The sequence below is a fragment of the Pleurodeles waltl genome, chromosome 4_1 (genome assembly GCF_031143425.1).
Source record: "Pleurodeles waltl isolate 20211129_DDA chromosome 4_1, aPleWal1.hap1.20221129, whole genome shotgun sequence".
In the NCBI taxonomy this organism is placed as follows: Eukaryota; Metazoa; Chordata; class Amphibia; order Caudata; family Salamandridae; genus Pleurodeles; species Pleurodeles waltl.
Window position 1 is genome coordinate 568,981,133 of NC_090442.1, and position 144,179 is coordinate 569,125,311.

The 144,179-nt window shown below is 45.6% G+C and overlaps 1 protein-coding gene across 1 annotated transcript; it reads right to left on the reverse strand.

Annotated features, from left to right (window-relative positions):
- Positions 1 to 16,596: 16,596 nt before the first annotated feature.
- SAMTOR (S-adenosylmethionine sensor upstream of mTORC1) lies at positions 16,597 to 57,195 on the reverse strand. The gene is made up of 5 exons (XM_069228956.1): positions 56,949 to 57,195; positions 42,698 to 42,839; positions 37,021 to 37,167; positions 25,497 to 25,611; positions 16,597 to 18,472 (listed from the first exon to the last, which is right to left on the reverse strand). The coding sequence occupies exons 1-5, from the start codon at positions 57,112 to 57,114 to the stop codon at positions 17,843 to 17,845; spliced, it is 1,200 nt and encodes a 399-aa protein (XP_069085057.1). The 5' UTR covers positions 57,115 to 57,195; the 3' UTR covers positions 16,597 to 17,842.
- Between the last annotated feature and the right edge of the window lie 86,984 nt (positions 57,196 to 144,179).

Sequence of the window (144,179 nt, forward strand, 5' to 3'; positions counted from 1 at the left end):
GAATAAACATTTCATGAGAAACCATTTTGTAATTGACAGTGAAAACAGTCAAATTGAGTGTTCGGCAAAATGGCAGGCTTCAGTTAAATGATACAGTTATAAGTCTGTATTAGACTTGGCATCCTTGGTGTGGTTTCCCTTAACTTTTTTGCCTCTGTTTCCCAGGTTGTTGATGTTTGCTGGATTCAGTTGTTGCTGTTTTTGTTACTCTGGGCACTTTATCACTGCTAACCAGTGCTAAAGTGCAAGTACTCCTATACAAAATGTGTATGTAATTGGTTCATCCATGATTGGCATATTTGTTTTACTGATAAGTCCCTAGTACAGTGCACTAGAGGTGCCCAGGGACTGTAAATCAAATGCTACTAGTGAGCCTGCAGCACTGGTTGTGCCACCCACCATAGTAGTTCTGTAAACATGGCTCAGACCGGCCACTGCAGTGTCTGTGCGTGCAGTTTTAAACTGCCAATTCGACTTGGCAAATGTACCCACTTGCCAGGCCTAAACCTTCCCTTTTCTTACATGTAAGACACCCCTAAGGTAGGCCCTAGGTTGCCCCATGGGCAGGGTGCAGTGTATGTTTAAGGTAGGACATATACAAATGTGTTTTATATGTCCTAACAGGGAAATACTGCTAAATTCAGTATTCACTGTTGTAAGCCTATCCCTCTAATAGGTTAACATGCGGGTTGCCTTTAAATATGATTAAATTGTAGATTCCCTTTGGGAGCGGATACACACCTGACAGGGCTGTGCCTGCCCTAACACAATGCAGTCTCCAACCCCCAGGTGTGGGTCTGGGGCCTGGCCTGGGCAAGACAGGATTTCACAAACAAGATAGACTTTTCTTTGAAGTAAGCCTACTTCAAAGGGCAAAATGGGGATAAGAAGGGCACCCAAAACCACAGACTTTAGATCACTTCTGGAAACCAAGAGAAACCTCTGCCTGGAGGAGAGCTGAAGGGCTGAGGAAGAAGAGCTGCCCTGCTTGTGACTGTGCTTTGTGGAGCTATCCTGCAGTTGCTGCTTCTGCCTGTGCAACAGCACAAAGACTGGACTATGTGTGCCTTCCTGCTTGTGAAGAACTTTCCAAGGGCTTAAAACTGAACTTGCCTCCTGATTTTGAAGTCTCAGGGACCGCAAAGACTTCTCTCTGCCAGCACCTGGAGCCTCTGCTGAGACTCCTGCCCTGCCAAGTGGTGCCCCATCCAGTTCCTGGGGCCTTGAAAGGAGAAGCTGGCAGGCCAAGTTTGAGAAATCCACGCACAGACTGCCGTGAGGGGAAAATTTTGATGCAACCTCTGTAAAAACAACATGAGGCCGGCTTCGCGGCTGAAATCGATGCTCCGTCTGCAGCACGGCGGGGAGATAGACGCACACAGCTGGGGAAACGACATGCAGCATCGCTGACAGAGGCTGGTGAGATCGCAACCCACACTACACAGTAAAAATGACGCAAAGCTTGCCCGGACCCGAGAGTGCTTCTCTGGATCGACTCATCGCTTTCCTGCGGAGAGAAGAAACGATGCATGCTGACTCAAACGAAGGAGAAACGACGCACGGTCTTGCTCGTAAGTGATATCGACACATCGCAGGCTTCCTTCGACGCACACTCGCCCGTGCGGGGTTATATTTGACGCGAACCAGGTACATTGTCACACTAACAGCATTAGCACTGTGTTTAAAAGAACATGAAGACTCTTTTTGCTTTTTAATTAATAACTTGACTTGTGTATGTTGGATTTTTGGTCTTGTTTTGTTTAGATAAATATTTTCTATTTTTCTAAACCTTCGTTGTGTCATTTTGTAGTGTTATCATTAAGTTACTGTGTGTGTTGGTACAAATACTTTACAACTAGCACTCTGAAGTTAAGCCTGCCTGCTCGTGCCAAGCTACCAAGGGGGTGAGCGGGGTGAGCAGGGGTTAGCTGAGGGAGATTCTCTTTTACCCTGACTAGAGTGAGGGTCCTTGCTTGGACAGGCGGTAACCTGACTGCCCACCAAAGACTCCATTTCTAACAGTCTTAATATGTATTGGCAAAGCCAATAGATTGATACCTTTGGGACCTATTGGCTTTAACAATGTATTTTGGCAATGCTGAACAGATTCTGCAAATAAGCAAAAAAGCGTGATTAGGTGCCCTCTGCTGGGGTCACGCATTTCCCCTAGTGCACCCATACATGATGAAATATGTGCATGCATGTGTCACAATATATTCATATGTTGGAGAGAGCAACACGGAGCACAGGGGCATGGAAGTAAAACACGAAAGAGCAGCACACACGCAAGAGCATCACTTAACATAGGCGTCAGGCACATGAGGGGGCACAGGAAGGAGAGTGCTGGAGAACAGATGCACTCTCATGGAGTGTTTAACCTAAATGGAAAAAAGATACCTAAACGTTAACTGTGGAAAGCTATGTAAACCAATCAGACAGTAAAGAGGATGGGCTGCAGAAGACAGAAAAACGCCAGATAGACAAACTGGGACAAGGAAAGGCATCAAATAATAAGTGAGCAAAAAAGAGTGTCAATAAAGCCAACTCATAGTAAGCAGTAAGAAATGAGTAGGGTGTAAGCCCCTGTAAATTCTTGGTAAGCCCACAATAGGTCTTTCGCAGCCAGACAGCTTGCGCTGTCTGGTAGATGATACGTCAGCACCGAAAGCAGCAGATGGAGGCTGAAGCAGGGCACAACAGTGATGGGGTGCAGGAGGATGGGATCCTGATGTGATTGGCAAAGAAGGTGGAAACAAATTCTGGCTTTCCGCGCTCAGATCTTCCGCATTGATCGATTTCTATTTGATGGTGGCATTGGGGAAGTTGAGAAATGAAGGCGTATCGGCCCCCAACATCAATGGATTCTTACAGGCAGAGAACGTGGCAGGAGCTACAGCGAAGTCTGGCCCACCAGCACTGCAACCTCAGTGGATCAATTTGGTAGGTTGGTCCCAGTCCACTTTCAGTTCTCCATGCAAAAAGTCTTGAAAAAGTCCCAGCTTTAGGGTTAGGCAGGACGAGACACTTATATAAGTGTCCCATTACTTTAGGGCTGTGACTTAGGGACCAGGACTCACTCCACCGGAAGCACCCGGCAGGGTTCAGGCAGATCCAGCTGAACTGGTCAACTTGGTCATCAGGAAAAGTGGGCTTCTTTTACGTATGTGTCCCCTGTAGCTTAACGAGAGGTCAGACAACTGACCCATGTAGTCAACGTTTTAGTCCTTAGCACAAGGGGGAGCAGGTCCAGCCCATGGTTGTCACAACAGCAGGTGCAGCCTTCTACTGTCTTTCACAGGTCCAGAGGTGTCCCGAAGAGGGTATTGGAGCACCACATTTATGTCATGTGCTCGCCTATCAGTATAGGAAACTCCTGGACTCTACCTAACCAATATGGTTAAATTTCCCAGAGGTGACCCTACCCACTTTTGCAGCACTTCCTGTGCGTTTTACTGTAAACTATTTCACATTCCCCCTCTCTACTTAAAACCAACAAGGTAAAAACTTTCTTCCCCTATGCAGAGCTCCCTGTGCCCAGGTGTGGCTAAGGTAATGGACAAACCCTTCCTTGTGGTCAGTCAACCCCAGTTCTAGGGCAAGTTCTCTTTCTATTTATCCTATTTTTAACATTTTAGCAATCACGTGCAGTACTGTATTCCATTTGGTGAACGGCCTCCAACCTCTGATGCATGAAGTGAATTCCGAAAATAACAGAGGGCTCAGTCTACTGGCCTACTACTGCAACACAGGCATAAAGTGATTTATTTAATTTCCATGTTCGTGGAAAAGAGAATGCAGTATTTAACTTTGCACCTTTACTGCTACAACACATCCTCAGACTCCCTGAGGAAAAAAGGCTTACAAAAAGTTAAAATGCAAAAGTCAGTGTTTGACCGACAAATCCATAAAACAACAAGTGCATAAAACACAATTTTATTTTTCGAAAAAAATATACAATTGCAATAGCAACATGGATTTCCCTTGTATGGCAGAAAGAACTAATGAGGTCAAAGAACGTCACTGTTGACTAACCTTGACGCAGAACTTCATTCAACGAATGTGCGCTGTAATGGGTGCAGCAGGACGTTATTTGTGATCTTGCTGTGTGCTGCAGCTGTGCAATAAGATTCGTAAAGCCAGGCCTTGTTACTTGGTGTGTCTAACATGGCCTCACTCTGCACGAAGCTTACTGCAGCGAGCCCTAATTTATCGGGGCTATGCATCAACTCACAAGGCAAACATTTAAAATGCTCAAACCATATAATCCAAAGGACAGGAGTGGTGCAGGTTGTCTGGCTCCCCCACTCAATATGCGATCCTTGTACATAGCCCTTGGCAGTGCGGGAGGGGGACAGGTAATGTGAAGAGAGTGGGTGACAGAGGTGCAGTACAGTTAATGAATACAAACACTCAAGAAGCAAGATTTATTGGTGGTGGTGAGGCTCGTAGCTTAATGTACAGAAACAAATATGAAATTATCTGAATGAGCAGATACACTGGGCGTAATAAACAAGTTTACGGTCTGTAATATAACGCGCGTAGCAAATGGCTCAGCTCTAACCTGGCGTTCTAAGCAGCTTCCACTGCTACAGAATGTAGCACACACCTACCATAAACCATCAGGAGATTAGTGTCATTACTCTTTTAATATTGAAAGGGGAGCCCATCACATCTGCCTGAGGGCAAGCTATGGACCATAAAGTATATCATCGTGCTGTAAACATGTTTGCTGTTGGTAGCAGCCATTGTTTGAGGTGAGTGTAGAACCTAGTTGCAAGATACCATCACAACCAAAAGCTTCATTATGATTCTTACAGTCAATTGGTGAGTAGAATGAAAAAGAGGCAGCAGCTCATGCTATCATCCTCTGCCGGTTGGGGTATGCTTTCCCTGTGACAGTGTTTAAGATCTAGTCTATAAAGCGTTGGATCTATTGAGGTTAGAGGTAGATTTATTTGTGTTTACGGTAAACCCTAAGCTATAAAGCGGGGTTAGAGTTATCAGAGTACGTGCTAGACATTGCTGTCTGTTGCTGCTCTTGATAGGTCAGTTGTCGAGATAAGGGAAGACATTTATTCTCGCTCTGCATAGATGAGTGACCTCCACTAACACCAGATATTTTTATAAAGATCCTCGGAGCCATTCTGACTCCAAAGGGTAGTACTGTGAATTGTTGATGCTATCCATTTACCACAAGCTGAAGTTACTGATGATGGGTGAGCTATGGACATAACTGTCTTTGATATCGAATGGCGCCATTAAGTCCATTTGTCTAAGTCCCCCCAACAGGATGTATCAAATCAACATCCTGATATCTAGAATGGGCCAGAGAGTACCATTTTTTTTAGAGATAAAGATGTACATGGAGTAAACCCACTTTCTGCACTGGATTTAAGGTACTGGCTGTATGGCAATTTATTTTGTAGAAGATCGTGGACCTTCCCTTGTAAGAAAGTAAGGTGACGACAATTGAGGGTCTGTTGGTGTGGTGATATATTGGGATGAATGGTGTGGAACTGTCAGCAGTAGACTTGTTGGACAAGGACAAGTACCCATTGACTGGATGTGATTGATTTTTAACCAGAGTAATTTCCTCATACAGGTGTTGTATGACTGGTATTTGAGGGAGGCATGGGTGAATCAGTGTTTGTGAGTGGAGGTTCCTTTTCCAGACCCAACTCTCCCCTGCCACTGACATTGGTGTCCCTGTAGCTCCCTTGTAAGTACCCTCTGCTGAAAAAAGTCATGAAACACCTGTTGGAGTCACTGGTATCTCTAGGGCAGGCCAGCAGGTCTGGCCTTGCCCCCTTCTCTGGATTATGATGAAAGTGCTCCTAATAGTGGTAGACCATGGACTTTACAATTTCAGTATCTTTTTTTAATTTTCTCTGACTTCAAATCCACTTGGGGTCCAAAAAGATGTTCCCAGTCGAATGGGATTGTTAGACAGGGCAACTTTGCCATGCTTTCCCTATAACCTTATGCGGTCAGACCTCCTGTTTTTGTGGACTTCATTTTTGTTGGCCTTAGCACTCTGCACACTTTACCACTGCTAACCAGTACTCAAGTGCCTGTGCTCTGTCCTTAAAACATTTTAGGATTGGCTTGTACTCAATTGGCATACTTAATTTATGCTTAAGTCCATAGTAAAGTGGTACTACATACCCCCAGGGCCTGCAAGTGAAATGCTACTAGTGGGCATGCAGCACTAATTGTGCCACTCACTCAAGTAGCATTTTGAACATGGTTTAGGATTGCCACTGCATAGCCTCTGGGTGCAGTTTTAAACCACTATGTCAACCTGGCAAAAGAAATGTTTTGCTAAGCCCAAACCTTAATTTTTAATACATACGTCACCCCTAGTGTAGGCCACAGACAGCCCAGACGGCAGTGTGCAATGTATTTTAAAAGCTGGACACGTACTTTTAAGTTCCACATGTCCTGATAGTGAAAACATTTAAATTCCTTTTCACTACTGCAAGGCCTACCACTCGCATAGGGGGAACATTGGAATTACCTTATTACATTTTCAAGTGTTATTTCCAAATTGGAGCAGGTAACCCCTTCATGTTTGGTGTTTTTGGAACCCGAATTTAAAATCACAACTTATGGTGAAGTCAGAATTTAACTTTCAATTCTGAAAATGCCACTTTCAGAAACTTGGTATTTTCTTGCCTTAGCCATTTGGTGCCTACACCCTGTCTCTGGGTCACACAATGGGGAGCTTAGGTGTGACTGGATGGGCCATCACTGGCAGGGTGAGTGAGAGGAGCTGGGCAGAGTTCCACTTCCACTTGACTAGGTTGTGTCCTGTCTCCACACAAAGGGATGTCGTCTACAGCAAGGGACAGTAAGTGAATGCAAGCCTCTAGATGCTTCTCTCCACTTCAGAAGCACAACTGTGTATAAGCACTGGAGATCAGACACCAACATTTCAGTACACATCTGGTCCTGTGGACATTCTGCTAGGAAGGAGGGTTGCTGTGCTGCTGAAAGGACTACCACTCTTCTGGACAGCTGCTCTGAATGAACTGCTGCCCTGCTGTGCTGACCTGCTGCCCTTTTGCCTTGGTGAGAAGGATTGGACCTGCATCTCTTAAACACAGACCCCAGAGTGACTGCAAGTGCTAGTTGACTGGCCTCCTGATCTGAAGCCTCAGGGACACTACATGCTTCCAATAACCCTGCATCTGCACCTGAGCACTGCCATCCTTTAGTCTTAAATGCCAAACGGTGCCACCCCAGTCTTGGACCCTTGGAAATGAGCTTAAGGTGCTCTGCTGTCTCTGTGGATCCATAGGAGCTGACATATTTCCTCTGTTGTGCAGCACAGACCCAAGCAGAACCGACACATAGCTGCTGCTGTGTGGACTGAACTGGTCATTAAGAACAGCATCACAGCTTTTTGGAACCGCTGCATCGCCTTGACTGAACAATGCATCCTCGGTGCAGGCCCTCCACATCCCTCATCAACAGCAGCCTCAATGACGAGACTCTGCATCGCAGTCTCCCAGATCTTTGGAACAGATGCATTGCACCAACTGCACACGGCATCCTTAATGCCTGACTTCACATAGCAAACTTTGTCGACGGGACCCTTGGCGGCGATGTAGGCCCTCGCATCGCAGCCTCACTGCATGTCAGAAATGATGCATTGCTTCGGCTGCACAAAGTTTCTTGGATGCAGATCCTCGCAACACTCCGCAAACCAGGATTTAAGGTACTTTGTTCAGTGGGCCTACGCAAGTCCCTGTAGCCAGCCCATGCTCCATCTCGGTCGGACTACACTTGTGAATTTTCCCCAGTCTGGTGTGACAAGATTTCAACATTTGGTGCTTTGTGCTTATTGGTGTTATTTTTTTTTTTAAACTGATTATCTCTGGTTCTACTGATTGGATTTCTGTTGGCCTTGTTTCATTTATTAAAAGACGTTCTATTTTTCTAACTTGGTGTGGGAGCCTTTTTGTGTGGTGTTTTCACTTGATTACTGTTTGGGGTGTTGCACAAATACTTTATACTTTGCCTCAAACTTAAGCCTAACTGTTTTGTGCCAAGCTACAAGAGGGTTGAGCAAAGATTAATTTAGGGTTGGCTTGTGCCCACACCCCAGTCAACCAAAAACCCCAATTTCTCACAGGGATGACAGGGAAGTGCTGCTGTACCTCCTGTTTAAAGCCTGAGGTGTGTAGCCATTCATGTATGTGAAGCGAGACACTAGTGTTTACACACTGCAGAAGGTGGTGTCTACAGCATCTAGGGCAGAACGGATATTTACACTGGAGATAATTTTTCACTCTGCAACTAGCTCTTCTCCACTTTTCTTGTAAGCATTATGGGGATGCTGTGCGAGTGCCTTCATCTATACCCAATAAACCAGTCATACCTCAACAGCAAACCTACCAAACTGGCAATGTGCCACTGGTTGGCTGCACCAACCATTACACACTTGCCAGTGTCATAGGGGCATTTGAGGGGACCTGACCTCTAAATGTAGAAGGTTATTGGGAGAAGCCTTATAATTCTTCTCCACACATGGTGTGACAACCCTGCCCCTGACTAGATCTTTAATCAGGTAGATTTTAACACATCGTTGAGCACTGGCAGAAACTTCACTGAACTGTCTTTAAGAGGGTGTCCATCAGAAAGTTGCCTTCGTCTTCTAGGATATGCAAAGAAAACTTAATGGTGGTGACAGCATGCTATGCTGTATTATCATCTGTCGGAGGTAGTTTGGCCAGACAGTATTCTAGATCTTGGTTGTCAGGGGGGTTAACTGTGTAGTCGTCCGAAGGGTGATCTTCACATCCTGCACCAGTGGGCTGGTCTTCTGGGTTTCCCTCTCCATTCAGGCTGCCTAGGTCAAAAACAGAATGTGCTGATCTTTCCAGGGATGTGTGTGGATGTGGAGGTGAGCCTACCCTCATAGTGGAAGAGAAGATGCATGATGGGTGTGGGATGTTGTAGAGGACTTGTTGCCTGGTCCTTACATCTCTTGGGCACTATCTGTCAAGGGGCCTCAGAGGCAAGCTCTTCCTCAAAGGTTAGCCCATTTTTTTCCCTTTGGAATCAGAAGTAATGTGCTGGATGGATTTTGTAGATATGGTTTAGCTGAAATTGTGCTATTTTCTCGATAGATGAATGTCAATCTTTGAGGGCTTTAAGCACTCTCTTGAAAATGGAAGTCTCAGAGGTCTTGGAGGTAGGAGCTGAGGTGACCCTCAGCATCACCTTTGTGTCCTGTTTCGGAGGCACTCTCAGCATTGACTTTGGCTCCAAAGGTGAAAGATTGATGCCCTTCGAATGAGAGAACTTTGAGGAGGGGGGTGGCTCCATGCCCTTTGGCAGATGGAGACCTGGCTCCAAAGCCTTGTCTCGATACTGACTGGAGCCAGAGGGCAGCAGTGGACCAGAGGCCAAGGCTTTTTTAATTACTGCTTCTGGGCTCGATGTCAGACTCCCATGAGAGCAGTGCTCTGCCTTGGCATAAGGCCTTTAAACTGGGTGGGGCTTCTTCTTGGTAGGAGGTCCCACCTGTGTCAATGCCCAAGAGTTCCCTTCAACTCTCCTCAGAGGTGCTCGAGAATAATCTCTCAGGACTAAATGTGTGGGGCCGCTTGTCCTTTGACACTGAGTGGGAACTACTCAAAGAAAGATGTCCGGGGTATTGAATACCACTCCCTGTTGCAATTTCACATGTGCCCAGTGCTTTTCCATCCTTTACCTTACCATGTTCTTGCTCTGAAAATTGAGGTAGAAGCTACACGTAAACACCTTGTGATCAGGAAAGAGGCAGAGATTACAGACACCATGTTGTTCGGCCCACGATACTTGCTAACGCACAGTGGCCAGAACTGGAAAGAAGTGTGTTTCATCTGCTAACATTCTTCAAGGCAAAGACCTTTGTGATCTCAGAGAACTGGAGCCAGCAAAAGGCCAGATACCATCCACCCCAGGAATTAAGTTGATTTGTTGGGATCGAGGGTAGAAAAGCGATATACCATCCTGCAAAACTGGTACATTGATTGTTCCCAGTCGCCCAGTCAAAAAGTTATATCTGGACAAGAAGTGACTGCAAGAAAGTATCAGTATGAGCCTTAACTAAACCTATCAGATGCGGGGGTGGGGCATTCTAAGGTGGCGTCAGTGCCAATGTGCATATTGGACTAAAGGGGGAGTCACAATATGCCATTAATGAAAGCTTCTTTGAAGAAAAACAACTTGTAATGTCTTAGCTCAACACTACATAGCAAGAGCATACAAAGCATGTGTATATACAGCCCCACGTACTACAAATAAGGGAGTTGTTCAGTGATTTACAATTCTTTTAGACACTGAAATTAACCTAGATACCCCATTACATTTTACAGCAGAGGAGCATTCAGTGCACAACACTGTGCAAAATAAAGCATTGAAACTGAAGGCACCTGCAGAAGCTTTCACATATGACAATGGAAACAAAAAGGGTAGCTCTGGCCAGCACGTAAAAAGAGAAAGCAGGTGCACGTTAGGACACTGCCAAGGAGCAGGCTTTGCCACATCAGAAGCAGAATAACTTCCATTTTGCATAGATAAGGCAGACGCACAAAGAGATGCAAAGTATGAAAAGAAAATCATGGTTTCGGAGTACATAAACAATAGTCAAAACAGATGGGTGATTCAATATTGAATTCTGATGAAATTTAGTGACATTAAAAACTCTACTTTTGCTCCTGCCCCAAATCTGGCCTATGACTGTCATAGGTAGGCGCATGGGCAGCATCTTTTATCCAGTTACTCCCAATACTAGGTCTGTTGTTCTCTGCCAAACTATCCCTTGGTAATCACTATCCCTGACAACATCTATTTGATAATGAAGAAAGATAAAGACAAACTGTGCAGGTTTTTATTTATTTATTTTCTACAAACATTTAAACATGTGTATCCAGTACTTGCAATGGATGAAAACATTTATTATGCTTCAAGCTTCAAAGATGAGTTGCCCACAAAAAGTGATTCTATCACTTGTAAACATTAACTTATGCCGTGACTACACCACCATTATAATTAAAAGATGAAATCTATGGAAGGGCACAACACAATTCTGCTCCTCCTTTGAGAAAATAAATCACAAATAATCCACCCTGAACATCCAGACTCCACCACATTAGAACAGCCAACTCATGACCTATCATTGTATGTAGGATATCCTTCACACAAAATCTAAACTAAGTTAAGCAGTTATGCTCTACGGCTATGATCACACCTTTTCAGTAATACACATACTTCCATTGTAGATTTAGCAACAAAAAGTAAATTTCTAGGTGACGGTTCTATAAGACACTAAAATAAAAATAGACAATTAAGTACACATCATGGTGGAGGACAAGTCAAAAGAATCAAACGCACCTGCAGAAGTAATCACAGATGGCAATAGAACGAGAATGGGTGCGCTTCCCAGGACATAAAACCAGAAACCGACTGCATGTCAGGACATTCCCAAGGTTGTAGACTTGCATCACAAAAATCTTAAATATCTCTAAAGCAAGTCATATTGTGCATGGGTGAGACACAGGCACAAAGAGATGCAGTTGTTAAAAAGCTTTTGAGGGACTGCAGAAAAGATGAATTATGGCAAAAAAAACAGATAGAAGCTCCAATAAAAGAATTTGGCTGGAATGTTTGCTCAGTTCTCCAGTGACAATTTTGATCCTACATTTGTACACTTTATGATGTAGCCATATGTTTTATGCATTGTTAATAAACATTAAAGATACTTCACATACAACACCATAGCTTGCTGGCACAAAGATTATTATTTGCGTACTGCAATTCATTATAAAAAAATAGATGTAAGTTAAGAGTTTAACCATAGTCATGATGTACTGGATGAGAATATCAAATCATGGTCACAGCCACAACAGAAAAGGGGACAGTCACCTGTTAACCTAAAACACAGATTAACTGTCTGGTCATAATGGGGTAATTTATTTAACTGTGGTGCAGGATTATTCACACTACTATTGAACGTTGATCTTAAAAATATCATACTGTACTGACACCAGTTTGCTGTGCTACTATACCCAGCATTAATAAGGATAAATCTAAAGGACTCTTGTCATTTGGAACTCAGTAACAGTAGTGAATTGTTACGAAAATTCTATTACAAACGTAATTTTCCCTTAAAAGTTCAAATGTGCATCAGATATCATTTGCCTAGTCTAAGTGAAGCAATTATGAGATATTGACTATGATGTGCCCGAGTCTGTGTTGGAAATGTCCCTATCTGCACGGTTTCCCCTGCCTTTTTGCTTCCGACCTTCTGCTTTTGATCCTGTGCTGACTTTCATTTTTGCTGGCTTTAGGATTCTCGCCACTTTACCAATGCTGATCAGTGATAAAGTCCAAGTGCTGTCTGTCTAAATGGTACTGATGATTGGTTTACCCATGATTGACATATTTGGCTTATTAGTAAGTCCCTTTTAATATTCACTATATGTGCCCAGGGCCTGTAAATTAAATGCTACTAGCTGGCCTGCAGCACTGATTGTGCCACCCACAGAAGTAGTCCTGTAAACATGTCTCAGACCTGCCACTGCAGTGCCTGTGTGAGTAGTTTTAACTGCCAGTTCAACCTGGCAAGTGCACCAACTTGCCAGGCCCAAACCTTCCATTTTACAACATGTAAAACACCCCTAAGGTAGGTCCAATGCAGTCCCATGAGCAGGGTGCAGTGTATTTAAAAAGTAGGGCACACACTGGTGTGTTTTACATGTCCTGATAGTGAAACACTGCTAAATTCAATAGGCAAAGCCTATCTGTCCCAAAGGGTAACATGGGGACTGCGTTGCAATATTTTTAAAATGTAATTTCCCATTGGGAGCAGATAGATCTGGAGTTTGGGGTCTCTGAACTAACAATTTAAAAATACATACTTTGGTGAAGTTAGTTTTTACACTGTAAGTTTGAAAATTATACTTTTAGAAAGTGGGCATTTTCTTGCTTAACCATTGTGTGCCTCTGCCTGGCTGTGAAATATACATCTTGGTCAGGATGACAGTTGGGCTGTTTATGAATTCACTCTAGACAGTCACACAAAAGGAGCAGAGGTGTGCCCTACATATACTGATGGGTCTTCCTGAGCTAGAGTGGTGGGAGGAGCTGACACTTGCACCTGAATAGGGCTGTGCCTGTCCTTAGACAAAGCAGTCTCCAACCCCGACATGTGTCTGGGGACAGGGCAGGAAAGGTAGGGTTTTGTGCACTAAAAAGACTTTCCTTTGTAGTTTGCTTACTTCAAAGGCAGAAATGTGTATAGGTATTGGACCTCTGAGGCCACAACTTTAGAATCTGAGGACATTCTGAAAGGAAGACGAGCTAGAGGCTACAGGCAGGACTGCCACTCTGCCTGTTGCTTTGCTGCCCTGCTGCTTCTGTCCTGGGAGTGAAAGGACTGGACTTTGCTTTCTACATCCTACTTCCAAAGGTTCTTCACAGGCTTGGACTGAGCCTGTGTCCTGTTAGAAGTCTCAGGGACATCAAAGACTTCATCTGCCAGCATTTGGGCTCTCTTGCTGAGAATCCAGACTCACCAAGTGGTGCAAATCTAGTTCCTGGGCCCTTGGGAGTGAGTTCTGGTGCATCAAACAAGAAACCAAGTACATTAACTCATAAGTGACTTCGGAACCTGTGCTGCTGTCAGACTCTGTGCGCTGCCTCGACAGGAGCGGTGGTTCCTGCTGAGTGCAACGACCATGACTAATGCAACAGGCTGACGCTCCTGCTGCGCCTACGGAGTCCAGCCACAGCCTGAGTGCCATGTCACGTATGTCCGCGACACCCAACTCCAACTCCGGTGCAGCGCCTGTGGCCCCGTGGTGTGATCACGACACAGCAAAATCGATGCCTCAGGTCTTGATCTGCTGGATTTATCAACCCCGCCGGATTGTAAGGTACCGAAACCACATCACCTCCCCTTCAAATGTAAGGAACCAACACCGCACCTCCTCTGTCTCACAGTAAGGAACTGACTTCTCACCTCCACGGTGGCAGAAAGAAACTGACCCCGCACCGGCTCCAGCGACACCTCACCTCCCAGACACTGTGCAACGCCTTTTCTTCCTCATCATTTTCAAAGGTACTGTGCCTGGGGTCCGTTCGACTCAGTGACCAGCCCGCACTCCGTTGTGAGTGTAGTCAGACTGTTGGGAACGACTCTGTCAAGGACGTCGTGATAGCCCTAGACGGAGCTATTGTGTCTATGCGCTTTACTGAGATTTAATCTTTATAAAGTCTTATTTTTGCTTGTGTCCGTGAGATTTCTGTTGTTTTGGTCTTGTTTTACTCAGATAAATATTGGCTGAAAAGTGACTGAAAAGTTCTCAATCTGTGGTGGCTCTCTGTACACACGCAGCCCTGACACCATCAGAATAATGACAAAAAGATATAAAAAGAAAAACAAGATAGCAAATATTTTCCACCTATGCACCCATGATGTGAAGCACTGTTACCATGTCCATCAGGAACACCCTAACTCTGTTCTATTTCAGGAAAGAGTAGAAGATACACTGTAATAAAGCATTAACTGTTCACAAACCAACTACCTCACAAAGTACTTGCTGACAGTATCCAAGCCTTTGACCCTGTACAGTGCTTTGCTGCATCTGGCTAGTTTTGATCAATAGAAATAGGACCACGAGCAGCAGTCTGGCAACTAGAGCATTCCTGGTCTACTTGACCAACACCACTGAGAGAATAAAGTGTTAAGCCAAACTGTATCCTATTTCAGAAGCTTTCTTGGCAGGATGGCACATTGAACACCATAGCCAATCACATAGCAAATGCAATACCATCAGCAAATTCTTCATGTGAGAGATTAAGAAGATCAGGCAACATATTAAGTACACCAAATTAATACTGTCAGCCCACCTATCCCACTACACAACATATCCAAGGGATCTACATTTTAAATTACTTCCATAGCAGACCTTAATCCTATCCCCACTGCTCACACTAACACAACCTTCAAAGAATAACTGCCAGCTTCAATCGGAAATTCATAACCAAATATGCACTCTGATCAAATCTCAACAGTAAATGTCTCTTCTCACACAACTCACCTCCCCGCAACGTCTCAAAAAGGACTAATTCTCATGTTGCTGAAAAAGCGACCCCATGAAGGTGTAGCCAACTATGATCAATCACCTTCTCAACTATTAGAACATCAGAAAAATCAGTAGCTACCCAATAAGTGCATACTGGCTTCGACATTCTTCTGTATGATTATCAATAATAACTTTTGCTAGGCTTTGCCATTTGTGGATTTCTTTTTTTTTTTAAACTTGTGTTCACATCCCCATTGACATCTGATACAATATATAGACCAACCCAAATTGGACCACTTCAAATGCATGTGTAGTGTAATTTCATCAACTGAAACATATAGAGGACCTTCTCTTTGTCACTACATAAAAACAGCTATATCAAAAGTTATAAATGATGCACTGTGCACACAGACACGGACAGCCTTTGCCTCTCAGTCCAAATGGGATTCATTGGCATCACACTTTGTTCTTATTCATCTTACCTCTCAGCTAGACTGTAATTCATTATGATGATCACAACCAGATCATATATGCTACCAGTAATCTGCAGGGATTAACAGGGAATAATCCTCTCTCCAGAGATACCATGTAACAGTCCTAGGAATGCTTACACACCACTTGTGAGCAGCTGTTGTGAAGTAACAAACACAGTTCAGGTGCAGTTTCACTGGCTTTAATAGGGGTGTGTGACCATGAAAAGCCACAATAACCAATGCTTGCCAAATGTGCTTTAGTGCTAATTTCCGAAATAAGAGTAAAATTAATTCATTGAAGGACATACCATAATGGAGTCAGAAGACCAATGTAAAATATCCAACGGTAAGTAAACCACCCTTGTTAAAATGTTAAATAGCTCTTTCCAGCTGAGGGGCTGTCAATCTTGTCTAAGCCAGTAGGGATTGCACCAATCCTTGTTCGGTTTTTCATGGCAGCTACTTGTAAACAATATGTAAGGACCACATTTTTAGCACTGGCTGAGCAAGTACTTTACGTGGCAAAACTTTAGAAATGTGAGCTGAATAAGTGATTGGCCTCCAAATAGAATAATGCACTGAAGAGAGTCATGTAACCTTCCAGCCTACAGGAAACACCTATGTTAGATTTTAAAGTAGAATAAGAACAAAATCTGTCACAGACATATCTGGCTAGATCTCCAACCACAGGTTATCTCACTTTTTTCCAGCATGCTGAACTTTTTTCAGTTTGACCTGATCAAAAGTATCACAAAAGCACATGATCTGTTAAAAAAAGAGCAAGTAAGAGAACAATTTTCATAGTTAACCAGAAAAAAGTGGTACTACCAGTTCATAGTATTATGTTTCATAAAGCATTACTTTAATACAAGTGAACATATGGAACTTCAAAGAATAAATGTAAATCAAATGCAAATGTGAATCAAATAATTGTGAATCAACGGAAAACAATTAAAAAAAATAACAATATTTTCCCATGCAGACTTTATATATATATATATATATACACATACACACACACACAAATGAAACTGACAAGTAGATATTGCAAAACCTCATTATGAGGCAACGTTTTATTATTTGCTAAGCACAACAGCAACTTTAAATAATTCCACACTGCAATTTTTCAAAGGCAGTTTACTTGGAAAATCGTGACCGAACATCATGTTTTTATTTTTGGCACAGTTTGGATATGTTTGAAACAGGACAGTTTACTCAAAGAAATGATCCATGTATGAAATATTAAATAACTGGCTAGAAATCATGGCCAATAATTTCTTCGAGACATTTTCTTTTATTAAAAAAGATAAGTCATGGACAATAAATTGATCAGTCTGACGTTTACAGTTAATATCAGATCACATGTTACTAGGTGGCAACAACCCTGTTTTACTAATGGACAAGATAATGGGCAAATGCAATTCCTATTCTGTCATTCTGTGGCTAAGATCACATTCACTCCTCCAGTGGTTACTCTACTGATATGTGACATTCGACAAACACATGAAATACTTGCAACAAGTAGAATTATATGCATTCTGGTGAACAGAACAGAAAATGTGGATACCATTTCAAAATCTGAAAACTGTAGTTGAAAAAAGGACTCCTCTTGATCCAGTCGTTTGTTTCTTGTATCTAACTCGTGTAGTACAAAATGCAATGCTATTTATAAAAATACATCCTAAATGTTCTTTACAAATGAGCTAAACCTTTGCAAGAGAAACTATTTGTGCAACAGAAATCAACAGATTTCTTTAGAAAAATATAAATCGTCATTTAGATGGCAAATTTTAGAATGAACTCTATCAAGCTCACCTGCACAATTCTTATCAGTAGCCAAACTACAAACTTCTTAACAGGAAAAAAACTTGCAGGAGTGTGGTTGTTTTGGTAGGAAGTACACCAATAAACTTGATTGCTGACTTGCAGAATAACAGACTGATCTGAAATGTCCTAGAACAGCACACATGCACTGTAATTGAAATATGAATTAGTGCTTAAAGCATAGCAGCAAACTTGAAATGAGTACCTTTTCTGTAAAATGTTAGCACTACAAATTGCATTCTAGGATGCTGCTCCGTATGACACGCTCTACGATGATATTTGTTCAGACAGTATTTTAGTTTCCAAAAAGGTGAAACTTTAAATTGTACAGGTAGCAAAAAGATAGCAAATTATAAAGTTTAACAATTCCCTATGCGTAACTAAAGTTCATATACTAATAGGGTTGAGGAGCAGAATTCGTTTGGCAATATAGTAAGTCAGGCTTCATGGATAATTAAACCAATTTCAACTAAAAAGTAAGATAGGATCTTCAAGCTCATAGAAAGGTACTGAGCTAGCTTGGCTTTCTCCTGAGTCTGAATCATATGGAGTGTCTGGTAGCTCCATGAAAGTGTAAGCTAGCTGTTCATCTTCCATGTCCGAGCGGGAGTAGCAGGGCATTTCACTGTATGCTTCGTCTTCCATGTTGTTGAAGTCCTGAGGGATATACAACATTTCTGGATAGTTCCTACTAACCAAATCACTAATGGTTTTCAGGGATACTTTTCTAAATGCCAATAAATGCATATGAGAAAATTTAGAATATTTGAGACGCTTAAATCCAAGAGACTCTATTGCAATCTTCCAGCTTTTCATCATCATTGCATGGCGGTTCTGGTTGGCAGAATCAGGAGTTATTATAAGTAGCAATCCATTAAGTGCAAGAAGCTCATGTGCCTTTTTACAGCAAATCCAACGCTGGTAAGGTGCTGGAAAGTAGGAAAGAAGTAAGGAAAATACAACCACATGAAAAAGTTCTCCAGGAAGAGAATCAATGGGACTTTTCAATTGTTTGAGAAAAGCATCCACAGCGTCTTGTGCAAGTTGAAGAGGCTGCTGCAGCTGCAGATTTAGAAAATCACATTTGTAGACACTCTAGGAAGGAAAAAAAACTTCAGTCACTGTGCTGATTGTAATTCTTGTGCACGTAGTCAGTTAAAAAACAAATGGTGTGTCCATCTGCTACTGAGAAGCAATCTAGATAAGTTACTTAACTCGTAAAGTACCAGTTACTCACCAAAGCAACTTTAACGTGTAGCTCAACAGTCTTCCTTTTTCACAGTAATTTGACTCCCTCCCAGCAAACAATGTAACAGCAAAACACAGACGATTGGGAAATCAAGCTTGTGCAATGCAGTGAGTGCTCCTAGGCGCCAGCCACAATCATATGCCTGCCAGCTTTCTTTTAGGTCATTGCCTATCATCTTCATCTACTTAACTTCACAGAAAGAGCAGGTAGGCAGTGGGTGTTAGTGATAGGGAAAGGGAAAGGAGATATTATTTAAGAATACAGAAGAACCACACTGAGAAAAGGATTCATAATCCCCATACTAAGCAAGTGTGTTTATCCATACACACACACACCCACACATTCATTCAAAGCCCCACACGTTGGAAGCATCTTTACAGTTTACCGAGAACCAATATTTGAGTTGAGCTGACCCACTGCCCAGTTATCAATCCACTACACCCAGGATTTCTGAGAGGGGAAAACCAACATCAAATCTCCTATTTTACTATGGAAATATGGCAGACTCCATGGGACAAATAACTTTCTACATGCTTTAACATTGTCTTGTAACAATTCACCCCTGAGGGCCTCTTGGCTATAACATATGATTTTCAAAAGAAAAAGGCCAGGCCTATTGCCTTGGTCATAATGTTTCATAACAAACAGACCAGTCCTGTGGCAACTCTTCCCAATGAAACAATTGGGCGTGGAGCCTTTTTCACACTGCCTTGCCACAGAAAACCAACTCAAACACACTGATGTGAGTATAAGCTTTCCCAGATGGAAGCAATCAGGAACACAGCCATAGAACTACAGAATTATAAGAATGTATGTTCAGCTAAATGATACACAATCATTCACATGGATCATCAAAGTGCACAAAACAAAACACCTCTGCCTGCTATGGTCTTCTGTGAAATTCAGTCTACAGATTTTAACACAGTGTATTAACTACGCCACATTTAAAGTACAGAACTGGCTTTAAAATAAGCTGGTCACAAACAATACATAAGGCGTATTGCCTTTGACAATTTTTTATAATAAACCGTCCAGGCGTATGGCAGCTAACATAATGTTCCCCAATTAACAAAACACTGGCTTGTTGTGCTAACTAAATTAGTGCTACTTATTGAACATAGGCTTAACCAAAATGAAAAATATGCACTCTTTCTTTGGAAGCACATACATTCTGACAATCAAATGCTTCTTTGCCCACCCCATTACCATTCCATTAACCCGTTTTCCTTGTGAAGGTAAGCAACAGCTGCGCTATCAAGCCAGACCTAACACGTAAGGTGGATTGGCTTACATCAAAGGCCAAAAGGACAAAATCAAAAAATGTTCTGACTTGCCAGAGTAGATGTAATGCAAATAATGTATCCTCTTGGCTGACTTGACTTTAAAGGGGAAGGAAAATTTTGTTACCTGTTCTCCTAGTTCTCAGTCACGGACATTTTCTGAATCTATTAATAGCAGAATGTCTCCAGCACATGCAGGACCACTGGAACTCTTTTTACAATATATATTTGATATAATACTTATACACGACTATAAAAGGCAACATTTTCATTGTAACATATTTTACATTTTGTCAAATCTGTCATAAAAATGAAAATAACAAATGTTTAAGCATTTTATAGAAGTATAAACTACAGAAAAGTGTGATCACCAGACAGGCTGCATATAAATACACATATGTGCTAATCTGACACTGCACCTTTAGGAATTCCTGAAGCTTCCTGCCTGGCTATTCGGTAATGTAGGATCACTCAGGCAGTTTGTTCGAAGGCACCTCAGTGAAATGATTTTCTCATCCCAATACGCAACCTTAAATGCACACTATGTATGTTAATGTCAGAACAGACCGAAAATAAACATGTCTCCAAAAGTATTGTAAATCTCCTTAATTACTTGATAAGTGTAATATGCACACTGCTTCTCGTGTCTCTATACACTATATGCTACTCATAATCATGTTCGCAAACACAAACTTCAATTAATAGGGAAATAAGAATCATCAGCTTTGTTTTTGGAAACACTAGGAGGCAGAGGGTGTTTATAGACTCAGAAAATATCCATGCTATAGAACCCTGATTATAGGAAGGTGAGTTTTCCTTCTGTCATGATATTCTTCCCCATACCCAAAAATAGTAGCATAAAGTAGCAAGCTAAAGAGAATTGTGCTTCATGGCTGGGATCCAAAAGGAGAGTGAAAAAGAAACATAAGCAAATAGGCTACAACCCAAAAAGAGTCCTAACCCACTCTTGCTATCCATCTTCAAATCAGAGTCAATACAAGAGTACTTAGCAGATGTATGAACCTGATTTCAAGATAGCCATGTGTCTGGAATGGGGCTATTCCTCATGAGGGAGCCAATAACTATGTTGGCACTGGAAAAATGGTCTTTACAAGGTTTGTTTGCCATCTCATGACTTGTAATGATATAGGATACGCAAGTCTCTCTCAACAGTCTGAATTGTCAGACGTAAAACTCTAAAGACAAATATATGAAAAACAGAGGACTAGAATACCAATCAATGTCAGAGCCTTTTTTCACATCCAATGTATGGGCTGACCTTTTCACTGGAGAGGAAGGGTCTGGAAAAAAAGATGGGAAGGGAAATGGACTGATATATAAAAATAAAAAAATCTAACATGAGATAAATTCAAATACCACCATGATGGACTGTCTTAACCAGTCAATAAACCTGGAATTCAAAAGGATCAAAAGAGAACCACCGTCTAGTCTACCAAAAAAGTGTTCACGACAACTGCGATGTGGGACGCTGGACACAATATCTTCCTTGAGCTCATATGCATGCTCTTTCATGAGATATTCCAGGACTGAACACTTTGAATATACTTAGCAGGTTAGTGAGATGCTCCATGCCAGAAAGCAGCGTTAAATTATTCATATTTCCATTTAAAGGATGTATCCCCATTTGGTGAGAGAATGTATTACTTTAGTGTTGCCCACCTGTATTCGTATGCCTGATGCAGATATCAATAGGAGGAGGGATATTTAGGCCAACTGGGATGGCATCAACTCCAACATGTTGATGTGGTACTGCTCTTCTAAAAGGGACCACTTCCTCCGAGTTGAGTGTTCACTCACAGGAATGCTCGAGCCCTTCACTGATACAGCAATCACCAAGGTCAATATGTAAGGAGTTTTCTAAAAAAGGAACTCCTTAAAGCTAATATTCTTTTTCCAGTCCTTTGCTGTCTGAGACCATTGGTTATCGAGGCGCAGCTTAAGCAGATGAACATGCAATCTGGCATTGGGAACTACAAAAATGCAAGCAGCTATTCTCCCAGGATACAGGAGACCTGTATGTGTGTTAAGACCAGATTAGTTTTGTGTAATTTTGCTTCTAATTTCTTTTTCTCATTGACTAGTTATCCAAATATTGATACAAGGGGATATGTATTTTTCTTAAAACCACTAATACCACCGTCTAGCACTCCAAGGACATTTGAGGAGCTGATTTCAGGACAGATGGAAGGGCACTGTATTGACAGTCAGATGTTCCAATTTGAAAGTTCAGGAAACTCCTAGTTTGCTTGTCTTTTAGATTGTGTTAATGTGCAATCAGCAAGTCTAGTGATGCTATTCATTCTTTCTGGTGTAGCAGAGAAATGATCTGATGGAGAGCCAACAGCCGGAGGTTTTACTTCACCACCCATTGTTTGGCATACTTGAGGTCTAAGATCAAATGATACTCTAGAACTTGGACTTTATAACTGAGTAGCCTTAAGAAATAATGTCTTGGTTCTTGGGTACCCTTTGCACCAAAGTTTCCTGAAGGAGCAGACTATGTCCTCTACCAGCCAGATGGGACTAAAGGTGGATTGATTAATTATTTTATTTTTTTCAGTAAACCTTAAATAAAGGCAAAACGTTAATATAAGGCAGTATTTTGCATTCTGCTAATCACTGTCATGTCTGAAGGCATCTAGAACCCAGCCTTCGGTCTTTGAACAAAAGGTGTTGCACTCATTATATTTCTACTGTATCATTAGTCTCCAATCTGACAGGACCCCTGATATTTCTGGGCGGTGTCATTAGGCAGGCTTTCCTGATGCTTAGCTCTCATATCTCCCACCAGCCAGACGTGACCTATCCAGGGGCCCCAAATTGTCTTTAATTTACTGGGTCACCTCTGCATTCTTATATGGGCTTCTCCATCTCCAAGCACTGATTCAATCTTGACAGTTCTCCAAGTCTGTCTCTCTCTGGAACACCACCACAATGAGCTAAAGCACCAATTGGATGTCCATACCTAAAATCCCACAAACTCCCCAGTAGTTCTTCCCTCACCTCCGTCCAGAATGCCCATATCACTCTAATAAAATTCTGAGGAAAATGTTGACTTGTTGGAGCCCGTAGCGCCATTGCCTTTCCAGAGGGTGACAATGGCCTCATCCCAATCCAGTTCCTCTCCTGTTCCAAGGTTGCTCCCCATCTGTTTCTAAACCTCAGCAGGGCCTCTGGTTCATTGCTTGGGAGTGTTTTGTAAATCTGGGATATTGCCGCAGCTTTGGAGTCCAGTTAGGAGAATCTTAATTTCCAACAACATTGCCTCTGTCAAGGCTATCACATTTCCAACAGCATTGGTTCTGTCGATTCCACCCAGTACGTTTCAAGGGTTTTGCAATGCACACTTCCGTTGGTTTTTATTTGTAGAAATGTACCAATTGTAGTCCAGATTCTTCCACAAATGTACACAATCTTTGATACTCTCAGGTCCCAGGAAGTAATCTGAAGTGGATATCTGCAGTTGTAAGATTTCACACACTAGCTATTTTATCCATAAGAGTTCTCTTGGTGTGCTTTCCCATCCATCACTGGTGCCATTTCATTAATTCTTGACATTGCCTAGCACCCAACAGTTTTCTGTTATTCAATGCCACAAGGTGGAGATGATGGAAATGTTCCTCCACTCTTACCAGGATAATTTTAATTGGTGGCAGGATGGAGGAGGCATTGCTTAGTCCAGGAGCCCTGCAGAAGGCTTTCAAAACCCCTACCTGTATCTACCTTTTGTCTTTTAATGAAATAGCTTTTACAGAAATAGTTGCTATCCGTGCTGCTACAGACCTCTATCACATACTCTGATTTGCACTTCTGGAAATTCCTTTTGTCCCTCTAGACTTCCCTATATGCAGGATTTATTTCCCAACATGGGTACTCAGAAAGTATTCTTGAGAAAAACAAACATGATTTTCTGATGAGTCTAAGGAGATGACATGAGTCACAGTTAGGAAAAGTGATTGATAGAAGGGCTAGTACGGATACCACAAGCAACAGATCTGCAGACTGGTTGGCTGCACTTAATTAGAAGTGATTATGCCTTCCTTAAGGATATCCTAAAATCATCTGATTCTTTCCAGAAAGGAGACTGATGAAACAGTCAAGGTGACAAGTTAGACATACAGTGCATACTTTTAATTTCCATTCCTTAGGGCCCAATGGATGTAAATTAATTTTTTTTAAACTGTAGTTTATTTTGCCTACAGATGACCAGAGAGTCGAGAGAAAACATTTCTACAAGAAAGAAAGGACCAGTCTTCAGAGATCTGCATTTATTTTCCATGTACCTTTCCCCCCTGTATAAGGAGTAAGAGTAAGGACTTTAGGCATGGTAGACTCTTCAAGCTCTGTAAGCAAAGCCACAATATGGAGTCTTTTGAGTCTGCTCTAAGTACAACCTCCTTAAAAGTGAATACATCAACCCCGGGAGATACCGATTAAGAAATGTTCCCAGATGGTGCATATATGCGAGTTCAAAGTACATAAGGTAGGAGAAAAAAACCTGCTTGCAAGGTGAAGGGCCGTGTGGCACATCTGAAACAAATTGAGTTTCTGTTTTTTGGAGTTTCATCTTCTCTCTGTCCTCATTTGCCTTGAATGAGAGAGTGACGTTGCTCATGCTGCTTGGAGGTACACTGTGTCTAATGCATTCATGTTCACTGCGTCAGAGGAATAGCTGGCAGTAAAGCTTTGCTCAAAGATGGTGCATAAAGGGAAGACAAATTTGGTTCATCACAATCATTTAACAACAGTTCCTTTATCATAGAAAATAATTCTATTATAAATGTTGTCCAAGGTATGTGTGACAATTTAACAAGGAGGATTATTTAACTGACAATTTGTTTTAGAGGGGATTTTTTAAACTTACTTTTTAGCGTTTTGTTACCCTTTTTTCAGGGTTGACTGCTAATTTGGTGTTTATGAGTGAGATCCAGACAATATCCTTCCACTTACTGTCTTCACTGCGCACCTTTGATGCCACCATAAGTTCACATTTTCTCTTGTGTCTGATGCCAGCACTTCTGTTCTCTTGTGACAGGCATCTCTGCACTGCTACCCTCACGCACATTATACCGAAGTAGGTATAACAGTTAGTGTTTGCTAAGGAGGTGAGGGGAGGAGGAAGAAGGTGGAAGGGATAAAGACAGTGGAAAAGGGAAGACAGGAGGGGGGTGAAATGGCTCCTGCCACACCAAATCTGTAGTACACATATTACTAGGTGAGTAAAAATTATACAGGAATGACTTTTTTCGCTTTTAAGTTTATTGTTATTAATGCATTTTTAATTACTACGTTTTGGCATATACCAAGCAATTTGTGGCACGAGCAACCCGTACAGTAATAGACCAAGAATTCAATTGACGTTAGGGGAAAAATTATTAGGAAAAAGGGAGATATTTATATCAAGCTGGAACTATCTCTGTCACATAGCTTTGCACCCAATAACTTCTTTAAGTAGCTTCATCAAATGAGAGTAAGTAGTTGGACTGCTGTTTTAGGGGATGTGGTCTATTACTGTTCTATATTCTATATCTAAAAATGTAATGGGGGAAAACACATAATGCTTTCTTACCTCAACAGCAGGTACAATGTCAATTCCAACTGTTAAGAATTCATCAAACCTCAAAAATGGATTAAAGCAGCTTCCAACATCAATTAATCGAATTTTGCCTGGAAGGTGTGTCAAACTAAAAATAAACATACATATACATGTTTAGTTGTGCAGTTATGGTGTTTATGTAAAGCTGTCAAACTCTGTAATTAAGATAACGCCAGAATGACAGCAATAAAACGAGAGTTCTACATTATTCTATGAAAATAATAATGTACAACAGGCTTTACAAGGCTCTCCCAAAATTGCCTACCTACCTAAACTGGGCCATACCCGGATTTTATAAACCATGATGGTGTTACATATTACAAAATTCAAGAGGAAACCCGTGACAACTAGTTTCATTACTAAACAAAATAAGCAAAAGGGAGGCAAGTAATCTTGGAATGACAAAATATTTAGTATGTAAATGCATATTTTTCAAACCATGCGTCATGTGTTTGCCACTCCTGAATTTAGTTAGCCTATAAGCTCCATGCTAAGCTTTTTTGTTTTAAACAAAAAGGGGCATCATTGAAAATAATGTTATTTGTACAGAAATTGTGTCTGCACATAATGTGGACTTCAGGAGCAAGTATCTATTTCCCTGCATTGTGTACTAGGGACGACAGGCCAGGAAGACACAAATACTAATAACATTTCAAAGGTAAATTTGATTTTCAAAATGCAGGGGCATTTGGCAGAAACAAAAGAGAACATTTATTGCCAAAAAAGACAAAATAATAAGAAAAACACTTGTAATGTAAAGTTCTTAACTGAATTGTTCCTGACAGGTAGACAGCTTCTTTTTTAGAATAATTCAAATCTGAAATTAAATGCTATGAGCCTATACGAACCTCCCCAAACACAAGCAGCCCTAATGGTAACACATTAAGCTGACAGCCTACACAGCCACAGCCTTCAACTGTTGCAACATTTCCACTTGGCGCTTCTTTATTCAGTATTCAATGTCTTTTGTTGCTCAGCCTAAGCTCGGATTTGTGACTTTGCAAATGCTGGGGGAAGGAAGAAAGTGTGAAAGAGAGCACGTGAGAAAAAGCACAAGAAAGCAAGACAGGGAGTGCGAGAGAGAGAAAGACAGAAATATCATAAATGGATGTCATATTAGGTGGGCCTGCAAGCTTAACAAAGCATGTTCATGGATCCTAGTGGGGTTTCCTAAATGTCTTGAACACCTATTTTCTATCCTGACATATATATTTAAACTTTTACTTGAAAAACAATTAAGTTACTCGCCTGTAATTACAGTTCTATAATCATGATATTTTGCATGGAGAGAAATGAGGAAAAGCCCTTGCACGCTTCACTGTGTTCCACCACATTTATGTCCAGTTTTGTAGTTGCTTGGGCTCATATCCCCCATATGAAAGATTCCTGAATCTGCACATCAGTCATCCAGGGAGGAGTTTGTTGATCTTTGTGAAAATAAATGGTTGTGGTGTGAAGGGCAGACCTGTAGCTATGTTCAGCCTGTTGGTCCACCACCAAAGAAACAACTACATGCATGCTGTAACATTTACTTTACCTTTGAAGGACTCTCAGTATTGCACCCATTATTCATTTAATTATTTTTTCTAGAGGCACTAGTGTATTAAAAGAATTCATGACAACATCATGCCCAGCTTAAGAATTCATGTTTCTTGTATGTGATTAAGAAAGGAGGAGGCGTTTTGCAAGTGAAGTATGTGCTTGTCCAAAAGGAAAGCCTTCCCTTCCTTGGATTTCAGAACGGCGCCAGAGAAGTGTATCCTATTAGCTTGAAAAAGAGAAGGCTTTTTTGTGTTTAGAGCCAGTTAGAAACTGTGGATAAGCTGCAATCAAGTGTTGGCAGACAATGTTGCCTCCCTTTTATGAGCCAATCATCTGAGCAATGCCATCTAAGGCGACCATACACAAAAGATGCAAGCAGTAAAAACCTGCTACTTCAAAGTGGATCTACTTCCTGTGCTTGGATTGAATTAGGATATGCAAGTACGCATTCTGCAAATTAAACAATGCCATGTGTTCCCCTTCCTGTATAAGGAACAGGAATGCTCAATGGTTGACCATTCGGAGAGCTTGTTTTTTCAAGGTAGTTATTGAAGAGAAGTAGTTCTAGGATTGGTCACCACTCACCAGACTTCTTATCTATTTTTTTTATTTTTTTTAACAACAAAATCTGAAGCAGAATCCCTTGCTGCATTGTAATTGGGAATGGGTTTGAAGTCCCTCTTAAGCAGCATGGGAAGGATCTGCAAATGATTTGATGGTGCTCCTGCTGTTGGAAGGAGGGGCGAGTTAGGGTTGGTGGGGTTGTTAAACAAGGTGTTTACTGTTAATAAATTGATGTCGCCACCTTACCAGGTCCATATCCCACTTGACGGAAGTGAGGTTGGACCTTTCCTGAACAGGGAAAGACCTTCAACTAGTAAGCAGAAGCAATAGAGCAGGAAATAAGTAAATTGTAAAAAGGATGATGGTGTGTTACCTGCTGACACGTAGACTGGTGATCAAGGTTTTAATAAGAAAAGTGCATTTGCTTCTTACTTCTTGGATTTAAGTGCAACTACTCACAACATATTTTCTACTTGTTAGCAATGCAGACAAGAGTAAGCAGTTCCAATATGGAAATTCCCACATTTGTGGCTTGCCTTGTAGCTAAGTGTTAAGTAGAGAAGATGAAGGACATTAGAGAGATTGGGGAGTTCTTTGGGAATTCGGGGACAAATGTCACAGCTTAGAACTCGCATTGATTAGGCAGCATAATGCTCAACATGGTACACAACACAGACGCACTAACAGTAATTGTCTCTCATTGGAGGCAAAGTGGACTAATAGATTGGGGAGGAAGCAGGATTCAGCTATTGCGCAGAGCACTAAATTACAAATTTGACAAATAGGTTTCAATAGGGATGTTAAGCAAGAGGTGGATGGTGCTGCACTAGGAAGTAGGGTAATGAGGCTGTCAATTATCTCAATGTATGCCTGTCCTTCGACATTCTTCTGGACTTAGCATTTGCAAGAGTGCTTGTGCTCTCTCCCCTAACCATGGTAATATTGGCTTATCCTTAATTGGCGTATCTAATTTACCTGTAAGTCCCTTGTAAAGTGCACTACATGAGCCTAGGGCCTGTAAATTAAATCCTATTGTGCGCCTGAAGCACTGATTGTGCCACACACTTAAGTAGCCTTTTACACATGTTTCATGTCTGCCACTACAGGGCCTGTATGTGCCGTTCGACACAGCCATGTCAACCTAGCAAAATAACCCTTTTGCCAGGCCCTTACCTTGCCCTTTTATACATATAAGCAGTGGCAGCTACTCCACTTGGACGGAGCAGCGTCGCCCCCCTCCCCCCGCAGCAGCAACCGCTGCCAATCCTTTAACATGGAAAGGATAATAAACATAGTTTATTATCCTTTCCTTGTTAAAGGGCAGGGCATATGGGGTGACGAGTAGTGAGGGGAGTGCACTGTGAACTGCGCATGTACGTTTGGCCGGCCGTCTCAGGCCAGCCCAACACACATGCGCAGTAGGCTCTCTCCAGCCCGGCAATACAGTTGCCGGGCTGGAGAGAGCCTGCACAGGCCCCAGTCTGCCAGTGAGTGCCCTGGCTGGGTGCTCCAAGCCAATCCTGACGCTGCTCTGAGCTTCGCCGGGATTGGCCGCAGGGCAGGATGGGAGCCTGTACCTAGAGCGAGGGAAGAGAGGCGGGCGGTGGAGCGGAGGTACGTTTAAAAAAAATAATAATTATAATAATAATAATAATAATAATAATAATAATATTTTAAAATGTTTTTAATGTCTGCCCATCCTCTACCCCAGTGCACCGCCCCGCCCCCTGTGACTCCCACGAGCCGCGACTACATACAAGGCACCCCTAGGGTAGGGCCTAGATAACACAGATGGCAGGTGCACTGTATTCAAAAGGCAAGATATGTACTTTTAATTCTTACATGTCTTGTAAGTGAAAAACTTCCAAAGTCGTTTTTCACTACTGTAAGGCCTATTTCTCCCAAGGGATAACATTGAAATTGCCTTATTACATCTTATAAGTTTAATTCACATTCTAGAAGATATAAACTTTTTGAGTTTGGGGTCTCTGGAAATAAAACTTGAAATCCTAACTTATGCTGAAGTCGGATTTTAAAATGTAATTCTGAAAATGACAACTTTAGAAAGTTGGCATTTTCTTACTTTACTCATTTGGTGCCTGCTGCCCTGTCTGTGATCACTTGGCTGGGGTGGGTGACAGCTGGGTTTGATGTATGGCTCCTCGACAGCCACACACAATTAGAGCTTAGGTGTGACTTGATGGGTTATCCTGGCAGGATGGGAGAAATGGGCAGGCCACAGCCTCACTTACACCTGAATAGGCTGTGTCCTGTCACCACACAAAGGGCTGCATAACCCCTTGTAGCGAGTCTGGAGCCGGGGCAGAAAGGGCAGGACCTCTGTACACTTCCAAGGCCTGTCTTTGAAGTCTCCCCCATTTCAAAGGCCCAACTGGGTATACATACAGGACCTCAGAGACCAACACGTCAGCACACTTCTGGACTTGAGAATGCTATGATGCCAAGAAGAAGGACTGCTGTGTTGCTGAAGGACTGTCACACTACTGAACTGCTATCTTGCTGTGGCACCCTGCTGCCTGTTCCCCTGCGTAGGTGTTAAGGACTGGACCTGCATCACTTGAACCCAGAGTAACTCCAAAGGCTAGCTGGGTGGCCTCCTGATCGAAAGTCTCAGGGACATAAAAGACTTCCAACAAACCTGCTTCTGTACGTGGGCTCTCTTCTGTGAGTCTACCCCGCCAATGGAGGACAATCTCCCTTACAAAGGATTGCATATGTCTCCTTGCTACAGATGTCTTGGATTTCGCTTATACTGAAAGTCTATGTACTTGATACTATGAAAGGGATTTTCCACGAAAAATGTTTCAGAGAAGATTTATGCACGGGTTCTAACAGAGGACCCGTCGGACAACCAAGCACTATATTTAGTCCCCAGTGAGTCCCCAACAACTAACTATTGGGTACACCTTACAATCCAAAAAATTCCTATTAAATGGAATACAAAAGAAGGAACTCCGAGAACGAGACTTCCTGATGAAAACCTCAAACTAGATTTAGCCAAATATGGAAGACAAAGATGGCACCTTCTTCACATGAAGTTGGATTCACTTTCCTCAATGCGCCACAAGCAGAACCATTTCCTCCTAAATGTATACAAAGTCCTCGTAGATATCCTTTTTACCACCTTCAAAATATTCATGCATTCTAAAGCTATGTTCAGATGCCCATGCTGGATAAATATGGCAGCCATGGCATTAAGGTTTGAGATACTACGTTTCATTTTGTGACTTCGGTGATAAGGGAAGCAGATTAGTGATCTACCAATGCATTGGCCACAGGGATGGGGTATTGCTACACTGTGATGATCACCTCTGTCAGAAGTGGGATTAGAGGGAAATCTTATAGGAACGTTCTCATCCAACTGATCAAAATGACATTCCACAGGGAGCTTTCCTCCTGGAAACTTGACACAAAGTCATAACCATTTTGCATTGTGTGGCTTGCAAAGAGAGTTCACTGCAGTTAATCCATCATTTGAAGATTTTGTTCAGTGTACTGTTGTGGATAACCCATTCTTTGGCCCTCTGAAATGAGGACCAAAGAACAGTCCTCTGAGACAAACTCTACTACAGCATTTGCCTTTAGCTTTTGAACCTGCATCAAATGTTAAGCTGTTGTTTTTCACCAGCATTTAGTGTGAAACTGAAGCTTCATGCAGAGAAATTGGACCCTGTAACCCATATTTATTCAGGTAACACATTTCTGTTGTTGGGAGTCTGAATCAGAACTTCTGTACTGATCAACGAGTCATGTATATGATAGGTTTGCACATTCTGGTATCATGGTATGCAGATTTGTAGAGTACACTATCACTAAGGAGGGCATCCTGGCACAGAGCAGGTGTGAGGCTAGCCGAACCTACAGCCTACGGCCTAGTGGGACTACTCAAAAAGCCAGGTGCTCAGCTTCTTGCAGAATTCATGAAGTGAGGAGGAGGCTCTTATGGCTAGCAGCAGGTCGCTCCACACTTTAGGAGCGATGTAGGAGAAGGAATGACTGCCAGACCTGGTTTTCTATATGTGTGGGATGTATGCAGTAGGAGTCCGGATGAGCTGAGTGGTCTGGGAAGGTAGTGAAAGCAAATGTGATTATTGAGGTATGCTAGGCCAGTCTTATGTAGCGCCATGAAAGTGTGGGTGAGGAGTCTGAATTGTGCTCATTTGTGTATGGGGAGTCAGTGGTACTTCTTCAGGTGTAGTATGATGTGATGATCTCCCATGCGGCATGGGAGATTGAGAGTGAATCTGCCATGTGTTCCGTTTGGTCTGCAGCCTTCTGGTATGTTTTTTGTTGATCCTCGCGTAGAAGGTGTTCCTGTAGTCCAGCTGGTGACCAGAACATGCATGACGAATTTCTGGGTGATAATTGGGAGCCATTTTGTAACTCTTCCTCAGCATGTTGACAGTATGGAAGAATGACGCATTGACGGTGTTGACTTGGGTGGTCATGTGGAGTTTGCAGTCAATAACTATCCCGAGGTTCCTGGCGGGGGTAGTTGTCAGTGTTATGTGCTGAAGAGGATCAAGATCAGGGAGGATCCTTGTGGAACTCTGCAAATAAGGCCATGGGAAACCCATCCAGTTAGGAAGGAGCAGATCCATCGGAGGGCATGTCCTTGGGTTCATAAGTTGTGTAAGCGCTGGATGAGGATAGTGTGGAAGACAGTCAAACTCTACAGGGAGGATCCAGAGAAATGAGGACTGTTGCGTCACCTCTGTCCAGAGTTATGCAGATGTCATCAGTGGCGGCAGTTTCCACTGAGTGGTAAAATCTCAAACCAGACTGAGTGGTGTCAAGAAGTTGGCAGTTGTTGAGGTATTCAGTGAAGTGTCTGCTAAATATTCTCTCCAAGGCCTTAGAGCGTAATGGTGGCAGGGAGAATGATGTGTAGTTGGTGAGCACTGAAGGTTCCAGAGTTTCTTCAGCAATGGGAGCACAGCTGCATGTTTCCATGTGTCTGGGAAGGCCTTGCTTTGCTTGCATTCAACCAAGATTGCTAATAGATATTAACACAGCCCTCTCATTTTTGAAATACAGGGACTCTATATATTTTCTGATGTTGATTAAATGGTAGGACTTTCATTTGGAAATGTTATTTATGGACCACAAATATTTGAAACGCACTGCGTTTCTGGACAACTGGCACATGAAAACATGCATTTGAAATGCTTATATGCAGTCTCCTTGGTGGGTGACAGGAGAAAATGTGATGCAGAGCTAGCACACTCTTTTGCTTTCTTCTTTTGAAGAGTTCTTTCGGAGATGACCACAGATGGAATGGTTGGACAGAGGATGCCTACTTGAATGGGAGTCTCTATCCTAGCAGAAGAGGAGTCCAATCCTCTTTCGCTTCTTTTTGATGGTCATCCTGAAATTGTTGCTGGTATTAATGGCCTTGAAGTTGTTTCTAGCAGGGCTGGTGAGCACTCTAAAGGCATGTGTGATCAGAATAAAGGTGTAACCAAAAAGTGAAGGCTGTGCTACACAAAGGGTTCCAAGACTACTAGAAGACAAAAGGACCTCTTCATAGACATTGTGTGGCATTACCCATTTGCTGACAGTTCAGTGACATCAACAGAAGCACTTGTAACTTGGGTCGAAACGAGGTTGCATTTATTTACTACCTTCAAAAAGGTCAAGTAGATGATCTGCAAAACAATGTCACATCCTAAAAGGGTCTTTCATATCTATTAAGTGGTGAAACTTGCTTTCCCTTGAGTAGTAGAATTAGTGCTGCACAACTTCTCACCTGCATCATCCGTTCTGAGGCTCTCTACCTGGAGGTGAATAGGTCAAGGTAAAATTTAGGAACATCTTCTTAAAAGCAATCACTAAAACAAACAATCTGGTGTTGGCTCACCTCCTCAAGGCGAATGAGCGCTGTTACAGTGCACTATTTTTAACAAATATTTGAGAAGCAGCTTTGGAAGTAGTTAGAGTTGAGATTATTTCCTTCCACCCAGCACTCCCCCAAGTCCCCTGATAAAAAAAATTGAATTGGCAGATTAGCAATGACCTAAGGTATAATGCCCCCATGGGGAGCGACCCTTGCCTAAGGGGCCGCTCCCCATATGTAAAATTAACATAAAATATATATCCCTGGTATCTAGTGAGTAAAGATATGTCTGATCTGCCCCGAAGGGGGGCAAAAACAGCCAACATGATGCTGCCCAAAGGAGAGCGACCCTTCCCTGGTGTCTAGAGGGCATTCCTGCTGCAGGATCACTATGTGATCCTGCAGCAGGAACGCTCACAAAGGCATCCTTTCATGCCTCTCTGACCTCTTCCTTCCCCATTCCAGAGGAGAAACTAATTTGTTTCTCCTTGGGGCGCACAGGAAGCAATGCTCTGGAGGGCTCCGATGTTGTTGGTAGCAGCAATCAGGGAGGTGCTGCGGTTGGAGTGGAAGCCAGTCTGGGAGGAGTCCAGCAGGTTGTTTTCTGCAAGTTTTCAGTGAGTTGTTGGTTGATTGCTTTCTCAAGGCGTTTGGCAGGGAAGGGGAGCAAAGAGATGGAACGGTAATTCTTGAGACCACTAGGGTCGGCAGAGGGTTTCTTGAGGAGTGGTCTGACCTCTGTATGTTTCCACTGATCGGGGAAAGTGGCTGTGGTGATCAATGCATTGAGAATGAAGGAGAGTGTAGCGCTATTTGCTTGCTTGCTTCCGAAGTTGAAGCAATGGTGGTGCACGGGTCCGTGTGTGCTCCAGAGTGGATGAAATTCATGATGGCTGAAGTGCTAGTAGTCAGGCAAATCAGTAGGAGAATCACATATCTGCTTGTAACAAATGGAGCTCACCCTTGCATCACAAATCAGTATCCACACACAGTGGTAGATATTTTTCCATTATATAATTATTTACTTTACAGTGTTTATCTAAAAATCAAGTGCATCACAATAATGATAGGAGGGTGCAATCATATTTCTTCACACATCCTAAACCTGTTCTAGACCCTACTCGAAACTATAAAATATTGTCAGCTATTCAACGTATATGACTGTATCTGTCTACTTAGCCTAAATTATGCCAAACAATGTGTAGTTTCTTTGGATTGGATCAGCAGTTGTAATTCAGCCCTTCAAAATCTCCCCTCAGCACCGGTCCACATGTCTTAGCCGTCTCCTGCACCGGTACCATCTGGCCTTTATCACTAATAATGTGTTTGAAGTAAGGTGGGGCCATTCACTCTCAGCTCCTGTTTTCCTACATAAAATGAGTAAACAATGCCCCTTTGCAGAAACACACAGAAGCAGCAGGAGCTAAATGGTACTTTTCTGTTCTTCCTTCCAAGCCGGATCTCTACAAGATCATCTTCCCTTGCAGTTGCAGCAACATGTTTACCAGGGAAGTTGAGGGTCTTTCTTCTCTGTCTTCTTAGATTGAATGGTGTGCAAAAACATGCAGTTTCTAAACTGAAATTATGGTGCTCAAACATAGCTGTTAACATTATTAAGTAGACTGGTGTGCTGGGCCCCATGTCTGTAACACACTTTATCTAACATCAAAAGCAGTGAAACGTGCATGCAATCATGCCTGTCTGCATTCAACAAATTTTATTATTATGCAAAAGCCATGCACAACAGCAGTGCTTGGCATACATTTGCAAAGATAATCATGTAGACAACAGGCAGATGTAGAAAACCTGGACACTTCGGAAAAGTCTCTTGAAAGCAGCACTGGCTCTATTAGACTGGATACAAATGTCCTCTGCAATGTCTTACTCAGACAGGGCAAATCAGTTGTGCTGGAATGGATCACCCAGTATGAGGTGGTGCATTTAGATACTGCCTAACCATGCTTAACTGCAGCAAAATTTAAAATGTGCTGATCATCCACACTGTCCACGCAGCAAAACACCACCTATCTAGGGTCTAGTCTACGCAGTTGCTTGCACTCTTTTTTTGGATGTAGAAGTGGGAGGAAATATTAAATAGTACCATACCTATCAATATAAAATGCAGAAACCACTTTGGGTAAGAATTCTAGGCAGAGGCAACCAACTTATCAAACCTCAAAACAGTGCAATGCAGATGAACTGATAGGACCTCAACCTTTCTGCCCCAAATACTGAAGTTATTGCCAGCACCAAAACTGCCTTCAGGGTAAGAATTCACAGCAGACAACTATGCATCATCTTAAGTAAGAATGCCATCAAGAAACAAAAAACAGATCAAAATCCCACAGAGAAACAATAAACGGACTGGGAGTAAACAAGTAAAGCAAATATATTGGAAAACCTGTGACTAGTTTGATTCAATTTACACTGAGAAACAGCATACACATGAAGTCAAACTGTGCTGCTAGGCAGGACTTAAATTTAGACACTGCTTGACCCTTCTGTACATTAAGTAAGGCAAAACCAGATTAAAATCCCACTGAGAAACAAAAAACAGCCTAGGAGAAAACAAGTAAAGCAAATCTTTTTGTTTAAAAACTGTCACTACTTTGATTCAAATTACACTGAAAAACAGCAAAAACAGGAAGACAGGCCGTGCTGTCAGGCAAGCCTTAACTTTATACATTGCTTGACCCTGCTGTGCAAGGGACAAGGCAAATCTCAATATGCTGCAGTCGGAGACATCACATGCAGTATTCATTTAGATGTGAAAGGGACATCATACTTTGGCATCTATGACAATGCTTGAAGCATGAACGTTTGGGAGGAGATATCTGAACAAGTCACTATCGAATGCTAAGAAATTCTGTTGTTGAGATACAGCGAAAGAGCTCTGGATCTAGGTCACGGAGGAAGACAAAAAAAAGAGGAAGTAGCTGAAACCAGTGCGCTGGTTTGTGTCTTATATACTCTGGTAGTGTCCGTCACAGTCACAGCTGGAGCCACATGGTGAAACCTGTCAGTACTGGAGAATTAGTGCTGGGAAAAGCTTTTTGATCCAGTCTGACGTACGGAAGGATAATTCATAAGGTGAGGTATCAACTGAAATATATATATGAGAAACAGCACTCAGATTAATCTTTACTGATGAAGCATTAACACCTGAACTAGCTTGTTGTTCAAATGTAGAACGTATCTAAACAATGAATATAAAAATAAAAAATAAAAAATAAAAATCACACTGTCTTTTTACAATGGAAGGCTTTCAACCATTTCTTTATGATATGTTTCTTTTTTGGCATCTGTGAGGACACTAAATTAGTTTTTCTTAAATATGCGGTTGACTTTTTGTGATATTTTTGAAATTCACTATATGTTGTCTAACATGCAGCTAAGGTTTATTTCGTCAAGAAACGTGCTGTAAATGCTTCAGCAGATAGCATTTCACAACTTCCTGAATGTGTTTTTGCGCTGAAAGCTTACATTAAATCTGAAGAGTGCAAAAAGTAAGAAGTCAAGAAGTTAAGCACTTACTCCGACGATCGGTATTTTGAAAAGGTCAAAGTAGTAGGTACAACCCCATCACTGATTGCAGCCTGGTGACCGTTTCGTTCTGCTCTTCTCTCATCTTTTTCAAGTGCTTTTCTTTTGCCACCATTCAAAAAATATTCCTGGCAAACACTTAGAAAGGAAATATAACAAATTACTTTTTCAAAATTCAACATTTCATATTAATCACATTATTACACTGTGTTCAATAAAATAAACAGAATTTATCATACTAGTATATCAGGAATTACAGGACATAGATACAGTGAGGAAGTGTCTTCTGACCCGCTTTAAACTCCTGCATTTTTTGACTTCGTAAGACCTGTTTTTTGGATCTCTGATGAGAGTCTCACTCACTGTATGCTCTGTTAAAATGGTTCTAACAATCAGTTCCCGTCTCTTAAAATAAGGTTTGTTGCAGTACAACTGGGGTAAGACGCTGTGTTATGCAGGCTCAGCGAATGGGACTACAGTCTAACTTAGCTCTAAACTGGCACAGTCGTAGCCTTAATAAAGTGGGGAAGACATCTACAGTCCTTACAATTTAATTAGGCATCCCATTTCCTTCAAACTATAGTGCGAGTCTGCATTGATTCACAGTAAGTCTGCAGTGCTTCAGTTTATTCACACTGTAGAGAAAGCCACAACAGAGTATCAATTTTACATTGGCTCAACCTAGAGATGTACATTTTTCTATAGGTTAAGAAAGATTCAAAGTGCAAATATGATATTAATTTGGACTTATCTAAACTTCCTTCATTGCCCTGGGGTATTGCAGTAGTTTCCAGGGTCAGTCCCTAATGCAATTTGGGCTTTCACCTTTCCTGCTGTGCTGGCAAGTTACTTACTTTGCCGGTCACAGAGTAAATCAAAGCCTTCCCCTGACAATAGGATCAATAGGAGAGTATCAACCTGCTTGTGGGAAAGGAAGAAGGTGGGGTTAGTTAATTAACTCACACTTGCTGACAAGCTTTGGCATGCTCTTTCTCAGCAAAACACAAAGGAAGGCAGCCAGCTCTCGGACACCACTCAAAGGGGAACTCTATTTTCCAGTTTTGGAAAGAACGGAACAGCTTGTCGTGCCAGTTAGGGGTTGACCCAAAGGCTCCTGAGGACTTGTGGCAGGACCAAAGCTTGACTTTCACCATTTTGAAAAATACAACAACTCTGCAGTGTAGTGGATCGTGTGAGGAGTAGCTTCTCTGGAGTGGGTAGAGAACCCTCAGTCTCCACGTTTAAACCCATACACAAGTGAAGTACTATGAGAAGCAAAGAAACCTGCAGAAGACAAGGATGGATGGATGGATCTACTTAAATGGATCCAGGCCTGGACTGGACTGGACTGGGACAATTTGGACTTCAACAGACTGACTCTTTTGGACTTACGCTAAAGGGCAGAGGGGCACTACTCCCATCACCCCCTCTTGGCAACATTAGAGGTGAACTTGACAGGACCCTGGAGATTCTGTTCCTCTGTGGGAACCGCTTGGCTCCAGATGGACACAAAAGTGCCCTACAAGTGGTTTGAAGCATTGGGGCCTGGGGACTGAAGGCAGGGAGTGTAACATACTTTGAAGGCCATGCAGTGCTGCTGAGGAAGACAGACCCAGGACCAACAATATTACTAGGAGCCCAGACAGAGTAACACATCCTAGGTGTTGCATCGATGTCTGAAAAAAAGTGAAAGGGAAGGAGGGTAGGACCTGAGCTCTCCCCTCATTTATTGGAAAAAAAAATAAGAATCAGCTCTAGAAACATCCACATTTTAGAGGCCACAGTTTACAATTCCTTGTGGCAGGAGTACACCACCTGGAGCAAAGGAGGGCCAATGCGGAAAGTAATCTATAGACCTTCCAAAGCAACTGGTCCATGATGCATTTAAGGGATTACTGGAGCAGTGGGGCGTTACTTTAGTATGCACCCCCTCTGTTGGTTGAGAGGCTCTTAAGAGTGTGTCACCCTAGATATTTCTACCTGGCATTTTTTTTGATAATACATACAGTTTAATTGGTGCATAGTATTTACTAGCGTGTGTAATAAACTACTTTTTCTTTAAAAAAAAAAAAAAAAAGCACTGGTTGAACAGCAAATCCAGTAAGGTTTGAAGCACTGCACCACAACTACAGAAAAGCTGTGCACGCAACTGTGATGCCTCCAGAAGGCAGATGGCCTCCGACAGTAAGCAGTGAGTACTCACCCCCAGAACCAGCTGTGGGTTGTTTTGTTCCACTTTTTTGATGTTAACCAAGTTTTGAGAGCGATTTAGGGTTCTGAAAATTAAAATCCTGATTTAAACTAATCTTTGGTAGATAAAATTTATTTTTCACTATTCTGGAATATGTTTGATGATTGTTGAGCTGTGCCTTTTTTTGCCCAACTTGGCTCAGAGTGTTTCTCGAAAACGTGGGTTTCAGAACAGTTCTGGGACCACTGATATAATGTCATTGTAACCGGAATTACATTTCCACTCCAACCACATTGAAGGGGTTCTCCAATCTGTTATGAACCACTTGCATAACAAGAAAAACAGTTAAATAAATTGATCCAGTTTTTTTTCAAATTCAAAAGTTAGTCCCTTGTCCGGTGTATTTCAACCCAAACATTAATATACACATCAAATAAACCTTTAAAGCAATCAGAACAAATTTACAGCAAACCTAAAATCTGAGATTTTATGAATAAACATCAACCTTCAGGCTAAGTCTAAAGAGGTTGAAAGGACATTCGAATATCTATGAAAACGGACACTTAGATTTACCACCTCCACAATAATACCTCCCTACCCAAGCACCAGATTCGTGCTTCTTCTGAATTCAGGTTCATGATGATTAAAGGTGTGGTGGTGACCATAACTAGCCAGTTTCAGATGATCAGTCTTGAATTCTAAGCATAACTTTTATTATTGCAATTACTCACAATACAGTTCTGTGACTAACAGGTGAAGCATGAGCAAGTGAAGCAGGTAGAGTATGAAAAACCGCTTCCTTAAGATACACAGAAGCCTACATTGCTTTTCCAAAGAGATTCAACTTGCTACTAAAACCTCTAAATCACAAATGTGCCCTCCACTTACTCCATAAGTACACTGATGGGGAAAATACTGAATTACTGTAGGTCTGAAACTTGCCTTTGAGTAATGCTTATCACAAATGCCCATAATGCTGTAAGCTTTGTCGAAGATGCCAAACAATTGCAAGTGTGCCCTGGAACGTAATACATCATTCCTAAAATTTGCTTGATAATCGTTGCTCACTATCGTGCATTAGAGTCTTGCTATGCACGATGCATATGTGCGTCCAAGAATGCATGCTCTTAACGGCCCTCTCGAATGTAAGAAATATTACATAAAGCATAATATTAATTGAGTCAGCAACACTGGCTTACAATTTCAAGCCATATCATCAGGGCAAGAAGTTTGCTGAATGGCAGGAAGAAGGCCAAGGAAAAAGGTATGATGTCACAGAGTCTGAAGCATTAATAACCCATGAAGCCTGAGAGCTAATAACCACAGAGCTGTGGGCCGGAATTCATAAGAAGTCTTAATGACCCACTCCAAATATGTAAAGTTTTCTACACTGTAGATAGCAATCGTTATGAGGGAGGCTGCTCATGAAAAATGATTCCTAGCCACTTACCAACACAAAAGAATATAGCCCAGTTTTTCTGTGCTCAAATCTGTTTTATAATGCTCAGTCCCACTACTAAAACTACTACTCCATGTTCAACATTTTATTCCCAATTTTAAAAAAAGTTTTAAAAAAATCCCCAAAATACTGGGAAATACATTTCTTCTTGAAAATACAAAACTAGCTGTACGAGGTTTCAAATAAATGCCATGTGTAGTTAGTGCTACTGACACAGCGGTACTGTGCAGCAACATACCAGCTGCCATGTCCTGTGCGCAGATTTCATGAACAAGGGGCTGTACATAAAGTGACCACACTATATGCCATGCCCTGAAACAGAGTCTACTGTAAATAGCCAACGCCTATATGCAGAGCAGGATTTTGGGGCAAGTGAGCAGGGCAAATGGCAATGCTATGGCTCCGAGTTGCACCCAGAAACTACGGCATATATCGGAAAGCGTACAGCACAGTGGGTTTAAAAGGCACAGGAGCAGGGGACAACATTTGGTCAAAGCCCACGCCAAGCACCAAGGACACAATGGGCTGAGAGCAACACATGTGCCTGACTGAAGGTGTCCCTACTGGTTTCGAGTTTCACCATCACAAACCTAGTATTTTTGTTATAAAATAATTATTGAAATACCTCTATAGAAGCTCAGTTAACATGAAGACCAAAACCAAAGAAACTGGTAAATTATGGAGAAAAGCACAACCATAACTTCCCTATGCACGGCTCATGAACTTACACAGAATGTCAGAGGCGACATCATAAATGCCGTCAGTAATCACATATCACCACTAACCTCATAGACATTAGTGAAGTCATACAATGGCACTACAGTTTGCGGCCATTAGTCTCAGGCTAGCGAGTCTGTACCACTGAGCTCAAAGGAATTGAAAAGGTCAGGGCCTACTCTGGTCATGCTCAGCAGGCCAGCATTCCTGGCCATCCCAGGATCCAAAGCCTCTATTCCATTTACTTTACTAGACACAATGTAAGGATGTGCCCAGTGGGTTCATTTAGGCCCGTTATGAACACCCCATCTAACCAGCCAATTAAAACATAATTGCAGCCATGCCCAGTGAGCTCTGTGTACAAGGCCCACACTTCACATCTATAAACAGTAGAATAAAGTAATAAGCTAAATTAGCCATTGTCTTGCATCTGGAATCCAAACCCATAGGAAGGAAATGAACATTAAATCAAGCTAATCGGTTACAAAAGATGCCTGATGCACTAGCATTTATCTCATGGAACCAAAATCGGTACAAATACACAAGCCGATCTGTAGGAGACAGATGTCTGGAAGGAGACATTTCACAAGGTGGCAGCAGTAGCTGCCTTGCCTTGTGAAGAACGGGATTTGGGTTTATCTGTTAAGTTCCATTTGTTTTCTGATACGATGTAAGGATGCAGAACCCTATTCCTCCCGTTATGGTCTGCTTTTCAGAAAGCATACCAGTGCTGACAGTCCCATAATTGACAAATACCTGTAGGAATGTCTTAAAAGTCTTTATTCATATCTACGTAGTCTGCATTTCATCTCTGGGCCATTTACTCTGCAGAAGAAGGGGCTGAGAAAAGGGATGATACTGAAACAGTTTAGATCGATGAATATTTAGGAACAGAACACCTTGGAGGGCTAATCAGTGCAGAAAGCTTGACACTCACTTGCCCCTTCTGACCGAATTTGGTGACGAGGAACGATTACTTCCCCAACAAACGGCAGGGATATGATTTGTGAACATGTTCACAAGCTGGGTGGAGGAGCAATAGTTTTGAGAAAACAACATTTCACTCGTAAGGAAAAAGAATGGCTTCAAACTAGAGAAAAAAAAAACCTTCCTAAATCAAGGAAGCGGTTTAAAAAATAAAATAAAAAAAAGAGGATGTGAGCGTTTCATGGTCTCGTTTAGTACTGTCAAACGGAAAACCACTGGAAGAGTCTGCACTGCTGAGCCACTACAGTTGCTGCCTATCTCCTTAATTTAAAAAACAGGTTTTTCAGTTACTTTGCAAGTTTACAGTTTATTACCTGCGACACCATTCAATACGACCTTCGCCTTCACAAGTCTTTGCCCAGTGATTATCTGCCAGGTTCCTCATTGCGACTGCATATTCAGAAAGAGTTTCTTCATCATTACAATGCTCGCGCCAGATCTTGTCAAAATCTCCCACTGAAAAAGAGACAGTATATAAATGCTGAACAAACATGTATTTCTAACAGATCTACATTGCTGCCATAAATGATACAAAGCAACTTAAAAACATAGCTCATACTATGTTTTTTCAGACCTAGGTTGATTATGTATCCAGGTGTGGGCAAACATGGCATGGGTCACTCTATGATACGTCTCTAGATCAGGTGCATGGAGTCCACCCAACACGTACGGCAGGCTAGTCTGATGAGCAGGGCTCAGAAGGTTGCAAAAACGGACCTTGGTAACAGCATAGGAAGAGAAATAGAAATCTCGGTAGCACCACCATTTTCATGAGGACTATTCGTCGAACCAAAGAGAGTGGCAGTCTGATCCATCTTTCCACATATCCCGCCAGTATTTTAATTGTGGCATCATAGTTATCTGTCATACTATCTTAGGGTTCGTGTGAATTCAGATTCCTAAATATCTAACTGATCCTGTTTCCCATTTAAGAGGAAAGTCCATGTCTATAGGAGTTGTGGTCGGTGTTAAGGGAAACACTATAGTTTATCCCAATTGATCTGAAGACCAGAAAGGGCACCATACTTTACGACCTCTTGCAGTGTCGGCGCAAGGTTGCGATTAGGGTCTCGGATATATAGTAACTTGTTGTCCGCATATGTGGAGGTCACCAAGTTATATCCATGGAATCTGAGGCCACGGTGTCCATGGTACTCTTGCAACGCACATGCAAGCGGTTCTGCGACAACTGGGTACAACAGGGGCGACAACGGGCACCAATGTCTGGTGCCCCTAGTAATGTGTAGTACATCTGATACCGAGCCATTAATTCTAATCCTAGCTAATGGCTTTTCGTATAGGGTTTGCACTAATTGTAAGAAGATGTCACCTGCCCCCAAACGCCAGAGGACTGCCATCAAGAAATGCCACTCTACAGAATCAAAGGACTTCTCGCGTCCAGGAAGACCGCAACAGCCCTCACCTCGGGGTTCAAGTTCTGCATGGCACCAAACATCGTGCAGAGATTCCCTGTGAGATTGCGGCCTGGGATAAACCCCGATTGCTCTGGTGTTATCAATGTGAGTATGAATGTTGCCTACCGGTCTGCCAGAATTTTAGCACAGATTTTAGTGTCAACATTTATTAATGATAATGGCCTATAAGATGAGCATTGAAGTGGAGATTTGCCACGCTTCAGCAATGCAATGAGCATCGCCTCTCTCATGGATGGCAGCATCACCCCAGCGCCCGCCATCTCTTGATAGACTGCCTTCAAGTGTGGAATCAATAGATCTTGAAAGGCTTTGTAAAAATGTAATGTTAGCCCATCTGGCCCTGGGGCCTTCCCTTCTGACATACTCTTGAGAGCTTTACATATCTCTGCAGTAGTCAGAGGCGCTATGAGGGACTCCCTATCTGCATCCGATAACTATGGCATTTCGACGTGCGTCAGATAATCCGATGTGGCGTCTAAATCTGGGGCGATTTTAGATGTGTGGAGTGCCACGTAATAGTCCGGAAACCTATTTGCAATCCGCTCCGGATACATAATTATACTACCATCTTCATCCTTTAATGCCATAATCGTACCTTTCTCTCTCCTGGGATGTGCTATACCAGCCAGTACCGCCCCCGGTCTCTCTCCCTCCCCACAGATACGAGCTGTTACATATTTCTGCATGTGTTGGACTTCCACGAGTGCTGTGTCCTAAAATTCTATCTTCACATGTATACGGCCCAGGAGGTGTCTGTCTGCGGTGAGCAGGTGCTCCTCCTCTAACCGTGCAATTTCTTTCTCCAGACAGGTCAGACGTCCGTGAATTGATTTCAGGACCCCTGCATGTTTTGCTATCATAATTCCGTGGATGTACGATTTTGAATATTTCTCATATTGTGCACATACTGTCAACTGAGCCATTTACCTGAAAAAATGATTTGATAGCTGTAGGAAGTTGGCTCTGTATGCACTATTTCAAAGTAAGGAATAGTATGCACAGAGTCCAATGGTTCCCCTTAGAGGTAAGATAGTGGCAACAAGAGATAATACTAATGCTCTATTTTGTGGTAGTGTGGTCGAGCAGTAGGCTTATCAAAAGGAGTAGTGTTAAGCATTTGTTGTACATACACACAGGCAATAAATGAGGAACACACACTGAGAGACAATTCCAGGCCAATAGGTTTTTGTATAGAAAAATATATTTTCTTCGTTTATTTTAAGAACCACAGGTTCAAATTCTACATGTAATACTTTGCATGAAAGGTATTGCAGGTAAGTACTTTAGGAAGTTTGAATAATCACAATAGCATATATACTTTTCAAATAAAACACATATAGCTATTTTAAAACTAGACAGTGCAATTTTCACAGTTCCTAGGGTAGGTAAGTAATTGTTAGTTCTTGCAGGTAAGTAAACCACCTACGGGGTTCAAGTTTGGGTCCAAGGTAGCCCACCGTTGGGGGTTCAGAGCAACCCCAAAGTTACCACACCAGCAGCTCAGGGCCTGTCAGGTGCAGAGTTCAAAGTGGTGCCCAAAACACTTAGGCTTCAATGGAAAAGGGGGTGCCCCGGTTCCAGTCTGCCAGCAGGTAAGTACCCGCGTCTTTGGAGGGCAGACCAGGGGGGTTTTGTAGGGCACCGGGGGGGACACAAGTTAGCACAGAAAGTACACCCTCAGCAGCACGGGGGCGGCCGGATGCAGTGTGCAAACACATGTCGGGTTTTCAATTGGAATCCATGGGAGACCAAGGGGTCTCTTCATCGATGCAGGCAGGCAAGGGGGGAGCTCCTCGGGTAGCAACCACCTGGGCAAGGGAGAGGGCCTCCTGGGGGTCACTCCTGCACTGGAGTTCCGATCTTTCAGGTCCTTGGGGGCTGCGGGTGCAGAGTCTTTTCCAGGCGTCGGGATCTGGGAGTCAGGCAGTCGCGGTCAGGGGGAGCTTTGGGATTCCCTCTGCAGGCGTCGCTGTGGAGGCTCAGGGGGAGGCAACTCTGGCTACTCACAGTCTCGTAGTCGCCGGGGAGTCCTCCCTGAAGTGTTGGTTCTCCACAAGTCGAGCCAGGGGCGTCGGGTGCAGAGTTGCAAGTCTCACGCTTCCGGCGGGAAACGCAGTTGTCTTGAAGTTGCTTCTTCGGAAACAAAGTTGCAGTCTTGGATGAACAGAGCCGCTGTCCTCTGGAGTTTCTTGGTCCTTCTAGAGCAGGGCAGTCCTCTGAGGATTCAGAGGTCGCTGGTCCTGGGGAAAGCATCGCTGGAGCAGTGTCTTTTCGAAGTGGGGACACAGGCCGGTGGAGCTGGGGCCAAAGCAGTTGGTGTCTCCGTCTTCTTCTGCAGGGTTTTTCAGCTTAGCAGTCCTCTTCTTCTTAGGTTGCAAGAATCTGAGTTCCTAGGTTCTGGGGAGCCCCTAAATACTGAATTTAGGGGGGGTGTTTAGGTCTGGGAGGGCAGTAGCCAATGGCTACTGTCCTTGAGGGTGGCTACACCCTCTTTGTGCCTCCTCCCTGAGGGGAGGAGGGCACATCCCTAATCCTATTGGGGGAATCATCCATCTGCAAGATGGAGGATTTCTAAAAGTCAGAGTCACCTCAGCTCAGGACACCTAAGGGGCTGTCCTGACTGGCCAGTGACTCCTCGTTTTTCTCATTATCTCTCCTGGACTTGCTGTGTCCAGGGGGCGGGCATCTCCACTAGCTGGAGTTCCCTGGGGCATTGTAACACGAAGCTTGAGCCTTTGAAGCTCACTGCTAGGTGTTACAGTTCCTGCAGGGGGGGAGGTGTGAAGCACCTCCACCCAGAGCAGGCTTTGTTTCTGTCCTCAGAGAGCACAAAGGCTCTCACCGCATGGGGTCAGAAACTCGTCTCTCAGCAGCAGGCTGGCACAGACCAGTCAGTCCTGCACTGAACAATTGGGTAAAATACAGGGGGTATCTCTAAGATGCCCTCTGTGTGCATTTTTTTATAAATCCAACACTGCCATCAGTGTGGGTTTATTATTCTGAGAAGGTTGATACTAAACTTCCCAGTATTCAATGTAGCCATTATGGAGCTGTGGAGTTCGTTTTTGACAGACTCCCAGACCATATACTCTTATGGCTACCCTGCACTTACAATGTCTAAGGTTTTGCTTGGACACTGTAGGGGCATAGTGCTCATGCACCTATGCCCTCACCTGTGGTTTAGTGCACCCTGCCTTAGGGCTGTAAGGCCTGTTAGAGGGGTGACTTACCTATGCTATAGGCAGTGTGAGGTTGGCATGGCACCCTGAGGGGAGTGCCATGTCGACTTAGTAATTTTCTCCCCACCAGCACACACAAGCTGGCAAGCAGTGTGTCTGTGCTGAGTGAGGGGTCCCTAGGGTGGCATAAGACATGCTGCAGCCCTTAGAGACCTTCCCTGGCATCAGGGCCCTTGGTACCAGGGGTACCAGTTACAAGGGACTTACCTGGGTGCCAGGGTTGTGCCAGTTGTGGACACAATGGTACATTTTAGGTGAAAGAACACTGGTGCTGGGGCCTGGTTAGCAGAGTCCCAGCACACTTCTCAGTCAAGTCAGCATCAGTATCAGGCAAAAAGTGGGGGGGTAACTGCAACAGGGAGCCATTTCTTTACAATAGCCGTCGCTAAGTCATCATGAAACGCCCAGTCCAATAACGAGTATGGGGGAAACCGCCACGTGAACGGGGGAAATGTTTTTGTGCCCTCCTCTATCTCTATTGGTGAGTGGTCTGAGTATGTTCTGGGCCAGGGGTCTTTCACCTGTGTACGGAAGGCTAAGCTCTTAGAGAACAGCCAGAGGTCAATTTGTGTATGCAAATCATATACTGTTGAGTAGTGGGTGTACCCCCACCCGTTGGGGGGCTGTCTATATCTTCATATATCTACTAACCCTAGCTCTGCTGCTATTTTGTTCACCGCCTTAGCTGCAGAGGCCGGTTTTCTATGGGTGCCCCATGATCTATTGTGTAGTGGGTCTAAGGTGCAATTGAAATCACCTCCCCATATCCGCATAAGTCCCCTTCCCCCCAAGTGGTCACCCTGGTAGGTAGGTCGGAGTAAAATTGGGGGTTATCGAAGTTAGGGTCATAAATCCCAATAACGAGCAACGTGGGGTCCCCTTTACTGCAGCATGCTACAATGTACCCGCCGTTTGGATCCGTTGCGAGCTTCCGAAGACAGAAGCCGGAGTGTTTTGCTGCCCATATCAACACTCCCCTGTAATGGGACATGAACCCTGCTGCTAGAAACTGTCCCTGCATTCTCCTGGGAAAGGGCATGGCACTATCTGGTGTCAAATGTGTTTCCTGCAATATAGCTAAGTCCACTTTATACCTCTGAAGTAGGCTACTATCTTTCTCACTTTTCTGGTGTCATGTAACCCTCTGAAGTTCCATGTTATCATTCTCACAGTGTCTGAACCCTTACCGATGTCTGGTTCTGAATTATGGTCTGTCATCTGCCACGTCATGTATACGCTGTTGTTCCCGCAACGTTTGGGAGTAAGTCTGCAGTCGCCCTACTGATGTAACAATCCCAACTAATAACTCCTTGAAGGTCAACGGCAGGCATTTCCCATCCACAGCAGGCATTGCCCCAATTCGCCCATCTTCATTTACGTGCACCAGCCCCCACCCTCCAATTGAACAGATTAACTACACATTGTTTCAATAAGTGTACCACACGCTGGGGTGGATGTTGTCCGGCTGTTCCTTATCCTCTGCTTTGAGCCAGCCACCTGCCTTATATAATTGGCCTGTATCTTGCTTCTATATGTGTCCTATTCTATAGCTCCCCTAACAACAAGCTTTATATCATGCATCGCCTTTCAAATCCCAAAGTTCAGTGCGCAGGTTAAACTCTCTAGATCATACTGTTATTTGTCCACATTGCATTACTGTCTGCCCCATGACCCACTCCAAGACCCACAGGCAAAGTTCCGCAACCACAAACTATAGTCTCTGAATATTCTTAGAACAACAATCTCATGGGGGGGGGAATCCCCCACTTCCTGTCTGCACTCCCTGGCCATCCGTTGCTTCAGGAATTGGGTGAGCAGTTTATGGTCTGTGCATAGAATTGGCTTGCTGGCAACCATCACATGTAGTTTGGCCGGCTATAACATGCAGTATTCCAGTTGTAGATCTTGCAGCTGTCGTTTCCCTGGGAGGAACTGTCTTCTTGCCTCTTGAACTAGTTGTGTAAAGCAAGATTGTCATTCCTTCATGTTGAATTGTTTTGAGTTCTCTTGCTCGCCGTAATGCAGCGTCTCGGTCTGTGTAGTTCATTAATTTGGCTATTATGGGCCTCGGTGGGGCCCCCAGGAGTGAACAGGCCGCCAGCGAGCGGTGTGCACTCTCGACCACAAATACATTGGAAAACATGCTGCATCCCAGCAGCTGAGCAAGTAGGGGTTCTATGTATCCTTCCAAGTGGTCGATATTTGCGGACTTCGCTATGCCCACTATGCGAAGGTTATTTCTAAGTGACCTGGCCTCTAAATAATCAACTTTCAATCTGTAGCTCCACCAGCATTTTAATAGCATTTGTCTGACTTGAGGTCATTGTTGACTGGCTATCCTCTATGTCAGAAATGCATCTCTCTGACTGTTCTAGGCGTTCCGCATGCCTGTCTAGTCTTTCTGTCATCCTATCCATTCTGAAAGACAAAGAGCCAATCTTACTGTCAATCTGAGCAAGGTTTTGTTGCATTGCAGCCAGTATCTGCTTCAGCTCCAGTTCCAGTTCTTCCTCTTGAGTCATGTCCTCTGTTGCAGGAGGTGGCGCCGCTATTTGCTCCCCTGTAGTTTTATGTGTTCTACGTTGGTCGAAATGCATTTTAGGTTGGTTTTTGTCACTTTTGCCCATAGCTCACGTTGTGGCTGGCTGGTGGGATGCCTTTGGTTCAGTAGTGTTATAGGAGGGTACCCCCGTAGCACGGGCATGTCATAGGGCGTTCCTCCTGGCACTTATGTCCCTGCGCCAATTTTGGGCTCTGTTGGGGCCCGCCCTCTCCCACTCTGCGTAGTTATATCTATGCCCAGGGCATTTCTTGCCCGGGTGTCCGCTGTGGTACGATGTGAGTGGTAGGCTACGGGTTCCCTTGTCTAACAGCATGTCAACACCCTCTCATACCTTCTGCCTGTCGCCCCAGCACACTTCTTCTGCCGCTTTGCTTAACACTTCTCTTTGCCAAGATGATCCGTCATGCGGTGCTGATAACACCTTCTGCATGCCCGCCTCCGGCCGATAGCAGCAGATTCTATTTTGTTCAAGTTTGTTGCGGCTACGCATTGGGGAGTGCGCAATACCTTGCTTGTCTGAGGCCTCTTTCCATGTTCTGATGGCCTCCGCACTGTTCCTGTCTTGCTCCAAGCTGCCTGGGCTGCTTCCAGACCTTCGACGCAGAGTCTGCGTCCTGGGCCTCTGAGGTCTCAAGAACCCCTTGGATGGGCTGTTTTTTCAGTTCTGTGCACATTGCAGCCGGCGGTGGTATGCTTTGTAGGGGTCCTGTGTTCCTACAGCCTCAGGATTATGCGCCGGATTAGTCATGGTCGGTGGAGCTCCGCTAGCAAACGGCCATCTTGCAGTCAGGCAAGCTCCATCCCTCCTTTATCTTCCATTTTGAATTCTTTTGTAATTTGTCTGTTTCTTTCTCTATTCATTCTCCTCGTTACAGCATCTGCATCCCTTATATAAAGCACATAAAGCTAGCAAACAAATGCTAAAGATTAGTACATGTTTCAAAATGACTCTAAAAAGGTCCTCCTCCTACTGTTGCAATCCAGTTACCGATAGCAGCAGTTCCTTTACCTAAATTCCACAACACATTAGTGGCTTCTAAGGGTTCTAATTCAGGCTTCAGATCAGAATTATTCTTCGCACTTTCTTCTAGCTCTCTACTCGACAGGGATTTAAGAGCTTTCAACATCTTCCAGATTTCACCTTTCTCTGCCAGCAAATTGTTTAAAGCTAATTGATCTTGCAAAACCACTGATCTAACAGCTAACAGCCACTGTATTAACAGCTAGCAAAGCACCAGATGTAGTAGTTGCCAATTTATCTACCACTATTTATAACTTTCTCATAATGCAAAACTACTCCTACTGGTGGTCTGATTGCTCTACAAGTGTCTCCTACTAATTGTGTCCCATAATAAACACAACATGCATGTCTATGTGGTGGTGTCACTGTCAATGCATCTATGCTATTAACATAAGACGTTTTGGGAAACAACAAAGTTAAACCACAAACACCTTCCAATCTGCAGGTAACTGGAAATAAGCACTATGTCAAAAACAAAATAAACTCCTGAAGTACTGCTTCTACTGCTGTTACAATTTGAACAGGCCCCACACAAACTTCAAATGTGGGTTCACAATTTGTCCCAATGTATTTTTCTAAATTGGTCTGTCCTTTATAAACACACAATTTGCTTTTTGGCATCTAATGTCCATTTTAGATATACCATTTTCTTTTTAAATCATCTTATTCTTTCGTCTAAACATCTTCCTCTTTATTTTACTATGGAAAATGTGAGCTCTCCTCTCTTCCAGTTTTAAGATGAAAGTCTTCTTTGATGGCCAGGTTTGATTATTTGTGTATGCCTTAACAGTGTCTATAACTATGGGTGATCTAAAGAAATACTAACGTTTGCTTGAAGATGATGATTCATTCTCTTCTGAAGCTGAACTTTTGAAAGAATCATGTCATAACTTGAGTCATCAGGGCTCGAAATATCTACTTGACCACTCACTATGGTGAGTTATAATTGATGAGGTTGAGCTATTTTGGGACTTACTTGCCCCTTCTTGCCAGCTGACATAGAATAGGAGTTCTGTTCAGTTAGAAAGTGGAGGGGCAATAAAAGATGCCTTAAAATCTTGTTCTTATGTCACATTTGCCCTGTGTTCACACACAGAGATCAAAAGTCATTTTGTCTTACAGTTAATTTACCTTCTGACTGGAGAGTTCCAGGACTTTGTAAGGTGAAATGTGTGACCTGCTGTTTAAAGTGTAAAATAAAAGGATATAGGGTGTCTGGCTTTTCCTAACACCCAACATTTAAATGACCAAGTCAACTGTACAAACATTTCAAAATATATTTCAGCGTTGCGAAAGCCCATTTTTGTATTTCTGGGTGATGAAAAAATATTTTAATAGGATCAAAACAAATCAATACTTTACGTGTTGATGTGCAAAGGATATATGTTTTCTGAAACCAATTTTCTCAGATTGTTAATACACTATACTGTTTTATCAGTAAAGCTGCAAATTAGTGGAAAGGTTTTTGGACATTTACTGTGTGTAGATGACAATATGCTACCACATCAAGGTTTAGTAATATATTTATCAAAAGTGAGTGTTTAAACAAACTGAGAAACACTCCTGCCCTGATGGCAATGCTGTTAGTAAACTAAAGGAAAGTCACAGGTCATGTGTCCACTACGTGTGGGCTAGATTCTTGTGATACATGCAGCAAACTTTAGTCTACCTAATCAAACAAAAGAGATTTTTCTGTAGTGCAGAAATGCTGAGCTCACATATTTGAAGGTGAAATCGTATGTGAGAATGAAGAAAAGGGTGACTCTATAAACTATTTGCCTAGAATCACACAATTTGAGACCCATTTACCGGTCAAGTACATTACAGTTAGGTTGAGTAGATTACTTGTTCCTCGACCTGCAGGTCTAGTAACATTTTAATGATTTTTTGAGGACTTGTTATCCCTATTCCATCTTTTTCTAAATGTTACCCCTACTCTTTTACTACAGCCTTAGCTCTGGGGAATCTTAATTCATTTGAATTATTTTTATTAATTTCCTTTTTTACTGTTGTCGCCTTTGTTTATTTCAGCTTTTTATTTTTCAACTTTAAACACAGTTCAGCATTTGTCATCGAAATTGCTTTTGGTTTCAAGTTCAAATAGCAATGCCTGTCAAGTTTTTCATTGTAATATGTGCTTCGAATATTTCAAATTTAACCAAAGCTGTTCCTCAGCGTGGCATATAATGGAGGTTCAAGTAACTTTGAGCTCAATTCAACTGGACTTTGATTCAAACCATTTGGCACGTTTCTTGCATTGTATGTACATTCAGGTGCTGAATACTTCAGAAGAGGTACTCTTGGTCTCTTGGATCTCCTTGGTGTCTGTTTATCTTCTTCTGTTTCACTTACAGCACTATATTCTGTCTCTGATTATTATTTACGGTATATATTCAAATGACAATCTTAATAGCCTCTTACCATTTGGCCATTCAAATCTCCATGTGTGTCTTTCTCGCCTCACACTTGTTCCTTCATCTGGATCGTTCAAGTGCTTGCGACTCTCCTTCAGATTCTTTATTCTGAGCTGTCACTTCTTCTTCAGCAGGGGTCTCTACATCACTTTTCAATAATTCAGGAATTTGTACTGGTGTTAGATCTTGCTGTTCTCCACACCTCTCTTGTCCTTCTGGATGTGCTATCACAGGTGTTCTCTGACTCGGCTCCAAGAACACAATTTCTTTGTATGTACACCTTACTCACTGAGTATGCAAAGCATGCATCCAGTACATTTGACAGGAGTGTTTGTGGTAACGATAATTGGTAGGGGCCTTTCCATCTATGCTCCAAACAAGACTTTCACACATTTTGTTATCAAAACCCAGTCACCAGTACTAAGGTCATGGCACGGATCCTGATGTGGACTGAACGTTACAGCTCCAACCTGGTGAAAAACAGAATGCACCATGTCAGCTAACACTTTGCAGTAATCAAGTATCATGTCACCTGTGATGTTCACAAGTGCATTTGCAGGGGAAGCAGGCAGTCTCACTGAATGACCCATAAGGATTTCATGTGGCGATAATACTATTCTCCTGTCAGGAGAATTTCCAAGACTCTCAGAACCAATGGTAATGCTTCTAGCCATTTCAGTGAAGTAGATGCAAAAAATGTGGCCAATCAAGACTTTAGAGTACCATGTACCTGCTGCCTTATTCCCGAAGCCTCGGGTGATAGCTACAGTGTAATCTTTGCTCCACTCGAAGAGTAGCACACAGCATTTTAAGGACCTCATTACTGAAATGAGTCCCTCGGTCTGATTCCAGAGAAACCGGATATCTGATGCTTGCTACGGGTTACCAAAACAGCAGTTTAGCTACAGCGAGACGGTCATTTCTCTGTGTTGATTCGGCTTTCACCCATTGAGAGAAAATGCACAGGCATAGGGAACTTAAAGAAACCAATCAGGTGTATACCAATGTCATCATGTCAAAAAGAGAATTATGAGCACTTACCATTGGTTAGAAGGGGTTATGTGTTGTTTTCTATAACCAGCAAAACAGAGTTCAGCAAAGAGGCAAGACATATCCTGGGGGCACCCTGCAGACAGGGCATATTTTCCAACACAGTCCCTCCAGCCAAAGCTAAATCGATACCCAGTGGACCAAGGAATACAATTAGTTAGCTGGATCATACACAGAAATGCTGCTACTGGCATTTCAGGTCTCAGGAACTCTGCCCTTGTGACCTGTGTTTTGAGATAAATAAAACAAAATTGGACAGGATAGGGGTATCCTGACCCTTGTAGAGGGCTCCCAGAGGTACCTCACCCTGTGGGCCAATATAGCAAAAAGCAAAACAAATGTGACACAGGTCCAACATAACTAAGTGACCTCCTCCTCCTCCCCTTCCTTGTGATACCACAGGAAGAGAAGCCTGGCTGGTCTTGTTGTACCACAGGTTGCAATATAGATGCAGTACCCCAGAAGTACCAAAGTAGCACAAAAAATAGGAAAAATATGGGTTGGGTCAATGGGCAGTTGGCCACCCGCAGTGAGTTGGCCATGCATGGAGGGGGGTTGGTCATCCACGAGGGAGTGGGTGCAGAGCGGCTAGCCAGGACCTGCAGTCAACCCCACACTGAGCAGAGCCTAAAGCTATGCTCAGTCAGGGAGTTGGGTGAATATGATAAAAACCCATGGAAAATAATTCATGGCATGTTAAAAGACATCACTTATGGCATCACTGCTTACATCATCCAACTGAAATATTTGTATGTTATAAGATTTTCATACTGAAAGGTATTCAGTAAGGTGCACTTAGTCCCAATTCTATGTCAGGATCAGAAGCGAGGATTAGGCGTTATACTTTCTTCACTTTCTTCATAATAAAATTGAAACTTTCTGTTACGGTAGCTAGGAAATTTTTCATTCTCCACAACATCTATAGTGCTAATGGCTGTATCATTTTGCAAAAAGGGGAACAAACAGAACAGGAAACAGATCTGTGAAAACGACCTAATTGGATATTGGGGTGTGTAACAAATATACTTGCTCTGTAGACATTAATGACATATGCACCTTATTATTAAACAATATAGTTCAAAAACCACAGTCTGGTTATTTACCTTAATTAAATGTGTCTGTTAAGTACCTTTCTGACATCAAATTGTAAGTCAACTTATTGTCAGTATATTTTATGGACAACCCCCATAGTGTGTAAAAATACCTTACACACATTGGTGAATTAAGCAAAATGATGTGCACCATTTTAACAATGTTCACATTCATACGGAGGTTTGAACCATATGAGAGACACTCATACTTTATACAGCAATGCGTCTCAGAATCTGAAAATATATATCTGCACTTTATACATCTCCAGTTTTAAGAGGAATTTCTTATAGCACTACATGACCATTTTTTTACATCAGCAGACAGGAGAATAATGTAAGGAAAACCGTTGGTTTTTCCCATATATTTATTTTACATAAAAGGCCTCCAAATTAAGTTACAACTTATTTGAAAGATGTAGCTGAAACTCACAATAGATGATCTCAGTCCCTATCTTGCTTTAATGGAGTACTGCTTGCACTTAAATCTTCACAAGTATCTATAGTGGGCATCATGTAACTTTTTGCACACTGAATGAGACTTGTTTCCAGTACTACATGGTTTCTATCTGCAGCAGAGTAGTTTGAATGGTGTCATCAAAGATGTAATCCATGATGTCATTTAACATGCCATGAGTGTAGTGAGGTCATAAGCAGTGCATGGTGGGGACACGTTATAATTAGGTCAGTAAAGTATAACTGGTGCATCTCAGTATTTTGGGGGGTTTAAATGTTAATTTTTATATTATTTCGAAACTTAACTACAACTTCAGTTTAACCTTTGGCTTTTACGTATTTTTTTACTATTAAGGCAAAACCAAGAACTATTTAATTACTCTTTGCCTATTTAATAATTGAAACACTTCTACTATACAATCGTATGCAATAAAAATGTGGCATACGCCCAAAAATCCTAACTTTATCGATATTAAAACATCTGACGTGGCACACTAATAGGATGACTCCAAAGAGAAATTATGGTGTGCCCTCGAAAGATCTTGACTTGCAAAAATCCCCAGAACACTGAAAAAGGTGACTATCATAAAAAAATAATGTACACATCATGAAAAAACGGCTGCTTTGACATTGCAAACCCATATATGTTTGGTTTAGATATTAATAATATGTTGTACGTGAGTGCAGGCCCACATATTATGTACGTTATAACTCAGTTATCTCAGCTTTCAGTATAAAAACCTGCCTTTTCTCTTTAAAATGTGTAACAGGATACTTCCTCCACACACCATAGCGCTTGGCCTCCGGTGATTACATCTCCCTACACCGGCTAGGGTTGTGACACCACTTCTGCCACACACCATAGCGACTGGCCTCCGGTAATTACATCTCCCTACACCCCCCTTCCCACCTAACACCCACAAAGAAACACACTAGTTATTTTAGGACTCTGAGAAAAAGTGCCGTAGCTTTAAATTGTGAAGAAACCCATGGTGTCAGATTGTGAAGTGTTCCAAGAGTCAACTGGGCTGGCCTGCGGTGACATAATCTGAGTGACTACAATACAATTAAGCTACTTTCCCTACTACTGGTTGATGTCTGCCTTCTCTTCACATCGCTTACTGCCTCTAACTCAGGCATCCACGACCCTTAGAAACATTATCTCCTAATCATCCTATCTCTCACCCCCTTTATGCTCACTTCTTCCAGACCCACCCACTCCCCTGCGTTAATTCCTAATCACAAGCAACCCCTTCTGATCACAGTCACACCTCCATTTTATAGCCCCGCCTCCTCACCTTCGCGGTACTTCTTGCGCAGACGGCGGTGGACACTCTTTACTACCCCGGATAGCTTCTCCTGCTCCAGCTTTCGTTGTCTATGAGGTTGACCATCTGTCCACACAGCCGGAGGCCCTGGGGCACTAGGGCCTCTGGCGGCTTGGGGTTGTGTGGCCCGCTCCATGGCTCAGGGGGGCTGAGACCACTCCTCCTCCTCCTCCACAGAACGGCGCCGCGGTTGCCGACAGGTATTACGTCACTGGTCCAGACAGCGCCCATAGGCTGAGACACTAGAAAGCCAGGCGGAAACGGAAACGGTATGAGCCAATAGAACATATAGAGGAATTATGTTTCCAAGGCGGATTTGGTCTCTGTCAATTGTCGTATGTCTAATGTTTACTGGTAGTCGTCCTAGTCCCAGGCATAAGCGTCCAGGGGAGGTGTTTGACGGACAAAATATGACGGTGAGAGCTCTTAATCCCACAATGCTGAAATCCGGAATTATTGTTTCTGTAGCCTTGGCAACAGCTGCCCCGCTCTTCTAAAATGCTCAGCTGCCCTGTCCACAAATCATCAGAAATGATATTCCAGCTGCACCTGCTGCAGCCTTTTTGTGAAAAAAGCCCGCCGCTGAAATACAACTGGCTTTCAGGAAACGTCCAAAGCGTCGACCACCTAGAACGAGAAGAATAAGGCGTTGGTGCAACTGAAATAAACATTGCCAGCCGTTAAGCACATGCATACCACATTCAGGCAAAGCATACCTCCACAAACCACACGTTTTATCTACATCTAAAACAAGATTGTGAAGATGTCACTCTCTACCTAAAACCAATTGTGTTCGTTTTATTGGCCAGGTGCGATATTGAAAATTGAAAAAATGCATTTTTGGAAACCGCATATTCAGCAGGAGTCCGGAGTGGGGGAATGTGGTAGACTGAAGACTTTATAATGGTCAGAGTCCCTGACAGTGTCAGTAAATGTATTAGGTGCGTAGGTCTGTGGTCACCTGTATGAATAATCGTAAAATAACCTATAGGTTTAATGTTTATTCTGTCTTGTGGCTATGAAACTGCCTGCGTCGTAATACGGGGTTCGGACCACCGCCATGGCAGTCACTAACTATACTGCCAAACTGGTAATCAGGTCCTACGTTTTAAATAAAAAAGGTTGATAAGACCTTGTATAACTAACTAAATAAATAATGTTTTATTTGTTTTATATGTATTTTTATCATTTTTAATTTTTTATATTTTTAATAAGAAACAGTTTTCTTTCAAAGATGACTGAAATAATGAAGTTGACAGCAAGTAAAGAAGAACATCTTTATTCCACCTTCATGCTGTCCTCAAGTGAGGAGAAATCCAATGCATTCCAAACTAGTAGGGTGGGCTACTCCAAGTTAAGGGAGGGTAGCAGGAATATGCCAATATACAGGAGATAACAGCATTATATATATATATAGTGAATGGAAATAACTATAAGCATTAAATATTTCCGACTACAACACATCTCCTTACCATAAAAGTGATCAGTTCATTACAAAGTGTTTATCCACTACTGGATTGAATGTATTTCCATTATTAGAAACTATCTCTTTGTTTCTGTTGGCGTACTCAGATTTTATATAATCACCTTTTTGGTTACACTTGTTCATTACTTCATGGTATTCAGAAATGCAATCCATACTCCATGCTTGGCTGTTTTCAACATTAACACAATTGTGTTTGAGCTGAACAATATGGATTGGCTTGTAATACTGCCACCGGCCAATTTACCATATTTTTTTTTAATCAGAATTAATTCACCCACCATTGTTTTTTAGCCCTAAGTTTAGGGTCATTCAATGTTTTGCATTTTTCCTGATGGTTTCTTATTTTCCTCATGCAGTGTTAATTATCTGTGTGTAGTCTTTTCCCCACCACCAACCCCACTTGGGTTTAATTTCATGCACGGATGCCTGCCAGTGCTAAAAAGGAGGAATTGCATGTAACAAGATTAGGTGCTGTGTGAAAGGACCATAACGGATCTTGTAACAATCTTTCTATTGACTGTCCATTAGTACATGCTAGCTGTATACTTTCTTTTAACATACGGTTGTCTTTCTCGACTAAACCATTGGCCTTCAGACAATATAAGGCTGTTCTTTCATGTTTTATTGACAAATTTTGTAATGATTCCTTCATTTTTAGTTAAGTAAACTGTAGTACCCCATTGTCAGTGACTAAGGTTGAGGATATACCTTCAGTACAGAAGTTGCATCTTAAAAAATCAAAGAGGTCTTTAGTTGTAGTTTGATATACCATCTTTGAAGAGATCCGGTGAGCGTTATAATCGGTTAATACAAAAATAAATATCCTGTGCACATTTAAGTTGTTGATTGGATGAATGATAGCTAGGCCAAGTTTATCTCACCGTTAATTAGGAACTATCACAGGGGATCAGAGAGTTCTGCAGGTGGCTCTGACATTATTGCTGTTAGAGCACATATAACAATCTTTCATTACTTGTTCTACTAAAGCATCCATCCTAGTGAACCAATATGTCCTTTGTATTTTATTAGTGAAACTCCTACCAAGATGGCCATCCTGTGCTAGGTTTATTATTTTGCTGCTCAAATCTCCAGGTGCAATAATCTTGTTACAAAACACCCAGCTCTTGTTTATATTTAGTTCACGCCTGACTTCCAAGTATTCTCTTAGGTCTTTGTCAAGTTCACTGCACTTCGATGGTCAACCCAATATGATATGTTCTCCAATGCGTTTTAGAACTGAGTCCCTTTCCGTAGAAGTTTTCAATTTTTTGTCTGACAATGGGGCCTCTTTGATTTCCAGGATGGAAATAATTAAGCTTTCCTCCATCTCTGTTTTTCCTAAAGGTGATCTAGATGGATAATCTGCTGCTAAAATTGGCTTCACCGGAAACATGTTCTATTTTATAACAACATCCTCTTTGTCCCAGTACCGATTTAACAACGCAGGGAATTTGGCATTAAACATCAAAGTTAGGGGTTTGTGATCTTTGTTTGGTAAAAACTAGGCCCCATGGGAATAATTTGAAATGCTTAACAGCCCAATAGCATGTCAGTGCATCTCTCTCAATTACTTAGTAATTATATTTAGCTTTAGATAATCATCTAGAAGCAAATGATCTGATGTTTTCTCTCCTATTTACAAATTGTGAAAGCGTGAAGTTATTGCTGGCTTCAGTGGTAAGAACTGTTTTTCTTTTTGGGTCAAAGCACCTTAAAGAAAGTGATGACACAACAGAATCCATTAATTACTCTAACATTTACCTTTGACTTTCGTTCCATTCGAAATGAGTACCCTTTTTCAGTATTTCACGTAAATCTAAGCTGATGGTGTAGCAATTCTTGATGCACTTTGGCATATAGTCAACTCACCACAGGAATGATTTAAGTTCCTCTTTGTTTCTGTGATGGGGAACTTTTAGCACTGCATCAACCAAATTCATTTTCAGCTTGAACCCCTCTTTGGAAATAGTGTGTCCGGGATAATCAACTGAGCTGACACCAAGTTGGGATTTGACTTATTTTCGTAGTAAGGCCAGCATCAGCTAATCTCTTGAAAACATCTCTGTGTATGCTCATGTTCCTGCACAGTCTTACCAAAAATAACAATGTCATCTTGGAAACCTAAAGAGTTTACGACACATTTTAAAATATGCTGCATACTTTTCTGAAACACTGCTGCAGTGAAGCCAACTCAAAAGGCATCCTACAAAACATAAAAGCTCCCATAACCATTATGAAGGCTGTGAGATCTCTGTATTCCATATGAAACTCCACTTAATGATACACCATAGAAAGGTCTATGCCACTAAGCTTGCTTCACCCATAGGGCTTAACATTCCGTTGATATGGGGCAAATGGAGTCTTTCTATCCATTTGTTATCTTAACAGTACATAGATTGACACATAAACATAAGCCATCTCAGTTGGTTTTAGTGGCTAACACTAAAGATGCTAGCCATTCCTAGCACTCTATAGGCTGTATTATCCCCATTTCTGTTAACCTAAATAGTTCACGTTCTAAAGGTTATTTCATCAAATGAGGAATGGGGCGAGGGTATGTACAACTGGTTTGACTCTATCTTTAGTTTGATCTGTTGAAAATTATGTAAAAGACCTAACTTGTCTGAAATAAAATCAAAGAATTCTTTGCAAATAGTATTTTTTTCTTCCACAGTCCAGATGACTAAAAAAACTTGTTTTTTACTGTTATGGTTTAAGGTACTGCCTACTTCCTTTTGGTGCTACCATCTCAATACATTTCATTTATTGGTGACAATATATATGTCCCAGAATAGAGCTCCTTTGAATGTAATACAAACATTAGCCAATCCTTCAAAGAGAGTGGGGTCTTTGTTATAACCACTAGGGATGATATGAGGTGCCTGTAACTGTATGTTTTCAAAACTTTGAATTCACCTAAAATCTTGAACATTTGGCAAAGTGTACACCAAGCATGAAGCAGGAATCTACAAACATAGAAACAGCTGTACCCTCCAAATAAACACAGAATTTAGGGTAATTAGTCCTACTACAGTTAACAGTGTAATTAAAGTGGAAATTCAGTGTTCATTTTTCTGAGGCATCCTTTTCAACAGCATTTATGTGTTTTGCTTGACTTTCCTGCATATCCTAGTGAAATACCCTTTCTTTTTGGATTTCCTACCTGGGGAACTATGGGCCTGACACTGTATACTGTTTTTAAGGTGATTACTACCACCACATCTGTAACACATTAACCCTGATGATTCCTAAGGGACTCTGGGGGTTATTCCAACCCTGGCGGTCGGTGTTAAAGCGGCGGCCAACCCGCAAACAGGCAGGCGGCCAAAAAAATGGAATTCCGACCCTGGCGGGAACCGCCAACACAGCCCGCCACTTTAACACTCCGACCGCCACGGCGGTACAGACAAGCAGCGCGGCGGTCACCGCCAACAGACAGGCGGCAGACAATGTACCGCCCACCCTATCACAACTCACCAATCTGCCACCTTTTCCGGGGCGGGAGCCCCGCCGATAAAAACACGGCGGAAACAGACTACGAACGGGAAAACGCTCACCTCTACACACTCCACGAGGAATCTGGACAGCATGGAACCAGAACTACACATCCTACCAGCTATTGTCTACCTGCTCCTCTACCAGGAGCACGCACCCCGGCGCAGAAGACAACGGTGAGTACTGCACCTACGACACACAGGAGGGGGGAGGAGAAAAGATTACGGGCACACACATATGCGACCCCCCCCCCCCCCAACTACCTACACACCAATGCAGAGCAACAACTCAGAGTGACACCCCCAACCCCCCCGGAAGAATGCAAAGACAAAATAATAAGTAATTGTAATACAAATATATTGGAAGGCAAAGTAAATAAATAAGACGAACATCCCATAACTATATACACATATGTATATTGTCCCGTCAGAATTGGCTTTCTGTCATTGTACGTGGGCCAATGGTCCTCAACACATGGGCAAAGCCCACACATGAGTCCCGAATCCATTGGAGAGAACACTGCAGGGGCATCAGATAGGAAAACTACAGGCACCTCAGGGGGAAGGGGGGCCACCTCAGCCACATGAGTCCACGATGCCAGATCCAGGAGGGGCCTCCACGGCCAATGTTCAATCCTGGGGAGTGCAAAGCCACAGTCTCTCAAGTCTCTACAGTGGGTGGCTTGCCCACTGTGCCATCCTGGGGAGTGCAAAGCCACAGTCTCTCAAGTCTCTACAGTGGGTGGCTTGCCCACTGTGCCATCCTGGGGAGTGCAAAGCCACAGTCTCTCAAGTCTCTACAGTGGGTGGTTTGCCCACTGTTCAATCCTGGGGAGTGCAAAGCCACAGTCTCAAGGCTCTACAGTGGGTGGCTTGCCCACTGTGCCATCCTGGGGAGTGCAAAGCCACAGTCTCACAAGTGGATGACAGACTCCAGCGGTACTGGAGGACTCTTGGTGCCCAGAGTGTATCGTGCAGCCCTGTCCGACACTGATACGGGCCTGCCCCTTCTGCCAATGTGTCAGCGGTGCTTGAGATGAAGGGCCCAGCGGAGCGGTGCTTGAGATGAAGGGCCAAGCGGAGCAGTGCAGAGACGGCGGGGCCCAGCGGAGCGGTGCTTGAGATGAATGGCCAAGCGGAGCTGTGCAGAGACAGCGGTGCCCAGCAGAGCGGTGCTTGAGATGAAGGGCCCAGCGGAGCGGTGCTTGAGATGAAGGGCCCAGCGGAGCGGTGCAGAGACGGCGGGGCCCAGCGGAGCGGTGCTTGAGATGAAGGGCCAAGCGGAGCGGTGCAGAGACGGCGGGGCCCAGCGGAGCGGTGCTTGAGATGAAGGGCCAAGCGGAGCGGTGCAGAGACGGCGGTGCCCAGCGGAGCGGTGCTTGACACGGCGGTGCCCTGTTCAGCGGTGCCTGTCTTGAAGGGCCCTGTTCAGCGGTGCTTGACACGGCGGTGCCCTGTTCAGCGGTGCCTGTCTTGAAGGGCCCTGTTCAGCGGTTCTTGACACGGTGGTGCCCTGTTCAGCGGTGCCTGTCTTGAAGGGCCCTGTTCAGCAGTGCTTGACACGGCGGTGCCCTGTTCAGCGGTGCCTGTCTTGAAGGGCCCTGTTCAGCGGTGCCTGTCTTGAAGGGCCCTGTTCAGCGGTTCTTGACACGGCGGTGCCCTGTTCAGCGGTGCCTGTCTTGAAGGGCCCTGTTCAGCGGTGCTTGACACGGCGGTGCCCTGTTCAGCGGTGCCTGTCTTGAAGGGCCCTGTTCAGCGGTTCTTGACACGGCGGTGCCCTATTCAGCGGTGCCTGTCTTGAAGGGCCCTGTTCAGCGGTGCTTGACACGGCGGTGCCCTGTTCAGCGGTGCCTGTCTTGAAGGGCCCTATTCAGCGGTGCCTGTCTTGAAGGGCCCTGTTCAGCGGTGCTTGACACGGCGGTGCACTGTTCAGCGGTGCTTCACATGTGTCTCCAGGGCACCAGATCCGGCCAATAGATGGTGTTCACTCGCCATCCGACTTCTCGCTTGCTGGGCCCTCCTGTGCTGGTGGCCCGTGCCCGTGGGTGTCCTCCTTCACCCCCGGAATGGGTCTGGTGGGGCCCTCCTGGGCAGCTCGCCTGCTGCCGGACTTGTCGGCCGTGCTGCCCTTGCCATCCTTGCCTGATCCTCTGTGGCCCTTGCCTCCCTTTGGAGATGTGCCAGGTGGCACCCCACTCCCTGACGGTGCCAGGGTGGTGCCTGTGGAGGCTGCCGTCTCTGTTTTCTCGCGCCGGCCCTTGGCTTTTTTTGTTTTTTTCCCAGAGGTGGGCTGGCTGTCCCTTTGCTGCTGGCCGATGTGGCTGCCCTCGAAGGTGGGGGACTCCAATATCCCTGGACTATGGTCCTTGTAGGTCCAGGTGTTGTGGTGGCTGAGGTGCAGATTGGACTTTTACGAGATGGAGGGGGTGGGTCAGGTGATGGAAAGAGGTTAATTTTGGAGAGGAAAAACTTTTTAGGAGCAGTGGGAAGGGTAGGTGCAGTGGGTATGGGAGTGGAGGAAGAGGATGTGGTTGTAGGTGAGTCAAGTGTGGTGTCTATGGGTGCAGGTGCTTGTGACGGAGGCTGCCGTGAGGTGGATGGCTCTTGGGTGGGTGGCTGCCTGCGTTTGTGTGGTTTGGAAGAGGGGGTGACAGACACACTGGGAGAGGACACAGGGGACGTGTAAATGGCAGTGGGGGTGGTGACTGCACATGTGCGGAGTGTTCTGGTGGGTGTGCTGGTGATGGTCGTAGTGGCTGATGAAGTGGTGCATGCAAGTGTGAGTTGGGACGTCACAGGGAGGGAGGAGGGAGACGACGAGGAGGAGGGGGACACAGAGGAGGCAGTGGCTGTTGGCATGTCTGCATGTGGATGTTGCTTGTGTGAATGCTTCTGTGATGTGTGGTGCTTATGTTTGGATGAGCTGACCTTGGGTGTTGAGGTGTGTGCAGGCTGGTCTGTAGGTGTGTCTGGGATAGGCAGAGGAACAGGGGAGTGGGACTGGGTGGAGGGAGTTGGAGGAGGGAGGCAGGAGACCGGGACAATGGCTGCCGTCAGTGCTGAGGCCAGAGCGGTGAACGATCGCTGATGGGTAGCCTGACCCGAATGAATGCCCTCCAGGTATGCATTGCTCCGATGCACCTCCCTTTCCACCCCCTGGATGGCATTCAAAAGGGTAGACTGCCCAACAATGAGTGTCCGGAGGAGGTCGATGACCTCCTCACTGAGGGCAGCAGGGGTAACTGGGGCAGGGCCTTAGGTGCCTGGGGCGAAGGAGATGGCCGCCTTGGTGTGCGAGCAGGCACGGGGCGAACGCTGAGGGGCTGCTGGGAGGGCGGAGCTGGTGCGCTGGGTGGCAGCTGTACCTGTTGTTGCGGTGGGCACAGATGTTGCCGCCACCACAAGGGAGCTCCCTTCCGAGGACGTGTCGGTGTCGCTGATGTCTCCACGTGTCCCCGTTGTGGAGCCCCCCTCGCCCTCCGTCTCACTGGTCAAATCAGAGTCCGTTGCATGGCCCTCCGGGGCCATGTGAGATGCAGCTCCCTCGTGCTCCAATGCCACTTCTCCTCCGCCAGATGATGCTAATGCACACATGAACAGGAAGAGCAGACAAAAAAAGGGGGGGGGAGAATAAAGACATGTTGAGTGCATCCATTGGCAACACAGTTGGCGGAGAGGGCAGACACAGAAGCCCCCTGCACTACGCCGCGCACTTAAGGTACACTACTCAATCAGTGGGACATGGCCTACAAGTCTATGGACGACAACCTGTACCTGTGGGTTGCTTGACTCTGTGCTCCATGTTGTCCTTCCTAGGCACCGTCCGCTGGGACTTGCGAGGAGATGGAGGAATGTTCCCGTGTACAGACCGCTGGTGGACCTGTCGACAATGGAAGAAAGACATGTCATACTGACATACAGACTTGACCGAGCCTCTATACAGGAACTGTGTGCCCAGCTGGAGCCAGACCTGATGTCCCCCATTCGCCAACCCACAGAGATTCCCCCTCTGGTGCAGGTGCTGTCAGTACTCCATTTTTTGGCAAGTGGATCATTCCAAACAACAGTGGCCATATCATCAGGGATGTCTCAGCCTATGTTTTCTAAGGTTTTGTCCAGAGTGTTGTCTGCCCTGATGAAATACATGCGGAGCTACATTGTTTTCCCTGAGGTGGGCGATTTGGCTACAGTGAAGGGTGATTTCTATGCCCTTGGACATATCCCCAACATCATAGGTGCCATTGATGGGACACATGTGGCTTTGGTTCCCCCCAGTGAAAGTGAGCAGGTGTACAGGAACCGAAAAAGTTATTATTCGATGAATGTCCAGATGGTCTGTTTGGCTGACCAGTACATCTCCCATGTAAATGCCAAGTTCCCTGGGTCAGTGCATGACGCGTACATCATGCGAAATAGCAGCATCCCTTATGTGATGGAACAGCTACAGAGACACCGTGTGTGGCTAATTGGTGACTCTGGTTACCCCAACCTGTCGTGGCTACTGACCCTAGTGAGGAATCCCCGGACCAGGGCAGAGGAACGGTACAATGAGGCCCATGGGCGGACTAGGAGGGTGATCGAGCGGACCTTCGGCCTCCTGAAGGCCAGGTTTAGGTGCCTGCATATGACAGGTGGATCCCTAATGTACTCACCAAAGAAGGTGTGCCATATCATCGTGGCCTGCTGTATGCTTCACAACCTGGCTTTGCGACGCCAGGTGCCTTTTCTGCAGGAGGATGGTCCAGATGGTGGTGTTGTAGCAGCTGTGGAGCCTGTGGCGAGTGAAGAGGAGGAAGAGGACGGGGACGACACAGACAACAGGGACATAGTGATACAACAGTATTTTCAGTAGCACACAGGTACGAATCAACCCCGCCATTTTACATTTACTTAAAGTCTCCTGCCTCTCTACTGTCTGTGTTTCCCCCCAGTTCCTGTTAACTGAGTTGTGACTTTCCCTTCCGTTTTCAGAGCTGTGGGCCCCACTGCGTGACCTCTGCTTTGTTTGCCCATGGACTACAGCTGTGTGACAGTGGTATGTTGTCATCACAATGTAACTGAACATTTTGGTACCGTTATGTCTACTACATTTGTTCAAAATACAAGCAGACTCCAGATTTTTTAAGTGCAATAAGTGATTTTATTTAAGTGCTAAATTTAGGGACATGATTGAAAAACGGTGATGGGTGATGGTGGAGTAATGTCCATGGCAGAGTCCAGTTTTCAGTCTCACAGGTGCATTGTCCATATGCCTGTGGAAGGATGGAGCAGGGGCAGTTTAAGTTTGGACAGGGTGACAATGTGGGACAGTGGGATGACATCAGGGGGTATCCTTTGCTGGCGGGGGTCTTGGCATCCTACTCTGTCTTCTTCTGAGATCTCCGGTACCGCTTGCGGGGTGGTTCTTCTTCTGCAGGAGGTGGGGTTCTGGTGGCCTGTCGTTGTGTGGGGGCCTCCTGTCCACTAGCGCCGGCGGAGGTGGTAGCCTGGTCTGGGTCCATGCTAGTGACAGGGGCCCTTTGTGGTGCCACATGGTCCCGCAATGTGGTGACTATCTGGTTAAGAGCCACGATGATGGTCCCCATTGCGGAACTAATGTTTCTCAGTTCCTCTCTGAACCCCATGTACTGTTCCTCCTGCAGTACCTGGATCTCCTGGAACCTGCCCAGTACCGTAGCCATCGTCTCCTGGGAGCGGTGGTATGCTCCCATGATGGAGGAGAGGGCCTCTTGGAGAGTCGGTTCCCTGGGCCTGTCCCCCCCCTGTCGCACAGCAGCCCTCCCAGTTCCCCTGTTTCCCTGGGCCTCTGTCCCCTGGACCGTGTGCCCACTACCACTGCCCCAAGGTCCCTGTTGTTGTTGGGGTGGTGGGTCAACCTGGGTGCCTTGTAGTGGTGGACACACTGCTGATTGACGTGTCCTGGAGACAGAGGCATGGGCCTGCTGGGTGGGAGCTGTGCTGGTGTTCCCAGAGGGGGTTAGGTCTGCTGTAGCCTGTGGGTGTCTGTGGGGAACCGACTGTCCCGAGGTCCCCGATGGGCCGGGCTGGTCATCTTGGTCCAGGGAGACAGAGCTGCTGTCATCACTGGGGGCCTCTTCTGGGGGTGGGATGGACATTTCTGGACCCTCCTGGGCGGTGTGGTGGCGTTCGGGTCCTGCAGGGGTATAAGAGTATGGTTATTGCTTCTCTGTGTGCCATTTCATGTGATGGGTGGGTGGCAGTGTACCCCAGTGCTGGCATTCCCTTGTGGGGGCTTTTGTGACGGTGGCTTGTGGGGGAGATTGGTATGTGCAGTGGGCATGCTTTGGTGATGGGTGTCCGTGCTTTGGGGACGCATGCAGGGCTAGGTTTTGGGATGGGTTGGTTGTGATGGTGAGCCATTTGCAAGGAGTTGGTGTGATGGGGGTGGGGGTGAGGGTGGGGGTATGATTTGGCATGCAGGTGGGGTGGGGGGAATGAAGTAGTGAAGATTTGACTTACCAGAGTCCATTCCTCCGCCTACTCCTGCGAGGCCCTCAGGATGCAGGATGTGCAAGACTTCCTCCTCCCATGCTGTGAATTCTGGGGGAGTAGGTGGGGGTCCGCCACCAGTCTTCTGCACCGCGATGTTGTGCCTTGATACCATGGAACACACCTTCCCCCGTAGGTCGTTCCACCGCTTCCTGATGTCGTCCCGATTTCGTGGATGCTGTCCCACATCGTTGACCCTGTCCACTATTCTTTGCCATAGCTCCATCTTCCTGGCAATGGTGGTGTGCTGCACCTGTGTCCCGAAGAGCTGGGGCTCTACCCGAACTATTTCCTCCACCATGACCCTGAGTTCTGCGTCAGAGAACCTGGGGTGTCTTTGGGGTGCCATGGGGTGGTGTGGATGAGGTGAGGGGTGGTGTATGTGTTGTAGAGTGTGGTGAGTGTGGTGGTGTATGGTGTTTTGTGCATGGATATTGTGTGGGTGATGTGATTTGCCTCTGTGTGATGTTCTACTCTATTCTGTGCTGTCTCTCTCTGTCCTTCAGTCGCAATTGTGGTCGTAAGGGTTTGTGGGTGATGTGGGTGTGTGTTTTATATTGTATTGGGTGTGTGGGAGTGGTGTGTGTATGTGTCTCAGGTGTGTGTATTTTGAATTGTCCAATGTGGCTGTGTTTTGTAAAGCTGTGTGTATTTTGAGCGCGGCGGTGTGTACCGCCAATGGAATACCGCGGTTGAAGGACCGCTGCAGGGATTTGTGGGTCGGAATGGCATGGGCGTATTTCTGTTGGTGTGACGGTGGAGGTTTGGTCATCGCCAGTTTTTCGCTGGCCGTTGGTGTGGCGGACTTTTGTTGATGTCGGGTTTTTAGCGGTTTGCCAGTTGCGGGTCAGAATGACCGTGGCAGTTTACCGCAACCGCGGCGGTGTTATGGCAGTCTTCTGACCGGCGATAAGCGCCTTTTACCGCTGAGGTCAGAATGACCCCCTCTGTTCCTATTTTAGGTGGTGTTTTTAGTCTTATATATTTTGCCCTGTGACTTTTCAGTTTTAATTTCAGCAACTATTTCACCTGAAGTTTTCATCTCATTTTTGCATTGAACAGTATGTTCCACTGATTTAGCGATACCAATGGTTCCTTGTAAAGTAGGGTTTCTTAGCCAACTGAGCCATTAATTTCCTATTACTTGGTCTGAAGTGTAATAGAACTGGAGCTGCTTAGGTGTTGTTTACTTTTATTGTTAGATACAAATTCACATAGTAACTGTATCATTATAAATGCAGAGCTGTTCGTTTATCACCATTTGCTCCTCCAGTGCTCCCTCTGGATGATTACTCATGGAGAATGGGTGGATATACTAGTTTTTCTCTCCTGCCATGAAGAGTAGGCCAAGTTTGGTTATACAGCACCACCTTGCACAATAGATCTCAAGTGGAGTGTGTCTGTGCTGCCTCTAGACTGCCTCCTCATAGCTGCTCCAAAAGCATCATGCAGGCATCAGAGTCTCAGAATGAGGTTCTTCAAGTAGATCCGTTCATAGATGGGTAATCGTGACAGTCAATCAATCAATCAGTTAATCAAAAAAATTTGTATAGCGCGCTACTCCCCTCTGAGGGTCTCAAGGTGCTTGAGGGGGCTAAGGGGGGGGGGGGCAGGAGGGTCACTTTTCGAACAACCATGTCTTGAGGTTCTTTCTGAAGAGCAGGAGGTCTTTGGTTTTGCGAAGGTTGGTGGGGAGGGAGTTCCAGGTTTTGGGGGCGAGGTAGGAGAAGGACCTGCCTCCTGTGGTGGTGCGTTGGATGCGGGGGACTGTGGCTAGGGCGAGGTCGGCTGATCGGAGGTTGATGGGTGGGAGTGTGGAAGTTCACTCTTTCATTGAGGTAGGTCGGGCCGGTGTTGTGGAGGGATTTGTGTGCGTGGATGAGGATCTTGAATGTAATTCTCTTGTTTATGGGGAGCCAGTGAAGGGATTTGAGGTGTGGTGAGATTCGTTCGTGGCGGGGTAGGCCAAGGACGAGGCGTGCAGCTGTGTTCTGGATTCTCTGGAGTTTGCGTTTGAGTGTGGTGCCGGTGTAGAGGGCGTTACCGTAGTCTAGTCTTCTGCTGATGAGTGCATGGGTGATTGTCTTCCTGGTCTCTGGGGGAATCCATTTGAAGGATTTTTTTTTGAGTGTGGAGTGTGTGGAAGCAGGAGGAGGTTAGAGCATTGATTTGCTGTGTCATGGAGAGGGAGGGGTCCAGTATGATGACAAGGTTGCGTGCGTGGTTTGCGGGGGTGGGTGCGGGCCTAGGGCGGTGGGCCACCAGGAGTCGTCCCATATGGTTTTGTTGGGGCCGAAGATGATGATCTCGGTTTTGTTGGAGTTAAACTTGAGGTGGTTAGTTATCATCCAGTTGGTGGTGTCGAGGAGAGCAGCGTGTAGGTTGGTTTTGGCAGTGGTGGGGTTGCGGGTGAGGGAGAGGATGAGTTGGGTGTCATCTGCGTAGGAGAAGATAGTGATTCCGTGTGATCGGAGGATGTTGGTTAGGAGGATCATGTAAATGTTGAAGAGTGCGGGGCTGAGGGAGGACACTTGGGGGACTCCGCAGATCTTGGTAGTGGTGGAGTGGAAAGGTGGAAGGCGGACTCTCTGGGTCCGGTCAGTGAGGAAGGAGGTGAGCCAGTTTAAGGCTTTGTGGTGAATTTCTATGTTGTGGAGGCGTGTGTCAAAGGCTGCGGAGAGGTCTAGGAGGATGAGTGCGATGGTCTCGCCTTTGGCGACTTTGGTCCTAATGCATGTGATGAGGGCGGTTTCCGTGCTGTGGTTCTTGCGGAACCTGGATTGTGAGGGGTCAAGAGTGTTGTTTTCTTCGAGGAAGTGGGATAGGCGGGTTTCTAGTTTCTCAGTGACCTTGGCAGGGAAAGGGAGGAGGGAGATGGGGCGATAGTTGGAGAGGATCTCCGGGTCGGCTTTGTTTTTTTTAGGAGAGCAGTGATTTCCGCGTGCTTCCAGGGGCTGGGTAGGTGGCGGAGTCGAAGGATGAGTTGATTATGTTGCGGAGTGTGGGGTAGATGGTTGGGCTGGCTTTGTTGTAGATGCGATGTGGACAGGGGTTGGAGGGGGATCTGGAGTGGATGGAGTTCATGGTTGTTTCGGTTTCTTTGTGTGTGGTGGGGGCCCAGGTGGTGAGTGTGGTGGGGGGGATCATGAGTGGGGGTTGAGTTGGGTGAGTGAGGGGTGTGTGTGGTGGGGGTGTGTGGTATGAAGCTGTTGTGGATGTCCAGGATTTTCTGGTGGACGTGGTTGGAGAGGGCATCACATAGGGGCTGTGTGTGTGAGGGGTCTATTTTGCTGGCTTTCGGTTTGGCTAGTTCATTAATGATGGTGAAGAGTTGTTTGCTGTTTTGAGAGTTGTTGTCAAGGCGTGTCGTGTAGTGATCTCTTTTGGCGGTGCGTATGAGTTGGTGATGGGTGCGAATGGTGGCTTTGAGGGTGGAGAAGTTGGTTGTAGATGGTTCTTGTCGCCATATTTTCTCCGCTTGGCGGCATTTGCGCTTGAACTCTTGGAGTTCAGGGGTGAAACATGGGGCGTTCTTGATGTTGCGGGTGGCGATGTGTTTTCTGAGGGGGGCTAGTGTGTCTGCGCAGGTAGTGATCCATTTCGAGAGGTTGTCTGCTCCTGTGTTTGGGTCGTTGGTGTGGGGTGGGGGGTTGTGAGCCAGTTGGGAGTTCAGGCGTTCTGTGGGGATCTTGTCCCACATGCAGTAGGGTGTGGTGTGTTGATGGTGGTGTGTGGGGGGTTTGGTGAAGGAGAAGTGGACGCAGTGGTGGTCAGTCCAGAGGAGTTCGGTGGTGTTGGTGTAGGCTATGTGTTGGCTTGAGGTGAAAATTGTGTAGAGCGTGTGTCCTGCTGAGTGGGTGAGGACAGTGACCAGCTGTTTGAGTCCGAGGTTGGTGAGGTTGTCTATGAGGGAGGTAGAGTTGTGGTCTTGTAGGTTCTCCAAGTGAAAGTTGAAATCACCAAGGAGGATGTAGTCTGTGGAGGTGAGGGTGTGCGAGCTGATGGTGTCGCAGAAGGCGGGGCGTGGTCCTGGTGGTCTGTAGATTAGTGTACCTCTGAGGGTGGAGTTGTTGTTAATGTGGGTTAGGAAGTGCATGTGTTCTGTGTTGGTGTCTTGGGAGCTGGTGGTGACTTTGATGGTGTCCCTGTGTAGGATGGCGATGCCACCACCTGGCCTGCTGAGGCGGTCTTTGCGTTGGAGCTTGTATCCCTTGGGGGTGGCGATCACTATGTCTGGTTCCGAGGAGGGGTTGGCACAGGTTTCTATGTGAAGGCGATATCAGGTGAGTGTGATGTGATGAGGTCCCAGAGTTCTATGGCATGTTTGTGAAGGGAGCGGGTGTTGAATAGCAGGCAGTTGAGGTGGTTGTGGTGTGTGGTGTTGGTGTGGTGCATGAGGGTGTTGTTGCGGGTGTTGTTGTTGGTTTGTTTAAATCCCCGGGGTGCGGGGATTTAAACAAACGAAGGAACTGACGGTGAGGAGGTGGCGCTGGGCGGCGGAGCGGGGAGCGACCTGCCTGCTGAAGCAGGGTCAAGGGTTGCTCCTTGTTACCGCGCTGCAGCTGCCATAAATGGGGGGGAGGGAGTGGCATCTGGGAGGAGGGAGGGCTGGACGAATGGGAAGGCTGGGGGGGTGGGGCCACAGGGGACGCAGCGGCTGGGGATTTAAACAAACTAAGGAACGGACGGTGAGAAGGAGGAGGGGTGAGGCGGGAGGGCTTGGGATTTAAACAACTGAAGGAAAGGACGGTGAGGAGGAGGGGGGAGACTGGAGGGGCTGCAGGGGACGCAGCGGCTGGGGATTTAAACAAACAAAGGAACGGACGGTGAGGAGGTGGCGCTGGGCGGCGGAGAGGGGAGCGACCTGTCTGCTGAAGCAGGGTCAAGGGTTGCTCCTCGTTACCACGCTGCGGCTGCCATAAATGGGGGGGGAGTGGCAGCTGGGAGGAGGGAGGGCTTGACGAATGGGAAGGCGGGGGGTGGGGACGCAGGGGATGCAGCTGCTGGGGATTTAAACAAACTAAGGAACGGGGAGGCGGGAGGGCTGGGGATTTAATCAAAAGAAGGAAAGGACAGTGAGGAGGAGGTGGGAGGGGCCGCAGGGGGCGCAGCGGCTGGGGATTTAAACAAACTAAGGAACGGACTGTGAGGAGGAGGGGGAGGCGGGAGGGCTGAGGATTTAAGCAAAAGAAGGAAACGACAGTGAGGAGGAGGCGGGAGGGGCCGCAGGGGACGCAGCGGCTGGGGATTTAAACAAACTAGGGAACGGACGGTGAGGAGGTGGCGCTGGGCGGCGGAGCAGGGAGCGACCTGCCTGCTGAAGCTGAAGGATCTGTTGTAGTTCCTAAATGGGATGATGGAGAGATTACAGTGGGGGGTAAGTTGGATGTTGCTTCCTACACATCGCTCACAAACTCTTCACCAGTGAAATAACAAAAATTACACTAAATAAAAAAAAAATAACAATATAATATATATTGTGAATGGAACTAACAATACACATTAAATATTTCAAATTGCAGCAATGGCCTCAACTACTTTTAAAATGTCAAAAGAGACATTGGTTAGTTATAAACATGAACAAGTCATATAAAGATATATTGGCATAAAATTCTTCTTTACAGGTTTAGTCAGTCTATGAAATGTGATTAATGCTTCCTTTATCCTTGAATCATACAGTATATGCAAGTAAAAGTATTGAGCAAAAGAGACTCTACTTTTGTCTTTGTACCAGAATTTTAACTCTTAACCCCTTATGAAAAGCCAAGTTTTACATGTTTACAGCAGATTTTCCGGCCCTTGTGGCAAGAAAGTGAGGATTTTTTTAAAGATGCAGAGGCAAATGTTTTGTATTCCTTCTTTATTGCCAATGAACTAGCAGCAACAAGAACAGAACTTTATTCTGTTAAACATTTCAATATTCTACAACAGAAATAAAACCTCAGAAGCAGCAGCCATTCTCCTTTTTTGCTGCAAAACAAGTCTTTAAACTAGTTGCTCCTTTTTTCTGTAGCCACTCTTCAAAGATTATCAAAGTAGTCAATTGAAGACCACTTTCCATTTCCTTAAGCTTCATCTTTTTGAATGTTTTTATATTCACCCAAGACTGCTTTTCATCCTGCTAGACTTGACATGCAACTCAAGAAAAAAACAAACACCAGTTATCGGGTGGGCTAAAAATAGGAGGGTTAATATTAACCTTTGTGCCTTTAATAAGCCACCTGCTTCCAGGCTTCCCCGAAGCTCATCCACAGACCGCTCTTCTGCCGGAACTGCAGCTCCACCATCCCCCGAGCCACCGCCCAACCCGCCAGAGACGGACACAACCACCTCAGATGCATCCTTCTCAACACCCACTCCGTCACCAAGCACGCCATCGAACTCTGGGACCTTCTCGACTCATCCTCCCCAGACGTCACATTCCTGACAGAGACCTGGATGAACCCATCCTCGGCACCCGACATCTCCGTAGCCATCCCGGATGGCTACAAGATCACCCGCAGAGACTGCACCAACGAACCGGGAGGAGGGATCGCCATCGTCCACAGGAACACCATCAGAATCTCGACCAACACCAAAGACACCCTCAGCACCCCCAAACACCTGCACTTCCAGATCCACTTAGATTCCCAAGGCCACCCTCAGAGGAACCCTCATCTACAGACCCCCTGACCTCGGCCGCAGTTCAGTGACTCCATCAATGACTTCGTCAGCACGCAAGCCCTTGCTTCTACGGACTAGATCCTACTCCGAGACCTGAACTTCTACCTCGAGAACACCAATGACAGCAACTCCACTGCCCTGCTCGACAACCTTGCCAACCTCGTACTTAACAGCTCGTCACATCACCCACCCACTCCGCCGGACACATGCTCGACCCCATCTTCTCTGCCAGCAGCCACGTAACCTTCAGCCACCCCACCAAACTCCACTGGGCCCACCACCGCTGCCTCCACTTCACCTTCGAGAAGCCCACCACGCACCACCACCCGCAACGGATACCCCGCCGGAGCTGGAACAAGGTCACCAACGACCAGCTGATCTCTGCCCTCACCCAAGCCCCACCAGCCGACACTGACACAGCTGCCCGCAATCTCAAGCAATGGATCAACGACTGTGCCAACGCTCTCGACCCAATCAAGAAACCCTCCAACAACCGCACTGTCAGAAAGGCCACCTGGTTTACCGGCGACTTCCAAACAGACGTGCCGAAAACTCGAGAAGAAGTGGCGCCACAAACAGACACCGGTCACCCACACGGCCCTCAAGAACGCCATCCGCAGGCACCACCAGCTCATCCAGACCGCCAAGAGATCCTCCTTCAAGGAACGCATCAACAACAACGTTCACAACAGCAAAGAGCTCTTCAACATCGTGAAGGAACTCTCCAACCCCAGCTCCAGCACCAACGACATCCCACCTTTGCAAGACCTCTGCGACTCTCTAGCCACCTTCTTTCACCACAAGATCGCAGACATCCATGGCAGCTTCAACATCAAGACCCCAACGGCAGTCGCCAACACCTCAGACTCACCAATCTCCTGCTCCCCTGGACCCACGTCAACAACGATGATACCACCAAAGTCATGAACACCATTCACTCCAGCTCACCATCCGACCCCTGCCAGCACCACTTCTTCAACAAAGCGAACTCCATCATCGCCCCCCAACTCTGAATAGTCATCAACAGCTCCTTTGAGACCGCCACCTTCCCGGAAAGCTGGAAGCATGCCGAAATCAAAACCTTACTCAAAAAACCCAAGGCGGACCCAAAGGACCTCAAACACTACCAGCCCATCTCCCTGCTCCCGTTCCAGGCGAAGGTCATTGCGAATATCGTCAACAGGCAACTGACCCACTTCCTTGAGGAAAACAACACTCTGGACCTGTCCCAATTTGGTTTCCGCAGGAACCACAGCACCGAGACCGCCCTCATCGCCGCTACCTACGACATCAGGACACTGCTGGGCAAAGGCGAAACCGCAGCCCTCATCCTCCTGGACCTCTCGGCCGCCTTCAACACCGTCTGCCACCACACCCTATGCACACGCCTCCACGACGCAAGGATCCACGGCAAAGCCCTGGACTGAATCACCTTCCCCACCGGCAGAACCCAGAGAGTCTGCCTCCCTCCTTTCCGATCTGAAGCCACCAAGACCATCTGTGGCGTACCCCAAGGATCTTCCCTCAGCACGACCCTCTTCAACATCTACCTGGCACCGTTCGCCAACATCGTCCGATCTCACAACATCAACATTGTCTCTTACGCCGACGACACCCAGCAGATCCTCTCCCTCACCAAAGACCCCGCCACCGCCAAAACCAACCTCCACGAAGGAATGAAGGCCGTCACCAACTGGATGGAGAACAGTCACCTGAAACTGAAGTCGGACAAGACAGAGGGCCACATCCTCAGCCCCACCCCTTCTGCCTGGGACGACTCCTGGTGGCCGGCCACACTGGGAGCCCACCGACGCCCACCAACCATGCACGCAACCTGGGGTTCATCCTGGACGACTCATCATTCTCCATGACCCAGCAAGTCAACGCCGTCTCATTCTCCTGCTTCAACACCCTCCTCATGCTCCATAAGATCTACAGGTGGATCCCCACTGAAACCAGAAGGACTGTCACCCAGGCCCTCGTCATCAGCAGACTGGACTACGGCAATGCACTCTACACGGGAACCACGGCCAATCTCCAGAAAAGACTGCAACCCATACAGAGCGCCTCCACATGCCTCATCCTCGACATTCCCCAGCACAGCCACATCACAGCCCACCTGAGAAACCTACACTGGCTCCCCGTGAACAAGAGGATAACATTCAAGCTCCTCACCCACAACCACAAAGCACTCCACAATGCCGGACCAGCATACCTCAATGAAAGACTCACCTTCTACACCCGAACCGACAATTCCACTCCACCAACCTCGCCCTCGCCACCATTCCACACATCCACAGGACAACAACTGGTGGCAGATCATTCTCCTACCTCGCCGCCAAGACCTGGAACACCCTCCCCATCCACTTACGGCAGACCAAGGACCTGCTGACCTTCAGGAGACACCTCAAGATCTGGCTGTTTGAGCAGTAGCAGCTATCCCACCCCTCCCCTCGGCCCCTTGAGACCCTCGCGGGTGAGTAGCGCACCTTACAAATGAACTGATTGAAAGATTGATTAATAAAATTATGTTTTTCTTCCCAAGGCTGTGGAAAATCTGCGTTTTATGGCAAAATAAATCAGTACTTTGCATTTTTAAAGATTTGACATACCATTTTCAGCAGCACTATGTAGTTGTTTTAAACAAAAAAAATTAAAAGCAGAACCACCAGCCCAATCAGGAAATTTCCAAATATCATTCAAACTGCCAACAACTGCTCATAGCATCACATGCAAAGTGAGCTTCTAACTGCTGTACATCCACACGGACTGTTTCTTCACTTTCTTAACCAATCTAGTTAAAGTAGGTGTAGAAATAGCAAAATGAGGCACTGTAAAGAACACTAATAGTTGTGATTCTCCTATCTGTGTCAAGCTCTCATTTCTGTATTCATACCCTTCCAAACACAGCACATAAATCCTCACGATCATCCAAATGTGGATCAAAAATGGTCCTTGACATAGTCTGCATTGTTTTCCTCAAGTAAAATAGGATGATAGTATCTAGAAGACACTCCTATATCTCCCACATCCAAAACCCATCTGTAATAAAATAAACATAGAAGCATAGCCAATTTTAAGGATAAAGATTGCATTGATAATTTTTACCCTACTTCTTCAACTTCTTTAGTACCACACCTACATCCAACAAGGAATAATATCTAGTCAAAGGTGGATTCTCCAATTGCACACTCCTAACACATCTCTTATCCAGAGCATTCTGACTGATATGTAATCCACCCTAAACAATGTGTCTTGTCAAAATTGCAGATCTGTAGATATTTGCTGTACTATAAGATACAGCACCTTTAAATATTTCTGTCACAAAATGTGGTCACTTGGAATAGTGGTGCTCATAAAGGAACCAAACCCATCTCAGAACACCAACGTACTCAGCATTTCTATGCCAAATGGTGACCCTTTGTTGTAACTAGTGCCCAAGATCCTTTGATAAGGTCTGAAGCCTCTGAAGATACTCCTGGCACCTGCCAGACCCTCTGGAAGTATTTCAAGCCATGAGATGGAGTTGCCTGTGCATGACAATCTTATATAATTTTCATGCTGCATTCATCAAAAGGTCTGGGACACATTGTAATAGTACTGGATCCTCTACTAACATTCTCATCACATCTGGGAGCCATTTCTGCCAACATGGTGCAATCAGAGCCAAAGTTTAATTCTCTCTCCTTACTTTGATGTAATCATTGTAAACGGCAGAAAAGTATATAATGGACTTCAGTTCTGTAGGAAGGTAGCCTCTTTCTAGCCTTGTTACCCCCACTTTTGGCCTGTTTGTGAGTATATGTCAGGGTGTTTTTACTGTCTCACTGGGACCTTGCTAGCCAGGGACCCAGTCCTCATAAGTTTGTGGGCTAAATGTGTTCCCTGTGTGGTACCGAACTGTGTCACTGAGGCTCCGCTAACCAGAACCTCAGTGCTTATGCTCTCTCTGCTTTTAAAATTCTCACTGCAGGCTAGTGACCATTTTACCAATTCTGATTGGCACACTGGAACACCCTTATAATTCCCTGGTATGTGGTACCTAGGTACCCAGGGCATTGGGGTTCCAGGAGATCCCTATGGTCTGCAGCATTTCTTTTGCCACCCGTAGGGAGTTCACACAATTCTTACACAGGACTTCCACTGCAGCCTGAGTGAAATAACGTCCACGTTATTTCACAGTCATTTTACACTGCACTTAAGTAACATATAAGTCACATATATGTCTAACCCTCACTTGGTGAAGGTTAGGTGCAAAGGTATTAAGTGTGAGGGCACCCTGGCACTAGCCAAGGTGACCCCACATTGTTCAGGGCCATTTCCCCGGACTTTGTGAGTGCTGGGACACCATTACACGCGTGCACTACATATAGGTCAATACCAAATGTAGCTTCATATTGGTAACTCTGAGTATGGGCATGTAAAATGTCTAAGATCATGGAATTGCCCCCCATGCCAAATCTGGTATTGGGATGCCAATCCCATGCATCCCCGGGGCTCCAGCATGGACACCAGGTACTGCCAAACTAGCTACAGTAAGAACAAGATGAAGCAGGCCTAAAGAGCACGCATCAATCCCTAAAGAAACCCAGTAAAGTACAATGGTTATTCAAGAAGTTGTAGTGTCAACTCCACCCAGGCACCTGCTGCAAAAAAGGAGCCCAAGGGACACAAGAGGCCCCGACAAAACAAAAACATTCAGGGGGTGCACCACTCAAGAAGATCCAACAACAATAGTACACAGGAAAAAGTCCAATACAGTTGAAATGAAAGCGAAACAAGACTTCTCTCAGTTGCCTTCTGAAGGTTTCTTTAATTGGCATGAAGGGCTTGTTATGACATACATTTCATACAGAAAAAACAGCCAACATGTTTCGCCCCATGAAGATGGGCTTCCTCAGGGCTGTAAAGTAACAAATGACCATGAAAAAATAAAAAGATGATGTAATAACATTAATGCAACACTGAAAAGCACCATATTAACAAAGACACTATTTTTACATGCTAGTGGCTGATTAAATATATTTTCAAATGATACATCACGAAATACAGTGCAACCAAGTTCGAAAAGATATAAAATTGATCTAAGCCAAAGACTCATACATAGTCAAAGAGAACTGGCAAGGAACGAAATTGAATTAAAAATAAAAACTATGGAAAATCCAAAAAATGTGCGACATGCAGACCATGTGATAAGAAATGAAAAGAAGTGCGCAAAAGATGTTTGAAAGTTCAATCAGAAAATTCCCGCTCCAAAAGTTGGAAACATTTTTCTTTTTTCCATAAGTGCAAAAGATGATATAAATTGAAGGATAAGTCAAAAGGAACATACCAAAATAGTATTCCAGATATTGTGAAAGAAATTCTGCAAAGTGTCAAGACACAAATATATATAATGGACCTAATGAGAAAAATCAAAATTATTGATTATCAAAGTATGTGGTAAACAACAGTAACCGTAGGTCAAAGGAGAAAGTCATAATGGGGAGATAATTGTCTCCCAAATTAAATCATGCAGGACATATTAAATAAACATAAAGAGGGAGAGCGATATCCTCAAAAATAAAAACAAGAAGAAAATAAATATAAAGGCTGATGGTACTCGTGAGGGACGAGATACCATTCTTCAAATGCAAATATAGCCCAAGGCCATTTTTTTGTCCTTACCCGTGTAGTCTATCGAGACATTATAAGGCAAGTGATCAAAAGAAGTATCCAAGGCCTGTAGGTATAAGGAATGACGGGGCCCGGCTGTATGCCGCCCGTTCCGATCAAAGTGTGTTATCCAGATGAATACACGGTAAAGTTTAAATAGGGGAGAGGCGGATGCCAAGTTTCAAAAGCTTCCGCCGTGCCCGCAGAAAAAAGTAAAAATAAACGACGGACTGCATCGTAGCAGGCGTCGTATTCGTATAGATTTGACTAACTTATAGAAATAAAAAGGGGACTATAAGAGGCGGCCACCTTAAGATAGGCGACAGACTGCATCGTTGCAGGCGTCGTATTTGTGATGATTTGACTAGCTTATAAATACAAAAAGAAGACTATGAGTGGCGGCCATCTTAAAAGATGAAAAAGTATGTAAAAAGTGTAACACGCAATAGGAATCACGAAATATAGTGAGTTAAAAGTCGAAATTCCAAATGGCCAAGGGGATGTGAAAAAAGAAGAAAAAAGGAACAAAAGATATTAGAAAAATAATATATATTTGGAAAGTATAGCAGAAAGAGAAGTGCAATAGGAGCAAAAATGAGATAAAACAAGAGGGAAGAGGGGGAGAATAGAAAAGAACAGAATTGTGTGCAAGACCCCAAGTAAATGGGAGTGTGTTATACTGAAAGGTGAAACGTAACCCCATGCAACAAAAACGGGTTATTTGAAAAAGTGATGCTGCATGTTGACAAAGGAATAAGAGAGTGCTAAAATTATATGGAACAACATTGTCAATAGCTTGTACATAGGTACACAAAAAAAGGATTGTACAAATTGTAATTTAAAGCTAAAGCCATAAAAAAGACATGTAGAAGAATTTAAGAAATCTCTTAAAGAAAATCATTCAATAAACAAAAAGCATCATATGGATTTTACAAATTTTTGGGGTAATTAACTATGGAGGCCTATACCAGGACCCCATGAACATATCATACATAATAGTTCAAACATTGTCTGATATGTTATACAGAAGATACATGAGTACTAAATGTAGAAAGGTCTCGTAGGAACATAGTATTATAAAAAGTAATGAAATTCATGGTCAGTATTGTGTCCCAACTCTACTGCTCGTAACCGGCATATCCAAGATGCCTCCCTTTTACGTAGTTGTAATTCCCTATTCCCTCCCCTGGGGTGTTGTGGGATGTAGTCAATCCCCTGGAACCAAATTGAACTATCATGGGGATGAGCTAATGCGATGTGTGTATCTACTATTATTCCTGATGGCACGCACATGTTCCTGTATTCTTTGTTTAAGTGATCTTATAGTACTACCCACGTATATTTTCTTGCATGCACACCCCAAAATATAAATCACAAATTTGGTGTTACAGTTGATAAAACCATTGATAGTATGTGTCCCGGTGTTATTATAGCAAAAACCTTTTGTTTTGTTCAAACCAAAAATGCACATGTTACATTCATGACAAGTATAAAAACCCGAGGGTTTTGTGGGAAGCCAGGTGGTTGCAATGGGTACGGGGACATAGCTGGGGCAGAGATGGTCCCTAAGTGTCCTTCCTCTCCGGTAAGTGATCTTTGGAGTTTTAGGGAGAAGCCCTTTCAGTCCAGGTAAATCAGTTAATAAGTGCCAATGTCGTTTCAGTATTCTGTAAATACTCTGACTATAAACTGTATATCTAGTAACAAAAGACAAGTGTTTGGTACCCTTTTTATCACTGCGAAGTGTTAAGGACAAGGTATCCTTTCTTGATGTGTTCCTGATGCGCTGTTCCGCTTTCAAAAGGGTGATGTGGTCATAGCCTCTGTTGGTAAATCTTTGTTTAACAAGTCCAATTTGTTCCCAAAATTTGTCGTCAGTACTACAATTCCGTTGTACACGTGTCATCTCACCAAAGGGAATATTATTAATTACAAAGGATGGATGTGCACTAGTCGCATGAAGAAAACTATTGCAAAAAGTGGATTTCCTATATAGAACGCTTTGTATAGAGTTATGTTGTATGAAGAATCTTATATCCAAAAAATCTATAGAGACCGTACTGTATTGCAGACTGAGTTTGACGTTGTAAGAGTTATCATTAAGAAAGGCATGATATTGAGTGAGTTGTTCAATGGACCCGTTCCATATTAAAATGATATCATCAATGTACCTCCCCCAAAAGACAATAAATTCAGTCCAGGGGGAGGCATGCTTCCCCCAAGCATGTATTTTCTCGAACCATCCCATGAAGAGACAGGCGTAGGACGGGACGAATTTAGAACCCATCGCCGTTCCCTGTATTTGTTGAAACCAATGGGTGTTATGTAAAAAGTAGTTCCTAGACAGGATAATATCGATCATTTCTAGAAGCATCTGGTTGTGGGAAAAATGATCAGCGGTACGAGTATTGAGATAAGAAGTAACTGCCAATATACCAAACGATTTCTGAATACGTGTAGAGACTGTTCACATCCATGGTGACGAACAATAAATCATCCGACCATGGAAAGTCCTCAAACTTGTTCAGGATGTCTTTTGCTGTCCTGAATAAATGAAGGTAAATGGGAAACCAATTTCTGCAAGAAGAAATTCACAAATTCCGATAGTCTCTCTGTAGGAGAATCAATTCCTGATATTATAGGTCTCCCTGGAGGGAAGGTGCCTTCTTTATGTATTTTCAGAAGGATGTATATACAAGGATATCTAGGACATTTTACTAATAGATATTTATATTCATGGTCCGCATCTTCCCTATTTAAACTTTACAGTGTATTCATCTGGATAACACACTTTGATCAGAACGGGCAGCATACGGCCGGGCCTTGTCACTCCTTATACCTACCGGCCTTGGATACTGCCAAACTAGCTCTCTGGGGTTTTCACTGCAGCTACCGCTACTGCCAACCCACAGACAGGCTTCTGCCCTCCTGGAGTCTGGGCAGTCCAGTCCTAGGAAGACAGAACAAAGGATTTCCATTGAGAGAGGGTGTTACATCCTCTCCCTTTGGAACTAGGTGTTAAGGGTTGGGGAGTAGTAACCTCCCCCAGCCTCTGGAAATGCTTTGAAGGGCACAGATGGTGCCCTCCTTGCATAAGCCAGTCTACACCAGTTCAGGGATCCCCCAGCCCCTGCTCTGGTGTGAAACTGGACAAAGGCAAGGGGAGTGACCACTCCCCTGTCCATCACCACCCCAGGGGTGGTGCCCAGAGCTCCTCCAGTGTGTCCCAGAACTCTGCCATCTTGAACGCAGAGGTGTGAGGGCACAATGGAGACCTCTGAGTGGCCAGTGCCAGCAGGTGGCGTTAGAGACCCCTCCTGATAGGTGCTTACCTGGTTAGGTGGCCAATCCTCCTCTGAGGGCTATTTAGGGTCTCTCCTGTGGGTTTCTCTTCAGATAACAAATGCAAGAGCTCACCAGAGTTCCTCTGCATCTTCCTCTTTGACTTCTGTCAAGGATCGACCGCTGACTGCTCCAAGACGCCTGCAAAACCGCAACAAAGTAGCAAGACAACTACCAGCAACATTGTAGTCCCTAATCCTGCCAGCTTTCTCGACTGTTTCCTGGTGGTGCATGCTCTGCGGGCTGTCTGCCTTCACCCTGCACTGGAAGCCAAGAAGAAATCTCCAGTGGGTCGACGGAATCTTCCCCCTGCTAACGCAGGCACCAAACCTCTGCCTCACCGGTCCTCTGGGTCCCCTCTCCTCTTGACGAGCGTGGTCCCTGGAACACAGGAGCTGGATCCAAGTGACCCCAACAGTCCAGTGGTCCTTCTGTCCAGATTTAGTGGAGGTAAGTCCTTGCCTCCCCACGCCAGACAGTAATCCTGTGTACTGCGTGATCTGCAGCTGCTGGGGCTACTGTGCACTTTTGCAAGGAATCCTTCGTGGGCAGCACAGCCCAGGTCCCCAGCACTCCGTCCTGAATTGCTCAACTCGCTGAGTTGACCACCTGCTTCGTGGGACCCTCCTTTGTAGTGTTGAGATGACCGCCGTGCTCAGATTTCTTGAACGCCTGTTCAAGTGCTTCTGTGGGTGCTGCCTGCTTCTGCGTGGGCTCTCTGTGCGGCTGAGCGCCCCCTCTGTCTCCTCCTCCAAGGGGTGACATCCTGGTCCTTCCTGGGCCCGGGCAGCACCCATTTTCTTCAACCGCAACCTTTGCAGCTAGCAAGGCTTGTTTGCGGTCTTTCTCCAAAGAAACAACTCTGCATCCTCCAGCACTCCGTGGGACATCTTCTTTGCAAAGGAGAAGTTCCTGGCATCTTCCGTTGTTGCAGAATCTTCAGCTTCTTCCACCTGGAGGCAGCTGTTTTGCACTTTCATCCAGGGTTTAGTGGGCTCCTGTCCCCCCTGGACACTTTTTGACTCTTTGACATGGTCCCCTTCCTTTACAGGTCCTCGGGTCCAGGAATCCATCTTCAGTGCTTTGCAGTCTGTGTTGGTCTTTGCAGAATCTCCTATCACGACTTTAGTGTGTTTCTGGTTTAGTAGGGTCACTTAACTCCTACTTTTCAGGGTCTTGGGTAGGGTATCTTGGACACCCTTAGTGTTTTCTTATACTCTCAGAGACCCTCTACACACTACATTAGGCCAGGGGTCCCTATGTGGTTCGCATTCCACTTTCAGAGTATATGGTTTGTGTTACCCCTAGGCCTACTGCATCCTATTGTATTCTACAGTGTTTGCACTACTTTTCTAACTGTTTACTTACCTGATTTTTGGTTTGTGTGTATATTTTATGTATTTTACTTACCGCCTAAGGGAGTATATCCTCTGAGATATTTTTGGCACATTGTCACTAAAATAAAGTACCTTTATTCTTAGTAACTCTGAGTATTGTGATTCTTATGATATAGTGCTATATGATATAAGTGGTATAGTAGGAGCTTTGCATGTCTCCTAGTTCAGCCTAAGCTGCTCTGCTATAGCTACCTCTATCAGCCTAAGCTGCTAGAATACTACTAATCTACTAATAAGGGATAACTGGACCTGGCACAAGGTGTGAGTACCACCAGGTATCCACTATAAGCCAGGCCAGCCTCCTACAAGTTCCAATAAATGCATCCACCCCTTTTGCCTCAGTATCTAGTCTCCAACTGAAGAAAAGTTGAATCTGAGCATTCAGTCTGTTTGCAAACAAATCTATAGCAAAATACACCCCACTTCAGTTGCAACAATCTGAAAACATCCCTGTGTAACATCCAACCACTTGCATCATTCAAGTATCTTGGATTCCAAACTGCCAGTACATTTTTAATCCTGGAAGGTGTAAAGCATGACTGATAAAATTTCTGTCCAGACAAAATTGCCAAAACTGCCTCGCCAGTTCTGATAGATCTGATGAGGGGTGGCCTCCAGATATGTTGCTATGCCTTACTGCAGAATCATTGTCCACAAAATACAATAATTCCCACAATTAGTCGGTAAACTATTGATTGCAAGTCCCCCCCGAAAGTCCAAGACAATTTATATACATCCATGTTCTATTTCCAATGGCTTTCCTCTGTTGTTAATTTTCCATACCTCACATCTCAGCCCTCCATGCTAGCATTTGACTCCTTGTCTTTGGTGTTTCCCCCAAAATCACCTTGGTGTTCCACGCCTCTATATTTGCTAGCTCCAAATCTAATTAAAGTTTCCTGATTCAATTATTTTTTCTAAAAATATTTCAATCCTATTTTTACGTGATAATGTCTTGTTATTTGCAGGGCCCTGTGGTGTAGAGGGCCTAGAAGTACGGCTTGAAATGATGCAGACAGAAGACCCAAGAGTCTTGCTAGCCGATGCAATGAAATTCTGTTTGCCAATTTTACCCTCCTGATTTCTCTTTAACTCTTCTTCACTTTCTCCATCGCCACGCTCAGTACATAATCTGAGGTCTGTATCTGGTAACCTAAAAACTTGATTTCATGACTAGGAATGAAAATATACTTGTCCCTGTTCATCACACACCCTAAATTCTCCATTTACAAACTGCCAACTCTCCATGTTCCTCTGACTTGTACTTTTTCATTGCTATTATAAGAACGTCATCTAATGAACACCTGTCACTCTCATCAAAGCCACAATTGGCCTCATCACCTTCGTGAGACCTCAAGGGGCCATCATTAACCAAAACAGGATGAAAATCCACAGTCTTCCCTGCCTTGCATTTCTGAACTGCATATACCTGTGGTCCAGGTTTTTTAATCTTGTTTATGCCACATACTAATCCCAGGTGGGTGTGCTAAGCTAGGAATTATTTTTGACAATGAACATTTCTGGAACTTCTTCTGAAACAGGAGGGGCACACTCTCATAGTGACAAAGGTCTGTTGTCCCTGATGCAGGTTTCATGTTTGGAGTGCTGTAGTGGCAGCATACTATGTTAAGTGAATTATAGTGACAGGCCTTTTAACCTGTGGGACATGAATTCACACCTGCAGAGCTATTCATCTAAAAAGTTCAACTGCTGACAATGAACTCAGGATATTGAACATTGGCGTCCTGTGGATTGTACATGTGCATGTGTGCCAGGATTGATGGTGTGCCATGTACAAGTGGTATAGGTGTGCGAATTCTATTCTGGAAGTCCACATCCTGGACCAGAGTACAAGATGTCGGAGATGCTGCTTTGTCCAGACAGCATATGTGTATTGCTGGCATTTCCTAGAAGGGAGGAGGAATTCCAGATTATATGTTGAGGGAAGAGTAGACAGACTTACTTCAGAAATGCCATAGACATACCTGATATATTGGGCTGTAAATGACTCTGACTGCAGCTGCCATTATGTAGATGGCAAGGGTGCAGTGTGAGACCTACACTATCTGTTGTTAGATAAAGGAGTCCTTTGAAGGGGCACAGATTCTTGTTTCACTTCCCGACATCTGTGAGGAGAGATCATAAATAGATGGGTGTAGTCTGCTCATGCTTCTTTGTACTTCTGTAATGGGCACTTCTTGAGAGTGTCCTGGTAAAACTGCCTCATAACCCCATTCAGAGATGAAGACTGGGGGTGCTGCTTGAGAACGACGATCAGGTTTGAGGGAGGCAAGTTTGAAGTACAGTTACTTCAAGATTCTACACGGATGGCATTGAACCTTGGTGAAATTGCAGGCAGCAAAACTCAGTCCACATTGCAGATGCCAGAGATGGGAAGGGCAGGAGACGATATTGTGCATTTCCTGTGAGAATGTGCGTTGTTGGGTTATTGGAAACAGCTATGGAACACAGAAGAGGAAGTACTAGATCCATCTTTGGAATTTAATGCTAAGACTGCACTCTTACATGATTTTCAGCATTCCCCATTAATGTGAAATGCTGGTTGTTGATGACTTTAGCGACAGTAAAAGTAAGACTGTTGCGATTTTGGATGTTCTCCAAATTTCCGACACAAAGGCAATGGTTTGAAAACATGTATGATGGTTTGAAGACATGTATGATGCTGTTCACTTTGAAAGACTGATCTATACAATCAATGATAATCTCTCAACATTTGAAGACATTTGGGGACATTTTTTGTTTCCTTGAGATGTTTTAAAGTACTCAATCCTCCATTTTTTTAAAATGCTCTAAAGGAAGACTATTATCTCAATTATACTTTAAATATATAAGCCATACTTTAAAGGCAAACGGGGCTATTCACAAAAGGTAAATTACACTTTTGAGTACTTTACACATGTAATCTACCCTTACACTTTTGATTACATTTACTACTTCTAGCTATTTTAAATAATTTAATTTATAATAACATTTTTTCCTATGGGGTTTTAAGTCCTCCATTATTTACCAGTACAAGTGGTTGGACATGTGTGGTGCTGGACATATGCCAGCTCTGAGCTGGAATAATTTACTACTGTTATGTATTCCTGTGTGGCTTTAGTATCTTTAGAAGTGCAGTTTCTGAATAGCAGTGGGCTTCCTCTTTTTTGGGTGAATACAGTCCCTCCCTAAACCTCCCCATACCCCTCCCTAACCCTACCTAAATCTCTTTACACTACTCTAAACCATTCCCATTTAGTAGAAACTTTGTCCCTTTTAACAGCCACTCTGCAATGTTTTCAACATTTACTAGTAAGTAGTAAACTTATGTGTGTGATTATTCACCATAGAAAAGATAGGAGAGGTGAAGATGAGAATTTACAGTCATAGGTTTGGTAATCGAATTTTGTAGTACTTTCATAGTACTATTGTAGCACTAGTAAATGTACTAGCATATGCAGTATGTGAATAGGCCCCTAAAAGTCTACAAACCAAATCTATTCCCTAAGCATAGAGAAGAAAAAGTATTCCTATATTCATATTAAATGTTCAACCATTCTAGACATAAATAAAGCCTCAGAAGCACAATGCATAGTACCTATTTGTGTGTGAGCAGCATCAAACGAAGGAAGATGGCTGCAGGTTCTGAAGTTATATTTCTATGCTAGAATGTTGAAATGTTTAAAAGCATAAAGGACTACCCTTATTGCTGCTATGTGAGTTTGGCAATAAAGGATGACTGCACAATATTGGCCTTGCTGCCTTGCCGTAAAATACATTGATTTATCACAACATCCACTAATGTATTACTGTTTGAACGTTGCCTCATAATGAGAGATGCAAGATGGTCTCACAGTCAGGATATTCTCTTCTCAAATATACCTGGGGATTCCTTATGCAAGTCATTATTTATTCAAGGAGCAATGCGTAGTTTTAAGCACAAGAGACCATTTTACCCATTTACAGTGCAGAATGAGGTCATCACCAAGGAGGGCCCCTGGCAGCAGTTTGAGGCCCAGAAAAATGGTAACACCTCTGTTTATCACCAACTTTATTGGGAGAATGGTCTCCTGTATAGTGAGCCTAAGTCAACCAGAGTGTTGGTAGACCACAAGTCCTACAGGGAGGTCCTACTGAAGCTGACTCATGACATACCATTAGCAAGCTATTTGTGGCAGGCCAAAGCCTTTGTCTGTATGTCTGGTCACCTACTTTTATTAATTCCGTATGAGGACTAAGGGCCTGGTTTAGATCTCAGCAGAGAGGTTACTCTGTCACAATGGTGATGGATATCCTGTCCGCCGAGATCTAAATACCATAGAAAACAGTGGTATCTAGATTTTGGCGGACGGGATATCTGTCACCGTTGCGACAGAGTAACCCCTCCACCGAGATCTAAATCAGGCCCTAAGTCAGAAACGTTCTGCTGGTCCAATGTGACTTGCGGCCAGTGGCAAATCCGTTGAAGTCTAAGCTACCTCCAACCTTTTCCTCTAGTGGGAACACCTTTTGGGAGGGTGAGTGTCAGTATTTTATGGCCTCTGTATTCAAAGAAAGCCCTAGGGAATAAGTTTATCTTGGTCTTAGTTGATCATGCAAACAGTTCCCTGAGTCAATACCCCAAAGGACAGTGACTGGAAAAGTAGTGGCCAGAGCACTGACTGAGATCTTTACCCAAGTGAATTTCCCCAAGGAACGTAGTGGCTGTCAAGGGCACCAACTTCATGTCAGCTTACATGAAGGCAATGTGGGAAAAGTTTGAGGTTTCTGGGCTTCTTGGAAAATTCAACAAGACCCAGAAGAGCATGATCGCCAGCCTCTCTAAGCCCTCAAGATGTAGGTGGGACATCTTCTTGCCATACCACTGTTCTGATGCAAGGAAGTACCACAGTATGGAGTGGGCTTCAGCCATTTGAGCACCCTGTGCAACAACCTCTCAGTCATAGTTACTTGTTAGCCTTTAGAGCCTCATCAAAGAGGCTACTGAAAATATAAAGGCCACCCTGACAAGGATTGTGATTATTAATTGAGTGGGTACTTATCCCTTTCAACTAATACTCCAGTTCCTGACAGTGAACAGGGAGTATCTATGGCGCTTAACTAAATGGTGGCAGGATTTCATTTGGATTTTCGGTTTATATGATAGAGAAAATGAAGAATGAAAAGTCTGCATGTCAGGGATATTAATTGTGGGATAAATCTTTGGGTCCTTTGAAGTGGAACAGTTTTCTTTGAAAAGAAGGAGGGAGAAAGACTCCCCTTTGAAGTATAGGGATAGTCCGTGCCTCTTTCTATTCAGCCTTCCCCAGAGGTGTTTCTTCTGATGGATGGAGAGGTATATGAGTGAGAAAGTTACTCCCCCATTTGTGCATTTGCTTTGGGCTACTCTAATAGGGAATTCACAGCTCCACCCCTCCTTCCTGCTGACACTAGAGGACAAAGACTGTGGCTTGACCATTACGAGAATGTTAGTAACTAATAGAAACTGATCCCTTAGGCAGACCTAAGCATTGGAATGCCCATTGTCTATAAAGCTCAGATACATACTGGGTAGAGACACTCAGGTCAGTGTGCCAGTCTTGTCATAGAGCAGAGGCAGGAGTCACTCATTAGTGGATGGAAATTCTTGAAGCACCCCAGCCAGGATTAGCCAAAATCTCTTATTGCTTCCTTCCAGGTGGGGGGAAAACCTAGGCAAGACTTAGCAAGGAGGTCAGTAGACTGCCTGAAGAACGATAGGAGCTACCTGGTCGAGAAAGGAGGCAGCTAGACAGTATCCCCCTGGGAAAAGCCTGCCTCGTAGAGAAGTCTGGTGACAAAGGAGTTGTGCAAGGGATTTGGAACCTAGACCTGCTAGGGAAACAGCATCCGCCTTGAGAGAAGAGGCTGAGCATACTGGAGGGATAGGGTGCTGCCAGGGTGTCCTGCAGAAGGACACCGTGTAGGAAGAACAAAGAATCACCCTTAACCTATTTTCGGGGGTCAGGAGTACTGGAAGTGCATCAGTCTGACCTGAAAGTCTGTCCTAATGTCTCAGATGGATGAGCCAGTACAGACCCGTTCTTCACAATCCAATCTCCATGCTTTTGATCTACCACCACCACACAACCCCCCCCCCCCCCCCGGACACAACTGGAGCAAAATATCAACGGATCAACTGATCTCCACTCCCGCCCGGGCCCCACCCCCTGGGACCCCAGAGCCCAACACAGCCACCACCAACCTCCATTGCTGGATAGAAGATTGCGCCAACACCCTCGCACCGCTGAAAAACCCCCCAAACACCTCCCACAGAATCAAGGCTAGCTGGTTCACCCCAGAACTACAGGAATCCAAATGGCTATGTTGCAGAATGGAAAAAACCTGGCACCTTGACCCTACCAACTCCAACCACATCGCTTTCAAGGATGCCCTACGCAAACATCACCAACTGATCTGAACCACCAAAAGGATCCACTTCAAAAACCGCATCGACGCCAACGCTCACAACAGTGAAGAGCTCTTCGGCATCGTCAATGAGCTCTCCACCCCCAGGACCTGCTCCAACGAACCCCCGCCATCACAGGAGTTCTGCGACTCACTGGCAACCCACTTCCATCGAAAGACAGAAGAAATCCACAATAGCTTCAAACCCCAGACCCACCAACTGACTACAAACACCCAAGAACCCAACGCTCCAAGCAACACCCACCTCCTCCACACTTGGACCCCTGTCAACATAGAGGACACCGCCACCACCATGGCCTCCATCCACTCCGGATCACCATCGGACCCCTGCCCACACCATATCTTCAGTAAGGCAAACATCATCATCGCCCCCCACCTCTGCAAAACCATCAACAGCTCCTTCGAGTCAGTCACCTTCCCAGAAAGATGGAAGCAAGCAGAAATCAATGCCCTGCTGAAGAAACCAAAGGCAGACCCAGACGACCCCAAGAACTACCGGCCGATCTCCCTCCTCCCCTTCCCAGCCAAAGTCATCGAAAAAATCGTAAACAGACAACTATCCTGGTTCCTGGAAGACAGCAAGGTACTCAACACCTCCCAATCCGGATTCCGCAGAGACCACAGCACCGAGACTGCACTCATTGGTACCACAGACGACATTAGGACCATGCTCGACGAAGGAGAAACAGCAGCACTCATCCTCCTGGACCTCTCCGCAGCCTTCGACACAGTATGTCATCACACTCTCCGCACACGCCTCCACAACGCTGGAATCCGCGACAAGGCACTCGACTGGACCTCGTCATTTCTCTCAGGCAGAACCCAGACAGTCCGCCTCCCACCGTTCCTGTAAGAAGCCTCCAGAATCATCTGTGGCGTTCCCCAAGGATCGTCACTCGGCCCCACGCTCTTCAACGTTTACATGGCCCCCCTCGCCAACATCGCAAGAACCCACCACATCAACATAGTTTACTACGCAGATGACGCTCAGCTCATCCTCACCCTCACGAAAGACTGTACAACTGCAAAGAACAACCTCTACAACAGACTTCACGCCATCGCCAGCTGGATGGAATCAATCCACCTCAAGTTAAACACAGACAAGACAGAAATCCTCATCTTTGGCACCAACCCCTCAACTTGGAATGACTCCCAGTGGCCCACCTCCCTAGGAACCGCGCCCTCACCCACCACCCACGCACGCAACCTAGGCTTCATCTTGGACTCCACACTCAGCATGACTCAGCAGGTCAATGCCATCTCCTCTTCCTGCTAAAACACTCTCCACGTGCTCTGCAAATCTTCAAGTGGATTCCTGTCAAAACCAGGAAAACGGTCACCCACGCCCCGGTCAGCAGCCGATTGGACTATGGAAACGCCCTATATGCAGGAATAACAACCAAACTCCTAACAAAGCTGCAAAGAATCCAGAACGCATCCGCCCGCCTCATTCTGCCCATCCCATGCCACAACCACATTTCCCCACACCTCAGAGACATTCACTGGCTACCAGTATCAAAGAGGGCCACCTTCAAACTCCTCATACACGCACACAAGGCCCTCCATGACACAGGCCCAGCCTACCTCAACCACAGACTCACCTTCCACACCCCCACCTGCAATCTTCGCTCCGCCAGCCTCGCCCTCGCCTCCATCCCCTGCATCCGCCACACCACCACCGGAGGAAGATCCTTCTCTCACCTAGCCGCCAAGACCTGGAACTCCCTACTGCTCCACCTTCGCCAGACCCAAGACCTCTTGACATTCAGGAAACGCCTCAAGACATGGCTTTATGACCAGTAGCTCCCCCCCCCCAGCGCCTTGAGACCCTAACGGGTGATTAGTGTGCTCTATAAATCCTTGATTGATTTATCTATGTATTCTAGAGGCATTGTAAGGTGGACAGCTAATGGAGTGTATGGGAATTTGTGAAGCATTAACCATTGTAGTTACATATGTAACCCCATCTCTCCTGCCTCATCCTGAACCAGAGACCTGACAATAGCAGAATATACAATGGTGCAGAAAACAAAACCCAAGTGGATATGACTGAGATCTGCATACAGAATACTACTTAACATGAGCTTTTTTGTACTTACAGGCCCAATTAAATTCAATATGTTGTATGGATACATTTATTATAACAACTCACCTATCAGAAAGATCAGAATGTATGTACAGCAGTGTCTCCTAAGGTGGAAAACATCATTCTACTTTGTAATTTTTACATTAGGTAGTCTGATGAAGTTCAGTTCCAGCTTGCACCTTGCCTATTTGATAAGTGTGCATTCCCCTAAACCGTTTTAGTGAAGCAGTGTTGGAAAGTGGATTATTGGTAAGGGAAGGTAAGTACCTACTCTTAGCAATAGGCCCCTAACCCCCTCTAGATCAAGTTAGGTCTCAATAAATTAATCCCTCCAGGATGGAAAAAAGGATGGCATGCAAGCCCACTAAATTATACTAAACAATTGGGTGCCAGCTTAGTGAGTGGAACACTAAAAGGTCAACATCTATGAATGGACTAAGGTGGTAGACAATGCAGTTAGGGGAATTAAGTAATGTTGCATCTATATAGGAATGTAGATCTGGTTACTGTAGATGAAAGAAAAAAGATTGACCTAGTTAGAGGTAAACATTTTCAAGAACCAGGTAACTAGGTATCTTTTTTAAATGTACAGCCATCTACAGTCTTTGTGAAACAGTTGGATGTCTATGCACTACAACATAGTTTGATTCCATTGGCTCATTGGTCAAAAGTCATGCATTGTATATTGCACCAGTGCTGCTTAGTGGTCCTGGCAATTGACAGAGATGGAAAAAAAAAAAAAACAATAGGTGGAATGCTTGAGGTAATCTGAGCTGCTCGTAATTATGTGAAGTTGTCATTTTTTATTTATGTCCACGATACCACTCCAGACGGAGGCAAATCAACCATATGCAAATCAGGCTTAGGGCCTCATTACAAGTTTGGCGTTCGGACTGCCAGACCGCCATGTTGGTGGTCCTATAAAGGCCACCATGTTGAGGTCTTACAGACGGCCCTATTATGAGTTATACAGACAGGACCGCCGACTGCCAACTAAAAAAGGCAGTGACGCGGCTTGAAAATAGGCAGTCCAACCTCTAGCGCGGACAGCACTGCTACCAACCACTGACTTTATTACAAGCGCAAAATCACCGTGGCGCACACCCATGGCAGTCAGCCAATGTCAGTTCAAACCACAACAGTTCGTGGTCACCAAAGTAATACACAACTGCACATTGGATTTGAAAACACGACAGCTGACACACATTGCCACATTGGACACACCTGCCAAGGACATTATGAAACACACCCCTTCACACACCACAATCCTCTGCATTTTCACAGCAAGAACCAGGAAGACCGAGCAAATTTACTAATCCACACACCATAAATTAGTCACTTCTTTTTTTCAATATCCCATACAACACCCTGCACACACACTTCACTCCATTCACCCCCTAGTAGACTACCGCTGTTTATTAAGTCACTTTTACCCATTTTTATATTTTTCCTCACCATGTGACATTCAAAAAAATCCCTATTTTTCTGAAGATGAGTTGAGAGTCATGGTGGATGAATCATAAGAGTAGAGCCACAGTTGTTTGGATCACAAGCCTAGCACACGCCTTTCAGTAGGAAAATGGAAATGTGGGACAAGATAGTGTAGGAGGCTGGCCTGGCTTATAGTGGGTACCTAGTGGTACTTACGCCTTGTGCCAGGTCCAGTTATCCCTTATTAGTAGAATAGAGATGTTTCTAGCAGCTTAGGCTGATAGAAGGTAGCTATGGCAAAGCAGCTTATGCTGAACTAGGAGACATGCATAGCTCCTACTATACCACTTATATCATATAGCAGAATACCATAAGAAAACATTACTCAGAGTTACTAAAAATACTTTATTTTAGTGACAATATGCCAAAAGTATCTCAGAGGATACCCTCACTTAGGAGGTAAGTAATATACACAAATTATATGTACACAAACCCAAAACATGTAAGTAACAGTAAGAAACTTAGTGCAAACAATGTAGAATCACAATAGGATGCAATAGGTAGACATAGGTCTAGGGGCAACACAAACCATATACTGCAAAAGTGGAATGCGAATCACGAATGGACCCCAGACCTATGGGAGGTTGTAGAGGGTCGCTGGGACTGTGAGAAAACATTAAGGGTGTCCAAGATATCCCGCCCCAAGACCCTGAAAAGTAGGAGTAAAGTTACCCTACTACCCCAGAAGGACAGAATAGTCGTGATAGGGGATTCTGCAAGAACCACAATCACCAGCAAAACACTGAAGACGGATTCCTGGACCTGAGGACCTGTAAACGAAGGGGACCAAGTCCAAGAGTCACGCAAGTGTCCAGGGGGGCAGGAGCCCAGTAAACCCCGGATGAAGGTGCAAAAGGACTGTCTCCGGGTGGAAGAAGCTGAAGATTCTGCAACAACGAAAAGGGCTAGGAACTTCTTCTTTGGGTGGAAGATGTCCCTCGGCGTGCTGGAGGTTATAGAAGTGTTTCCAGGCAGAAATACTGCAAACAAGTCTTGCTAGCTGCAAGAGTCACGGTTGAGGATTTTGGGTGCTGCTGGGGACGAGGAAGGACCAGGAGGTCGTCCCTTGGAGGAGGAGACAGAGGGGGCACTCAGCAACTCGGAGAGCCCCCCAGAAGCCGGCAAGACCCGCCGAAGTACCGGAACAGGCACTTAGAAGATCTGAGGACTTAGAGTCATAAAGGAGGGTCCCACGACGTCAGATTTCAACTCAGCAAGTTGGGCCATGCAGGACGGAGCGCTGGGGACCCAGGCTAGGCTGTGCACAAAGGAATCCTTGGAAAAGTGCACAGAAGCCGGAGCAGCTGCAGATCACGCATTACACTGGATTACTGTCTGGCATGGGGAGGTAAGGACTTACCTCCACCAAATTTGGACAGAAGGGCCACTGGACTGTGGGAGACACTTGGACCCAGCTCCTGTGTTCCAGGGACCACGCTCGTCAGGATGCGAGGGGACCCAGAGGACCGGTGATGCAGAAGTTTGGTGCCTGTGTTGGCATGGGGAAGATTCCATCGACCTACGGGAGATTTCTTCTTGGCTTCCAATGCAGGGTGAAGGCAGACAGCCCTCAGAGCATGCACCACCAGGAAACAGTCGAGAAAGCCAGCAGGATGAGGCGCTACAATGTTGCTGGTAGTCTTCTTGCTACTTTGTTGCTGTTTTGCAGGCATCCTGGAGCAGTCAGCGGTTGATCCTTGGCAGAAGTCGAAGAGGGAAGTGCAGAGGAACTCTGGAGAGCTCTTGCATTTGTTGTCTGAGGAATAGCCCAGAGGAGAGACCCTAAATAGCCAGAAAAGGAGGTTTGGCTACTGAGAAAGGAGCCTTGGCTACTGAAAGAGGTAAGCACCTATCAGGAGGGATCTCTGACGTCACCTGCTGGCACTGGCCACTCAGAGCAGTCCATTGTGCCCCAACACCTCTGAATCCAAAATAGCAGAGGTCTGGGACACACTGGAGGAGGTCTGGGAACCTCCCCTGGGAGGTACTGGTCAGGAGAGTGGTCACTCCCCTTTCCTTTGTCCAGTTTTGCGCCAGAGCAGGGCTGGGGGATCCCTCAACCGGTGTAGACTGGCTTATGCAGAGATGGGCATCATCTGTGCCCATCAAAGCATTTCCAGAAGCTGGGGGAGGCTACTCCTCCCCATCCCTTCACACCTATTTTCAAGGAAAGAGGGTGTAACACCCTCTCTCAGAGGAAATCCTTTGTTCTGCCTTCCTGGGACTGGGCTGCCCAGACCCCAGGGGGGCAGAAACCTGTCTGAGGGGTTGGCAGCAGCTGCAGTGGAAACCCCGGAAAGGCATTTTGGCAGTACCCGGGTTCTGTGCTAGAGACCCGGAGATGCATGGAATTGTCCCCCCAATACCAGAATGGTATTGGGGTGACAATTCCATGATCCTAGACATGTTACATGGCCATGTTCGGAGTTACCATTGTGACGCTACACATAGGTAGTGACCTATGTGTAGTGCACGCGTGTAATGGTGTCCCCGCACTCACAAAGTTCGGGGAATTTGCCCTGAACAATGTGGGGGCACCTTGGCTTGTGCCAGGGTGCCCACACACTAAGTAATTTGGCACCTAACCTTCACCAAGTGAGAGTTAGACATATAGGTGACTTATAAATTACTTATGTGCAGTGAAAATGGCTGTGAAATAACGTGGACGTTATTTCACTCAGGCTGCAGTGGCAGTCCTGTGTAAGAATTGTCTTAGCTCCCTATGGGTGGCAAAAGAAATGCTGCAGCCCATAGGGATCTCCTGGAACCCCAATGCCCTGGCTACCTAGGTACCATATACAAGGGAATTATAAGGGTGTTCCAGTGTGCCAATGAGAATTGGTGAAGATGGTCACTAGCCTGCAGTGATAATTGTGAAAGCAGAGAGAGCATAAACACTGAGGTTCTGGTTAGCAGAGCCTCAGTGATACAGTTAGGCACCACACGGGGAACACATACAGGGCATACATTATGAGCACTGGGGTCCTGCCTGGCAGGATCCCAGTGACACATGGGCAAACACAAACATACATATAGTGAAAATAGGGGTAACAGGCCAGGCAAGATGGTACTTTCCTACAGATAGTCGACAGAGTCAATACTGTAGGCACCACCCTGCGCACAGAGGAGGACATCAGGACAAGGTGGAACAACCTCAGAGGCTAGGTCCGTTCTATGATTTCCAGGTACCAGCTGCAGGCCAAGAAGACTGACGGTAGCCCTCCCAGAGCCCCAGTACATCTCTTCCCCTGGGAGGAGGTCTTGGCCATCCTGCATTCTGAGGACTTGACAGGAATACATGGGGGAGTGGAGTCTGGTAAGTCACAATACTAAAAATGTCACCAAAATGCCATGTCATGGCATGCTCATAGCTCACCTTTTGCCACATTTACTGTCATTCCACTCACAAGTTCAGTGTCCACTTGTCCAAAGGCACCTATTTGTGAATTCCCAATTGAAGTGTAGTCACCTGGGGGGAAAACACTTGTCAAGTGTGTGAAGTACAGGAACTGACATGACTGCAACTCCCAGGCTGCACTGTTTTAATAACTCCAAACACCAACACAGTGTCCTCTTCTCCAAAAACTCCTGTTTCTGAACTCCCAATTGAAGTGTCCAATAAGCACTGTTACTCCAAGTCCAAACACCAGCTCAGTGTTTCTTTCTCCAAATACCCTTGTTTTTCAACTCACAAATGAAAGGTGCTCACCTTTGGGGACAACATATGGATGGTGTGTCTAGTATAGGGGTTAACATGAATACAACTCCCAGGAGGCTCTGGTACTGTTACCCCAACCACCAGCACAGTGTCCTCCTCTCCAAATACCCTTGTTTGGTAATTCCCAAATTACGTTTACTCACCTGCAGGGTGACCTATGTATAGTGTGTGTAGAAGCGGGAGTGACACAACTTCAAATCCCCGGAGGTACTTTTTCAATAACCCCAAACACCAGCATAGTGTTCCCGTGTCCAACTACCCCTGTTTGTCAACTCACAAATTATGTTTACTCACCTTGGGGGGTGACATTGGTCAAGTGCGTGAAGTAGATAGATTAACTTGACTGCAACTCATAGAAGACACTGTTTCCCTGACTCCAAACACCAGAACAGTGTACATTTGATCAAAGAGCCCAGTTTGACAAATCCCAACTTAAGGTTACTCAGATGAGAGGATACAATTTGTAAAGTGTGTGTAGTGGAGGGTGTAACCTGACTTCTAAATCCAGGAGGCTCTGTATTTCTCACTCAAGACACAAGCCCAGGGTCTATATGCCCAAATATCCATGTTTGTGAAATCCCAATTGAAGTTCACTCCCCTGGGAGAATACCATATAAAAATGGTGGCAAGTAGAGGGGGTGACCAGAATGCAAATCCAAATTGGCCCTGTTTCCCTAATTCCAACAACAAAACCAGTATCACTTGCCTAAATTCATCTAGTAGAGAACTCCCAAAGGAACTCTACACACTTGGGAAGATGAAAATTGTCAAGTGTGTGCAGTAGAGACTGAAACTTCCAGGAGGCAGTTTCTCCAACTCATAACATCACACCAGTGGGCACTTGATCAAATACCTTTGCCAACTAAGTCAGATTTGAGGTTTACTCATCTGGGAGTGACTAGGATACATGTCATGCCCAACTCTGACATGTGTCTGGCTACCTAGCTCTTTCTTCACCTGCTAACCCAAGATGAAACTATTGAGAACAGGAAGGATAGCTTACCCAGTGTGCAAAACAATGATCCCAAGGACCTCAAGATGCATCACCATAATGGCATTGGCAACAGATACATTAGCACTGCAGTAACCACATGATGACTCCTGTCACCCATACAACAGTCTCCTGGATCTGCCTGCATCTCATTCGACTAGGCCTTAAAATGGGCCAGAAGCCTAGCTTGCCTAGCCACTGTTTATCATGCACTGCTGCCAAGACATTCTCAGGCCATCCCCCACGGGACAATGTTTTGCACATGTCAGCAGCTATTTCAGGCAAGGAGATCTGGCATGCTCCACAAATGTCATGTCAATACAACCAATACCATGTGTACCTGTCACACTAGGATTACCGGCAAATCAAATATGTACGAGGTCTTTGTGAAATGTCACTGTAAAGTTTTGGAGGTAGTTGTCACAATACCGCCAGTAACATTGTATCTTTCACATCAACAGGTCAAGCTGCCACTGGCTACACAGAGGCCACTGAAGAGACTACCACTAACCCCGTGGATAAAGCCTTCAGTGATGACGATACTCTTGGACATGGAGACGGTTCTGGCACATCTGGGCAACCTTGTCAGACACCAACAGTGAGTCTCACTGAGATCAAATCAACAACTCCCAGCCCGGTTGCCTCCACATCACCCCCAAACTGTGTCCCTATCACAGTGTCAACCATCTTGTGCCCCCAGTCATGGCTCCTGAATTGCAGCACAATACTGCTAACAATGGTGGTCCAGGAACCAGTGGGAGAGGGCACCCTGTGGCAAGGGCACAGGGCTGTGGGGATAGGGTGTGTGAGAGGGATGTTGTGGACCAGCAGGGGTCACTGGTGCTGCTCTTGGCCAGGACACCATCAGCCACACCTTGGGGGTCTGTCAGGAGTCCCAAGGCGTGATGGGCCAGGTACTTTCTGAACTCCGGGAAATGAAGCAGCTGCAGAAGGACTTCCATCGGTAAATGTGTGAACAGTGGGAGACTTACAATACCAACAATGCCTCCCTGACAGGTTCTGAGGGTCATTAACACCATCCTGAGCAGGGATTGACAACAACACTCTACCCCTTTGGCACATCTACACCAGGCTTTTCATCGGTGCCAGCCACTGGAAGGGAGTCCCTGTCAGGGGAAGAACCCAACCACAGACACCCATGCCTCTGTAGTACCAGACCCCCCCCCCACGCATGGACATCCAGCGAGGAATAAAGGAGATACAAACGGCAAGACACCCACTACTGCCAGCAAGTGAACTCTTCCAAAATGACCTCCTTTGTGTGCCCCATATTCACTCTGTTGACTGTTCTTAAACCTCCTTCCATTTCCAATGGGAAGAGTACACTGGACGTTGGACTTCTAGTGGTATGGCATCTACTCCATTGAGTTCACATCCACCATGACTGACCCCTTCACGTTTCTGTTCCATCATGCTCCAGTTTAATATTCTGCACACATTTTCAATAAATCCACCTATCACAAAGTCATTATCTGCTTGCTTCTGTTCCTCATTTTGCTATGTAGTGATGCAAGACTGTGTGAAGCAAATGAGGAAGATGCAAGCCACTATTGCAAGGAGGGATATATTACAGGTACAATGTCCTGCTAGGGTTTACTATCAACACACACATTGGTGCAAGTGTCGGGTCACGCCAAACATTTTATTGTACTGTACAGCACGTAGGCTGTTGAAATGTCTGGACTGTCATAGCCAAAAATGGCTTTCTCATTGAGTCAATGTATGCATACAAAGGTACAGCCCCCAAGAAAACTAAAGGAAGGGCCTTGTCAGACATGTAGAATAGGCAAACAGAAAAGTGGATGTGTCACCCTCTTGAACCTTATCACATACCATACCAGAGTAATCCACCATCACATAAACCAAGGTACAGACAGAGGGCAGTACCACATTCCCTGATCACAGGCCCATCATTATCCAATGACCATGCATCTGGTGTTATGACACAAACATATGTCAGTGTTGTGGCACAGGCACTGTGGCCTGCATTGATGAAGTACATCTACATCTACATAAAGGTAATAAACGAAGAGGGTTTTGCTAGTGTGACATGTGAAAGCGTTGATCACAATTGATGACTACATATGTCACGCCTAGATGATGACACACATAATCGGCCCAACACAGCACACTAAACATGTACAATGTGCAATTCTGACCTTCCGCCCAAACACTGTTAAGCCATTCAAGCTGTCTTGGCACAGGTCTCATCCACCCAAAATCTATGACCTATTTTACCTGGGACAATCCATGTCCACTTTGTCTGTCAGAACAGCATCAGATACCTGCCAGTGTCACAACCCTGAAATGGCCACATGCGGATTTCTTGCTGAAGGTGCCTGTACAAAGACAAAACCAGGAGTATAGACTTGAAAACATACCTATTACACAAATCACATAGAATGCATCTGGAAATTAAATTATATTACAATGAAACTGGCACAAACAAAGCAGTATCATCAAGGTGGGGATATGTCAAAGGCAAACTCTTCACGCACCCCTTGGCTGAATATTGCAGAGTATCAGCTCCCTAATTTTTGCCAAGCCAAAAAACTCAACTCCACACATTCTCAGACCTTCAGTATGTTGTATAGTCACAGTCATGACATCTCATGACATACGTACGCTCTTAAAAAGTAGCTGTTGATGAGATCTTCTCGCAAGTCAGCTCCTTCCTCTTCACCACGGTCATCCTCACTAGGCATTTCATAATTCTCATCCAGTGGCACTGCAGGCTCCCCCTCCTCAGGGATGTATGGTATATTCCTCTGCAGGGCGATGTTGTGGAGCATGAAGCATGCCACAGTGTTTGGACACTTTTTCGGGTGAGTAGAGGAGGGCTCCACCAGTCCTGTCCAGACACCTAAATCTGGCTTTCAGGAGCCCAAAAGCCCGCTCTTGTTCTTTCAAGGCACTCATTGAAGCTAACTTCCCCTGGTATAGTTGGATGCCTTATTGACGTCAATGACCATTGGCAGTTTGGATATGCGGCATCTTCTGTTAAGGAATGGGACGTATGGGCAACAATGAGTCACTCACTTCATGATTGTAGCACCAGACATTGCAAACACACAATCAGGACAGATGTGACTTACCAACTAGCCAGGCCCTCTCTGGGTACAGCTATGGCATCAGCTTGGGTATGGTGCTGTTATGCATTATGAATGAATCATGGGCTGAACCTGGGTAACATGCACAGACCTGTGAAATGTAAAGATCCACCAAACATACAACTTGCACATTGATGGAATGGAAGTTCTTTCTGTTGCGGTATACAGGGAGTGCAGAATTATTAGGCAAATGAGTATTTTGACCACATCATCCTCTTTATGCATGTCGTCTTACTCCAAGCTGTATAGGCTCGAAAGCCTACTACCAATTAAGCATATTAGGTGATGTGCATCTCTGTAATGAGAAGGGGTGTGGTCTAATGACATCAACACCCTATATCAGGTGTGCATAATTATTAGGCAACTTCCTTTCCTTTGGCAAAATGGGTCAAAAGAAGGACTTGACAGGCTCAGAAAAGTCAAAAATAGTGAGATATCTTGCAGAGGGATGCAGCACTCTTAAAATTGCAAAGCTTCTGAAGCGTGATCATCGAACAATCAAGCGTTTCATTCAAAATAGTCAACAGGGTCGCAAGAAGCGTGTGGAAAAACCAAGGCGCAAAATAACTGCCCATGAACTGAGAAAAGTCAAGCGTGCAGCTGCCACAATGCCACTTGCCACCAGTTTGGCCATATTTCAGAGCTGCAACATCACTGGAGTGCCCAAAAGCACAAGGTGTGCAATACTCAGAGACATGGCCAAGGTAAGAAAGGCTGAAAGACGACCACCACTGAACAAGACACACAAGCTGAAACGTCAAGACTGGGCCAAGAAATATCTCAAGACTGATTTTTCTAAGGTTTTATGGACTGATGACATGAGAGTGAGTCTTGATGGGCCAGATGGATGGGCCCGTGGCTGGATTGGTAAAGGGCAGAGAGCTCCAGTCCGACTCAGACGCCAGCAAGGTGGAGGTGGAGTACTGGTTTGGGCTGGTATCATCAAAGATGAGCTTGGGGGGCCTTTTCGGGTTGAGGATGGAGTCAAGCTCAACTCCCAGTCCTACTGCCAGTTCCTGGAAGACACCTTCTTCAAGCAGTGGTACAGGAAGAAGTCTGCATCCTTCAAGAAAAACATGATTTTCATGCAGGACAATGCTCCATCACACGCGTCCAAGTACTCCACAGCGTGGCTGGCAAGAAAGGGTATAAAAGAAGGAAATCTAATGACATGGCCTCCTTGTTCACCTGATCTGAACCCCATTGAGAACCTGTGGTCCATCATCAAATGTGAGATTTACAAGGAGGGAAAACAGTACACCTCTCTGAACAGTGTCTGGGAGGCTGTGGTTGCTGCTGCACGCAATGTTGATGGTGAACAGATCAAAACACTGACAGAATCCATGGATGGCAGGCTTTTGAGTGTCCTTGCAAAGAAAGGTGGCTATATTGGTCACTGATTTGTTTTTGTTTTGTTTTTGAATGTCAGAAATGTATATTTGTGAATGTTGAGATGTTATATTGGTTTCACTGGTAATAATAAATAATTGAAATGGGTATATATTTTTTTTTGTTAAGTTGCCTAATAATTATGCACAGTAATAGTCACCTGCACACACAGATATCCCCCTAACATAGCTAAAACTAAAAACAAACTAAAAACTACTTCCAAAAATATTCAGCTTTGATATTAATGAGTTTTTTGGGTTCATTGAGAACATGGTTGTTGTTGAATAATAAAATTAATCCTCAAAAATACAACTTGCCTAATAATTCTGCACTCCCTGTACTTGTTAATTGGCCTGCGGTGGGACCAAGCCTACGTGTGTGCCATCAATGGCCCCCACCACATGTGGGATGTGTGTAAAACCATAAAAGTCAGCCTTCACATGAGCTAAATCCTCATGTCGGGGAAACTGATATACCTGTCCAGGTGTTTCAACATTGCTGAAAGGACATCCTTCAACACCAAACTGAACATAGGTTGGGACATGCCCGCTGATAGGGCCACTGTATGTTGGATGGACCGTGTAGCTAGGACATGCAATTCTGACATGACTTGTAGAATGGGTGGTATGCTGTTTGGATAACTAATAGCTGGCATCAGATCTGGCTCCTACTGATGACATAAGTCCACTATTGTTTGCCTATTCAGACAATATAGCAGGATGAAGTAGCGTATTTCCATAGTCTGAAGGTCTGACAGTGGAAAGTAGACAGGAGGTTTGTGAGAAAACAGGGCTGATTTCAGAGGCCTCTGACTTTTTGCCCCCACTTTTCACATTTTGCTGCTGTTTTTCTGACTAGGGCCTGTGCTCTGTGTAACATCAATATGCAAATTAGGCTAATTATAATTGGCTAGGTCAACCTACCTATAAGTCCCTAGTATATGGTAGGGCATGTAGGTTTAGGGACCCTAGCATAGCATAGCATATGGGACCCCATAGGTACACTGCTGAGGTGCTCAGTTTCATTTTAAAGGCAAGCCTGCCTTGCTGGCTGCTTTTAAATTAAAGTTACATGCAAATTCGACTTTGGAATTAAAAGTAGTTCCAAAGTCATAAACTACCTTATTTTACGTATGCCACCACTAAGGTGTGCCCTATGTGCCCATATGGCTGGGTGCCACGTAACTATACGCAGGGACCTTATAAAAATATTTTAATAAGCCTCAGTGAGGTGGCCTCCATAGGCTAGAATGGGGAGACTTTATTTTAATTTCTAAAGTCCCCTTAAGTGTCAGATACCTTAAGTATGGTATCAAATTAATTGTGATAATAAATCCCACAACTTACAGTTGTGGGATTTAACATAACTTGTTCATGTAAAGAGTTTTAAACTTTACCTGAAAAGTTGCCAAATTCAGCCCTGCAGTGTTTTGCCTCTTTGCTCTGATTGTCCAGCCTGTGGCAGCCTGGCCAGGCTGCCTTGATGAGGTGTGAAGGTGCCTGGCTCAACACATAGAGATGTGCCAGGGGGAGGAGATCTTCCCTCAGCCGATGGGGAAGCAGGAAGGTGCGAGGGCTTCCAAACTGGTCTTCAAAGGCAGGGAAGGACATTTGGAGCAACCCAGCACCTCCCTCACATCCTGAAAACCCAGACAATTAGGTGCCCTCCTGATTAGATTAGGAGAGGGCAGAGGAAGGGTATATTTAAGATTTTTAGCCATACCAGTGGGTGGGCTCAGCCAGATGTGTCCTCCAAAAATTACTTTCAGCCATGATGGATTTTTGAGGAATGTTGCTCCCTGGGATTGATTTTTGCCCCACTTCCCAGGAAGTGGTCATCACAGGGGGGAGGACCCTGCACCTGACTGGAGAACTGGGACCCCCCTGTTTTTCACCCAGGAGCATGGATAAAACTGGCAGACCTGCAACCACACACCAGATCCCTACCAGATTCCCACAAGGAAGAACTACAGGAGAAGAAGGACTACCCTGCTGGATCCCTGACCTGCACCTGGACACTGCACTCTGGAGGACTGCACCAGCTGCCACTTGAGCTTCACCGTAAGAAGGACTTTGCATGTCTTCAACTGGTTCAAGGAGGGACTCCCTGTTTGCTACAGGTGAAAAACTGCTAAACAGAGTCCCCTGCGCCAACTCCTGAAGAAACTGACCACTGTCCAGTGGCCGTTTTGGAGTTTGCGCCAGGTGCATTCTGGGAGTTGTAGTCCGCACCCTGAAGGAGCATCTCAGAGCTTCTGGAACCTTGGGGTGAGCTGAGGACCTCAAAAGAACCTTAAAAGAACATCTGGGAAGAGATCCAGAAGTTTGGAGAAATTCTGAAAAAAAGCTCCATAAAGGAACCGACTAGCCGCGGCAACTCTAGCCGGCTTGCCTCAACCGCGATCCAGCCTGACTTGCAGGTTTGTGCTGGTGAAGAAAATCTCCGAAAAAGTGACTAAGTCCGAACGTAGAAAGTTGACCGGGACCTCCCAGACAGTATATCCGGAGAGGTCTCCAGAGACGTCGGATCAAGATTCAGGTTTGCCCCAGTCGAAGGATTTTCACCTCGAAGAAATGACTAAGTCAGAAGGTAAAAATCTCCACCAAGGGCTCCCGTGATACGTATCCGAGGAAGAGTTCCAGGAGGTCGGATGGGACTGGCGACTTGGTCCCGCTGTAGAAAATCTTCAAGAAAATGACTAAGTCCGAAGGTAAACTTTTTGACGAGGCCTCCCGCAAGCTGTAGCTGAGCAGGGCTCCATCACAGTCGGCCTCAAACTTTGACTTTGCCTCAGTTGAGATGCAACCAGATGACTAGATTGGCGCTATTCGTTTCTAAGCACTAAAAAGCATTAATTCTTTAAAAATTCATATCTCCGGTTCCCCTTATCTGATTTTATTTGTTTTGGTGTCATTTTATAATATAATCTATTTTTATAAATTGGTGTTGGATTTTTATTGTGTTTTGTGTTTTACTTATTTACTGTTTTTGTGATTTTTAAATGCTTTACACATATGTCTCCTAAGTTAAGCCTCGTTACTCGTTGCCAAGCTACCAAGGGTTGAGCTAGGTTTAATTTATTGAGACCTAACTGGACCTAAGTGGAGGTTAGTGGCCTATTGCTAAGTTTAGGTACTTACCTGCCCTTACCAATAACCCATTTTCCAACAAGGTTGTCACATCCCCCCTCTCCCTGGGTACCTATGTATGACAAGACATGATTTGTAACATTAGTCAGTATGTCTACAGCAACATACATGATGCATGTCAGTGACATCATGTGACTAGGCATTTCTGAATGATAGACATGAAAAGCAGTACACATCACAGCTGCATACAACTGAAGGGGTTACATGTGGTCAGCATGGGTTTACACATGTGGTCACAACATGTATATGGACCAAACTCAGAGATGTGCAACACAGTTGCCCCTTTCAATGTGACTGGGTATTCCTACCACCAAAATGACTATCGGCAATGGCGGACTGTGCCCCACTGTTAAATTCCATCTGTGCCCTGCAATATACTACAATGGGGTTTGAGTAGTAGGACCTACATGACAAGGCTGGATAAGCATGTTTATGAGATCAAAAATACATTTTTGCAGGTGTGATGCAGTTTCTTCAGCCCAATACAGCATTTTAGGCCGCCAAAGTGGCAGCTGCCTCACTTACTCCACTGGACATTAGGAATCGCTGTTGAGTGCTGTAGGAAAGTACCATCTTGCCTGGAATGTTACCCCCATTTTTCACTGTATATATGTTGTTTTAGTTGTATGTGTCACTGGGACCCTGGTAACCCAGGGCCCCAGTGCTCATAAGTGTGCCTGAATGTGTTACCTGTGTAGTGACTAACTGTCTCACTGAGGCTCTGCTAATCAGAACCTCAGTGGTTATGCTCTCTCATTTCTTTCCAAATTGTCACTAACAGGCTAGTGACCATTTTTACCAATTTACATTGGCTTACTGGAACACCCTTATAATTCCCTAGTATATGGTACTGAGGTACCCAGGGTATTGGGGTTCCAGGAGATCCCTATGGGCTGCAGCATTTCTTTTGCCACCCATAGGGAGCTCTGACAATTCTTACACAGGCCTGCCACTGCAGCCTGAGTGAAATAACGTCCACGTTATTTCACAGCCATTTTACACTGCACTTAAGTAACTTATAAGTCACCTATATGTCTAACCTTTACCTGGTAAAGGTTAGGTGCAAAGTTACTTAGTGTGAGGGCACCCTGGCACTAGCCAAGGTGCCCCCATATTGTTCAGAGCCAATTCCCTGAACTTTGTGAGTGCGGGGACACCATTACACGCGTGCACTACATATAGGTCACTACCTATATGTAGCTTCACAATGGTAACTCCGAATATGGCCATGTAACATGTCTATGATCATGGAATTGCCCCCTCTATGCCATCCTGGCATAGTTGGCACAATCCCATGATCCCAGTGGTCTGTAGCACAGACCCTGGTACTGCCAAAACTGCCCTTCCTGGGGTTTCACTGCAGCTGCTGCTGCTGCCAACCCCTCAGACAGGCATCTGCCCTCCTGGGGTCCAGCCAGGCCTGGCCCAGGATGGCAGAACAAAGAACTTCCTCTGAGAGAGGGTGTGACACCCTCTCCCTTTGGAAAATGGTGTGAAGGCAGGGGAGGAGTAGCCTCCCCCAGCCTCTGGAAATGCTTTGTTGGGCACAGATGTGCCCAATTCTGCATAAGCCAGTCTACACCGGTTCAGGGGACCCCTTAGCCCTGCTCTGGTACGAAACTGGACAAAGGAAAGGGGAGTGACCACTCCCCTGACCTGCACCTCCCCTGGGAGGTGTCCAGAGCTCCTCCAGTGTGCTCCAGACCTCTGCCATCTTGGAAACAGAGGTGCTGCTGGCACACTGGATTGCTCTGAGTGGCCAGTGCCACCAGGTGACGTCAGAGACTCCTTGTGATAGGATCCTTCAGGTGTTGCTAACCTATCCTCTCTCCTGGGTAGCCAAACCCTCTTTTCTGGCTATTTAGGGTCTCTGTCTCTGGGGAAACTTTAGATAACGAATGCAAGAGCTCATCCGAGTTCCTCTGCATCTCTCTCTTCACCTTCTGCCAAGGAATCGACTGCTGACCGCGCTGGAAGCCTGCAACACTGCAACATAGTAGCAAAGACGACTACTGCAACTCTGTAACGCTGATCCTGCCACCTTCTCGACTGTTTTCCTGCTTGTGCATGCTGTGGGGGTAGTCTGCCTCCTCTCTGCACCAGAAGCTCCGAAGAAATCTCCCGTGGGTCGACGGAATCTTCCCCCTGCAACCGCAGGCACCAAAAAGCTGCATTACCGGTCCCTTGGGTCTCCTCTCAGCACGACGAGCGAGGTCCCTCGAATCCAGCGACTCTGTCCAAGTGACCCCCACAGTCCAGTGACTCTTCAGTCCAAGTTTGGTGGAGGTAAGTCCTTGCCTCACCTCGCTGGGCTGCATTGCTGGGAACCGCGACTTTTGCAGCTACTCCGGCCCCTGTGCACTTCCGGCGGAAATCCTTCGTGCACAGCCAAGCCTGGGTCCACGGCACTCTAACCTGCATTGCACGACTTTCTAAGTTGGTCTCCGGCGACGTGGGACTCCTTTGTGCAACTTCGGCGAGCACCGTTTCACGCATCCTCGTAGTGCCTGTTTCTGGCACTTCTCCGCGTGCTACCGGCTTCAGAGAGGGCTCCTTGTCTTGCTCGACGTCCCCTCTCTCTGCTGGTCCAGTTTGCGACCTCCTGGTCCCTCCTGGGCCTCAGCAGTGTCCAAAAACGCTAACCGCACGATTTGCAGCTAGCAAGGCTTGTTGGCGTTCTTTCGGCGGGAAAACACTTCTGCACGACTCTCCACGACGAGAGGGATCCGTCCACCAAAGGGGAAGTCTCTAGCCCTTTTCGTTCCTGCAGAAACCTCAGCTTCTTCTGTCCAGTAGAAGCTTCTTTGCACCCGCAGCTGGCATTTCCTGGGCATCTGCCCATCTCCGACTTACTTGTGACTTTTGGACTTGGTCCCCTTGTTCCACAGGTACCCTAGATTGGAAATCCACAGTTGTTGCATTGCTGGTTTGTGTCTTTCCTGCATTATTCCTCTAACACGACTTCTTTGTCCTTAGGGGAACTTTAGTGCACTTTGCACTCACTTTTCAGGGTCTTGGGGAGGGTTATTTTTCTAACTCTCACTATTTTCTAATAGTCCCAGCGACCCTCTACAAGGTCACATAGGTTTGGGGTCCATTCGTGGTTCGCATTCCACTTTTGGAGTATATGGTTTGTGTTGCCCCTATCCCTATGTTTCCCCATTGCATCCTATTGTAACTATACATTGTTTGCACTGTTTTCTAAGACCATACTGCATATTTTTGCTATTGTGTATATATATCTTGTGTATATTTCCTATCCTCTCACTGAGGGTACTCACTGAGATACTTTGGCATATTGTCATAAAAATAAAGTACCTTTATTTTTAGTATAACTGTGTATTGTGTTTTCTTATGATATTGTGCATATGACACTAAGTGGTACTGTAGTAGCTTCACACGTCTCCTAGTTCAGCCTAAGCTGCTCTGCTAAGCTACCATTATCTATCAGCCTAAGCTGCTAGACACCCTATACACTAATAAGGGATAACTGGGCCTGGTGCAAGGTGCAAGTACCCCTTGGTACTCACCACAAGCCAGTCCAGCCTCCTACATTGGTTGTGCAGCGGTGGGATAAGTGCTTTGAGACTACTTACCACTCTTGTCATTGTACTTTTCATAAGAGAAAAATATACAAAACAAGGTCAGTGTATATACACATAGCCAAAAGGTTTTGCATTTCCTCTTTTCACTCTTTTCTAAGTGCTGAAAAGTACTTCTGAACTTTCTAAAAAGTTCTAAAAAGTTTAAAAAGTTTTTTTTTCTCTGTCTTTCTAAAAGCTCTGACAAACTTTTTATCTTTTACTATCACTTTAACTCTCTCTAAAAAATGTCTGGCACAGGCCAAAATGTTGATCTGTCCAAACTTGCATATGATCACCTTAGCTGGAAAGGAGCAAGGAATCTCTGCATAGAGAGAGGTTTGAGTGTAGGGAAGAATCCTTCCTTAGAACTGTTAATTAACATGCTTAGAGTACAGGATAAGGCCATAAGTGCCCCATCTGTTGAAAAAGTAGCTAATGGTTCTCAATCTGATCCAGGGACTCCCCCAGGAAAAGATTCAGGAAAGAAACTTCCTAGCCTGCCCATTACTAGACAGTCTAGCATAGTTGGTAATGATGATGAGCCACACCATATAAATAGTGTTGTCTCACATCATAGCAAAAGCATTTATTCTCACCATACTGGTAGTGATGTTTCTGTTAGCCAAGCTGTTAGGGTGGCTTCTGTAAGGGACAGGTCTCCTTCTGTCCATTCTCACCATACTTCTGTTTCAAGGCATGTCCCTCCCACCCACCCTGATGACAGATTGTTAGAAAGGGAGCTCAATAGATTGAGAGTGGAACAAACCAGACTGAAGCTCAAGAAGCAACAGCTGGATTTGGATAGACAGACTTTAGAAGTAGAGAAGGAGAGACAGAAACTGGGTTTAGAAACCCATGGTGGCAGCAGCAGTATTCCCCATAGTCATCCTGCAAAAGAGCATGATTCCAGGAATCTGCACAAGATAGTTCTCCCTTATAAGGAGGGGGATGACATTAACAAGTGGTTTGCTGCACTTGAGAGGGCCTGTGTTGTACAGGATGTCCCTCAAAGGCAGTGGGCTGCTATCCTATGGCTATCATTTAGTGGAAAAGGTAGGGATAGGCTCCTTACTGTGAAAGAAAATGATGCTAATAATTTCCAAGTTCTTAAGAATGCACTCCTGGATGGTTATGGCTTAACCACTGAACAGTACAGGATAAAGTTCAGAGAGACCAAAAAGGAGTCTTCACAAGACTGGGTTGATTTAATTGACCATTCAGTGAAGGCCTTGGAGGGGTGGTTACATGGCAGTAAAGTTACTGATTATGACAGCCTGTATAACTTGATCCTGAGAGAGCATATTCTTAATAATTGTGTGTCTGATTTGTTGCACCAGTACTTGGTGGACTCTGATCTGACCTCTCCCCAAGAATTGGGAAAGAAGGCAGACAAATGGGTCAGAACAAGGGTGAACAGAAAGGTTCATACAGGGGGTGACAAATATGGCAACAAAAAGAAGGATGGTAAGTCTTCTGACAAGGGTGGGGACAAATCTAAAAATGAGTCTTCATCAGGCCCACAAAAACACTCTGGTGGGGGTGGTGGGCCCAAATCCTCTTTTAATCAGAACAAGGAAAAGAAACCATGGTGCTATTTATGTAAAATAAAAGGCCATTGGACAACAGATCCCAGTTGTCCAAAGAAAGGCACCAAGCCTCCTACCACTACAACCCCTACTGCTACACCTAGTGTCCCTACTAATAGCAGTGGTGGTGGGAGCAAACCTACTAATAGCCAATCCAAGGGAGTAGCTGGGCTCACTATTGGTAACTTAGTTGGGGTTGGCCTTGTTAGGGAGGCCACGGAGGCTGTGTTAGTCTCTGAGGGGGCTATTGATTTAGCCACCTTAGTTGCTTGTCCCCTTAATATGGATAAGTTCAAGCAGCTACCCCTAATAAATGGTGTTGAGGTTCAGGCCTACAGGGACACTGGTGCCAGTGTGACTATGGTCATAGAGAAACTGGTCCACCCTGAACAACACCTACTTGGTCACCAGTACCAAGTAACCGATGCTCACAACAACACACTTAGCCACCCCATGGCTGTTGTAAATCTCAACTGGGGGGGGGTTACTGGTCCAAAGAAAGTTGTGGTAGCTTCAGATTTACCTGTAGACTGTCTATTAGGGAATGATTTGAAGACATCAGCTTGGTCAGATGTGGAGTTGGAGGCCCATGCAGCAATGCTGGGCATCCCAGGGCATATTTTTGCTTTGACAAGGGCTCAGGCCAAAAAGCAAAAAGGACAGGGAAGCTTGGATCCTGGAACAATGGACCAAGTGCTCCCTAAAGCTAGGGCTAGTAGAAGCAAACCACTTCCTACTATCCCTCCCTCTACAGTGGATTCAACTTCTGAGGAAGAAGAATTCCCTCCCTGTGCAGAACCTACACCAGAGGAGCTGGAAGCAGACACTGCTGAGCTTTTGGGTGAAGGGGGGCCTGCCAGAGAGGAGCTGAGTGTGGCACAGCAAACCTGTCCCACATTAGAGGGTCTCAGACAGCAAGCTGTCAAACAGGCTAATGGGGATGTCCGTGACTCTCACAGAGTTTACTGGGAGGACAACCTCTTGTACACTGAGCATAGGGATCCTAAACCTGGAGCTGCCAGGAGATTAGTGATTCCTCAGGAGTACAGAAAGTTCCTCCTAACCCTGGCACATGACATTCCCCTAGCTGGGCACCTGGGTCAAATGAAAACTTGGGACAGACTGGTTCCATTGTTTCATTGGCCTAGGATGTCTGAGGACACAAAGGAATTTTGTAAGTCCTGTGAAACCTGTCAAGCCAGTGGCAAGACAGGTGGCACCCCAAAGGCACCCCTTATTCCACTGCCTGTGGTTGGGGTTCCCTTTGAAAGGGTAGGGGTTGACATAGTTGGCCCCCTTGACCCTCCTACTGCTTCAGGCAATAGATTTATCTTGGTGGTAGTGGACCATGCCACAAGATATCCTGAAGCTATTACTATAAGGACCACTACAGCACCTGCAGTGGCAAAGGCCCTCCTGGGAATATTTTCCAGGGTGGGCTTCCCAAAGGAAGTAGTATCAGACAGGGGAAGCAATTTCATGTCTGCATACTTAAAGGCCATGTGGAAGGAGTGTGGTGTAACGTACAAGTTCACAACACCCTATCATCCACAAACAAATGGACTGGTGGAGAGATTTAATAAAACTCTCAAAGGCATGATTATGGGTCTCCCTGAAAAACTCCGCAGGAGATGGGATATCCTTCTACCATGCCTCCTTTTTGCCTACAGGGAGGTACCCCAGAAAGGAGTGGGCTTCAGCCCCTTTGAACTTCTTTTTGGACACCCTGTTAGGGGTCCACTCACACTTGTAAAGGAGGGTTGGAAACAACCTTTAAAAGCTCCTAAGGATATTGTGGATTATGTACTTGGCCTCAGATCAAGGATGGCTGAGTACATGAAAAAGGCCAGTAAAAACCTTCAGGCCAGCCAAGAACTCCAGAAGCAATGGCATGATCAGAAGGCTGTTTTGGTTCAGTACCAACCAGGGCAGAAAGTGTGGGTCTTGGAGCCTGTGGCCCCAAGAGCACTCCAAGATAAATGGAGTGGTCCCCACACAATTGTTGAAAAGAAGGGAGAAGTCACCTATTTAGTTGACTTAGGCACTGCCAGGAGTCCCCTTAGGGTGCTCCATGTCAACCGCCTGAAACCCTACTATGACAGGGCTGATCTCACCCTGCTCATGGCAACTGATGAGGGACAGGAAGAAGACAGTGATCCTCTACCTGATCTCTTCTCTTCCACAGAACAAGATGCTCTTGTGGAAGGTGTAGTTTTGGCTGATTGTCTTACTGCTGAGCAGAAAGATAATTGCATAAATCTCCTAGATCAATTCTCTGAACTCTTCTCTACTGTGCCAGGTACCACTTCTTGGTGTGAGCACACTATAGATACTGGAGACAGTTTACCTGTCAAAAGTAAGATCTATAGGCAGCCTGACCATGTCAGGGACTGCATAAAGCAAGAGGTCCAGAAAATGTTAGAACTAGGAGTGGTTGAGCACTCGGACAGTCCATGGGCTTCTCCTGTGGTACTGGTACCAAAACCCCATTCCAAAGATGGAAAGAAGGAAATGCGGTTTTGTGTAGACTATAGAGGTCTCAACTTGGTAACCAAAACTGATGCTCACCCTATACCCAGGGCAGATGAGCTCATAGATACACTGGCATCTGCCAAGTATCTAAGCACTTTTGACTTGACTGCAGGGTATTGGCAGATCAAATTATCAGAAGATGCTAAACCTAAGACTGCATTTTCTACCATTGGAGGACATTACCAGTTTACTGTAATGCCTTTTGGTTTGAAAAATGCACCTGCCACTTTTCAGAGGTTGGTGAACACAGTCCTGCAAGGGCTGGAAGCTTTCAGTGCAGCATATTTGGACGATATAGCTGTCTTTAGCTCCAGCTGGGATGATCACCTGGTCCACCTATGGAAAGTTTTGGAGGCCCTGCAAAAGGCAGGCCTCACTATCAAGGCTTCAAAGTGCCAGATAGGGCAGGGTAAGGTGGTTTATCTGGGACACTTTGTTGGTGGGGAACAGATTGCACCACTTCAGGGGAAAATCCAAACAATTATTGATTGGGTTCCCCCTACCACTCAGACTCAGGTGAGAGCCTTCCTAGGCCTCACTGGGTATTACAGGAGGTTCATTAAGAACTATGGCTCCATTGCAGCCCCTCTTAATGACCTCACATCCAAGAAAATGCCTAAAAAGGTATTATGGACAGCAAACTGTCAGAAAGCTTTTGAGGAGCTGAAGCAGACCATGTGCTCTGCACCTGTCCTGAAAAGCCCTTGTTACTCTAAAAAATTCTATGTCCAAACTGATGCATCTGAATTAGGAGTAGGGGCAGTCCTATCACAACTTAATTCTGAGGGCCAGGATCAACCTGTTGCTTTTATTAGTAGAAGGTTGACCCCTAGAGAAAAGCGTTGGTCTGCCATTGAGAGGGAGGCCTTTGCTGTGGTCTGGGCTCTGAAGAAGTTGAGGCCATACCTGTTTGGCACTCACTTCATTGTTCAGACAGACCACAAACCTCTACTTTGGCTAAAACAAATGAAAGGTGAAAATCCTAAATTGTTGAGGTGGTCCATATCCCTACAGGGAATGGATTATACAGTGGAACATAGACCTGGGAGTAGCCACTCCAATGCAGATGGACTCTCCAGATATTTCCACTTAGACAATGAAGACTCATCAGGTCATGGCTAGTCTTATTGTCCTTCGTTTGGGGGGGGTTGTGTAGGAAAGTACCATCTTGCCTGGCATGTTACCCCCATTTTTCACTGTATATATGTTGTTTTAGTTGTATGTGTCACTGGGACCCTGGTAACCCAGGGCCCCAGTGCTCATAAGTGTGCCTGAATGTGTTACCTGTGTAGTGACTAACTGTCTCACTGAGGCTCTGCTAATCAGAACCTCAGTGGTTATGCTCTCTCATTTCTTTCCAAATTGTCACTAACAGGCTAGTGACCATTTTTACCAATTTACATTGGCTTACTGGAACATCCTTATAATTCCCTAGTATATGGTACTGAGGTACCCAGGGTATTGGGGTTCCAGGAGATCCCTATGGGCTGCAGCATTTCTTTTGCCACCCATAGGGAGCTCTGACAATTCTTACACAGGCCTGCCACTGCAGCCTGAGTGAAATAACGTCCACGTTATTTCACAGCCATTTTACACTGCACTTAAGTAACTTATAAGTCACCTATATGTCTAACCTTTACCTGGTAAAGGTTAGGTGCAAAGTTACTTAGTGTGAGGGCACCCTGGCACTAGCCAAGGTGCCCCCATATTGTTCAGAGCCAATTCCCTGAACTTTGTGAGTGCGGGGACACCATTACACGCGTGCACTACATATAGGTCACTACCTATATGTAGCTTCACAATGGTAACTCCGAATATGGCCATGTAACATGTCTATGATCATGGAATTGCCCCCTCTATGCCATCCTGGCATAGTTGGCACAATCCCATGATCCCAGTGGTCTGTAGCACAGACCCTGGTACTGCCAAAACTGCCCTTCCTGGGGTTTCACTGCAGCTGCTGCTGCTGCCAACCCCTCAGACAGGCATCTGCCCTCCTGGGGTCCAGCCAGGCCTGGCCCAGGATGGCAGAACAAAGAACTTCCTCTGAGAGAGGGTGTGACACCCTCTCCCTTTGGAAAATGGTGTGAAGGCAGGGGAGGAGTAGCCTCCCCCAGCCTCTGGAAATGCTTTGTTGGGCACAGATGTGCCCAATTCTGCATAAGCCAGTCTACACCGGTTCAGGGGACCCCTTAGCCCTGCTCTGGCGCGAAACTGGACAAAGGAAAGGGGAGTGACCACTCCCCTGACCTGCACCTCCCCTGGTAGGTGTCCAGAGCTCCTCCAGTGTGCTCCAGACCTCTGCCATCTTGGAAACAGAGGTGCTGCTGGCACACTGGACTGCTCTGAGTGGCCAGTGCCACCAGGTGACGTCAGAGACTCCTTGTGATAGGCTCCTTCAGGTGTTGCTAGCCTATCCTCTCTCCTAGGTAGCCAAACCCTCTTTTCTGGCTATTTAGGGTCTCTGTCTCTGGGGAAACTTTAGATAACGAATGCAAGAGCTCATCCGAGTTCCTCTGCATCTCTCTCTTCACCTTCTGCCAAGGAATCGACTGCTGACCGCGCTGGAAGCCTGCAACACTGCAACATAGTAGCAAAGACGACTACTGCAACTCTGTAACGCTGATCCTGCCGCCTTCTCGACTGTTTTCCTGCTTGTGCATGCTGTGGGGGTAGTCTGCCTCCTCTCTGCACCAGAAGCTCCGAAGAAATCTCTCGTGGGTCGACGGAATCTTCCCCCTGCAACCGCAGGCACCAAAAAGCTGCATTACCGGTCCCTTGGGTCTCCTCTCAGCACGACGAGCGAGGTCCCTCGAATCCAGCGACTCTGTCCAAGTGACCCCCACAGTCCAGTGACTCTTCAGTCCAAGTTTGGTGGAGGTAAGTCCTTGCCTCACCTCGCTGGGCTGCATTTCTGGGAACCGCGACTTTTGCAGCTACTCCGGCCCCTGTGCACTTCCGGCGGAAATCCTTCGTGCACAGCCAAGCCTGGGTCCACGGCACTCTAACCTGCATTGCACGACTTTCTAAGTTGGTCTCCGGCGACGTGGGACTCCTTTGTGCAACTTCGGCGAGCACCGTTTCACGCATCCTCGTAGTGCCTGTTTCTGGCACTTCTCCGGGTGCTACCGGCTTCAGAGAGGGCTCCTTGTCTTGCTCGACGTCCCCTCTCTCTGCTGGTCCAGTTTGCGACCTCCTGGGCCTCAGCAGCGTCCAAAAACGCTAACCGCACGATTTGCAGCTAGCAAGGCTTGTTGGCGTTCTTTCGGCGGGAAAACACTTCTGCACGACTCTCCACGACGAGAGGGATCCGTCCACCAAAGGGGAAGTCTCTAGCCCTTTTCGTTCCTGCAGAAACCTCAGCTTCTTCTGTCCAGTAGAAGCTTCTTTGCACCCGCAGCTGGCATTTCCTGGGCATCTGCCCATCTCAGACTTACTTGTGACTTTTGGATTTGGTCCCCTTGTTCCACAGGTACCCTAGATTGGAAATCCACAGTTGTTGCATTGCTGGTTTGTGTCTTTCCTGCATTATTCCTCTAACACGACTTCTTTTTCCTTAGGGGAACTTTAGTGCACTTTGCACTCACTTTTCAGGGTCTTGGGGAGGGTTATTTTTCTAACTCTCACTATTTTCTAATAGTCCCAGCGACCCTCTACAAGGTCACATAGGTTTGGGGTCCATTCGTGGTTTGCATTCCACTTTTGGAGTATATGGTTTGTGTTGCCCCTATCCCTATGTTTCCCCATTGCATCCTATTGTAACTATACATTGTTTGCACTGTTTTCTAAGACCATACTGCATATTTTTGCTATTGTGTATATATATCTTGTGTATATTTCCTATCCTCTCACTGAGGGTACTCACTGAGATACTTTGGCATATTGTCATCAAAATAAAGTACCTTTATTTTTAGTATAACTGTGTATTGTGTTTTCTTATGATATTGTGCATATGACACTAAGTGGTACTGTAGTAGCTTCACACGTCTCCTAGTTCAGCCTAAGTTGCTCTGCTAAGCTACCATTATCTATCAGCCTAAGCTGCTAGACACCCTATACACTAATAAGGGATAACTGGGCCTGGTGCAAGGTGCAAGTACCCCTTGGTACTCACTACAAGCCAGTCCAGCCTCCTACAGGTGCCGGCGGAAGTCGTCATGTGATTCAGTAGCTTGGTCACATAGCAGAAACAGTACAATGCATGCCTTTGTTAGTTTGAAGCCATCTCTGTAGGGTGGACACATATGTCCAAAGGAGTGTTCTGTGGTGCAGGTAAATAGCATAGAAGCCACCCCATAAAGTAGCATGAGTCTGTATTTGTTATTCCACATTCTCACAGAGTGTAAATGTGTTGGTCCATTCACATCTAAGGAGCTTACCCTTCAGAAGCCACATGGGTGTGTAGTGTTTCATACTGACTCACATCACAGTACAGGTTGCTAGAGCATGGGCTACTTAGTCATTGTAGGCCATGAGCAGGGTAATTGTTCAGTCTGCAGATGAAAATATATGTGTATGTGTAGTCATGTCCCTGTACATATTGGCTTGTGTATGTGTCACACTTGGGAGTATTGACAAATAGAAAAGTCCCAGCTTGATGTCACTGAGAAGTATGTGACAACCATATGTGATAAAACGTGTGCTCAAGATCTTTAGATTTGTCATTTGCATCCATGCAGGTCAATGCACATCAAAAGAAGACACTATGGAGAGCCATCGGCCAGAAGGTGTTGACCCTGGAGGTCTGCAGCCTGGTGGAGCACTCACTGCAGGAAAAGGTGGGAGGACCTGAGACTCTGGGCTAGGAAAATCGCTGTGGTCCAGCTCGGGATGTCCCCCCAAATGGGCGGGGGACCATCGGACCATGACCCCCTAATGGCCCGCATTCTGGCGGTGGCTTATCCAGACCTTGCTGGGCATTTGAGAGCAGCACAGCAGCCACAAGGGGGTGAGTATAGGGCAGATTCCTGTCTGTCACATTGCCAAGTGAATTTGTTAGGTTCTGACAGCTCCCCCTGACAATTAGAGATGAGCCATGTCTCACACAGTAGATGAGTGAATGTTTATGTGGACATGCCATGTGTTGTATACTGATGTGCCTTGCTTGTTGGCCCAGGGACCTAGGACACAACTGTTTGCAATCCACAAACCACTTGCTCTCCAGGGACAACATATGGCTGTGTATATTGACCAAACATGTACTGTTTGTTGTTCTAGTGTGTGTGTACAGACTTTGCAACAGACACTACTACTACTCAATATTGTGGGCCAAAGGTAAGTAAGTGATGGATTACTGTCCTCAACCATTTGTCTGGGTATATGGGTATAGTGGCATCTGCCACCCAGAGGCTAGTTGCCTTCAGCATATGATGGGTGCTGATCTCTCACTGCAGTCTGTAATGTGGAGATGGCCACCACATATGTGACAGAGCCTACATTCTACTTTGGGTGCAGCTATAGATCAATACTTTCCCTTGGCAAGTAAGGCATGTCCATTGACATTATTATGTCCCACCACTGTTTCCAACATTCCTTTGCCTACATGTCAGCATTTGTCCCTTTCTCTTTTGAAAAACATTTGTAAGCTGCTGTTTCATGCATGGTCTATCTATGTTGATGGGATGATCTACGTAGTTCCTCACAGATATGTGCATGGCAAACTGTGTAGAATAGGACATTTACAATGGGGGTACATTTCACGTTGTACCACAGACAGTAGTGTATCACCATTGTTTATTGGCTGACACATTTCCTCATGCATCGTAGTATGTAATTTGGCATGTATAACTGCAGTAGTAATGAGGGACATGACAGATAGGCCAGGAGGTTTGAGCCACAATGTGCATTTCTATGCCCTTGTGTAGCAGTATGTGAAAAAGTGCACTGAACATGTGTAATGGGTAAGGTTTGTGACCTGGCTGTTGGCATGGATGGTGGAGTGACTTACAGTTATGTTGAAATCACATGTGTCTGGGTACAAGCATTCATCCACAGACAAACATAGGGATCTGCATGACCATAATGGTGACAATGATGTAGTTACCAATTAGGCAACATGTTGAGGGCCTTCAACAACTACTTGAAATCTCACGGCCTCTCCAATATCCAGGGGACTAATGACGTCTACTGATGCATTCAGAGTATGTCATTGTAGAGGATGCCAGACATTAGTGGTGATTACCCTGGGGCTTGTTGATTTTGGGACATCTCTCCCTGACATATTACGCATGATGTCTACAATCTCCATTTCCATTCCACATGTGCAGCCTATCTGAGCAACATTAGTACTACCTCCATGATTTACTGGGACAAATATCACTTGATGAAGTATGTGTTAGACTGGGCATCCTTGGTGTGGTCTCTCCTAACTTTTTGCCTCTGTTTCCCAGGTTGTTGATGTGTGCTGGACTCTGTTTTTGTTACTCTGGGCACTTTTCCACTGCTAGCCAGTGCTAAAGTGCAAGTGCTCCTAAAATGTGTATGTAATTGGTTTTCCATGATTGGCATATTTGATTTACTAGTAAGTCCCTAGTACAGTGTAATAAAGGTGTCCAAGGCCTGTAAATCAAATTCTACTAGTGGGCTTGCAGCACTGGTTGTACCACCCACATTAGTAGCCCTGTAAATCTGACTCAGACCTGCCACTGCAGTGTCTGTGTGTGCAGTTTTAACCTGCCAGTTCGACTTAGCAAGTGTACCTACTTGCCAGACCTAAATTTTCCCTTTTCTTATATGTAAGACACCCCTAAGGTAGGCCCTAGGTAGCCCCATGGGCAAGGTGCAGTGTATGTTTAAGGTAGGGCATATACTAATGTGTTTTATATGTCCTAACAGTGAATACTGCCAAATTCGGTTTTCACTTTTGCAAGGCCTATCTCTCCCTCATAGGTTAACATGGTGGCTACCTTTAAATATGATTACAGAGTAGATTCTCTTTGGGAGCACATAGACGTGGAGGTTGGGGTCTCTGAACTCACAATATAAAAATACATCTTTCAGTAAAGTTGGTTTTGAGATAGTGTGTTTGAAAGTGCCATTTTTAGAAAGTAGGCATTTTCTGGCTTAAACCATTCTGTGACTCTGCCTGTCTGTGGATTCCCTGTCTGGGTTAGTTTGACAGTTGTGCTGTTTGCACCTCTCTAGACAGTGACACAAAGGAATCTAGGGTGTAGCCTGCATATCCTGATGAGCCATCTGTGCTAGGAGGGAGGGAGGAGTGGTCACTTACACCTGAAAGGGTTGTGTCTGCCCTCACACATTGCAGTCTCCAACCCCCTGGTGTGTGTCTGGGGCCTGGCCAGGGCAAGGCAGGAACTCACAAACAAGAGAGACTTTCCTTTGAAGTAGGCCTACTTCAAAGGCAGAAATGGGTATAAGAAGGGCACCCAAACCCCTGGAAATTGTATCACTTCTGGAACCCAGAGGAACCTCTGCCAAGGAGAGGAGCTGAGGAAAAGTGCTTCCCTGCCTGTGACTGTGTTTTGTGGAGCTATCCTGCAGTTGCTGCTTCTGCCTGTGAGAGGGGACAAAAACTGGACTTTGTGGTGCATTCCTGCTTATGAACTGAGCTTGCCTCCTGTTGTTGAAGTCTCAGGGACTCTCTGCTGCGACTACTGCTCTGCCAAGTAGTGCCCTATCCAGTTCCTGGACCCTTGAAAGGTGAAGCTGGCAGTCCAAGACTACAAATCCACGCACAGACCGCTGTATGGGTACATTTTCAACACGCCTTCTGAGACACAGCTGACAACGGTGCACCACCGGCTTCGCGGCTGAAATCTATGCCCCACCTGCATCGCGGCTGGAAGATCAACGCAACATGGCTGGAGAAACAATGCGCAACACCCGCTAACGGAGGCTGATAACGTCACAAACCCCATGCAGCGCGGTTTTGTGATACCGTGCGACCGGATTTTCAACGCAACATCGCTGGGTGTGGAAAAGCAACGCAAAGCCTACCCAGACCCGAGGTGCCTGTCCGGATCGACGCATCACTCCCTTGGGGGAGAGGAAAAATGACGCAAGCCGACCCGACCTGAGGAGGAACGACGCACGGTCTTGCTTACAAGTGAGAAATCAATGCTACCTAGGTATTTTTAAAGCTAACAAAGTTCTCACTGTTTTTAAAATGATTTAAGACTTTTTGCTTTTTAAGTTCATAACTTGACTTGTGTATGTTGGATTTTTGTTGTTTTGGTATTGTTTTGTTTAGATACATATTACCTATTTTTCTAAAACCGTGTTTTGTCATTTTGTAGTGTTTTCACTGAGTTACTGTGTGTGTTGGTACAACTACTTTACACATTGCTTCTGAAGTTAAGCCTGCCTGCTTGTGCCAAGCTACCAGGGGGAAGCAGGAGTTAACTGATGGTGATTCTCCTTTTCCCTGACTAGAGTGAGGGTCCTTTTTTCCCTACTTCCATTTTGTGGTAATCCTGGATTGACTTTTGAACTCCATTTGGGAACTAGTTTTTCTGCCTGTGGAACTTTGTACTTTGAACTCTTCATCATGTCCCAATCTGGATGTGTATCAGCTGGAGCTGCTTTTGATTTAGAAAAACAGGGGAGCTATACAGTTGCCCAGTTAAAACAGTTTTGCAAAAACCTTGCTTGTCCCATTAAAGGCTCCACCAAGAAGGAGGAGCTGCAAAAGGCGCTGAGGGCCTGGGTGACAGCCAAGGAAGCTGAAGGGAACACAGAGGAGGAGGAAGAAGAGCAACCCATACACAATGGTATTTTGGGTGGGCCTGTTGTTTCCAGGGGGGGGGTCTCCAGGGCAGGTAGCAGTGTCTCATCTAATTGTCTGTCTCCTGACGAGTTGCAGGATAGACAGGCAGAGAGGGCTCACCAGTTGGAGTTGGAGAAAATTAGGATGGACATGGAGGAGAAAAAGTTATTGTTGGCTCATGAGCTCAGCTTGAGGGAGCTGGATCAGAGGAGCCAGTCTAGTAGGGATGGTGGCAGCAACATCACAGTGCAGCCTGAGAGGAGGGTGCACATCCCTAAAGATCTTGTGAAGGATTGCAAAAGGGAGGGTGACATATTATTGTGGTTCAAGTGGTATGAGTCTGCTCTACATATGAATCTGGTCCCTGAAGCTCATTGGGGGGTGGGTCTGTGGAAGCACTTTGAGGTAGAGGGGAGGGATACTCTGACAGTATTAGGGGATCCTCAGGGGCTCACCTACTCTATCATGAAGGATGCCCTACTCACAAGATATGGTCTCACCCCTGAGCAGTATAAGGAAAAGTTCAGGTCCTACAAGAAGAAGGAATCCCAAACATGGTTGGAATGTGTTGATTCATTCTGCAGGTCACTGAATGGTTGGGTGAAGGGCAGTAAGGTAACAATGTATGAGGGGCGTTCCAATTTTATTGCTTGGGAGCACTTGTACAGTTTGTTTTCCAGAGCTGCGCCAGCCCCTGATTGACAGCAAGCTGACTAACCCCAGGAAGCTTGCGCAGGAAGCGGACCGCTGGGAGAGCACCAGGGTCCACAAGAGGTATGGGGGAGATCACACCAAGGGTGGGCAGGGTCCCTCTCAGAAGAAAGGGGGTGGGAAGGGTAAACAGGGGGAGTTCTCTAAAGGGCCCCAACCTATTTCCCAGGGTAAGGATTCCCAGCCCTCCAGTGAAAAGAAACCATGGTTCTCCAAAGGGAAACCTATGGAAGGGTGTCCCCCACATAAGTGTTATGCACTAGGGGACAGTAAGATGGTCCAGAGAACCCTAGTGCCTGAGAACACTAAAAAGTACAGGCAGTGGGTGACCATCAGAGGGTGGAGGCTCTGAGAGACACAGGAGCCAGTGTGACTACAGTGAGGAGTCACCTGGTGTCTGAATAGCAGATAGATCCCCGGGTACTTCACCAAGTAGTTGCAGTGGACAACTCCGAGCGCCTGTGCAGAGTGGTGCAGGTTCCCTTTGAAGGGGGGGTCTCGGGTTCCTTGAAGGTAGCTGTGAGTCCTTCCATGCCTGTGTATTGTTTGCTTGGCAAGGACCTGGAAGATTCCCCTTGAAAGGAGGTGGAACACAGGTCATACTTGGAGATGTTGGGTCTGCCTATCCACCAGGTCAATGGCAGCCTGTCAGGGTGGTCAAGAGCCCCTGGAGCCTGTAACAGTAGCCCAGGGGACTGCCAAAAAGAGGAAGGGCAGGGGGCATGGGAAGCCGGCACTAGAAGTTCCCACAGTCCGGGAGGAGGTGGAGCCTGAGGGTGACACCCTGGAGCCTGCAGGGGAACAGGTAGCTGAACTGGGGGAAGTCCTTGAGCTTCCGCAGTGGCAGCAGGAAGGGGAGCCCACCAGGGAGGCATTCTGTGAGGCACAGAAAACTTGCCCTACTTTTGTGGGTTTGCGGCAGCAGGCTGCAGACCAGGTGGCTGGTGAGGAGCCAGGGTCTCACATGATCTATTGGGAGGATGGCCTCCTGTATAGTTAGCATAAGGTTCCTGAGCCTGGGTCAGCCTGTGTGCTGGTGGTACCCCAGTGCTTTAGGACCTTCCTACTGGGTCTGGCTCATGACGTGCCTTTAGCTGGACATTTGAGGCAGGGCAAGACCTTTGACAGGCTTGTCACCCACTTCTATTGGCCCCAAATGAGCAAGCATTCTGATGTACACTATAGGTCTTGCCAAACTTGTCAGGCAAGTGGCAAGAGTGGGGGGAAATGTGAGGTGCCCCTTCAAACTTTCCCAGTGGTTCGTACCCCCTTTGAAAGGGTTGGTAGTGATATTGTTGGGCCTCTAAATCCCAAGACAGACAAGGGCAACAGGTTAATCCTGGTCTTGGTGTGCATAGTGGAACTGCTTCCAATGTGACATGAGTATTTCCATGTCACCTTCTCTAGGCTGTTGTACTTTTGTCATCAACATGACTGGATTTTGGAGCGTCTATTCTTATTGTTGGGTCCTTACGTATGTGACAAATAGATGTGTGCATGACCCTTTGTGGGATCTGTACAAATGCATTTGGCATTGGCTTACTGTTGTATGACAACAGCTAACCGAGGTCAGCTCCTTAGGGCAAAGCTTTGATGGTGATGAGGTCTCTTACTTGTTGAATGGTTACTGTGATTGCACAACTTCAGCCATGCGATTGATTTTCCTGAGGTACATGTATGGGCCACCTTGGTGGAGTTTGTTGCCGCGGCCTACTTGATATCATGGTAATCTTTGATATTCAGAGCTGTTGTTTATGTGTGATCATAGACATGCGATTACACTATTTCTCTTTGTATTTGCAGCATCAGCACTGGGAAGTAAAGGGGACGAGGCACAGCCGAGTGGGGAAGCATCTGGCCATAGGACCTTGGGTCAGGAAACCACTGGCATAGAGGGTCCCAGTGGCCCAGAGGGTGAGGGGAGTGCCACGGAGAAGACCATAACATCCTCTTCATCATCGGATTCTTCCTCCAGTGGACATTCCCTAGTGGTGGCAGACCTATTTTTGTCTGCGACCCCTGTTCTATTACCGCCCTCCCTGTTGCTCCCCACTCACCCAAGAGGGTGGGCATCTCCTTTGCCCAGAGGCATATCCGCCCCAGCCCCTGTTACCCCGCTGCAGTCAGTGAGATGGCTATTGACCTCCTGAGAAGTATCTCTGTGGGTCAGTCGGCCATTGTGAATGCCATGCAGGGATCGGCAACCCAACTTCAACATACAAATGCATTCCTGGAAGGCATTTATGGTGCAATGTCTGGCCTACAGAGATCTTTTCAAGCTCTGGCCTCCACACTGATGGCAGTCAGTCACCCCCACCTTCCGGCCCCCCTTCCAAAATCCAGATTCCCCCCTTCCCCTACCAAAGCACACTGACTGATCTACACACATCCACTTCAACACACAAGATCAGCACACACAGCCACAAGCACCACAAACACAAATGCCAGCTAGCAAGAGACACCCACAGACAAAACAACACTCAGCACTTCCACAGACTCCCCCACCTCCACCAGTGTAAAACAAGCATACCCACAGGAACCACCACAATAGTCAGTGACGCACCCACCACACCCAGCATACCCGCGGACACCACATCAACAGACACCCAGAAATCCACCACAAGCTCCATATCCGCAGACACCACCCAAAAAAACACACACACATCCTCCACTACCAGTATACCCGCAGACACCACCCCAACAGACACACACACATCCACCACTCCATCCCCCTCACACAAACTCACCCATGCAACAGGCACCAACCAAACACAATTATACCTCCCAGAAGCACGCACCCACCTCTACACCAACACATCAGGCAGCCACTCCCTGGACCTCCAAATCCCTACCCCCTTCTGCTGACTGTCCCTATGTCCCTAAGAAAGTTCTTTTTGTTTGACCTTGACCACTCCCCTGTTCCATCCGTCCCCTGTGCCCAACCCACCTCCCAGCCCCTCCCTTCCACCTCCAAGGCCTCCCCTGCCTCCTTGCAAGCACCCATACACCTCCCCAAGAAGAAGCCCACTCCTCCCAAAAAGCAGTCCACACCTCCCGAACCAAAGACCAAACCCCCCTGCCAAGCCCAACCCCACCAAAGATGATCCCTGAGATGCTTGCCTGCCCACTTTATGCCCCTTCCTGTAGAGATACCCTGGCAGTTAGGAGTCGAGTGATGGGAACATTATGTGGCAGCACACATGGACTGGCCAATGGCCTTGGACTTAATAAACCCAAACAGTTGTTTTTTGGGGTATACATCTTTTCTACCTTTATATTGCCCCTGAGTGACTTGTGTTGTCTGCCTACAGTTGTGCATGTTGCAACCTGTTTGCTGATCCATTTGCTGTTGTTTGCAGTATCTGTTTTTGTGGGCAGTGCTGTTTCTCCTAAGACAAGGGTATATGTTGAGTGTATGGATATGCGAGTGTAAATGCATGGTATTGTGTACTGTTTGGTATGGTAAATATTTTATCTTGTGTTGTCCAATGTATGGTGTTAGACTTGTCCCCCCGATATGCATTATGTATTCATCTGTGTCAGCTTGAGTTTTTTTTTTGCAGATATGGTGTGTTCAATTGTGCTACCTTTGTTAGCATTTGACTGTGTATGTGTCTGTGACAGGTAAGTACAAATGGATACGTAAATAGGCAAACTAAGTTTACGTTTTTTCTCTTTTTCTTTTCCAATGAATGTCTCTCCCTTTATCTGTTTCTACTTGGCTGTATGTCTGTAGGATGTATCCTTCCTTTCGTTCTTCCCTGTTCCTTATCTTCTTTTCCTGTTTCAGGTTGACGTCTCAGAGGTCCAGAAGATCGTCCACACCATGAGAGGGAGAGAAAAATAAGAAGCCCGTTTTAAACGTGATGTTTTAATTTATAGCAGGTATTGCTCTTTTTTTACTCTCTGGCTATTCTTTTTCTAGTTCTGACTTGTTTCTTTTGTGCGTTTCTGTGCCCCTTTGTTATTCAGTGATTTAGTTTCTTGGTTAATCTCTAGTACTTTCTTTCACTGTAGCCCTATCATTCTATTTTTGTTCTGGCCTCTTAATTTCCTTCTTTTATAGTATCCTGTCTCTTAATTTAGCCTTCTTGTTGTTTCCTTCGTGCAGTACCCCGCTTTTCCCTTCACCTAGTGCCTTTTCCTATGTTTTTTTTTCAGTGTTTTTTTGTATTTGAATATAAGAAAAGAAAATACCAAACAAACAGTGCTACCTAGTTCTGTGGTTTTCTTCACCCCCCCCCCCCCTTCTCCCCCAGCTCATTGCACGTACCTGGTGGGGCCACGCTCCTCCTCGAATGTGGCCGGCTATTTCATGTTGATCTCCCTCTCAGTCTTCTTGAGGCGATTTCCTCGTTGGTGCTCCCTGCCCTCCGTTTCCGAGTCCCGTCTCTTCTTCTGTTTTGATCCTCTCGCTTTTGCCGAATTCTTCGTCCTCTTCATCTCCCGGCTTTTCTCCCGTCTCTTCCTCCATTGTGGTGCTTTCGCTGAACTCGTCCTCCTCTTCGTCTCCCGGCCTTTTTCTCACCCCCACCTCCTGGCATCTTCCTGGTATTATTGGCCCCGCCTCCTGCGTCACAGAGCCATTGTGACGTAGGGGTTTGACCTCTGCTCTGGCACCCTGATCAGTGCCCCCGGGGTATGTTGGGTCTGGCGCCGATCCTCATGCCCTGTCAGTGTCCATTTAGCTATGTGTACCTTGCAGCTACTTAATGTAGAGGTATGTCCCATGCAGTTGGGGTTGTATGTGCTTTGTTGACTTGCACTTCCACATTGTGCACATAGACATGTTATTTGGGTTGAGTATTGTTTGTCCCCTTAGATACGTGAAGGGGCAGTTCCTGTGCAAATTTTGTTTTATGAGCAGTTACGGGATGATATGTGTCCCAGTGCAGTCTTCTTCCCTTAGTGTTCCTGCTGGCCCCATCACAATTGTGCAGGTATTTTTTGGATAGTGAGGTTTGTATATTTGTCTTTCTAACTATTGTTCATCCCATTGTCCTTCCATTGTGTTGCAATGTGGGTGATGTGTATGTCCATTGCAGGGCTCATTACTGAGAGTGTTGTGTTCCGTTCCACATCCATACATATGTGTGTTGAATTTAATAACAGTTGATGGCATGTGAGGATTGTGAGCGTGTGAGTAGTATTTGTAGACGTTGCTGTGTTGTTGGTGTTGGGTGAGACAATATTGTGTACAGTTCACTGTCCCTGTGTTCGAGGTAAGTGGATGTGTGTTTTTTGTGTTGTGTCATGGTGCAGTGTGAGTGACCTTCCCAACTGGGGCGTATTGTGACTGTGCTTGTGTCCTTCTGTGTGTGTGTTTATGACACTGAACACAATGACACGTGTAATTGGTGCCCGTAGAGTGACCCCCATATCATGTGGACGATGGCATAACGATCGGCTAGTACAGTTAATAACACATGTAGGTGTGTGTACTTACTGTCGGTTGCGCCTGCGACAGCATGGATATTGTGCATCTTCGATGATCATCAGCTGCTGCAGGACGTGTGTGATGGGCCCCATGGTGGCACCGGATTTGTAAGGCTGCCTGCAAGTAACTGTGTCCTTGTATAGTCCCCATTTTTGCCTGCTGAGACATGGTGGTTGGACCACCACGGTCACATTGGCAGTGTGCAGCCTCATAATGTGTCCGGTGGCAACACTGTCTCCGCTGGCCTGTCTGCACAGTCTCGTAACTGTGGCGGTCTGTGTTGCCTGGTGGAGCCAGCAGGACCACAGCGGTCTTTGCTCCATAGGCCAGCATGACATGTAATCTAGTGGTTTGACCACCAAACGACGGCAGTCAGACCACTGCCGCCGCCAGTGCCGATCCATGGACGACCAAACTCGTAATGAGGCCCTTAGTCCTGCGCCAGTATGAATAGACCAGCTCAGACTTCAGAACTATGTCTCCTCTAGATGGGATCACATGTAACCCTGTCCTAGTTGATGGCATCCTTGCCAGGATTGGCTATTTGGGTAAGTGCACACCTAACGTGTGAAGGATCACTGCCATTGGTTTGCTCCATATAAACTATTTTACAAACTTGGTGATGGTGCCTGTTGGACTTAACCCCAATTGAAGTGAATCAAAGGCTTCTGGTTAAATGGGCTAAAATTGCCTCTGAAATTGCACCCAATCATGTCACTGTGTTTGTATGCAGAAGAAGTACAGACCCTCCTTCCTACCCACTGGTCCCATTGGACAGGTGCAGCATGGGCTCTCTTCCACAAACACACTGGAGTACAGAGATCCAAACATTTCTTTAAATGTAATGTATTATTGGTTCATGTGGTGCCTCATTACGTCTCCTATAGTGGCGATTGCCTGCCGTAGCCCATAACTGGTGTGCATAGGGCTTGCATAACAAGATCTTGACACTTTCTGAAAACGGTCAACTTGCTTTTTTACAACCAGGGCTGCAAGAAGTTCTTTCATTGTGATATTTGCTCTACTTGATTTCTAAGAACAGAAACAATGCAGCGTCGTTCATACAATTTGTTGTATTTATATTTTCTTATTGTTTTTTTCTTCTCATGCATTGGAACTTTTCACCATACTCTTTCTCCCCCTTCCACCATTTTATGTGTAGAATCTTCCTGCTTTATTCTATGTTACTTTTTCAAGAGTCATATACTTTTGGAATGTTCCAAACTAAGAGTTCTACTTCAGCACTTGAGTTAAGTCATTTGAGTTGTGATGTCAATGACTACGATGTCTATAATGCCTATTATAGAGTTAAACAAGCTTGACACTGTTGTCCTGTACTTATAGTATTGGTGATGAGTGTAAGGAAATGCCTCCTTGGCATGGTTGCCCCCTGACTTTTTGCCTTTGCTGATGCTATGTTTACAATTGAAAGTGTGCTGAGGCCTGCTAACCAGGCCCCAGCACCAGTGTTCTTTCCCTAACCTGTACTTTTGTATCCACAATTGGCAGACCCTGGCATCCAGATAAGTCCCTTGTAACTGGTACTTCTAGTACCAAGGGCCCTGATGCCAAGGAAGGTCTCTAAGGGCTGCAGCATGTCTTATGCCACCCTAGAGACCTCTCACTCAGCACAGACACACTGCTTGCCAGCTTGTGTGTGCTAGTGAGACCAAAACGAGTAAGTCGACATGGCACTCCCCTCAGGGTGCCATGCCAGCCTCTCACTGCCTATGCAAGTATAGGTCAGTCACCCCTCTAGCAGGCCTTACAGCCCTAAGGCAGGGTGCACTATACCATAGGTGAGGGTACCAGTGCATGAGCATGGTACCCCTACAGTGTCTAAACAAAACCTTAGACATTGTAAGTGCAGGGTAGCCATAAGAGTATATGGTCTGGGAGTTTGTCAAACACGAACTCCACAGCACCATAATGGCTACACTGAAAACTGGGAAGTTTGGTATCAAACTTCTCAGCACAATAAATGCACACTGATGCCAGTGTACATTTTATTGCAAAATGCACCCCAGAGGGCACCTTAGAGGTGCCCCCTGAAACTTAACCGACTGTCTGTGTAGGCTGACTAGTTCCAGCAGCCTGCCACACTAGAGACATGTTGCTGGCCCCATGGGGAGAGTGCCTTTGTCACTCTGAGGCCAGTAACAAAGCCTGCACTGGGTGGAGATGCTAACACCTCCCCCAGGCAGGAGCTGTAACACCTGGCGGTGAGCCTCAAAGGCTCACCCCTTTGTCACAGCCCAGCAGGGCACTCCAGCTTAGTGGAGTTGCCCGCCCCCTCCGGCCACGGCCCCCACTTTTGGCGGCAAGGCTGGAGGGAACAAAGAAAGCAACAAGGAGGAGTCACTGGCCAGTCAGGACAGCCCCTAAGGTGTCCTGAGCTGAGGTGACTCTGACTTTTAGAAATCCTCCATCTTGCAGATGGAGGATTCCCCCAATAGGGTTAGGATTGTGATCCCCTCCCCTTGGGAGGAGGCACAAAGAGGGTGTACCCACCCTCAGGGCTAGTAGCCATTGGCTACTAACCCCCCAGACCTAAACACGCCCTTAAATTTAGTATTTAAGGGCTACCCTGAACCCTAGAAAATTAGATTCCTGCAACAACAACAAGAAGGACTGCCCAGCTGAAAACCCCTGCAGAGGAAGACCAGAAGACAACAACTGCCTTGGCTCCAGAAACTCACCGGCCTGTCTCCTGCCTTCCAAAGAACTCTGCTCCAGCGACGCCTTCCAAAGGGACCAGCGACCTCTGACTCCTCTGAGGACTGCTCCGCTTCGACGACGACAAGAAACTCCCGAGGACAGCGGACCTGCTCCAAAAAGACTGCAACTTTGTTTCAAGAAGCAGCTTTAAAGAACCCTGCAACTCCCCGCAAGAAGCGTGAGACTTGCAACACTGCACCCGGCGACCCCGACTCGGCTGGTGGAGAACCAACACCTCAGGGAGGACCCCCGGACTACTCTACGACTGTGAGTACCAAAACCTGTCCCCCCTGAGCCCCCACAGCGCCGCCTGCAGAGGGAATCCCGAGGCTTCCCCTGACCGCGACTCTCTGAAACCTAAGTCCCGACGCCTGGAAAAGACCCTGCACCCGCAGCCCCCAGGACCTGAAGGACCGGACTTTCACTACAGAAGTGACCCCCAGGAGTCCCTCTCCCTTGCCCAAGTGGAGGTTTCCCCGAGGAAGCCCCCCCTTGCCTGCCTGCAGCGCTGAAGAGATCCCTTGATCTCTCATTGACTAACATTGCGAACCCGACGCTTGTTCTAACACTGCACCCGGCCGCCCCCGCGCCGCTGAGGGTGAAATTTCTGTGTGGGCTTGTGTCCCCCCCGGTGCCCTACAAAACCCCCCTGGTCTGCCCTCCGAAGACGCGGGTACTTACCTGCAAGCAGACCGGAACCGGGGCATCCCCTTCTCTCCATTATAGCCTATGCGTTTTGGGCACCACTTTGAACTCTGCACCTGACTGGCCCTGAGCTGCTGGTGTGGTAACTTTGGGGTTGCTCTGAACCCCCAACGGTGGGCTACCTTGGACCAAGAACTGAACCCTGTAAGTGTCTTACTTACCTGGTAAAACTAACAAAAACTTACCTCCCCCAGGAACTGTGAAAATTGCACTGTGTCCACTTTTAAAATAGCTATTTGTGAATAACTTGAAAAGTATACATGCAATTGAAATGATTCAACGTTCCTAATGTACTTACCTGCAATACCTTTCAAACAAGATATTACATGTTAAATTTGAACCTGTGGTTCTTAAAATAAACTAAGAAAAGGTATTTTTCTATACAAAACCTATTGGCTGGATTCGTCTCTGAGTGTGTGTACCTCATTTATTGTCTATGTGTATGTACAACAAATGCTTAACACTACTCCTTGGATAAGCCTACTGCTCGACCACACTACCACAAAATAGAGCATTAGTATTATCTATTTTTACCACTATTTTACCTCTAAGGGGAACCCTTGGACTCTGTGCATGCTATTCCTTACTTTGAAATAGCACATACAGAGCCAACTTCCTACATTGGTGGATCAGCGGTGGGGTACAAGACTTTGCATTTGCTGGACTACTCAGCCAATACCTGATCACACGACAAATTCCAAAATTGTCATTAGAAATTGATTTTTGCAATTTGAAAAGTTTTCTAAATTCTTAAAAGACCTGCTAGGGCCTTGTGTTAGATCCTGTTTAGCATTTCTTTTAGAGTTTAAAAGTTTGTGAAAGTTTGAATTAGATTCTAGAACCAGTTTTAGATTCTTAAAAAGTATTCCAACTTTTAGAAGCAAAATGTCTAGCACAGATGTGACTGTGGTGGAACTCGACACCACACCTTACCTCCATCTACAGATGAGAGAGCTAAGGTCACTCTGTAAACTAAAGAAAATAGCAATGGGCCCCAAACCTACCAAAATACAGCTCCAGGAGCTTTTGGCAGAGTTTGAAAAGGCCAACCCCTCTGAGGGTGGCAACTCAGAGGATGAAGATAGTGACTTGGAGGGAAATTCCCCCCCTCCAGTCCTACTTAGGGAGAGCAGGGCTTCTCAAGCCCTGACTCCACAAATAATAGTCAGAGATGCTGGTTCCCTCACAGGAGGGACCAACAACTCTGAAATCACTGAGGAAAACTCCAGTGAAGAGGACATCCAGTTAGCCAGGATGGCCAAAAGATTGGCTTTGGAAAGACAGATCCTAGCCATAGAGAGGGAAAGACAAGAGATGGGCCTAGGACCCATCAATGGTGGCAGCAACATAAATAGGGTCAGAGATTCTCCTGACATGTTGAAAATCCCTAAAGGGATTGTAACTAAATATGAAGATGGTGATGACATCACCAAATGGTTCACAGCTTTTGAGAGGGCTTGTGTAACCAGAAAAGTGAACAGATCTCACTGGGGTGCTCTCCTTTGGGAAATGTTCACAGGAAAGTGTAGGGATAGACTCCTCACACTCTCTGGAAAAGATGCAGAATCTTATGACCTCATGAAGGGTACCCTGATTGAGGGCTTTGGATTCTCCACTGAGGAGTATAGGATTAGATTCAGGGGGGCTCAAAAATCCTCGAGCCAGACCTGGGTTGACTTTGTAGACTACTCAGTAAAAACACTAGATGGTTGGATTCAAGGCAGTGGTGTAAGTAATTATGATGGGCTGTACAATTTATTTGTGAAAGAACACCTGTTAAGTAATTGTTTCAATGATAAACTGCATCAGCATCTGGTAGACCTAGGACCAATTTCTCCCCAAGAATTGGGAAAGAAGGCGGACCATTGGGTCAAGACTAGGGTGTCCAAAACTTCCACAGGGGGTGACCAAAAGAAAGGGGTCACAAAACCTCCCCAGGGGAAAGGTGGTGAGACAGCCAAGAATAAAAATAGTAAAGAGTCTTCTACAGGCCCCCAAAAACCTGCACAGGAGGGTGGGCCCAGAGCCTCTTCACAAAACAATCCTGGGTACAAGGGTAAAAACTTTGATCCCAAAAAGGCCTGGTGTCGAAACTGTAGTCAGTCTGGACACCAAACTGGAGACAAGGCCTGTCCCAAGAAAAGTTCCACTCCAAACTCCAATCCAGGTAACACTGGAATGGCTAGTCTCCAAGTGGGATCAACAGTGTGCCCAGAGCAAATCAGGGTCCACACTGAAGCTACTCTAGTCTCTGAGGGTGGGGTGGATTTAGCCACACTAGCTGCCTGGCCGCCTAACATGCAAAAATACAGGCAGCAGCTCTTTATTAATGGGACAAGTGTAGAGGGCCTGAGGGATACAGGTGCCAGTGTCACCATGGTGACAGAGAAACTGGTTTCCCCTGGCCAATACCTGACTGTAAAAACATATACAGTCACCAACGCTGACAATCAGACTAAAGCACATCCCATGGCAATGGTAACTTTAGAATGGGGAGGGGTCAATGGCCTGAAACAGGTGGTGGTCTCCTCAAACATCCCAGTAGACTGTCTGCTTGGAAATGACCTGGAGTCCTCAGCATGGGCTGAGGTAGAAATAAAAACCCATGCAGCCATGCTGGGTATCCCTGAACTGGTGTGTGTAAAAACAAGAGCACAATGCAAGGCACAGGGTGAAAAAGTAGAGCTGGAGTCTGGAAAAATGGCCCAGCCTACCAAGAGAAAAGGAAAGTCAGTTGGGAAACCAACTGCAACACAGTCAGAAAAAGAGAACCTCTCTTCTCAGGAAGAAGTTCTGCCCTCTGAGGGAACTGAGCCTTTGGAGCTTGAACCTTATCAGGTTGAGCTCTTAGGCCCAGGGGGACCCTCAAGGGAAGAGCTGTGTAAGGGACAAGAAACCTGTCCCTCTCTTGAAGGCCTTAGGCAGCAAGCTGCTGAAGAGTCCAAGGGCAAGAAAAATGGAACACATAGGGTCTATTGGGAAGATGGACTCCTGTACACTGAGGCCAGAGACCCCAAACCTGGTGCCACTAGGAGAGTGGTAGTGCCTCAGTCGTTCAGAGAGTTTATTCTGACCTTAGCCCATGATATTCCCCTTGCTGGGCATTTGGGACAAACCAAGACGTGGGAGAGGTTAGTCAACCACTTCTACTGGCCCAATATGTCCCAGAAGGTTAAGGAGTTTTGCCTCTCCTGCCCCACCTGTCAATCCAGTGGTAAGACAGGTGGGCACCCAAAGGCCCCCCTCATTCCACTTCCAGTGGTGGGGGTCCCCTTTGAAAGAGTGGGTGTGGACATAGTTGGTCCACTGGAACCTCCCACAGCCTCAGGAAATATGTACATCCTAGTAGTAGTGGATCATGCTACTAGGTATCCTGAAGCTATTCCCCTTAGGTCGACTACTGCCCCTGCAGTAGCCAAGGCCCTCATTGGTATCTTTACCAGAGTGGGTTTCCCTAAGGAGGTGGTGTCTGACAGAGGTACCAACTTCATGTCAGCATACCTAAAACACATGTGGAATGAGTGTGGAGTGACTTACAAATTCACTACACCATACCATCCACAAACTAATGGCTTAGTTGAGAGATTCAACAAGACATTAAAAGGCATGATCATGGGGCTCCCAGAAAAACTCAAAAGGAGATGGGATGTCCTCTTGCCATGTCTGCTTTTTGCTTACAGAGAGGTGCCACAGAAGGGAGTAGGATTCTCACCCTTTGAACTTCTGTTTGGTCACCCTGTAAGGGGACCACTTGCTCTTGTTAAAGAAGGCTGGGAGAGACCTCTTCATGAGCCTAAACAAGACATAGTGGACTATGTACTTGGCCTTCGCTCTAGAATGGCAGAGTACATGGAAAAGGCAACCAAAAACCTTGAGGCCAGCCAACAGCTCCAGAAGTTTTGGTATGACCAAAAGGCTGCACTGGTTGAGTTCCAACCAGGGCAGAAAGTCTGGGTTCTGGAGCCTGTGGCTCCCAGGGCACTCCAGGACAAATGGAGTGGCCCTTACCCAGTGCTAGAAAGGAAGAGTCAGGTCACCTACCTGGTGGACCTGGGCACAAGCAGGAGCCCCACGAGGGTGATCCATGTGAACCGCCTTAAGCTCTTCCATGACAGGGCTGATGTGAATCTGTTGATGGTAACAGATGAGGATCAGGAGGCAGAGAGTGAACCTCTCCCTGATCTTCTGTCATCAGACCCAAAAGATGGCTCAGTAGATGGAGTGATCTACTCAGACACCCTCTCTGGCCAACAGCAAGCTGATTGTAGGAGAGTCCTACAACAGTTTCCTGAACTCTTCTCCTTAACCCCTGGTCAGACACACCTGTGTACCCATGATGTGGACACAGGAGACAGCATGCCTGTCAAAAACAAAATTTTTAGACAGTCTGACCATGTTAAGGAAAGCATCAAGGTGGAAGTCCACAAGATGCTGGAATTGGGAGTAATTGAGCGCTCTGACAGCCCCTGGGCTAGCCCAGTGGTCTTAGTCCCCAAACCTCACACCAAAGATGGAAAGAAAGAGATGAGGTTTTGTGTGGACTACAGAGGGCTCAACTCTGTCACCAAGACAGATGCTCATCCAATTCCTAGAGCTGATGAGCTCATAGATAAATTAGGTGCTGCCAAATTCTTAAGTACCTTTGACTTGACAGCAGGGTACTGGCAAATAAAAATGGCACCTGGAGCAAAAGAGAAAACAGCATTCTCCACACCTGATGGGCATTATCAGTTTACTGTTATGCCCTTTGGTTTAAAGAATGCCCCTGCCACCTTCCAAAGGTTGGTGAATCAAGTCCTTGCTGGCTTGGAGTCCTTTAGCACAGCTTATCTTGATGATATTGCTGTCTTTAGCTCCACCTGGCAGGATCACCTGGTCCACCTGAAGAAGGTTTTGAAGGCTCTGCAATCTGCAGGCCTCTCTATCAAGGCATCCAAATGCCAGATAGGGCAGGGAACTGTGGTTTACTTGGGCCACCTTGTAGGTGGAGGCCAAGTTCAGCCACTCCAACCCAAGATCCAGACTATTCTGGACTGGGTAGCTCCAAAAACCCAGACTCAAGTCAGGGCATTCCTTGGCTTGACTGGGTATTACAGGAGGTTTGTGAAGGGATATGGATCCATTGTGACAGCCCTCACTGAACTCGCCTCCAAGAAAATGCCCAAGAAAGTGAACTGGACTGTGGAATGCCAACAGGCCTTTGACACCCTGAAACAAGCAATGTGCTCAGCACCAGTTCTAAAAGCTCCAGATTATTCTAAGCAGTTCATTGTGCAGACAGATGCCTCTGAACATGGGATAGGGGCAGTTTTGTCCCAAACAAATGATGATGGCCTTGACCAGCCTGTTGCTTTCATTAGCAGGAGGTTACTCCCCAGGGAGCAGCGTTGGAGTGCCATTGAGAGGGAGGCCTTTGCTGTGGTTTGGTCCCTGAAGAAGCTGAGACCATACCTCTTTGGGACCCACTTCCTAGTTCAAACTGACCACAGACCTCTCAAATGGCTGATGCAAATGAAAGGTGAAAATCCTAAACTGTTGAGGTGGTCCATCTCCCTACAGGGAATGGACTTTATAGTGGAACACAGACCTGGGACTGCCCATGCCAATGCAGATGGCCTTTCCAGGTTCTTCCACTTAGAAAATGAAGACTCTCTTGGGAAAGGTTAGTCTCATCCTCTTTCGTTTGGGGGGGGGGGGTTGTGTAAGGAAATGCCTCCTTGGCATGGTTGCCCCCTGACTTTTTGCCTTTGCTGATGCTATGTTTACAATTGAAAGTGTGCTGAGGCCTGCTAACCAGGCCCCAGCACCAGTGTTCTTTCCCTAACCTGTACTTTTGTATCCACAATTGGCAGACCCTGGCATCCAGATAAGTCCCTTGTAACTGGTACTTCTAGTACCAAGGGCCCTGATGCCAAGGAAGGTCTCTAAGGGCTGCAGCATGTCTTATGCCACCCTGGAGACCTCTCACTCAGCACAGACACACTGCTTGCCAGCTTGTGTGTGCTAGTGAGACCAAAACGAGTAAGTCGACATGGCACTCCCCTCAGGGTGCCATGCCAGCCTCTCACTGCCTATGCAAGTATAGGTCAGTAACCCCTCTAGCAGGCCTTACAGCCCTAAGGCAGGGTGCACTATACCATAGGTGAGGGTACCAGTGCATGAGCATGGTACCCCTACAGTGTCTAAACAAAACCTTAGACATTGTAAGTGCAGGGTAGCCATAACAGTATATGGTCTGGGAGTTTGTCAAACACGAACTCCACAGCACCATAATGGCTACACTGAAAACTGGGAAGTTTGGTATCAAACTTCTCAGCACAATAAATGCACACTGATGCCAGTGTACATTTTATTGCAAAATGCACCCCAGAGGGCACCTTAGAGGTGCCCCCTGAAACTTAACCGACTGTCTGTGTAGGCTGACTAGTTCCAGCAGCCTGCCACACTAGACATGTTGCTGGCCCCATGGGGAGAGTGCCTTTGTCACTCTGAGGCCAGTAACAAAGCCTGCACTGGGTGGAGATGCTAACACCTCCCCCAGGCAGGAGCTGTAACACCTGGTGGTGAGCCTCAAAGGCTCACCCCTTTGTCACAGCCCAGCAGGGCACTCCAGCTTAGTGGAGTTGCCCGCCCCCTCCGGCCACGGCCCCCACTTTTGGCGGCAAGGCTGGAGGGAACAAAGAAAGCAACAAGGAGGAGTCACTGGCCAGTCAGGACAGCCCCTAAGGTGTCCTGAGCTGAGGTGACTCTGACTTTTAGAAATCCTCCATTTGCAGATGGAGGATTCCCCCAATAGGGTTAGGATTGTGATCCCCTCCCCTTGGGAGGAGGCACAAAGAGGGTGTACCCACCCTCAGGGCTAGTAGCCATTGGCTACTAACCCCCCAGACCTAAACACGCCCTTAAATTTAGTATTTAAGGGCTACCCTGAACCCTAGAAAATTAGATTCTTGCAACAACAAGAAGAAGGACTGCCCAGCTGAAAACCCCTGCAGAGGAAGACCAGAAGACAACAACTGCCTTGGCTCCAGAAACTCACCGGCCTGTCTCCTGCCTTCCAAAGAACTCTGCTCCAGCGACGCCTTCCAAAGGGACCAGCGACCTCTGACTCCTCTGAGGACTGCTCCGCTTCGACGACGACAAGAAACTCCCGAGGACAGCGGACCTGCTCCAAAAAGACTGCAACTTTGTTTCAAGAAGCAACTCCCCGCAAGAAGCGTGAGACTTGCAACACTGCACCCGGCGACCCCGACTCGGCTGGTGGAGAACCAACACCTCAGGGAGGACCCCCGGACTACTCTACGACTGTGAGTACCAAAACCTGTCCCCCCTGAGCCCCCACAGCGCCGCCTGCAGAGGGAATCCCGAGGCTTCCCCTGACCGCGACTCTCTGAAACCTAAGTCCCGACGCCTGGAAAAGACCCTGCACCCGCAGCCCCCAGGACCTGAAGGACCGGACTTTCACTACAGAAGTGACCCCCAGGAGTCCCTCTCCCTTGCCCAAGTGGAGGTTTCCCCGAGGAAGCCCCCCCTTGCCTGCCTGCAGCGCTGAAGAGATCCCTTGATCTCTCATTGACTAACATTGCGAACCCGACGCTTGTTCTAACACTGCACCCGGCCGCCCCCGCGCCGCTGAGGGTGAAATTTCTGTGTGGGCTTGTGTCCCCCCCGGTGCCCTACAAAACCCCCCTGGTCTGCCCTCCGAAGACGCGGGTACTTACCTGCAAGCAGACCGGAACCGGGGCATCCCCTTCTCTCCATTATAGCCTATGCGTTTTGGGCACCACTTTGAACTCTGCACCTGACCGGCCCTGAGCTGCTGGTGTGGTAACTTTGGGGTTGCTCTGAACCCCCAACGGTGGGCTACCTTGGACCAAGAACTGAACCCTGTAAGTGTCTTACTTACCTGGTAAAACTAACAAAAACTTACCTCCCCCAGGAACTGTGAAAATTGCACTGTGTCCACTTTTAAAATAGCTATTTGTGAATAACTTGAAAAGTATACATGCAATTGAAATGATTCAAAGTTCCTAATGTACTTACCTGCAATACCTTTCAAACAAGATATTACATGTTAAATTTGAACCTGTGGTTCTTAAAATAAACTAAGAAAAGGTATTTTTCTATACAAAACCTATTGGCTGGATTTGTCTCTGAGTGTGTGTACCTCATTTATTGTCTATGTGTATGTACAACAAATGCTTAACACTACTCCTTGGATAAGCCTACTGCTCGACCACACTACCACAAAATAGAGCATTAGTATTATCTATTTTTACCACTATTTTACCTCTAAGGGGAACCCTTGGACTCTGTGCATGCTATTCCTTACTTTGAAATAGCACATACAGAGCCAACTTCCTACAATGAGGGATTTGTATCTTCCTTTACCCTCAAATTATGAAATAGCTCAAGCATCCATAGTCTCCGTGAGTGTGATAACCACAGATATTTCTGATTCTCTTCACCTGACTGTTCTGAACCTGCTGGCAGCCCATTCTCACAGTTGTGCTGCCAGAAGTGTTGGTTATAACCTGTAATCCTCAGGAGACTGTCAAATATTCTGTGTGTGGGGCAAGCTGGATGTTGCTTCCTGCACATCACTCACAATCTCTTCACCAGCGAAATAACAAAAATGACACTAAATGAAAAAAAAAAAAAAAACATAATATGTTTAGTGAATGGAACTAACTATACACATTAAATATTTCAGATTGCAACAATGGCCTCAACCGCTTTTAAAATGACAAAAGAGACATTGTTTTGTTATAAACATGAACAAGTCATATAAACATATATTGGCATGACATTCTTCTTTACAGGTTTAGTCAGTCTATGAAATGTGATTAATGCTTCCTTTATCCTTGAATCATACAGTATACACAAGTAAGAGTATTAAGCAAAAGAGACTCCACGTTAGTCTTTGTACCAGAATTTTAACTGTCTTCTTTCACACCTGACGAAAAGCCAAGTTTTACATGTTTACAGCAGATTTTCCAGCCCTGGTGGGAAGAAAATTAGGATTTTATTAAAGAAGAAGAGGCCAATGTTTTGCATTATGTTGTGGTTTAAGGTTTTCTTAGTTATGATGTCATGTAATGGAATGTGGGGAGCAGGGAGATTCCATGGGTGGCGGTTGGTCGAGGAGCGGAGGAGAAGGAGCTATTGACTTGTCCTTTGGTGGATGCTGCTTACCAATAAAGATTTAGTTGAATTTAAAGGAACTTGACTCACCTTGTCAAGTGGTGACGAGTTAGAGAAGCATCCACCAGCCACGCAGACCTCAGCGTGAAGTTGATTGTTGGAGTTCTGGGCTTACGGAGACTCCTGCCGCTTTGTTGGTGAGGCGCTGCTGCCAAGAGGGTGCCGTTTTCTTTATTGCCAACAAACAGAGCATCAACAAGAACAGAACTTTATTATGTTAAACATTTCAATATTCTACAACAGAAATAAAACCTCAGAACCAGCAGCTATTCTCCTTCTTTCTTGCTGCAAAACAAGTCTTTTAACTAGTTGCTCCTTTTTACTGTAGCTACTCTTCTACGATTATCAAAGTAATCAATTCAAGACCACTTTCCTTTTCCTTAAACTTCATCTTTTTGAATGTTTTATATTCAACCAAGACTGCTTTTCATCCTCCTAGACTTGACATGCAACTCAAGAAAAAAACAAACACCAGTTGTCAGGTTGGCTAAAAATAGGAGGGTTAATATTAACCTTTGTGCCTTCAATAAAATTAAGTTTTCCTTCCAAGGGCTATGGAAAATCTGCATTTTATGGCAAAATAGATCAATACTCTGCATTTATAAAGATTTTACATACCATTTCAGCAGCACTATTTAGTTGTCTTAAACAAAACTTTTTAAAAGTAGAACCACCATCCCAATCGGGCAGTTTCCAAATATCATTCAAACTGCCACCATTGCTCATAGCATCACATGCAAAGTGAGCGTCAAACTGCTGTACATCCACACCAGACTCTTTCTTCAGTTTCTTAACCAATCTTGTTAAAGTATGTGTAGAAATAGCACAATGAAGCGCTACAAAGAACATTAGTAGTTGTGATTAGCCTGTCTGTGTCAGGCTTTCATTTCTGTTTTCATACCCTTCCAAACACCTTACAGCACATAAATTCTCACAATCATCCTAATGTGGATCAAAATTGGTCCTTGACATAGTCTGCATTCTTTTCCTTATGTAAAAAGTTCACCCTTAGGATGATAGAATCTAGAAGACACTCCTAGATCTCCCACA

Bases quoted from the DNA above. Each gene is read 5' to 3' on its own strand.
- SAMTOR (XM_069228956.1), bottom strand. From the start codon at position 57,114: ATGGAGCGGGCCACACAACCCCAAGCCGCCAGAGGCCCTAGTGCCCCA. The intron at 25,612-37,020 runs GTAAGTGCTTAA...GTTTATTTTTAG, and splicing joins TCAAAATACCGATCGTCGGA to TTTGACACACCTTCCAGGCA. The intron at 18,473-25,496 runs GTAAGAAAGCAT...TTTCCTTCCTAG, and splicing joins ACATTGTACCTGCTGTTGAG to AGTGTCTACAAATGTGATTT.